This window comes from Podarcis muralis, chromosome 5 (genome assembly GCF_964188315.1).
Source record: "Podarcis muralis chromosome 5, rPodMur119.hap1.1, whole genome shotgun sequence".
In the NCBI taxonomy this organism is placed as follows: Eukaryota; Metazoa; Chordata; class Lepidosauria; order Squamata; family Lacertidae; genus Podarcis; species Podarcis muralis.
Genome location: NC_135659.1, coordinates 73,574,020 through 73,718,198, shown reverse-complemented (window position 1 = coordinate 73,718,198; position 144,179 = coordinate 73,574,020). Strand labels below are relative to the sequence as shown.

At 42.3% G+C, this 144,179-nt stretch overlaps 4 protein-coding genes and 1 long non-coding RNA gene across 7 annotated transcripts; 1 reads left to right on the top strand and 4 right to left on the bottom strand.

The window, feature by feature from the left end:
• Positions 1 to 1,575: 1,575 nt before the first annotated feature.
• PIGU (phosphatidylinositol glycan anchor biosynthesis class U) lies at positions 1,576 to 30,604 on the top strand. 2 transcript variants are annotated; one of them, XM_028734899.2, is made up of 12 exons: positions 1,576 to 1,769; positions 3,882 to 3,946; positions 6,836 to 6,895; positions 9,008 to 9,070; positions 10,609 to 10,718; positions 13,875 to 13,975; positions 14,518 to 14,615; positions 15,406 to 15,560; positions 18,732 to 18,875; positions 21,954 to 22,078; positions 23,360 to 23,502; positions 28,959 to 30,604. In XM_028734899.2, the coding sequence occupies exons 1-12, from the start codon at positions 1,640 to 1,642 to the stop codon at positions 29,070 to 29,072; spliced, it is 1,308 nt and encodes a 435-aa protein (XP_028590732.2). In that variant the 5' UTR covers positions 1,576 to 1,639; the 3' UTR covers positions 29,073 to 30,604. The 2 variants fall into 2 exon arrangements, with proteins under 2 accessions (XP_028590732.2, XP_077785342.1); XM_077929216.1 differs by lacking the exon at positions 1,576 to 1,769 and adding an exon at positions 2,287 to 2,446.
• On the bottom strand, positions 14,994 to 16,823 carry LOC114599516 (uncharacterized). The gene is made up of 3 exons (XR_003707325.2): positions 16,572 to 16,823; positions 15,379 to 15,629; positions 14,994 to 15,100 (listed from the first exon to the last, which is right to left on the bottom strand). It is a non-coding gene; the product is annotated as an uncharacterized LOC114599516 (long non-coding RNA).
• Positions 30,605 to 36,399: 5,795 nt separating the features above from the next.
• MAP1LC3A (microtubule associated protein 1 light chain 3 alpha) lies at positions 36,400 to 75,955 on the bottom strand. Its single transcript, XM_028734898.2, is given in 5 exon segments — positions 36,400 to 37,593; positions 38,683 to 38,789; positions 53,978 to 54,033; positions 75,422 to 75,545; positions 75,548 to 75,955. Coding segments are annotated over 5 exon segments (843 nt in total). The 5' UTR covers positions 75,941 to 75,955; the 3' UTR covers positions 36,400 to 37,430.
• A 1,746-nt stretch (positions 75,956 to 77,701) lies between these two features.
• DYNLRB1 (dynein light chain roadblock-type 1) lies at positions 77,702 to 83,858 on the bottom strand. The gene is made up of 4 exons (XM_028734897.2): positions 83,715 to 83,858; positions 80,554 to 80,629; positions 78,609 to 78,776; positions 77,702 to 78,116 (listed from the first exon to the last, which is right to left on the bottom strand). The coding sequence occupies exons 1-4, from the start codon at positions 83,715 to 83,717 to the stop codon at positions 78,073 to 78,075; spliced, it is 291 nt and encodes a 96-aa protein (XP_028590730.2). The 5' UTR covers positions 83,718 to 83,858; the 3' UTR covers positions 77,702 to 78,072.
• A 2,399-nt stretch (positions 83,859 to 86,257) lies between these two features.
• Positions 86,258 to 136,942, bottom strand: ITCH (itchy E3 ubiquitin protein ligase). Of its 2 annotated transcripts, XM_028734894.2 has the most exons (24): positions 136,782 to 136,942; positions 121,332 to 121,422; positions 117,829 to 117,970; positions 116,114 to 116,238; positions 115,090 to 115,227; positions 114,369 to 114,411; positions 110,927 to 111,096; positions 109,892 to 110,114; positions 107,692 to 107,787; positions 106,802 to 106,976; positions 105,555 to 105,615; positions 104,402 to 104,486; positions 100,594 to 100,722; positions 99,396 to 99,468; positions 98,205 to 98,276; positions 97,854 to 97,942; positions 96,201 to 96,360; positions 95,118 to 95,251; positions 94,330 to 94,470; positions 93,770 to 93,890; positions 93,133 to 93,237; positions 91,884 to 91,980; positions 90,772 to 90,844; positions 86,258 to 89,490 (listed from the first exon to the last, which is right to left on the bottom strand). In XM_028734894.2, the coding sequence occupies exons 2-24, from the start codon at positions 121,399 to 121,401 to the stop codon at positions 89,391 to 89,393; spliced, it is 2,622 nt and encodes an 873-aa protein (XP_028590727.2). In that variant the 5' UTR covers positions 121,402 to 121,422; positions 136,782 to 136,942; the 3' UTR covers positions 86,258 to 89,390. The 2 variants fall into 2 exon arrangements, with proteins under 2 accessions (XP_028590727.2, XP_028590728.2); XM_028734895.2 differs by lacking the exons at positions 117,829 to 117,970; positions 136,782 to 136,942.
• Positions 136,943 to 144,179: the final 7,237 nt, after the last annotated feature.

The following is a 144,179-nucleotide window of genomic DNA, read 5'->3' as shown; positions in this document are numbered from 1 at the left end:
AAGGCTCGTGTTAGGTTGAACATTATCTAAACATGCCTATGTCTTTGTTTTGACTTAGTTATACTTGAGGAAATTCACCTTTTTTGTCATGTTGTAGGGAAGTCCTCACACTTTGGGAAGCCTTGTTTCATAGTACTCCACCTACCGGTAGATGCTCAGATTGTTAAATTTAGTCTGTTAATAAAATTCAGAGGCAGTTTTAGACTATTGAATTGCACAGGAAGCATTTCTTTGGATCAGTAGCACTTTGTAGAAAATTTTGCTTACTAACATTCAAGTTAAAGAGCTTGTATAGCTTTTATATATAAAAAGGAGATGTTCCTAAATTAAATTATGTATTCCAGATATTAGCACTTTACACTCATGGCAAAATGAACAAAATGAATGAAACAACTGGAAGATTCACCAAAGGAAATTTATAAGTAATGAATTAGTGAAATTCTAAATAAGTAACTTTTCCAGTAAGATTAAAGAAAGCATAATCTTCCCAGAGGTATTCAGCTTCTGACTCCCTGCAGAATGAGTATATACCATGATGCCACCTGCAGTAAAAGCAGAAGCACTACATTAGTCTTTAATTATTATTTCTGTAGCAGTTGAAGAAGCCTATAATTTGTAGTCCCCTTTCTTACAGAGTACACACAGAGAGTCTCCAAACAAGTTATTGTGCATTTAAACATTCCCTTGAGACTCATGTAGTTTATCCCAAAATAAGGAACATTAGCGGAAAATAAACTGATTGTTGTATGATTGTATACAGTGCTTTTTTCGGGGGGACGGGGATGCGGGGGTACACATACCCCTAAACATTTCGTGAATCTAAGTTTGGCCTCATTGAGGGGCAGTATTTCAATATGAGTAGGAAAATGAGAGTACCCCTAAACAATTTTTTTAAGAAAAAAAAGCACTGGTAGTATATACTTATTTCCAGAGGGGTAGCAAAATCAACAAAGTCTTGTGCCGCCTTAAAGACTCACACATTTTGTTTATAGCATCAGTTTTCATGGACTCCAGTGCACTTCACTTCATGCATCTAATGAAGTGGACTCACTAGGTTCGTCTTAATTTTAATTTAAAATTAATTTTAATTTAATTAAATGTCACAAAGCTTTACACTGCAACCCTGTGCAAGCCTCATTTAGTTATGGGACTTACTTCCATTTAGGCAGGTAAAAGGACTGCAGCCTAACAGAAAAAAATCCTATAAATGTCCCATTGAGTTCAAGGGAGCTTACTCCCAGGTAAACGCATATGCCCCTGACTGTCGGAGTTTTTGAATGAATTGGAAATTGCAAGGGGACATCTGCTTCAGGGAAGCGACATTGAAATGCACTGAGCTGCTGAAACAACGTCTGCTGCTGAAATAAGGCAGCATCCTGACTCTGTAACTAAAGAAGGTCAAGTTTAAACAACGCACACAGAGCCCTCCCCTAAAAAGAGCAACTCTCCGCTCGTTGTTAGCCCGGCTTTATTTTGTCCTGCTTCTCTTGCCGTCGGTCCTCGGGAAGTAAAGGCTTCCTCAGCCGATGGGATTCTGGGAGTTGTAGTCTCTTCACCCCAGCCCGCTCTGTAGACGCCCAGCTGTAGGGGCGAGCCTGGGAACTACCGCTGGCATAGGCCGGTGTGTCCTGCCGCTAAGATGGCGGCTCCCTTGGTGCTGGTGCTCTTGGTGGCCGTGACAGTTCGGGCCGTGCTGTTTCGCTCCAGCCTGGCCGGGCTCATCTCGGAGAGGGTGGAGGTCGCGTCCCCTTTAAATGCCTGGAAGCGAGGTGAGAGGCCTGAGGTTAGGAGGGGGCGGCGGGGGGTTGTAGGCGGCGGGAGGTGGGCATCTTCGCCCGCTCCTGGGGTGGCTCCCTTGAAGGAGGGGACCCCAAGCCCTCCTCGTGGGCTGCCTTCTGACGGCCGGACCCAGGACCTCTCGTGGGCGATCTGCCGCCGCCCTTCGACCTGTGCCCTGGTACTAAGCGCTCCTTGGGCGCGGAGAGGGTTTCAAAAAGTGCACCCGCGGGAGAGGTTGCCAAAAGGGCTCCTCTTCCCATTGAATGGCAGAAGCCTTTCTTCGCATGGAGAAACAGTACTGTAATTAATGGGGGGAAACTTCACCTGTTGAATTTTTGTTCCCAATTTTTTTATTGATTTTCCAAAAAAAATTTAAACAAACAAACAAACAAACATAAATCTCAACCATATTTAAACCAAACTTAGTAACATTGTTAAGTGACTTCCTCGTAACCCCCGGTTGAATTTCAGTGTACAGTGGTACCTCGGGTTACATACGCTTCAGGTTACAGACTCCGCTAACCCAGAAATAGTGCTTCAGGTTAAGAACTTTGCTTCAGGATGAGAACAGAAATCGTGCAGCAGCGGCAGCAGGAGGCCCCATTAGCTGAAGTGGTGCTTCAGTTTAAGAACGGACCTCCAGAACGAATTAAGTACTTAACCCAAGGTACCACTGTATATCATTTTAACGGTTTTCCAAAACAATATTCATGTAAAATTAACTTAATCACTTAACATCTTTCTTTCTTTCCAATTCAGCATTAAACATATTAATTCATTCTTCATGTCCCAAGGGCACAGGAGCCTGCAAATTAAACGAAACAAAAAGAAGTAACTATGTTTTCTCTCTGTACAGTTAATGTCTGCAGAAAAGGGCCACATGGTAAAAAGGTGCAAATAGAAAGAGGGCTCTTCTGAGCAACAGAAAACAACACGCTGAGCTCTAGTCAACTGTTTGCTGTTGTTAAAGAGTTACAATTAAAGCCATTCAAATTTCTTTTTACTTTATTTCTGTCCTCCTGTATCCCCGTGATCAAATACCACATAAGGCACATAGAACATTCAAGGGGTGTTTACCCAGCTTCTACCATAAAAAAAACTGTAGCTAAAAATATGAATTCTCTTTGTAAAACTTCTGTTATAAAAGAAATAATAATTTGCTTTCTCTGTGCTAGTTAATAATGGAAAACTCTGGCAACTAGAAGTATGTCATCTGACAACTAGTACAGTACTATGTACTAGTTATATCAGGCATAGCCAAACTTCGGCCCTCCAGATGTTTGGGACTGCAATTCCCATCATCCCTAGCTAACAGGACCAGTGGTCAGGGATGATGGGAATTGTAGTCCCAAACATCTGGAGGGCTGGAGTTTGCCTGTGCCTGAGTTATATGAAATGCATATGTATGCATGCATGCATGCATGCATGCACACACACACACACACACACACACACACAATGGTCAGCAAAATTTTCAAAACCAAAAACAATTCAATTCAAAATGCTGTTTTTGATTTTTAAAGCGCATGCAACAGCAATACCTGAAGGATCACCTCTCCCCATGAGGACCAGCCCATGCCCTGCAATCATCATCAGAGTGTGTTCTCTGTGTGGCCCACCTGAGAGAAGAGTGGAGGGTGGCAAAACAAGAAGGGGCCTTTTCAGTGTTGCCCCGCCATCTGTAGAATGCTATTTTCAGAAAGGTGCTCCTGGTGCCATTTCTGTCAGTTTTTAGGTGCGAGGCTAAGACTTTATCCAGGGCTTTGGTTAATTAAAGTTGTCTCCTGTGGTGGTGCTCATCAATTAGTGGGATGGGTAAGACTCTTGGATGAGAATTTCTATGTCTTGTGTAGTTAGTCTTTCAAATTTACTCTGATTTTAAATTGTTTTTATATGCTGTGATTTATTGTTGTCAATGTCACTTTAAGACTCTTTAATGTAAAAAGCAACTCGTGGAACAGAATAACTAATAAAATAACAATACATAGGATATGTTTAAGTGGTGAATTTGTGTTTGGATCTATGAGTGAACCCTCACTATTTTCAATCTTGGGCATTTAAACATTTAAACCAATAACAGCGATTTTGCATGTTTTTTTCAGTGGTTGAGGGGCTAGCCTTACTTGATTTGGGCGTGTCTCCATACTCTGGTGATGTATTTCATGAAGTAAGTATGCAGTGATTCATTTTTATAAAATATATTGAAATGCTATTTATCTTGGAAATTCTGAAGTCAAGAGGGCATAGTAACTGATGTGGAGGGTCTTTGAGACACTGCACAGAATCCTGTTGCTCCCTTCTCATTTCTGATAGGATGAGATGGGATTGGCTGGTTTTAACATTTTGGCATCATGCTAATTGGTTATTTCTGGTGATTTGTCATCCTTGGGCAGAGCAGAGGTTGCATTGTTTTGTCCTTGGTATATTTTAATTGCTGCAAAAAAATTTTTTAGAAAAAGGTATCTAATAAATTTACTGAAGTTATATGTGCACATACAGTTAGTGTAACAGGGCAATTTGGGGAATGGAAGGGTTGTCTGCATCTTTCATATCCTCATCCAGCTTTTCCTCAGTGTACTGTGGAAGTTACTGAATCTCTGAATCTCAAGTAACTGATACTTTTGCTCTGGTTCTCAAGTAATTTATTCTTTTATTCTGTTGTTATTCACTCTAGAAGTTTATTTTCAAATGAAAAGACTGCTATAAAATATTAATTAAAATAAATGAGCCAATACAATTCCACATTGTGAGTGAGAATTGCACACAGGGAGCTCACAAAGATCTGCTCAGGACTGGTCCAAGACTTCCTGAGGCAAAGATCAAGATGGCAACCTTTCCATGTACAGTACATGAGTTGACCAGTCTGACAGCTGGATTTTATTTCAACACTGGTGATGGTACAATGCCAGCAGTTGCAATTTAGGGAGGTAGGCTGGCTTGGGAGTGCAGGCCAGGCCATGTGACACACACAGCTCTGCCTTCCCACATCTTGCTGCTTCTGTCTGCTCCTCAGAACTTGCTGCCCAAAGTGGCTGCCTTACTCTTACTCTGCCTTACATTTAGAAGACATCTGAAGGCAGCCCTGTTTAGGGAAGTTTTTTATGTGTGACATTTTAATGTATTTTTAATCTTTGTTGGAAGCCACCCAGAGTGGCTGGGGGAACCCAGCCAGATGGGTGAGGTACAAATAATAAATTATTATTATTATTACTCTACCTAATACTAGGGTTGGCCCTACTCCCGTTCGTCTGATCACCTTGATACAAGGAAGGAAATACCCAGGGGGGGGGGGGTGTTCCCAGAAACAGCTTTCCATAATTATAATGGCTATATAAACTTCTTTTGGATGGGAAATCCTATTTGTCCAGCCTAAACTCAGAGGATTTGTTGTTATTTGTTAGCCTGAAGAAGGCAGTAGCTGACCTAACTATGCATTATCATTGGAGCATGACTGGGAATGTAAAAGCAATTGGTGTTTGCTCCGTAAGATAAAAGGGACGCGGGTGGTGCTGTGGGTTAAACCACAGAGCCTAGGACTTGCCGATCAGAAAGTCGGCGGTTCGAATCCCTGCGACGGGGTGAGCTCCCGTTACTTGGTCCCTGCTCCTGCCAACCTAGCAGTTCGAAAGCACATCAAAGTGCAAGTAGATAACTAAGTAGCGCTCCGGCGGAAAGGTAAACGGCGTTTCCGTGAACTGCTCTGGTTCGCCAGAAGCGCCTTAGTCATGCTAGCCACATGACCTGGAAGCTGTATGCCGGCTCCCTCGGCCAATAAAGCGAGATGAGTGCTGCAACCCCAGAGTTAGCCACGACTGAACCTAATGGTCAGGGGTCCCTTTACCTTTTACCGTAAGATAAAATTGAAATTAGGGTGGTAGCTAAAGTACAATCTTATGCTTGATGGGGGAAGGGGCAGAGCTTTCTAGTTTGGCCCTATATGCCACCAAATTACTCCTTATGCAGATAGGTTCTATAACTTGGGAGGGGAGGCAGGAGATGTTCTCCACCTATTCCCATCCCCAACACTTTCAGAGTGTGAGGGATGCTTGCTTGCATGATATTGAAGGGCAATTGGTTATTTGTTTTGGATGGGGGGCAAGAAGTGGGGCACAAAAGAGTTATCCTCCCCTTTCCTCAATGCTTATGAGTCCCTACTTGTAATATTAAAGGCAAAGGCACAGCTTCTCCAAAGAGGAGGCTGTGGGGCTGTTCAAGTTGCCTTTGGGAATAACAGTTCTCTGCCTTGCCCTTCTTTGCCTGTGTCAGTACAGCGTTTATACCAGGGGTCAGCAGACTTTTTCAGCGGGGGGCCGGTCCACTGTCCCTCGGACCTTGTGGGGGGCCAGACTATATTTTTTTTGGGGGGGGGGATGAACGAATTCCTATGCCCGACAAATAACCCAGAAATGCATTTTCAATAAAAGCACACATTCTACTCATGTAAAAACACCAGGCAGGCCCCACAAATAACCCAGAGATACATTTTAAATAAAAGGACACATTCTACTCATGTAAAAACACACTGATTTTTGGACCGACCATGGGCCGGATTTAGAAGGCGATTGGGCTGGATCCGGCCCCCGGGCCTTAGTTTGCCTACCCATGGTATAAACCCTTGTGGGGCACTTAACAAAGTACACAGGAAGTCAGGAGCAATCATAAACGCCACAGCTACAGCATCAACCATGGCTGCAGCACTGGTCTAGTTACAATAGGTTCCTAGCACAGATATGAATGATAGCTGGATTAGTGGCTCTGCATTACATGTCATGCCATACTCTGAAGATACCACGGGTTGCATTCAACTAAGCTTTACTCTGAGTAGACCCATTGAAATTCATACTCATCACTCATGTAGGTCTATTAATTTCAATAGGTCTGCTCCGAGTAAATGTTAACTTAATGCATCCCTAAGTAACACGATTATATGAACCTAAAGTGTAGACTTTGTGTCATTTCCAGGAAATAGGTGTGTTTGTTTGTTTGTTTGTGTTGCTTTGATTTGAAAGCAGTTTGCTCAGGTTAATTGTGTTTCTCTCTTTGTTTCCGCCCTTAGACTCCACTAATAATATACCTCTTTCATTTCCTGATTGATTATGCTGAGCTAGTATTTATGGTAAGTATTTCTTTCATTTTCATCCACAGCTCAATTACCTCTCTTTCAGAGCTTATTCCTTGTTTTATTGAGCGTGTAGAGTACACTTTCCTATATATATATATATATATATATATATATATATATATATATAGTACTCTTATAAATTCTCTCTCTCTCTCTCTCTCACACACACACACACACACGAATTTCTAAGAGTACAAAATACAGAACTGAAGAATAAAAAAGAAAAAAGTGAAAGAAAAAGAAGGGGGAAAGGGAAAAAATTAGATATATTACATCAATCCATATTTTTTGTGAACCGCCCTGAGACCTCCGGGTATCGGGCACTATATAAATTCAATAAATAAATAATTCTGTTCCATCGACTTCCCAACCATCCTTCCATGGCTCCTGAAAGTTTCCCATTCCTGCTGCATATGCTATTTTTTTCCTAACTATTGAAACATTCAAATTCTACAGTACACTTTCCTAAACAAGGTGGTAGTTGTAATTTTTCCTCCAGAAAGCCTTTAATTATATGATACTCTGTTGACATGTGGCATATCTTAGAATGGATTAAATCTATACATATTTTTTCCTTAAAAAAAGTTATCATGGGATGTTTGCTTGCCAAGAAAGATAGAAGTGGAGAGTTTATAAATCCCAGCTTTATTGCTTTTTTATACTGCCTTAGAGATAGTGAAGAATCCAAAAATTAGTAATTTCCCATTACTTTTCCTGTTATTAATAATTTCCTACAAAAGCAAATGCAAAGGTCTGGTGACTTCAGTAGGACTTCTCCCATGTTATATAATTGGAGTTACAATTGTGTTTGTGTGCCAAATATGGGTAAAACAAATGATCAGAGGTGTGGCTAATTTTGCTTGACTTCATGGCACTCCTGTCACAGCCAAATTTGGATTATACTTACCCTTACCTGTTTCCTATGCATAGTGGCCAAGTAAGATCACACCTTACTTTCCTACATCTGATACCTCTGGGGTGTCCATTTGTGGGTGTCATGTCTGAATGTGGTGTATATGTATAACATTCATTGCATACAGACCAAAATGGCATAGATTCTGCACATTGGGGCTATATACATTGCATTTTACGGGTGTGCACCATACTTGTTTTCTCAGTTGTGAAATTGCTGTAAGATGCTAATCTTAATTTACCATGTGGTAGGGGTTTGCTTCTTCACAAACAAATACTTCTGCTATCTGGTTCCAGTCTTACCTGAATTTAAAAAGACCCACCTGTGATAAATTTTTCTTTTTTGTTCAAAGTATCAGGTCACAGCTGCAATTATCACACATTTAACATGATGGCATGGATGAGCTCTGAAACAGAGTTTGTCAAGCTGTTTGAACTCGCGTGGGACTTGATGAATGAGCTCCAATGTCGACTAGGTTCTCAAAATGCTCAGTTTCCTAGATTCTTCCAGGGAGATTGATGAGCCAATGGTATTGTGTTAAACCTGGGACTGCCTTTAAACGTGATCTAGAAACTTTGGTTGGTTCAATATAGGGCTACAAGATTGTTAACTCTGGGACTGGCTGATATGATCATATTACACCAGTATTTTACCATCCATGCTGACTTCCAGTCTGTTTCTAGCCCAATTCAGAATGCTGATAGTGACCTTTAAAATCTTAAATGGCTTTGTGCAGATAATTTGAAGGATTGCCTGCTCCCTGGAGGCCTTCCTCTGGCCTTTCTGCAGGTACTCCCACCAATTGAGGTTTGGTGGGTGACTTCCAGAGAGAGGAACAGCTATGGAACCTCAGTTCTGGACTATCCGCCGTACTGCCACCTGGTGTCTGAATTGTGGTGTAGTAATAATAATAATAATAATAATAATAATAATAATAATAATAATAATTTTTAAAAAATAGAAATAGAAATGAATTAAAAATATATAAATCAACTCATTATAATTTAAACTTGCAGGTAGAAAAATACAATTTTAATATGTTTTGGGCCCATGATGTTTGCATTCCTGAACATTGCAAATTGCCTCAGAAGCTGATGTTACTTTTAAAAAAACATTTTGTAAAGTAACATGTTTCATTGTGATCCTTTACAATCTCAAGTGTTTTTCATTAATATTGGTGATATTTTTTTCAGATTACAGATATGTTGACTGCTGTCGCTCTCTATTTGGCCGTTCAGGATTACAACAAAGTTACGGTAAGTAAACATGTGCCATTTGTTTATTTGGTTACTGTCCACATTGATAGGGCATTTGCTGTGTGTTGTCTTCTCTTTCCTCATTTTTCTTTCTAATAAGCCTTTTCTTTACTTGTTGGGTTACCCACCTGCTATGTGGTGTAATTTGCGCATCTGTTGGTGTATGAATATCTGCTCCCATATATTGAAATTTACTGTCACAGATCTTCACAATAGTTACATTATTTCGCAGTCATTGGGTACTGAAACCACAGAGAGAGAGAGAGAAAGAGAGAGAGAATAAGAAGGAAGCGGGACAATAATTGGGCAAGAGAGGGCAAAAGGCTGCATTTGACTCTGCTCATGAGCTCCACTTTTGTTACGTTGCTGCTGGATTTGCATCCAAATGCATTTTTGCAGCATGATGTTGGAGTGGGAAATTAGCCTTTCTTAGGCACATGGCAATACCTGCACCCACTCTTCTAGTTTTTTCAGTGCTGACTGCAGTGCATGCCTCATGTGCAGTAAGTAGGCAGTGCAGACAAGGTCATACAGCACTCGCTGCTTTTCTTGCTGTTCCCCTTTGCCTTCCCATTGCATGAGCTGTGCTTAAACCAAGAAGCGTTTACTTGACTATAGCTTCCCATTTCATCCAAACTGGGAGACTATAGTTGCCAGTACCATAACAATCCAGGACATTGAGTCCTGGTTTGAAGTTAGGTTAATATTCGAGCTTGCTTGGAAGCTGGTGACCATAGTTTCCCAGTTTGAACGAAAAATGGGAAACTGGTTAATTAGAGATGTTATGGTTTGTTTGCTCGCAACAGAAAGCACAAAGGGACTGTGGATGCAGGGGAGAAATATTGTAAATATTTTGGTTTCAAGGTATGATTGTCCCAACTCAGCCAGTCTAGTCTAGTATTCCAGCAGGACTGATTAATCCATACCAATCCCTTTGAAATACCTTTGGAACGGAATATGAAACTAAAAACACTCTCTGGAAAGGAGAGGATAATACTTTCCTTATGGTCAGTAGAAGAGATCCTTAATATAGATTGATATGCCCATTATCTTGGTGAATCATTTCCCAGTACAAATAGGAGGCAGAGACACACAGTCAGTATCCACCCAATAAATCTCAATCTAGATTGTGACTTGACCTTTTCCTTATTAACTCATGAAAACTGAAAGGAAACTACTGAAGCTGTAATGCTTGCAATTCAAGCAGTTTTGAATGCTCTCTTCTGAAAGGTCAATATTGATTTATCTAGCGAGTGACATTTTAAATATATAATTACATCGATATATTTCTGAAATTGTCCTCAAGTGAATCTGATGCAATGTTGAGGGGGGAAACTGCTGTGGTTTGTAGATGTTCATGCCATGCAATATACGGTCGTTCTGCCTGTGAAAAGGTAGTAACAAAAAAATCTAAGTACTAAGTTTATAAGCTTTGGGCAATAGTAAAAAGAAATTTTCTTCAGGCAGCACAATAATGAGGCTCGGTAACTTATACAAATACAGTGATTTGTGACATCTCATTTTTCTTTCCTATCCAGTTTAAGAAGCAAAAGCTACTAATAGAACTGGATAAATATGCACCTGATGCAGCTGAGCTTATTCAGACCCCCATGGAAATGTACTATATCCCTCTCAAGGTTGCACTGTTGTAAGTATTGCCTTCAGTGGGTAAAAATCTTCTAATACACAGAACGTTTGTTATTACTAATTACAGTGGTACCTCGGGTTACAGACGCTTCAGGTTACAGACTCTGCTAACCCAGAAATAGTACCTCGGGTTAAGAACTTTGCTTCAGGATGAGAACAGAAATTGGGCGGCAGTGGCAGCAGGAGGCCCCATTAGCTAAAGTGGTACCTCAGGTTAAGAACAGTTTCAGGTTAAGAACGGACCTCCGGAACAAATTAAGTACTTAACCCGAGGTACCACTGTATATTGGCTTGGATCCAGAGAGGTACTAGTGGAATCCTGTTCACACAGCTGGGCTTTCCTGTCTCCTCATTCTGCCAAGCATACCATCTCCTAACCAGCAAACTATGGTTTGATTAAGACAGGAAATAATGAATTATGCCCTGTCCACGAGGGGAGGAGAGGCCTAGGAAGGAAATGGCATACAAGCCCACTGCTCATTCACAGTTCTCAAAACTATGTTTTGGAGCACTGTCTGCAACACAACCATCCTGTCCATTCCAAAGGTGCACAAGACTGTTATGGTTTGTGGTTTTCTCCTCTCTTTCCCCCCAGTAAACATTTCTGCCCTTTCCTTCTTGTCCCTCCAACAAGAGGGAAAGAGGATGAGCCTTCATGAACCCAATGAATAGTGTACTACCTTCTGCTAAAATTGCAGACTTCTTTCCCAAAACTACCTTCACAAGCTTGACTTTCAGAAACTGAGAATCTCCCCTTCCTCCTGCCCTGATCCAATTTCTTGAAGGAGCTGCCTGGGACCTATCCCAGGATAGCACCCAAGGAAAGGGCTTTTAACTCACACACCTTATCTTGCTGTGTCTTTATTCCTAATAGTTTTATTATAATGGTAATGATTCACCCAGAATCTCACCTACTGAGCAATAATCTATCTGTGTTTCCCTTTTGAGCCTAGTGAAAAGAAACAACTGAATTGCTTATTTTTTAAAATTAAGGAACTGTATTTTAAAATAATTAAAAAGAACCATCCTCTGGAAGATATACAGTGATGTCTGTGTGCTTTTTAATCTTGTAATCTCTCAACCGCTCTAACTCAGCTGTGTTCAAGGCTTGCAACACCTCCCACAAAGCCTGCCACCCACACAGTTGCAATCCACGCCATTGTAAGTGTTCTCCTGTTAGCACATAATTGTCCTTGAATCATCTTCTGTATGTTCCCTTAATTTATTTAATAAAACCTATTCAGTGGCAGACCGTATTTTTTCTTAAAGGTGTTGCATGCTATTTCCCCCCTGTTTTTACCGTTTATCTGTTACCAAATGTGGAAGGACAAGTATCAGTAATTGTACATTAGGAAGTGGGGCCTCCATCAAGGTGTTGCAGCGTATACTCATCTCTCAGTAAGACTGCTTCTGTTCAGTGTGCCAGCCAGCCAGCCAGCCAGCCAGCCATGTCCTCTTCCCCCAGGCCATTCCACTCAGTCTTTCCCCATTTCTATTTTTCTTTTCTTGCAGACAATAATTATTCTCTGGTTACTGAACATGCTCAGTCCTTATTGAGCTTTTCTGGGAGGGAGCTGCCCCTTTGGGGGTCTTCCTGTACTCTGGCAAAACTCAGGGTTTCCCTGCGCATTTTGATATCCCCCTTTTGTTTCTCAGTGACCATTGTGGGCTACAACAATGTTTTAATATTCTGTTGGAAGCTGCCCAGAATGGCTGAGGAAACCCAGCCAGATGGGTGGGGTATAAATAAATTTATTATTATTATTATTATTATTATTATTATTATTATTATTATTATTATTATTACATTCACCACCTACAATTAGAGGGAATGATAGGTAGGTGAAGTCTCAAGGTCTGAAAGGCTCGCAGCCTGACAGTGCAATCACATACACGTCTGCTCAGAAGTATATCCCACTGGCTTCATTCCCAGATAAACGTGTACAAAATTGTAGTCTTAATCAAAAAGAATATGCATAAAAGAAAGAAGAAATGCATAGGGAGAAAGGGAAAACATAATCTTTCTAATACTTCATCAACCTGGTTCCCATGTAACATTAAGCCAAACCATGATGTAGCTTATATAAGCAAACCTTGGTTCCCAAAGAGAACATGGTGGCTACTCTGGTCCTATCACTACCATAATGTGAGCTAAGCCATCCTTTGGGTTAGGGTTACATTTGACAGTGGGCTGATGGTTTATCTCCCCCAGACAAACCATGATTGCTAAATCATAGGAAAGAAACTTGGCTACAGCTCATGGTTTGTCTTGAGTCACAAACTCTGGTTCAAATGTAATGCTAGGCCAAACCATGGCATAGCTCACAGTAGCGCAGCTTCAGCAGCGAGACCGGTGGAGGAGCAAAGCAGCCATGATCTTCTCTCCAGGAACCCACACATTTGCTCGTTTGCACTACTAAATCATGGTTTGACTTAGTGTTGTGTGCAAAATGAACCAGTATAAAATATATCAATCCAGCCCTTTCAAACTCATATTTCTTAGTTCCGCTACATATAAAGTTTCCATTCCTCTACCCATCCTAATCTCACCCTCTGCCAAACTCACTTTGCATACAAAAGGGCAGTTTCCCCTATTACATCATCATGCTTCCGAATGAGATTGCATTTTAAATGTACTCTTTCTCCTCTAACATTCTCCTTTCCTCCTTAGATTCTTGTAATTGTCTTGTACTGTGCTGGAAAATAGGTTTGTCTGCAAGGGCAGTACTTAACTTGGCAGGGTCCCAAAGGTACCATTTCAGTTCAGGGTCTTGGATGACAAAGCATGCGCAACCCAGAAATAAAAAAGAGATGGCAGAATCCTGATTGCTTGGGGTTTGTTTTAACTCCTTATCTGCAGCTGCTTATTTTATACAGTGCCCTTAATGTACAGAGTAGCATAAGCAAAAAGAAAAAGTACAAGTCTCTACCCTAAGCAGCTTATAAGCTCCTTTTGATGAAGGAGAAGGAAAGGAGAGGCTAGATAAGCAAAGGGTGAATGTGCAAATACAATTATGCATAATTAAGGTTTGTATCAGCTGGGGATGCAAATACAGGGTTAGGCCAAAGGTTTCACAGAAGAACTAGGTCAGAGGATGAAGTGGGAGATAGAGTAGGCATTCTGGGACCTTGACTTTGCATTTTTGCTCTTTTCCAGTTATCTCTTGAATCCATATACTGTGATGTCTTGCGTTGCAAAGTCCACTTGTGCCATCAACAATACTGTAATTGCATTCTTCATTTTGGCAACGATTAAAGGTAATTGGTCTGGGGGAAACGGACGTACCTCTCAGCTTTTCTTTTTATAACAGTTGAAAAATGTGCCACTTTAAATGCAGAAAATAACTGTGTGGTTGTGTCTGAGCTGTCAGGCAAACCAGATCGCAGATAGGTTTGTGGTTCTGCAGTCTTTGATGTCACAACTGAAAACCTTTTCGGTTTGAAGGCCACATTCATGTCTGGGCAGCTTTCTGAGAGCCACATTGCCAGTTGTGGGCGGGGCCAGAGGCAAAAATGGACTTCCGCTTGTGCAATGGGTCTTCATCCCCCCCCCCCCACCACCACCCTACATGCCCCTTGAAATTGGCTTGGGGTGTGTGTAGTATTGTCAGGTTAAAAGCACACAGAGGGAGGAGAGGGAAGACCATTCCATCTGGCGATCTGCAATGTTTACATGGAGGGAATGTTGTCTTAGCACCCTTCAATCTCCTTTTTTGACCAAATGCTTTAGAAGTCCGTTTGAGTATGGAAAGTCTTGTGATTATTAGCTGTCGCAATTATTTTGTTTTCCTGTTTTGCAGGTAGTGCCTTGCTCAGTGCTGTATTTCTGGCCTTAGCAACATACCAGTCCCTGTACCCTCTCACCTTGTTTGCACCAGCCGTTCTGTATTTATTGCAGGTAAACATTCTACAGGAGCAAAAGCTATGTTTTTAATACAGCTTCTCCTATCAACCATTAGCAAACAGAAAGAGCAGCAAACACAAACCAATAGATACCACAATGGCACCAGTTGCCAACAGTTTGCAAGACTTCCTTGGGGGCAAACGGCTCAAACTGGAAAGCAACCTGCAAGTTGTTTTCAGCTCGCCTTGGCTGAGACAGAGCACTCTTCCATTCTCTCGTGGCCAATGTTACTGAGCAAATGGTGAAACGCCAGGCATTTGCCTGTGCTGATCTAGCTAAAGTGGGGAGAGTTTTGATGACTGTCTTTTCTTCTGAATCAACTACGTCTAGGAAGGCCCTGCAGTTGGCAACGATTCTCTTTCTTGCCCTTCTGTAGAAGATGACAAGCATCTGGCTTCTCTTTTTCTGAATGTTGACCTGAGTCCTTGAGGGAGTCAGATGCGGTTGGAATCTTTAATTGTTCATGTATATACACAGCCCTGTAAAACAGATTAAATGAGGTTCTCAGTCAGAGGGCACAGGATATTTTCCCAAGATTTTGGGATTGATAGTAAAATTTTGCAAATCACTTTTTAGCCCTGCTGGAGACTGGTCCATTCCATTGTTACCCTACCTTTCCCAGATATTTAGGATTTTGCGCTATTATTAAAATACAAGTGCCTTCTGTATTACAGGTGCTCTTCCATAAATATGTAAACCCTGATCCGGAAAAGGTGGTTTTTTAACATATTATATGTTTCCATTTCAAAACACTTACTTTGTGATGTTGTTTCTCCCCCAATAGCGTCAGTTCATACCAGTGAAACTGAAAAGCAAAGGCTTCTGGCTTTACACCACGCAGTATGCAGCTCTGTATTTGGGAAGCCTGGTGGTGATTATTTGTCTCTCATTCTTCCTCCTCAACTCTTGGGATTTTATTCCGTCTGTGTATGGTTTCATGTAAGTAGAACTTGTGCTGGATCTGTCCACCTATAAAACCACCATCCCCCTTAAGAGCTTCTTATTGTACTTGTGAGTTCAGAACACAAAACAGTAGAACAATTAAAATATTGAATTAAGCCTCCTGTTGTTAAAAGATATGTATGTTTGTTCAATGTCGTGTTAATTAGGGGTGATTCATTGCTGGGTGAATAGCGCAACTTCATTTATCTGAATGGTTTGGAAGATAAACAGTTTGGAAGATGGTTTGGAAGATGATAAACAGGAGCTCGAGTAAATTGGTGTACAGTACTAATTATGTAGCGCTGTACTGGCATTTTAACTGAGGAGCATGCAGTGATGTTTGGATAACAAGCATTCATAAGGCTGAGATTTGTTATAATGGAGATCCTGTAAATTAAGAGAAGCTGTGTTCAAAGGCTCTTTAAGAGCAGTTTTGTGCTTCCCATAAACATCTGATTGGCCGTGGAGAGAACAGAATAGTGGACTAGATGGGCCCCTGGCCTGATCCAGAAGGATCATCTTATATTCTTAATTCAAGTAGTCACAATTCCTGGAGAAAGCCAGTGTCTCAGAGGAGTTTAGATTATGTGTGGGTTAAACATGGCTCAATGTATTAAATGCTAACAAGAAAGGAAAAGCAATAAATACAGTGGTGCCTCGCAAGACGAAAAGAATCCGTTCTGCGATTCTCTTCGTCTAGCGGTTTTTTCGTCTTGCGAAGCAACCCCATTAGCGGCTAAGCGGATTAGCGCTATTAGCGGTTTAGTGGCTTAGCGGCTATTAAAGGCTTAGCGGCTTAGCTGCTAAAAGGCTATTAGCAGTTTAGCGGCTTAGAAAAAGGGGGGGGAAGCGAGAGAGAAATGGCGAGACTCGCAAGACATTTTCGTCTTGCGAAGCAAGCCCATAGGGAAATTCGTCTTGCGAAGCGCATCGCAAATGGAAAACCCTTTCGTCTAGCGGGTTTTCCGTCTTGTGAGGCATTCGTCTTGCGGGGCACCACTGTAATACCTGATGTTGCTCTGCTTGTTACATCCTTTAGGTAAGCATAGCTTCTGATACATAGCACAGTCAGTAGGGCATGAGACACTTAATATCATGTGGGTTTGAACCCCACATGAGCAAAAGATTCCTGCATTGCAGGGAGTTGGACTACATGACCCACGTGATCCCTTCCAACTCTGCAAAACTATGATTCTATAAGAAGCACTGCCTCAAAGGCACCAGTTCTTTGGACAGGTTATACAGAATGTGCTTGCACACAGTGGGAAGATGAGAAGCCCCACAGCCTCCAGATATTTCAACTTGAAACGTTAGAAATGGAAAGATGTGGAACTAAATGTTTGTCCCCAGTGCGTTGTGTTGTTGTTGTTCCTCGGAGTCATTATTGTTTATCTAACACAGGACAATGGTGTTCCTTGAATAAGCTATTATGACCAATAGGTGTCACTGTTTTCCCACAGAAATAAATTTGCGGTTGCAATGGAACTGCAAATGCCATAGTGAAAATAATGGGGGAAAGCCTAGCTTTGGGTGGGTTGGGGAGGCAATGCATGATTTATTTTTTTAAAAAAGTATAGATTGCTTTTTAAACCAAATTGTTCCCAAAACAGTTTACAAATATATATACAAAAAGCTAAACCACAGTGCAGTGCTATAACTAGATGAAAAACCAGACCTTTTAAATAGTCCAAAGTACTGCTAAACCCAGCAGAAACTGACATGAGTGTGGCAAATAATAATAATAATAATAATAATAATAATAATAATAATTTATTATTTATACCCCGCCCATCTGGCTGGGCCTCCCCAGCCACTCTGGGCGGCTTCCATAGAAACCAAAAATACAGTAAAATATCACACGTTAAAAACTTCCCTGAACAGGGCTGCCTTAAGATGTCTTCTGAATGTCAGGTAGTTGTTTATCGCTTTGACATCTGCTGGAAGGGCGTTCCACAGGGCGGGCGCCACTACCGAGAAGGCCCTCTGCCTGGTTCCCTGTAGCTTTGCTTCTCGCAATGAGGAAACCGCCAGAAGGCCCTCGGCGCTGGACCTCAGCATCCGGGCAGAACGATGGGGGTGGAGACGCTCCTTCAGGTATACTGGGCCGAGGCCGTTTAGGGCTTTAAAGGTCAACACCAGCACTTTGAATTGTGCTCGGAAACGTACTGGGAGCCAATGTAGGTCTTTCAAGACCAGTGTTATATGGTCTCGGCGGCTGCCCCCAGTCACCAGTCTAGCTGCCGCATTCTGGATTAGTTGTAGTTTCCGAGTCACCTTCAAAGGTAGCCCCACGTAGAGCGCATTGCAGTAGTCCAAGCGGGAGATAACCAGAGCATGCACCACTCTGGCGAGACAGTCCGCAGGCAGATAGGGTCTCAGCCTACGTTCCAGATGGAGCTGGTAAACAGCTGCCCTGGACACAGATTTGACCTGTGCCTCCATGGACAGCTGTGAGTCCAAAATGATTCCCAGGCTGCGCACTTGGTCCTTTAGGGGCACAGTTACCCCATTCAGGACCAGGGAATCCTCCACACCTGCCCGCCTCCTGTCCCCCAAAAACAGTACTTCTGTCTTGTCAGGATTCAACCTCAATCTGTTAGCCGCCATCCATCCTCCAACCGCCTCCAGACACTCACACAGAAAAAAAAGAGAGAGAGAGAAATACAGACTAGCTGCTAAAAGCAGCAGTAAAAAGATTGATCTTTAAGGCCTGTTTAGAAAGGATGGAGCAAAAGGATGGAGGCTTCCTAACTTGTGAGGCCGTAGCCAAGAAGTCCCTGTTCCATATGCACAATAGCCTATCTTTATAGGTGAGCACCTAAGTGGGGCATCTGAAGCAGATTTTAAGGCGGGGAACGAGGTCTTTTAAATATAAGCTGGGTCTCAAACTATTTAGGGCCTTAAATGTAATCACGAGCACTTTCAGTCAGGCTCAGACACTGGTATAATATGGGTGTAATATGCTCCAGCTTCCCAGCCACAACCTGTGGGTGGGCAGTTATATTTTGCACCAATTGAAGTTTCTGAACCATTTTTAAAGGCAGTCCCAGGTCTTTGTAATGTCTTTGTCTTTAACATGTTGCTTTTACTCTCAATTGTTCGTTGATCTACTGTTCTACTAAGTTGTATTTATACTCCCTGATTGTGACATTGTGCCATCCATTCCAGCCTTTCCGTTCCAGACCTAACGCCCAACGTCGGCCTCTTCTGGTACTTCTTTGCTGAAATGTTTGAGCACTTCAGCCTCTTTTTCGTGTGCGTCTTTCAGATCAACGTCTTCTTTTATACTATTCCCTTGTCGGTGAAACTAAAGTAAGTAGACTCTTTTACTCTTGCCTCTCTCTTTGTTGCTGCTGCTGCTGCTTCCTCAGTTTCTGCTGGCCAGGGGTGTTAATTTTTAATGCTGCTGACAAAAGCTTTTGCTGTGCAAGTTAGTGTAAAACCATCACCAGGAGTGATCAGTGTTCTGGAGGGGCTCTTATTGCTCATTTTAGTTTGGCTAATCCTTGTTGAGCATCACTATTATTCTTTTAGCTGAAGCTTGGTTTAACATAATTCTGTGCATGTAAGAGAAAATATAATTAACATAATTCTGTGCATGTGCTGTATTCCGCATAGCTCATTCCGCATGTTTCAGCCAGAACCTTCAACCTATCCATGGTGCTCACCTGGATCACGAAGCCATAGCATGCTTACACAGCACATGCAATCCAATTCAAATGAGATGGAGCAAACAAACATGTCTGATGCCATGCTTACAATTGAGCCTTATTCGTTGTATAAAAGGGACTCTGCATATAACAGCAGAATTATTCAGTGTTGAGTTTGAGGTTTTAATTTAACTCCTTTATACCTCCTGAGGAATAATGGTGTAGTTAGGGTTGACAGTGCTGTGTAGCTCAAAATATGATCCCCTTCCCCTGGCAAATGCAAATTAAATAAAGTGACATAAACATTGCTTTGTATGCATTATTTATTTATATATTAGAAATGTTGTGTCTTTCAAATAATTTGGAGCTACAGAGGACGAAAAAGATACGAAAGTATGGATGAGGTTTCATGTGTCGCAACCTGTTGTTACAAAACTATACACAGGCTGTTTCATCATTTAACTTCATTTATTGTTATTATTTAGGTATCTGTATGCCTCTCAAGTGGGTGGTTTGCAATAAAAAAAATTAAGATATTAAAATAAGACTTTCATAATAACAGTTCAATCTAAAAATCAGAGTAGTTATATTATGCTTAAGAGCCTAGACTGTTCAGAGTTGTTCAGCTCATAAATGTGCCACTTTGTCAATCTGTTTCATGCATCTTATGAAAGCATTTTGCTCGCAAAATAAGTAAGGTGTCTCTGAGGCGCTATCAAAGCATTGCCATGTTGTGTATTGATTTGTTGACCGTGGGTCAACAGAGGCAATTTGGTGGGACAGAGGGTGCGTGTGGGGGCAGAAGGCAGAAACCCCACTGTGCAGGTGGAAGTCCTTATGCAGGGCTTCCGCTGATGGGACTCAGGTGAATGCTTCCCTCTGCAGCTATATTTTATCTGTATAAGTGCTGAAAATGAAAGCTATGAGATCAAACTTGAGAAATCACTATACATAGTTGTGCAAATCAGAACTTAAAGTCACTGTGGTTTTTTTTACTTGTCCTTGGAAGACCAGGGTTAAAATACCCTGGCCTCAGCCATGAAATTAGCTTGGTAGCCTTGTTATCTCACAGGGTGGTTGTGAAGATATAATGCAACAATGCATAGAAGCCTAGAAGCCTCCATTATTAAGTAGCAGTCTTGGGAGATCCATTTTGTCCTTCTTGGTTGGAGTCATGCCACACTCTGCCTGTCCCATGTGCTTGCAAAGCTAAGAATAGCATGGAAGGGATTCATGTGACCCCATGTTGTGACTGCAGTGTGATGGCACAGTAGTCTCTCTCAGTTTGAAGGCACCGTCGTCTGCCCCTTTCACACCATGCTTTCACTTCCCAGCAACTGTGGCCAGTCTGACTTTGCCAAGATATTTCAATCTAGTTTAATATCTCCTTTCCTCATCAACTGTAGCCACAACACATACTATAGGCCCAGTCTCACATGAAGTTATTCTGAAAAGGGATGTGATTGCCATTCAGTTTGTAGGCATCATCTTTGCCCTGTCGAAGTCAGAAGGCAGCCATGCTTCTGCCTGCTTCTTGCACAAGACTCCCAGCATGATGTATGGGAGGTAGAGCAATGGAGCCAGGCCATGAATCTTAGCGGGTGGCCTTGGGCACGTCTCTCGGCCTAAGTTAGCTCACAGGTCACCCAGCTTGCAATTTATTGTGAGGATAAATCGGGACAGCTACATTCACGCCACTCCTGAGTTCCTTGGTGGAAGGGTGGGAGATTTATTTTATTTTTCCATTTCCTCCAGAGAGCTCAAGGTGACATACGTGGCTCTCGTCCTCCCCATTTTATTCTCCCGACAACCCTGTAAAGTAGATAAGACTGTGAGAGTGGCTTTCAGTCAAAGTAGGGATAAGAAAATGTTCTGTCAGGGCAAGGATTGCTCATTGTTCTATAGAATGTTCTCCTTCCTCTCTGTTCCCCTTAAATACGTTCCAGGGGTTCCTTCAACCCTCTGGAGAAGATTTGGGGATGGCACACGACGCTCATTGGTGGAGGAAAGGGAGGGGATCTGCCTTTGCACCAGCAGAAAATTGTGCAAATATGTGGAATACTGTTCAATGTCTAACCCAAGGTCACCCAGTGAGCTTCATGGCTGAGCAGGGATTTGAACCCTCATCTCCCAGGTCCTACTCGAAGACTTTAGCTGCTAAACCACATTGGTGTGGCTGTCAGAGCTTTGTGCATTGGAAGGGTACAGCATAAGAGTTTGCTCCTCTCTCAGACTGTATTGCTAGACTCTCAAGTTGTGGTCTTTCTGCACACATGCATTCTGCTGCCTCTGTCATTGTCTACACCCAATTATGTCCACCATGTTTCCTTATGCTACCAAACTTGTACTCATGTTGAGTGCATATGATGTCATCTAATGAAATATGGTGCCAATACGACAAAAACTCATAGCTAGAGTGTATATATCACAGGTGAGGCTAAACTATGTCTGAATGCTGGAAGAAGGAGGGGGGCAGATTTTGTATTTTAAATACTCCTGGTGGCATAAGGCTAGGCTCCATCCTGACATGGCAGATTTCCCCAGGCAAAGAGCTTTGATGCAGGGAGTGTTCAAACATTTGATTTCCTCCCCAGTGTGAAATGGTGCTATCCCTGCCTAAAGGTTTTAATTTTGCTGTTAGAAGGCCAGCTGTTTACACTGATAGAACAGGAGCCTCTACCGTTCCTGCAGCATCTACACCATCCAGTTATTTACAGCCTTTTATGTTTTCCCCCTCTAGGGAGCACCCCATCTTCTTCATGTTTGTTCAACTTGCCATAATTTCCATCTTCAAGTCCTACCCAACTGTGGGAGACATTGCCCTTTACATGGCCTTCCTTCCACTCTGGAGCCACCTGTATCAGTGTAAGTTATTTTGCGTTTTATTCTTTCCCCTCCTCCATCCCTAGTCCGGTCTTTTTTGCCCACCTTGGAAAAGCCATTAGTGCCGTTCTTTGTTGGAAAGCGAGCGTAAAGTAGCATTTAAAACGACAGAGGAATGATTCAGCCAAAGTTCTAAGACCTTTTGATTTCAGTAGGAGAGAGCCAAGCACATGCTTATCTTTCCCAGTGAGATCAGTGGAATTCAAAAGTGATTCGTTTGTGCTGATCTAAAATTGGACCGGAGTGTGTATGTGTGTGTTGCAGCTCAGAGCTCTGGCATTTCACCACTCTGGCTGTTCAGCTGCAGCTTGCAATTGACACTTGCTCTTCTTCTTTCTCCCTCCCTGTATGTGTGCAGACTGAGAATAAATCATTCTTCAAGATGGCTTTAATTGCCTGCTGTGATGACGTTGACAAATTCTAGTGATCCAGCCTCCTTTCACAACAGGAAGCATTTGTTTTTCTTCCTGCAGTGACTTGCTTGGGGGCAGGTTTTGTAATCTCAATCGTTCAGCTGTGGCTGACTGTATTTTGGATTAAGAATTTAACCTGATTCTTTTTTAGTTCACTTCTGAGTTCAGCCTGGATATGCAAGCAATTTTGGTAGGATCAAGTATCATGAAATCTAATTAGTTTCATCAGAATGCATAAAAAGAATTTCCAAAACCTCCCCCCTCCCCAGTTTTACTTTAAAAATGTTTAAACTGGTTTTGTCAGTGAATCACCTTGGGAATTTTTTTTTTTTGTTAAAAGGGGCTATGTCAGAAGCAAGTAAGTAAATTGAAATGCTTCACCAACAACCAATATTAGTTATGAGAATTGACTTGTGCTGGCATGACTAGTGTGTCTGAAAAGTAAAAAAGGAAATGCTCTACAAAAGCTATACAAAATGTTTCATTGTATTTTAAGACAGGAAAAGTTTGGTCCAAATTTAGCCTTCCATTCAGTCCCCATCTTTATTTATCTTCCAGTGTTATTGCTTAGACTTTTTGTATGTTGCACCTGCTCAAATAAAAAATGTGGAAGCGATGGGGTGGTGGCATTGGGAAATGAGTGCAGAATAAGCCTGTCAAAGCTTTCATGTGACACAGGAATTGTAGTTAATTATTTATTCTAACTAGAGGGATTTCTATAGCAGCTGTCTCTGGAGCAACCCTCTAAATTAGTATCTGCCACCCCATTGTAGTTGGTATGGTACAATGCCAAGGACTCATTAGGATACCAGCTAACCACTTTTAATGACGCCTCTGCTTTTTGTTGCAGTCCTCCGGAATGTCTTCATCCTTTCCTGTGTGCTCATTGTTTGCTCCCTGCTCTTCCCGGTTTTATGGCATCTCTGGATTTACGCAGGAAGTGCCAACTCAAATTTTTATTACGCCATCACTTTGACGTTCAACGTAGGACAGGTTAGTAAAACAAGGTGTTGGGTGAGGTTTAAGTAGCCCTCTTTTAAGTTCCTTGTAACAGATTTTGTAATGGACACAGAAATCAAATATCATAGGAATCTTGGCATTACAGCAATAGGCTAGAAAATGTGTGCACGCACATGTGTGTGTGCGCACGCGCATGTGTAATATCTAGTGAAATCTCCAGAGTCGGAGGGGGATGTGTAAGATTTCATTGTTAAGTTGCCTCACACAGTTCCATGCCTGTCCCATGGGCCGGAGCTTAGTTGGAGAATATCTCCTTTGTATACAGAAGGTCCCAGATTCAAACCTCGGACACCTGTCTTAAATCCTCAAGAGTTGCTGCCTGTGCCAGTTTTGACAATACTGAGCTAAGTGGACCGATGGTCTGTCTCAGCATGAAGCTACTTCCTAAATTCCTATATAATGAATGCCTGGAATAAATTTAATAATAACATAGTCAGATATGCTCAGTTTTCATAATTTATTCATGTTTTCTTGGTGCATATTTTATGTTTAGTAAAGACAGGGCTGCCTAGCTAGCATCTTATCTTTGAAAAGCGATTTGTCAAAATGTGTTCATGTTGTGTGTTTTGTCCTGCATTTCCTGTCTCTCTTTTGGTCCCAGATCTATACAGCATAAGAACAAATACGGGGAAGTGTAACTGCAGGATTTTGTTATCTGAATGCTATTCTTGTACATTCTGATTTGGGGCATGGCAGCTTAGAAAAGCAGTTGCTTTCCCTTGTTATAGGTGGATTTTTCGATTTGGCTGCTAGCTCCCTGGACCCAGCTGCTCTTATCTGGCTCACCACATTTCACTGTGCAGCCAGGAGTGTTCTACTATTACTAAATGTTGGGTCACCAGGAATGGGAAGGGGCACCGCAGCAATCTTGCAATTGCTTTAGATCTCCTTCTTAGCTATATTGCTCACTGTGCTGGAGTGTTCTGTATCAGAGGTTCCGAATTTCCTTTGCATTAAGCAGATTTTGCTGTGAACTAGTAGGGAGCGGGGAATTACAGATGTGACTGTGGGCCTCCCATGATTTGTGCATCCTTGCATGGTATGTAAGCTAATGCCAAAAGGGTGTCACATAGTCGTCTTTTGTTCTCCTTGTGCTGAGTACATCAAGGTAATAATCCACTTCAGTGGAGATTTTGGCTTCTAGACTAGGTCTCCTGTTACTCCATCTGTCTACTTTAATTGCATATTTCATCATTTGAAGCAACGCCCCTCTCCAAATTTCATCGTTGCATCTATTTCTGTTCCAACAAAAACAATTAAATTTCTCCCTGTTGCTGATCTCCTGTTAGCTTCAAGATAATTTCTTGCAGAACAGTTTGGTTTGATTTTTCTCCTGAAAGGTATTAAATGCTCATTTTAATATTAAAAGGGACATATAGTTGCTTTGCCAGTCTCTGGGGTTGGCAAATTGGTCATTTGCACTGAGCATTCTTCTAACTTGGGCTTGCTTAGAAAGAAAAAAGCTGATATATTAAAGAAAATAGAATAAAAACTGTTGTGAGTGTTTGGTACAAAGGCAGAGGAGATCGTTAGAAATACATCACTTTCAGGATCCTCACTGGAGAGCAATAGGCCCTGAGATATTTATCCAAACTACAGCTTTAAAGATATGGGTTAATTAGTGAAACAACAGTTTTTCCGCAGTCCCTAACTGATATGTTATATACATATCACAGATTGTTATATACATACTCTGATCAACCTAGTTATCTGATTAATTAAATTTATGGTAATTGAACTGCATATTGTGTGCATGAATCTTGTCAATACCAGTATTTAGTGAATGTGTGGGACTTACTGTCTGATAACTTTTACACTAGAATTTCTAACTTGAAAAGACAAAAATGGCTGTGTTCCTCCATCCCTAAACTGCCTATGACATAGGCTTAGAAATAGCAAGATTGCAACGCAGAGTGAATTCAGTGTATACTTGTCCACTTTTTACTAGCTTTGTGATGTCTTTTTTAAAGCATTTATTGTCTTTGTAACCGACTTGGTCTCCAGTGGTTCTTGCTTTAGATGCAAGAGGTTCTGGGTTTGAATGCCACATGGGACCTTGAATTGGAAAAAAGAGGGTCTGAACTTTTAGAATTTGGGGAGGGGCCATAGAGCACATACATTGCACACTAAAGGATCCCTGGAATCTTCATTTGTGTTGGGAAAGGCTCCTACTTTAAACCCTGGAGAACTCTTGCCAGTCAGTGCCTATGCTACTAAGCTATAAGACAGCTTCCTATGGTCATTGCAAATATAGCTAGCGGGTTTCTTAACAAATTAAAACAGAAGTGCTCTGAGGACCAGTATGAGCCTGCAGGCTGGACATAAGTATTTGGGAAGCTGTGCATTCCCAAATCCAATTGCAAGAGTCATAGTTTGTTTCTGCCGCTATTCTGCATCTCCTCTAGTAGCCTGAGCCTAGATATGCTTCCGCAGTTCAGTGGGGTTATTTTCCAAGGAAAGTGTACCTTGGATTTCAGCCTAAGCTGCAGTCCTTCACTTTGTCCAGTGTGTCTAAGGCAGGGTTTCCCAAACTTGGGTCTACAGCTGTTTTTGGACTACAATTCCCATCATCCCTGACCACTTGTACTGCTAACTATCAACCTCCCATCAACCTCTGGGGATCAGTATTGAACACTTTGGGAAACCTTGATGTACACAGAAGGCTCCAGGTTTCCATGCAGAAGGTCCAGGTTCTCTAGGTAGCGCTGGGAGAGTTCCCAGCACAAAACCCTGAAATGCCGCCATCAGTCTGTGGAAACAGCACTAAAGTAGATGCTCTGATTCGGGATAAGGTAGTTTCCTATGAAGATTTTTGTGAGCCTTCAGTTGCAGTCTGCAGTTGTGCAGTCCACTCTGGTTTATCATCTCATCTGCTGTTTGTGTAAACTAGTTCAGAGTGTTAGGTTTCGAAGTTCAAATCCCCATTCAGAGTCACTCCATACTGTATGTGACACTGTTTGACCGATGACTACTTTAGCCCTTCACCGCTTGTCCCTAAGTTTCTGGGAATCCACATCTCCTCTTCATCTTTTGAGTTTAACCATGGAAGACCTGCAGTATATAAATATGGAGTGACTTACAGCTGGATATAGTTAGGTCAGGGATGGGAACCTATGGCTCCCATCAGCCCCAGCAGCATGACCTCTGTTTAGCGTATTTTTCGCTCTGTAGGACGCACTTTTCCCCCTCCAAAAATTAAGGGGAAATGTGTGTGCGTCCTATGGAGCGAATGCAGGCTGCTTAGCTTCAGCGATAGCAACGCGAAGCCTCCGAAGCGCAGAGGGAGCGCTCCCTCCGCGCTCCGGAGGCTTCGCGTTGCTTTTGCTGAAGCCTGGAGAGCTGTCTTAAGCCCGCGGAGCGCAGCGGGAACTCGCACTGCGCTCCAAAGGCTTTTGGTTCCTTTTGCTGAAGCCGGAAGAGCAAGACTCTCCTGGCTTCAGCAGAGAGGGAGAGCTGCGCAGCGCCCCTTCAGCGAAGCGGGAGGAGAAATGGGAGGGGCTCCGTTTCTTCTGCGGCTTCGCTGAAGGGGCGCTGAGCAGAGAGGGGGAGAATTTTTTTCCCCTGTTCTCCCCCTCCTATGGTCCGGTGCATCCTATAAAGCGAAAAATATGGTATGTTTAAAAGTGTGCCTTAGAAATTGCAAGCTTTTTAGGTTCCCTTGGTTTCTTTTGCTTGAGTAGATGGTTTTCCGCACAGATGGTTACTTTCAGTCTCCTTCATGCAGAGTGACAGGTGTGCTGTCTTTTTGAATATTAATTGCAAGAGGAAGAATTGGGTCAAAATGAAATGCTCCAGGGGTCAGGTGCACAGCACACTGGAAGCCATTAAAACATTTGCTGCTGTGTTGGAGAAAGATAAGGTGCCTATGTTCTGAAGGCAAATAAGTGTGGGGGACACAGTTCTGTTCTGTCCACTCCCCAAGCTCTCAGCCTTCATGCTTCTTTTGCTGGGGGTGGACAGTAGCAGCCAACTGTAGCAGAAAGGGTTAGTGAAAAGGGTGCTGATAAATTTTTATATTTTAAAAAAATTGCTGGGATATGTTGGCTAAATGCATACGTGGTTTCTATTAGACCTTGCACTCTCACAAACTAGGATGCGACAATATATTTATTCATAGAATGATAGAGTTGGAAGGGACCCAAGGGTTATCTAGTCGAACTCCCTGCAATGCAGGAATCTCAGCTAAAGCATCCATGACAGATGACCATCCAATCTCTGCTTAAAAACCTCCAAGGAAGGAGAGTCCACCACCTCCTGAGGGAGTCTGTTTCACTGTCACACAGCTCTTACTGTCAGAGAGTTTTTCCGAATGTTTAGTCGGAATCTCTTTTCTTGCAACTTGAAGCCATCGGTTTGAGTCCTACCCTCCAGAACAGGAGAAAACAAGCATGTGACAGCCCTTCAGATATTAGAAGATGTCTATCATATCTCCTCTCAGTCTCCTCTTTTCCAGGCTAAACATGCCCAACTCTTTCAAGTGCTCCTGGTAAGGCTTAGTTTCCAGACCCTTGATCATCTTGGTTGCCCTCTTCCACACATGTTCCAGCTTGTCAACATCCTCCTTAAACTGTGGTGCCCAGAATTGGATACAGTATTCCATGTGTAGTCTGACCAAGGCAGAATAGAGTGGTACTATTACTTCCCTTGATCTGGACGCTATACTTCTGTTGATGCAGCCTAGAATAGCATTAGCTTTTTTTGCTGCTGCATCACACTGTTGATTCTTGTTAAGCTTGTGGTCCACCAAGACCCCTAAATCCTTTTCACATGTACTGCCAGTAAGCCAGGTATCCCCCATCCTATATTTATGCATCTGGTTCTTCCTGCCTAAGTGCAGAACCTTACATTTCTCCCTATTGAAATTCATTTTGTTAGCTTGCGCCCAGTTCTCCAGTCTGTTAAGGTCATTTTGAATTCCCCCAGCTACACTTTGATATGTCACTGAGTTCTAAAAAGAAAAGGCATTTAAGGAGGATTGTTTATAGTGCTTCTTCTGAAGAAATTAATCTTCCTAGGAAATCAGGACATTGTGTAGCCTACAGGTCAGGAGTTGCTGGTCTCTTTCAGCCTGAGGGTTGCATTGGTTGTTAGCCACAGCATCTATGGCAGCTCTTCTCAGAACAGATTGAGCATTCCAGAATAAAATTGTTAAGATAATGCAGCATTGTTGGGTTTTTCCTTACTGCTTCAACACACAATCTGGCTATTCTTGAGTAGCTTTAGCACCCTTTTGTTACTGGTAATGTTTTTATGGTTTAAAAGCCTTACTGCTATGCAGGTTGGCTTGTGTCTATAATAGTTCAGTAAATATAAACCAAATAAACATTGATAGTGTAAAGTACAGCATGTCTTGGTCTGGAAGTGCAGCCATTTTGTTCCGAATGAATCAGGTGTCACTCCTGCATGTGTTTTCTTCTCTTCCCCTGCAGATCTTGCTCATCTCAGACTATTTCTACGCCTTCCTGCAGAGGGAGTACTACCTCACTCACGGAATCTACTTAATTCGAAAAGACAGGACAGACCCCATGCTGGTTCTCAAATAAAGTTGGCATCTGATGCGACTGCAGGAACAGACAACGGATGATACTTGGGGAGGGGTGGGGAGATACCTTTTTTTGCATATGGTGAACGGGCTCCTGTTTGGGGAATAACCAATTCAGTGCTGGTACAAAGCGTGATGCAGAGAGCATGAGAACAGGTTGAACAGCCCACCTGGGTGGCCCACAGCCGCATCAGAATCTTCTTGTCACCGCTGCGAATGCCACTCATCAGTTCTGGATAATTCCTCGGGACTTGATGAAATGCATTTGAACTGACACCAAGGAGGGGTCTTGCATCCAGGCAAGTGTCAAGGCCATGAGTGGTTTTATTATTATTATTATTATTATTTCTTGGGGAAACTCCTGGGAATTTTCTCCTTGAGGAAAGGAATAACTTCAGCAAGTGTTTTTATTTGGTTCCTCTTGCTGCTCTGCTTCCATTGCTTGAATTGGCAGCTCATCTGCCTGATGTACAGGGATCCTTGCGCCCTCGGGAGAGAATGGGCAGCTACTCTTGGACACTTATTCTCCTTGCACTGATACTGGAAACTGGGAGGCCCCAAGTATTCTGTGTGCAGTTTTGTGCTCTGGACAAATGGTCAGTTTGATGTGCGTCAGAGTGGAGCTGCCCAGTGGAACCAGCCTGGGAGACATGGAGATTTGCATTCTGCTGCATGTAACCCAAGAATTCAGAGGACGTTTGGCGGAATCACCAGGTGGATCAAACTTGTTCACTTTTCTTTAACGGGGAAACACTATGGACATGCAAACGAATCATTCACGTGCAGTCTTAGGAAAATGAAAATTAAGAGTTACAGGAAACCCAAAGTGAATGCATATTGACCAGAGAGGTCATGGTTGGGCTACATAATCCATTCAGCTTTTAAGATTCATAGGAAAATGATTCTTCCAAGCTCTTCCCAGCTAAGATTTGAGGCCAGAAAGCACAAAAGTGGGAGCACTGTTAATGGAATGTTTGGGCCCAACAGTAGTTATAACCATTACATATTCTACCCAAAGTGTTACTGTTTTAGTAGGAGAAGCAGTAAATTGTGACTGTATTAGAAAAGCAGCTATGCAAAAATGGCTACCCCGTCCCACCCACTTTTAATGCTTGTGTGTTCAGTTGGTTCACTTCCCTTCAGTAACCAAGAGACAGGTATTTTTGTTTGGAGATGGCTGCTATTTTTAACTCTTCTAACCCAGCACAGCTACGCCTATTTTCTTTCTCTGACATTTTAATTTTACCAATGGTGTGGTTCCCTCACCGGGCAGCCAAACGAGACCCAGCCAAACTCCTAAAGCCCAGAAGAGGCCCAGTGACAAAACCACTCCACCTTTATAACTATAAGCAGCAGAGATTAATTTCAGACCCACTGAATCTGCAATTTAATGTTCCCTCTGTCATTTTTTTAAAATTTTATTTTGCAAAGTTGCTCTACAGGCTATAGCTTCCTTTCTCTTACAGTGTATTAAAGCAATCTTTCAGAAGGGATTTTTTAAAAAATAAAAATAAAAAAGCTTGCCTTATTAAATTGCACTTTTAGTGATTTTCTAGAACAGGGCTGGGGAAGTTCAGACCCAGGGGCCTTCTTGGAATGCGCCTTTGAATTCTGATGAGCAAGAGGTATTGTCTGGATGGAAGAGAGAGGTGTGTGAAACTAGCCTACCTTACAAAGGCAAAATTTATATTCATTGCTCTGTCCACTTTTTGCCTATGGCCCCACCCACCATAAGATGTGGCCCCCGAAGGTTGCCAAGAAAGGAATGTGACCTCTGGCTGAAAAGGGTCCTCCACCCTTAATCTAGAAGACCTCCATAACAGAGTGACTTTTACCTAGGCAGGGCTTCCAGGACATAACCTTGTCTCAAAGAAGTGCATGGAGACTATGGTACTTGAGTTGTGAGTTTTGAAGGGCTTTCCGAGGAAGACTCTCTTTCAGCTCAACTGTACAGGTGGGTTGGGGGCACAGTGTAACTCAAGCAATATTCCAACGGCATTTCCACTCCTGACTTCTGTGTGCTCCCTGTACCACCTGTTGGATCTGGTCTTGTTCTCTCTCTCTTTCAGGGTTCATCTGAATTTAGGGCAGATAATATTTTGGGTTTGTCCGTCAGATGGCAGGGGGTGTCAGCACAAAGTGATTCCTGATGCTTTCGAGGAGAGCCTTACAGTGGCAGCAGGGAAAGCTTGTTACAGTGGTGCCCCGCAAGACGAATGCCTCGCAAGACGAAAAACTCGCTAGACGAAAGGGTTTTCCGTTTTTTGAGTCGTTCCGCAAGACGAATTTCCCTATGGACTTGCTTCGCAAGACGAAACGTCTTGCGAGTTCTTGCGAGTTTGTTTCCTTTTTCTTAAAGCCGCTAAGCCGTTAATAGCCGCTAAGCCGTTAATAGCCGCTAAGCCACTAATAGCCGTGCTTCGCAAGACGAAAAAACTGCAAGACGAAGAGACTCGTGGAACGGATTAATTTCGTCTTGCGAGGCACCACTGTACCTTTATTTCCCCCTTTTTGTCTCCCCCTACACACCTTAAAATAAAATAAAAAAGCCACCAACTCTCAGCAGCTTGGACAGGATGACAAGGAGCTCTTACCTTCCTTCTTGAAAAGATGTAAGCAAAGGTGGATATAGGGGACCATGACTGGTGCGGTCGCACTGGGTGCAGATTGCCACCAGGGGCACAGCAACTATGATTGACAACGGAGTGTGAGAGGTGAAGGGGCGCCAAATTTTGGCATCGCACAGGCTGCCACTGAAATTTGAGACCCCCAAGATCCGCCATTGATGCAAGCGTGTATGATGAGCACTTCTAAAAGCTGAAAGCGGTCAGATGCTCCCTCACCCCACCACTGCCCTTGTGCCTCCTAAATGACCACCTCCCAATATGCCACCAGTAAACAAGGTGATGAATTGAAGGTTGGCTGTTTCAGGGCCCCACCACCCTTATGTTCATGCTAACTGCATGTGTATAGACTCAGTGCATGCACCCAGGTTGGGGTGCAGGATCCTGTACCGGAATCCAGCTCATCCCCCACTTTCTTGCATGCACTTCCACTCCATGCAACCTGACCAAGGTTCAGAAAATTCTGACGAAAAATGGCAGTCATAGCGGTTTAAACACCGTGCATTGTGAGGCAGGCATCTTATATTTGCAACCGTTTTTGTGTCTTACCAAGGCGTTTTATAAATGTATGCTATTGGCCGCTCGTGTGAAAAAATTCAAGGGTATTGCAAGGATGTAGCTTTTTCTGGTTTGGATAAAATTGGGGGATTTTAGATTCCTATTTTAATCAGCCATTTACTGAGGGCATGTTTTGCAACACAACACTCTTGGGTAGATTGATGCCTCTCTGGTTGAGCCTGTTTCCCAAAAGAAATATATCAGTTTTCAGCACTCAACAGCAGCGGAAGACAATAGACGGGGGGGAGGGAGCCTCTGTGAGTGTTGCATGTGTTTATGAAGTACTGCTGCATCTGTTTGATGTGTGTGTGTGTGTGTGTGTGTGTGTGTGTGTAAGTGTAACAGAGAGGCTGAGAGGACACATTCAAACCATGCATTTATCATAGTCTCTGGTTTTGTAGTCTCTGGCTTGGCTCACCGTACTGCTCTTCTCAAGGCATGATCACCTGTCTGCGAGAACAGTGGACTACAATACAGGGTTGTCGTAAGCCAGGCATTACTAAACTTGGCCCTCCAGCTGTTTTGGGACTACAATTCCCATCATCCCTAACCACTGGTCCTGTTAGCTAGGGATGATGAGAGTTGTAGACCCAAAACAGCTGGAGGGCCAAGTTTGGCCATGCCTGTGTAAGCCATTCTGCCTCAGCGTTACCATCACCCTTTGGGAGCAATATGGGAATCACAAGAACGAATGACACTGTATGCCTACTTTTTGAAACAAAGGTCAAAAATAATAAAATATAGGGATAGTGATAAAGATGGCCCACCTTACAGGGTTTGGCATAAAGGTTGCTAGGATATGTGACATGCTTTAACCAACGTAAAAGTGAAGCATAAATACTATTATAGAGCTGTGGTTAAATGCTGTCGTTTGTTTAAAACATCTGGTTCTGCCCAGCTGTTGAACATCCCCAATTGTGACTGATGCTTCAGAATGTCGCAGTCCACCGAACAAAATGGATGTCCTTCATTTGAGACAACGCAGTCCAAATGTATCACTTATTTAGGGGGGAAAGCATAAGCTGGCAGAGCAGTCTGAGCCATGTGTCAACATTACCTGATAGCTTTTGGCTTTCAAAATGGCTGCCTTGTCAGAAGACTTGAGCCCTTGGTTGCAAACGGGAAAACTGATCAATTGACAGAAAGATTACCTTGGTCAGCAATGCAGTTAATTTCCCTCTCAGCTGGTCTGCCCCTTTCACTTATGGGCGTTTTGAGGATCCATGCTGTCTTTGTAAACTGGAGAATGACCACTGCCTCAGGTGCATTATTCTATTTAGGACTGAGAGTGGAATGATGGTCTAATGGTATTTATATTATTTGTAGTACATAAGAGATAATTGGAAGCTGGCATTGGAAGTGTGCACGTGTAATGGTTAGTCGAGAGCGTCTCTAGTCCGTCCTTACCCAAGGGCTATTAAAACCTTTTAGCTAAATGTAATTAATGTAACATAATATTTCCCCCTGCTTTAGCTCGGCGGTGTCCTGATTCTAGAGTTTCTCTCCCCATCCCCCTCGTTTTCATCCTCTTAAATCCTAATCTGGGCTGGCATGCAGAAGCCCTGGAGCTGCAGCATCTTGGCACTGAGCGGTTGCCATGGCATCAGCCATTTTGTTTCCCATGTGAACCACGTAGAATAATTTGAGGCTTGTGCTTGTCCTTCTCCAATGCAGGTGGCCATTTTTGCAGAGGGTCAATAACTTGCTAGCCTGTGACAGGTAAATGAAAAAGCAAAGGCTGCACACATACCCCCCAAGAAGTGAAAAAGGAGGTTGTTTAGGGGGAAACAGAGAAACAGGGGTGTTAGAATGAGAGGAAGAGCCAGGTCAAGAAGCAGGAGAATGTTTGGTATGGATTTGGTACAGAATTATAGGGCAAGTTTTAGACCCAACCTACGTCATCGGACCTGTTGCTTACCAACGCGGATCATAGCCAACACATGCAATGAAAGATGGATGGCAAGCAGCTGGCAATCTTCCTTTTAGAGCATCTTATTATTGCTGATCTCATGGAGGGATCTTTGATGAGCTTCCAAAAAACCCTAGGGTTTCTCACAGCGCAGTTTGTGAATGGCAGGAGTTGAATCTGGACCTGGATCCCTAATGACTGTACTAGCACGCCATCCCAAATGAGTTTGGGTCCATAAGCTCAGGACTGGTCAAACTCAGGCTTCCCAAGCGGGGCAAGGGCTATGAGGAGTAGCATTGTACTGAATTGGGATGACTTTTAACAGGGAAGGGTTTGTTCTAATAATCAGATTGCTTTCCTACACATGGAAGGATCTGTACAGCAGGCTGTCAAGCTGGCAGGCTATAAAAGCTATACGGCATGAATAAATGTGTTGCTGAGCTATTTTCTCACAGAACGGAAGGCATGGTTGCACAAAGCGGGGGGGGAGCTGGTGTGTTCAGAGGCTCCCATCCAGATAGGCACTACATTGCTTCCCTGTACGACTGGTACTATCCAATTCTGTTCCAAGATTTTAATTGTAAACCTGTTGCTGGTCGACATGCTGCTCTCAGCAGTTTTTCTTGTGGGCGTGATGTATTTTGTGAATCTGTTCAAGGAAAGAAGTTGGCATTTGGCAGCAAATTCAGTCTTAACTTTTGTAAGCATATTTCTAACTTTTATGGCTGCCAACGTATGCTTTAAAGGGCATTTGCAGTTGCGGGTGAATTCTAAAAAGCCAGGAGGAGTTCGGGGGGGGGGGGGCTCTCTGCCTTACTCACTGGTCCTATGAGAAGCAAAAGTAGAATAAATGGTGCAAATTGACAATTTGCATCACTTATACTAATAATTTATTATTTATACCCCGCTCATCTGGCTGGGTTTCCCCAGCCACTCTGGGCGGCTTCCAACAAAATATTTAAAATACAATAAAACATCAAACATTAAAAACTTCCCTAAACAGGGCTGCCTTCAGATGTTTTCTAAAAGTCAGGTAGTTGTTTATTTCCTTGACATCTAATGGGAGGGTGTTCCACAAGGTGGGCGCCACTACTGAGAAGGCCCTCATGGTGTTGAGACCTTTGAGCCAATGCAGAATGTACAGTTACGCTGTCAACGTCAGTTAGTTAGAGCATGTAGCCTGGCTTCTCATAGATCTCCCAATAGCAGCAACTGTGAACTTGAAGGCAAGTTTCAAAGATACAGGAAGCATATGTGACACAAGACCTCATAGGTCTCATGTATCACACTGCTCTCATGAGAAGATCTCCTTTGGGAGCTTTCTATATTTACAGGAGCAATCCCTAACTTAGCATGACCAAGTCTGTTGCTGCATTTCTCTTCCTTTAAGAGACCTAAAGTTCAGCTTTTCCCCTTTGCCTCTTCTGTGTGGTCTTACTGGTACCTGCGCAGAATGGCACGGTTCTTCCCACTTTCTGCTTTGCTCATGTGGCAAAAGGAATGAAATTACTAGTGGCACCAAACGGCTCGATTTCATTTTTTGTGTGTGCGGCCCTTTCTGAGCACCTGAAAGGGCTAATAGTCGAAGAGGTTTACAGTAGCCAGTGAGCCTCATGCCTCCCCATCACTGCAGTAGAGCTCATGAACAAGAACAAGAACTACATTACAGCTTGGTCCCTTGAGGTAGTGAGGAAGTCCTCCAGGCACCTATGAGTCTCAACCAGCAAGGCTAAGGGCAAGGGACATTGGGAGTTATAGTCACAGAGGTTCCCAATCCCTAGACAGTAACAAGGGAACAGGCCTAATAGGCCCAGAAGCCATCTTCTGGTTTACTAAAAAAAAAACCCCAGTGGTTCCATTAGCCAAATACATTCTCTAGGGCTGCAGTGTGGAGATGTGTAATTCTCTTCCCGGGGCTAGTTTAATCTCCCACTTGCTAGTAAAACTGAATTACTGTGTCACGATATGATGCACATCTAAACACTGTGTCACTGAAAGTTTGGAAAGCTCTGCTCCAGGGCTACACCAACGCACAAAGGTTTGTGCACATGTTCCATTTACAGCTCCATTTACACTGCATAACTAAGTTCAGCATTTCCGTGGAAGTTTGTGGCACAAGGACACAAGCAGAGAACAGGCATGCTGTCACGACTCCTCGTCACCAGCTCCTTTCAGTCTGACTGTATGGGATGTCTGAGATTGGGGCAGGTGAAATCTACTGCTCTGACAAGAAGACACAATTTTAACTTATCTTTATTTATATAGTTATTTGTATAGATTCAACTGGGTGGGGAGTTTTTCCTGTCATACACACACGTTTTTGGTATCATAAATTTAAAAAAAGAGAGGAAAAAAGCAATATAAATCAGTACATTCCTTGAGTGAATGGTCTGCTTGCCACAATGGGACAAAGAAAATTAGAAAAAAAGGAAAAGAAACTCGTGCATGCAAGAAAGGAGAGGGGCTGGCTTTAAAAAACGAAGCAAAAACAATCCTAAAAAGGCAAGTATAAATATTGACAGAGACACAGCACAGGGTACGGCAGATCTGTGAAAATTAAGCTAATTCCACGCTCAACTCTACTACGTTTTAAAGTGCAAAGAAGCTTGGGCTTGGTTTGTTTGTTTTTCAAAATCTACATAATACAAGCAAATTATATTCCCCCGTCGTGCTTACAAAATAAAATAAATCTAAGAGATATACATTATACACAGTCCTGTAGAAGACGCCTACATCTACTCTGTAGCACCAAGAATTGATATGCAAGTAATTAAAAACGCAAGAGCAGTGGTAGTTATTTGTTTTTGTTTGTTTGCCATCAGATTTCTGGCCCTTTAATAAAAGTTCAGCGGATAAGCCCCTCCCCTTGCTGTAGCGGTGGCGTTTTCCGTCCTCCGCCTGCCACAAGCTCCATCAATTTGGCATTGGACTAAGAAAAAAGGACATGATGACAACAGAGACAGAAAAGGAGACAGAGAAAGCGCACGCAGTGGGGAAGGAAGGGGGACGCAACAAGTGTTCCACACGGGGGGGGGGGTCAAGGGCAAGGAAGTAGACTTGTGGGTCACGCAATCATACACACACAGAACTAGCTTGGTCTGTTGCACTGCAAAGGTGGAGGCACACCAGTTGCTTTTTGTGCTGCTCCCGAGCCACAGGCCTCTGTCTGCACTGGTGTGCCAAGGGGGGGGGGGCGGGGGGAGTGTTGGGGAGGCAGGGATGTCAACGCAACAGTTTGTGGAGTCAGTCCTCTGGTGCGGACAGGCGCTCAGTAGCCAAAGGTCTCCTGCGAAGCGTAGACCATGTAGAGGAAGCCGTCTTCATCCTTCTCTTGCTCATAGATCTCAGAGATAGGGGTGGAAACGCTCACCATGCTGTGCTGGTTCACCAACAGGAAGAAGGCCTGGGTGGGATTCAGCTGCAGCCGGCGACTGGTGGAGAGGGGCAGAAGGAAGTTCAGGATTAATCAATTTATTCCATTTCTGTGCCGCCCTTCGCCTGAGGGTCACAGGGCAGTTTACAGTAGAACAACATAAAAACACACAAACCAAAATAATAACATACCCAAGCACATCAAACACAGTTTAAAGGGGCATAGGTTGTTTAATTAGCCAAAGGCTTGGGAGAAGAGGAATGTTTTGGCCTGGTACCCAAGGATATGTAATGAAGGCATCTGGTGGGACTCCCTGGGGAGAGCATTCCACAAGTGCGGGGCCACTGCAGAAAAGGCCTGCTCTCGTGTTGCCGTCCTCTGTGTCCCACATAAAGAGGGCACATGAAGAAGGGCCTCAGATGATGATCGCAGGGTCCAGGTCAGTTCATATGAGAGAAGGTGGTCCTTGGGTCCTTGAGGTATTGCAGTCCTGAGCCATTTAAGCTTTATAGGTCAAAACTAGCAATTTGAATTGGGCCCGGAAACTAAATTGGCTGCCAGTGCAATTGGGCCAGGATTGGCATTAAATGCTCCAACTGTCTTCCACCAGTGAGCAACTTGGCTTCTGAATTCTGTACCGGCTAAACTTTCTGAACCATCTTCAGTGGCAGCCCCACTTATAATACGCTGCAGTAATCTAACCTAGAAGCAGTTACTTCTGCAGAGCTAGCAGGCGGACCTGCACAGTGGAATCCAATTCACTTATTTGTTCACACCCAAAGATGCCACAAATAGCTCAAAAGAGAGAGATGGCATCTTTTGGTGGCAAACCTGGTCGGCATCTGGAGTGCCTGCAGGTCTGATGATGGTATAGATTCAGGGAAATATCCTTTCTGCTTCCCCCAAGCAGCAGCACTACCTGCTGTTCCTTCAGCTCATTAAGTCAGTGCATGATGAGAAGCCATGCTGCACCCTTTGCAGCTGCCCCCACCACCCTTCTAATTCATAGAAGAGGACTGCCCTATCTCCATGTCCTACTTTAGGAAACTAGTTAGAAGGGCAAGCTGTTCCCATGCCAAAAAAATAACCCTTGTTTTGCACTGTCAGGAGCAGATCACAGCTGGCTGCTTTGAGGCCTTTCACTTACCGGATTATTTTTACCAATTCACTCATGTTGACATGGTCAGGGACTAGGAATTTGGTCTTATCCAGCACAGGCAGCTGCTTCTCCCCCTTGTATCTTTCAATAATGACCTGATGAGAGAGAAATGGGCGCAGTCAGGTTTCTTCTTATCCAGATCTATCACGGCAGCCCTTAAGGAGACAGCCTTTCAAACAGCAAACAAACCCAAGGATGTGAAGATAATTAAAAATCAAGAACCAAACCACATCAAAGCTTTTCCCAATTGGCACCTTGAAGTCAGGAGTGGCTTCTGTCTGGTTTTACAAGAACCCCTTTTGAAAGCTGTACTGTAATCAACAAATTGAATGCTGACTCCACATTCGGTCTTGCTCCTCTCTCCTTCAGATTGCTTGCGCCCACCTTCTTAAAACTTATTTTAAATCATAGCCTGAACATTCAGTCATTAGCATGTTTGTTCCATATCTTATTTGTAAAAGCAGACAAATGAAAAGTTAAAAAGAAAATGATTTCCATGATCTTGAACGAAAGCCAGCATTTTTTTTTAAAAAGTGTTTTATTGGCTCTTTCACTGCTCAAATTATATGTGCCTGTCCACAGCCTTAGCATCAGTGAGAATTCAGTAGGCCCACATCCCCTTTGGTGTTGTGTACAACACAAAATGTATGCCAGTGCTCACAAACAGGAGAATCTTCTGAATCAATAAAGGCAACAAGATGGTGCAACAGCCACTCGGCAGTGAAACACAGAGATGGCACAGCTCTGTGGCATGATGATGGTGGTGGCAAATAAATTTTATTTATTTATTTATTCATACATACATACATACATACATACATACATACATACATACCCCTGCCCATCTGGCTGGGTTTCCCCAGCCACTCTGGGCAGCTTCCAACAAAATATTAAAATACAATAGTCCTTCAGATATTAAAAGCTTCCCTAAAGCTTTTGGTGATATAATAATAATAATAATAATAATAATAATAATAATAATAATAATAATAATAATAATTTATTTATACCCCGCCCATCTGGCTGGGCCTCCCCAGCCACTCTGGGCGGCTTCCATAAAAACCACAAATACAGTAAAATATCACCCGTTAAAAACTTCCCTGACATGGAAGGACCACCAAGTTGATATTTAAAAGGCAAATGTGAAGGCGCTGGCAGTAAGCAGCCACCTCAGATCTGCTGAGTCTCCATCTTTTCCCCTCCCAAATCTCAGATTTTGAAATGCGCCCACTGCTTCAACCCCTGGACAGAAGCAATCCTTTTAAGCATCCATATTTGCTAGTGTCACAAACTCAAAGCCACACAGCTGCCATTTTTAAAAAATACAGTGGTACCTTGGGTTACAGACGCTTCAGGTTACAGACTCCGCTAACCCAGAAATAGTACCTCGGGTTAAGAACTTTGCTTCAGGATGAGAACAGAAATCACACAGCAGTGGCGTGGCATTAGCAGGAGGCCCCATTAGCTAAAGTGGTACTTCAGGTTGAGAACAGCTGCAGGTTAAGAACGGACCTCCGGAACGAATTAAGTTCTTAACCTGAAGTACCACTGTACTATGAAATAAAAGGTATCCCTGATGGGGCTTTACAGAGGGGCAGGGCTGCTTCATTCACAGACCTGCCATGCATGGAAGCCAAAGCAAAAGATGGAGGGGTAAGCAGACCACAATGCCGGCCTGGAGCTGGCACAGCAATTTGGCACAGATTGGGCTCAATACCATTTAACAGCAGCAGCGGGGCTGGCTTCAGAACTAACAGATCCTGCCCTTTCTCTGGAAAGCCCTGATTTGGAGGGTTTTGCTGGCTGCCACTGGCATGGATCCCACCAGCCAGTGGCGTAGTGTGGGGGGTGCAGGGGGGGCCGGCCGCAACATCTGGGGTTAGGGCAAATCCACAGGTTAGGGGGCGCAAATCCACGGGTTAGGGGGCGCAAATTACATGCCTTGCCCCGGGTGCTGACAACCCACGCTACGCCACTGCCACCAGCTGCCCTTCTGCTCACTCTGCAGGTGAGGGATGGATGCCGCTCACTCCATCACCACCCCAGCGCAACGGGGCTTGGATTGTCCTTGGAGGGAAAAACCAGATAGCTGGGCAAGATGAAGTTAACAGTGGACACTTAGATGCCCTTGGCATGCTCATAACAAAGGCAGGCCTGAGTGCCCATCTTTCAAGGGCCATTTCTAGCTACTGGCAATAGTGGTAGACTGCCTTTGTAGGCCTGTTAGTTAATAGCCACTGAAAGACTTTTCTCTGTGAATTGATCTAATTTGCTCCTTTGCAGGGTAAAGCCATCTGTAAGAACAGCCACCACAACATCCTGGAGCTGCGCAACCCTGTTAATTGCATGCAATTTTGAAAAGAAAAGTTTTCTTTTATCTGCCCGGAACCTGCTGCCAATCACTTTTGCTGGATAATTCTACGCCACGAGACCGGTTTTAGTGTCCGGAGTGACATTTTCGTCTAGTCAGCTCTAGACAAAAGCAATTGTGGGCCAGAGAAAGGGAACAACTGCCAGGCAATGTGGGAATCACATCTGCTCTGCGTATCTTGGGATATGAATTATTCAACCACTGTGCCCGTACATGAAGTGTGTCTCTTATTAGATAGGAAGCAGCCAGAGAATAGGCCAAAGAGTAAATGCAAGCAGGCAGTGTGCACTGTACCCAGCACAGAGTGGTAGTCACAAACAGAGGCTTTAGCAGACATGCAGCAGTGGTTGTAATATTGGCTTCCTACTGAATCAGTTGTAGAGCACATGCAGTGCGTGCAGAATGTGCCAGGTTCCATGGCAATTTCCAGGCAAGACAGGGAAAGACGAAACCCACTGGCAGTCAGAGTGGGCAACAGTGACAATGCTAAATGGGTCAGTGGTCTGACTCTCTATGAAGCAGCTTCTGACCCACAGGCATCTACTCACTGAAGGTACCAGTTTCAGTCTGCTTATCTAGAAAGGCACATGGCTGCAGACTTGCCCCAGAAGTAGAAAAGCGTGGCATCTGCACTCAACTCATGGACATCAGGGCAAGAGTGGTGTCTGGGCAGACCCTGTGGCGTCGCCCTGCTCCTGCTCCCATGTATGTGTGAGAGTCCTCTATGTGAATAACACATGAAGAGGAGTAGAATGTGAAACAAAGGATGATAACCATGTCAGAATGATGGTGGGGTTGTGGAGTCAACATGTTCTATTTATCTTATGTTAAGAAAAAGCTCGGGCCTCCAATTGACAGCTAGAGTATCAGAGAAAAGGGGTTAAGCCTAACTATTCCTTGGATATACTAGCTTTTCCCATGCAGAAGAGTACTCAATCATTATATACCCTATATACACACACACACACACACACACACACACACACACACACACCTAAAAAGCTTTTATCCAAACTGAAAGCATAGTTCAACTCTAAGCAGTAAGCGGATTTTGTTTCTCACCTACATGTACGGTATACGCCAGTGTACTGGAAGAAGCAAGGATCACAAGTGTCAAAGCAATGATTCTTCAACATCAACTTCAATTGACTGGTCATGTTGTGCAGATCCCTGATTATCGTCTTCCAAAGCATCTACTCTATTCCGAACTTAAAAATGGAAAGCGTAATGCTGGTGGTCAACAAAAGAGGTTTAGAGACTCTCTCAAGGCAAATCTTTAAAAATGTAGTATAAACACCGACTGGCCTGTGAGCACTCCAATCGCAGAAAAGCCTTTACCAAAGGGGTCATGGACTTTGAAGACACTCGGACTCAGGATGAAAGGGAGAAGAGGAAGGCATGTTTGGCAAACCCTCACCGTGATCAACTCCCACCTGGAAACCTACGTCCCCACTGTGGAAGGACATGTGGATCCAGAATTGGCCTCCACAGTCACTTACGGACTCAAATGTTAAGACCGTGTTCATGGAAGATAATCTTACTCAGCTACGAGTGATCACCAAAGAAGAAGATTATGCATCCATCATACATATACAGTCATACCTTGGGTTGAAGTAGCTTCAGGATGAATATTTTTGGGTTGCGCTCCGCGGTGACCCGGAAGTAATGGAGCGTGTTACTTCTGGGTTTCGCCACTCGCGCATGCGCAGACACTCAAAATGATGTCACACACATGCGTGGAAGCAGTGAATTGCGACCCGCGCACGCACAGACGCGAGTTGCGTTTGCTTCAGGATGCGAACGGGGCTCTGGAACAGATCCCGTTCGCATCCAGAGGTACCACTGTACATATATGTGCATTTGTATGTATGTGAGATACATATGTGTATATCCTCCTGCCTCTCATAACCAAATAAACTGCTCGCTAATCTTGTTATTCTCACAGTCCTTACTTGCATATTCTTGTGATCACTGAAATCTAATGTGCCAACCCTGCCTGCATTTATCTATTTACAAACTGAGCTGAGCAGAACCTGCTGCCATGAGTATGCCCCCCGCCCCACCACAAAAGAAATGTCTTCTGAGGTTTCTGACAATCCTCTGGAGCAGATGTGGAAAGTACCACTGTGCAGGCAGCAGTCCTTGTGCTAAATACAACCCAGTATGCATCTGAATGAATACCAGTTACTGGGGGACATTAATGGCACAGGGTGGGTGTTGCTGCATTCATGTGGGCTTCCCAGAGGCATCTGGTTTTTGTTTCATCAACCCCTTTTGGGGAATTAATTTGATTCAGTGTTGGCCATATGTTCTGTATTTTATGATGTTTTGATGCTTGTATAGTACACTTCCATGGTATTTTTCTCAGGCGTTGGCAGCTTACAAATACTCATATAAATAAATAAAAATCTGGCTGGTTAATATTAGAGAAGAATGCTAGATTGGATGGGCCTCTGGTCTGCTCCAGCTTCTTAACATCATTTCATTTGCAGACCCGAGAAGCTATATAGGTACATAATGGGGAAGGCCCTGATCCCCAATTACTGATGTGTGGGAATGGTTTGGTTTGCTCGCTAGTTAGGAAAAGGAACTCTGCACATCCTCAGTAGTTCTGCTGCTTCACTAGATGACCCTCACGGTCCCTTCCAATTCTACGATTCCATATATGCTCAAGGGCTGGGCCCCAAAACTGAAAACAGGTTCTGGGGCTGAGTTCCAGCTGAATGCTGATCCACCCTCATTCACTCCCCACTTTCAGTCCAGATTTTATTTTTATCTCTCCTTCTAGGAACAGAAGTGTTACTTCAACAGAAAAATGCCTGAAGCCTTTTTTACAGATAATAAATGCAGTTATTGTGCAAATGCATGATTGTTTGCAAAAAAGGGGGGGGGGAGGGTGTCCTAGTGTAAGAATTGGCCTTAAAAGATCAGGCCAAGGTCCATCTGGCCCAGACGTCCATCTGAACCACTGCCAACCAGCTGCCTTTGGGAAGAGCCAAGAAGCAAGGCATTCAAATACATGTTCAGGGCATTGAATCACGTCTGTTCAATGTCTCCTTGCCATGCAGTTATTAAAAAGCATAGTGAATAATCGCCTTCAATCAGAGCCTTTTAGGATACAATGGATGTTGCCCCTCTGCCCCTTGCCAAGGGGCCTTCCAGATGGAAGCTTATTGTAGATTTGGTGTGGCTCATGCCTGCAAAAAAAAAAATTTCCCAGCATCCACACAATGATACCACTGTCAAAATGCCAACCCATACTTTTAAAGTATTTAATCCAGATTTTCCTTCCCTGCAGAAAATCTATTAAGTAAAAGCTACCCATTATATGGGTAAAAGCCTCAGCACCTAGGACTTGCCGATCGAAAGGTCGGCGGTTCGAATCCCCGCGGCGGGGTGCGCTCCCGTTGCTCGGTCCCAGCGCCTGCCAACCTAGCAGTTCGAAAGCACTCCCGGGTGCAAGTAGATAAATAGGGACCGCTTACTAGCGGGAAGGTAACCGGCGTTTCCGTGTGCGGCTCTGGCTCGCCAGAGCAGCGATGTCACACTGGCCACGTGACCCGGAAGTGTCTCCGGACAGCGCTGGCCCCTGGCCTCTTAAGTGAGATGGGCGCACAACCCTAGAGTCTGTCAAGACTGGCCTGTACGGGCAGGGGTACCTTTACCTTTACCTTTACCCATTATATATCTGCGGTATGGAAGCTCATTGTTTCCTTCTGTCTCTCTCTCCCCCCCCCCCTATATATATTGGTAGCTAATTTGGGGTGTGTGTATGTGTTGCCAGTCTGATAGGTGGCCTCTACTGCCACAGCCCTACTTACATTTGATCCCTGAGTGAGTGCAACCCAGCCATTTTATTTCCAGCAGCCCAAAAGATACTAGAATGCCTCATTCCATCAACTGTTGCATAATGAGGGCATGTTTGAATTTCAATGACCTATTCTCTCAAGATCTCAACATGTGGGGGATAATTTTGGGGACTTTAATTATGGTATATAAACCAGGCTTTTATAACAACAACAACAACAACAACAACAACAACAACAACAACAACAACAACAACAACAACAACAACAACGTGCCTTTGCACAAGGCCTCTTCATCACTCTTGCACAAACCGTAACCAGGAAACTATCAGTTCTCAAACTTAATCCATTCCGGGAGTCCGTTCGACTCCTGAAACGGTTCGAAAACCAAGGCACAGCTTCCAATTGGCTGCAAGAACTTTCTGAACTCAAGCGGACCCCATGTTGAACATTCGGCTTCCGAAAAACGTTTGCAAACTGGAACGCTTACTTCCGGGTTTGCGGCATTTCGGAACCGATTTGTTCGGCAACTAAGCCGTTCGGGAACCAAGATGCCACTGTTTTGTGAAATGTGATAACTGAGGCTAGTAACATTTGCTTTTGCACTTGGGTGCACTATTTAGGATTTTCATTTTAAAGGTGTGCATGTACACAGAGAGATACAGAAACACCTGCGTGCGTGTCCCCAGACTGAAAAAGGGTAGTGAAGGATAGAGTGAGAGCGACTGAAGGGGTGGCACACATCTGCCTGCACAGATGGTGCTAAAGTGCCTAGCTACTGTCAACCTTCTGAGTTTAGGAAATCCTTATGTTCTACTATTAGACAAATGGAAGATGACAAGAGCACAGCATAAGCGTTGCTGGCTTCAATAGCTTCCTCTCTGGATCCTCACCATTCATCTTCCTCTCTGCTAAAGTCCTTAAAGTCATCTTCCTCTCTGCCATTGTCTAATGGCAACAGTAGGAGATAAGAGGCATTCTTTTAATTACCAATCCCACCCACCACCCTCACAGGAGGAAATCATTCCTACTGCAATGAGAGTAGGCAGAGTAGGAGCCCTTGCTGTTTCTTCTGCTGCTGTCTACAGCTTGGAAATTACAGTGACAGCTGATGACATTCAGAGATTTATGGCAAGACTCTGTTTCTGCACCCGTGGGCTGAGAGGCACCCAGGAGAAGTGAATGGGAGACTGCTTACTACAGCAAATTTGCTACTCGCTTAGCTCTAACAGCATCCTGGGTGCCCTAAAGGGATACAGAGGTGACACAACTCCAGGCTTATTTATCTACAATCTAAGCAGTGCAGGCAGGACAAAAAATGAAGGATGGAGAGGACTTTGGTGGGGGAGCAGAGAATAAGGAGATGTTGCTTTCTATCTCAAAATTCTAGAGCCCAGGGTCATCCAATGAAACTGAGTAGACGGAGAATCAAGACAGACTATTAGGCTGAGGGCGGCATGATATTAAGGTAGGAAAGGGAGTTTTTTATATACAGTGGTACCTCGGGTTACAGACGCTTCAGGTACAGACTCCACCAACCCAGAAATAGTACCTCGGGTTAAGAACTTTGCTTCAGGATGAGAACAGAAATCGCGTGGCGGCGTCACAGCGGCAGCAGGAGGACCCATTAGCTAAAGTGGTACCTCAGGTTAAGAACAGTTTCAGGTTAAGAATGGACCTCCAGAACTAATTAAGTTATTAACCTGAGGTACCACTGTATATAAAGAATGTGGTTGTCTGCATTCTTAAGGAAGAGCATGGATTAAGTCGGGAATGGGGGAAAGGGAGACAATAAATGAGGTATAGAGGTATAGAGTAGGACAAGAAAAAATGTGAACCTTATGCAAAAGCTCCAGAAAAAAATAGTTTAGGGTCTCTGAGTCTTCATGCATGAACACCTGAAACGTGCTAACATCACAGTGCAGCAACAGAGCAGCACTGACGACATGCACACACAGACTGAGTGTGCACCTATGGAAAATTGTCAGTTGAAAGCAACTTTAGGAATAAGTGCAGAAAAAAGAGAAGCTAAAGGTGCTAGAGAGAGGGGGGAGAGGGAGAGGGAGAGGGAGAGGGGGAGGGAGGGAGAGAGAGAGAGAGAGAGAGAGAGAGAGAGAGAGAGAGAGAAGCAGAACTGAACAATGACACAGAAGTGTGGAGTGGCAGGCGATGGGCAATAGATAAGGATTATGCGTTCTGCTTTCAAACACATTCAGGTTAAGAGTATGGCATGACTGAGATGGCTAGGATGAAATTTCAGAGCCAGCTAGAGATACTGTATTGAGCAGAGGAGGTGGGGAAAATGTCAGGAGCAGAAAGTTAAGTCTGGGAGTCATCTGCATAAAAATTTGTGGTTGAAGGAAATTATCGAATGTTTTTTTCTCAAGCGGCACTTAAATCTTTTTGTGTGCTTCCCCATGTTTGCAAAGTAGATGAAGATCTTGACAGTGACCAGGACAGTGTTGTTGTTTTTTCTTCAAACTATGTTGCTTGGATCCCTGGGGTTCCCTGGAAAGTAACAGGGGGTTCCTCAAGGAAAATATCAGTAATGGCAGATACATCTTCCTGAAAGGCAGCTCGCCCACCACTGATTTTTCCTCTGCAATGTGCAGCTACAGAAGAATGTTGTACATGTTCTCGGCTGCATCTGTAGTTCTGGCAAGGGCGATGGCAAGACCCAACATGCCTTGCTAGCACCATGCATCAGATGAGTGTGTGCCCTAGAACACATACCCAAATCCTTTGCAGTGTGCATGAGATCCTTGGAAGACTCTAGAAACAGGTCCCTCAAGATTGAAAGACTGCAAAACCGCTCAGCTAAAACACTGATTTGCAATGGCACTCTTTTCCTTTTTTTTTTTTTTTTTTAAAAAATCCATATTAACAAACAACACATTCTGCAGTAATAGGCATTCTTCACACCTTGCAACATTATTTTTCTAAATTATTTCCCCTTGCCCATATTCCATCTAATTTGAAGGTGGGAGGGACTGAAGGCTGTTGACCTACAAAGCTCCAAAAATACTGTCCACAATGACTTTGAGCCACAGTTATTTGTTGGTTGGTGCTGCTGTGATCATTGCAATCTGTTGTCAAAGGCTGCCTTGTGTTTTAACTTCCCATAGGGCATTTGGAGAGAATGCAGCAGATAGCAGCCATGACACTGATGGCATCCAGGACTGTGGGGAGGAATGCAGAGACGATAGCACTGCTTGCACTGGAGAGAGAACCATCACTCTATCCACAGCTAGTAACATCATGAGCTGCTCTTGTGTGGTGCTGCTGGGAAAGAGCCACAGCTCAGTGGCAGAGCATCCTCATGATGCACATAGTTAAACTATGGAACTTGCTTCCTCAAGAGGCTGTAATGGCCATCAACTTGGATGGCTTTCAAAGAGGATTAGACAATTTCATGGAGGATGAGCCTATCAAAGGCTACTAGCCCTGATGGCTATGCTCTCCCTCCACACTTGGAGGCAGCAATGCCAATGAATACCATTGTTGGAAGAGTGTACTTGTGCTCAAGTCCTGCTTGTGAGTTTCGCACAAGCACCTGGTTGGCCGCTATGAGAACAGGGTGCTGGACTGGATGAGCCACTGGCCTGATTCAGCAGGCTCTTCTTATGTGGAAGGATCCAGTTTCAATTCCCAGCATCTCCAGGCAGGCCTGGCAAGCATCCGGTTCTGAATCTCTAGAGAGCTACTGCCAGTCAGGCACTGACAATACTCAGCTAGATGTACCAATGGACTGAGCTAAGCAGCTTCCCATGTAGCTATGTAAACCAAACCAAACAGTTATTCAAGTATCAGTGGCAGAGAACAGATGGGTGTACATACAAGCACACCAGATATCATGCTTGTGGCATTTTAGAGTCCAATAACTAAAGAGCTGTTGGCTAGGGAGCTGTGTACTTTGCAATACTGCATGAACACTATGCAAGTTACAGGATTTGGTACCAACCACAAAGTTCAGAATCTTAGCGTTGTAGGAATGCCTTTCCATTTTGCAGATATGTGGTCAATGCCTAGTGAAATCCAAGGAGCTATAGGGGATGCTGAATACGATGCCTACTTGTCAGCACTGCTGATTGGATTTCAAAATCCTGCATAGCCTCCCTTCAGTTTCCTCACCAACCAGCAGCGGTGGAATTATGCAAAATATCATGAACCAACTCATTTTCCAAGTGGCGATCCTTATGTAGCCTAAACAGCACCACACATGCACAAGGAAGAATTACCAGGATGCCTGGATAATCTAGATTTATAGAGCTACAAATAAAATGTTAAGGGGAGCAAATCTAAAGGAGTCCAAAATACCCCAATGAGGACTGAACATGCTGATAGCTGAGAAGATGAAGAACATATATTTTTTACAAAACTAGAGAGGAAGGGAATGGAGTATCCTGAGAGAGCACATGGTTGGCTGCCTTGAACCCCAAAAGGAGCAATCCACACGCTGCAATGTTTTGCTGCTGGTCTCACTTGTAAGAAAATACAATGCAGACTGTGGGTTAATTTGCATAGATAGAAGAATGCAGCTCAGTAGCGGCAAATAGTTAAGCTATGGAACTCATTCCTACAGGACGCAGTGATGGCCACCAAGTTGGTTGGCTTTAAAGGAGATTTAGACAAGTTCATGAAGGACAAGTCTATTAGCAGCTACTCGCCATGATGCCTATATTCTACCTCCACTGTCAGTAGCAGTTGGCCTCTGAACACCAGTTGCCAGAAACTGCAGGAGGGAAGAGTGCTGTTTTTGCTGATGTACTGCTTGCAGACTTTCCACAGGCATCTGGTTGGCCACAGAGAGAACACGATGCTGGACTCGATTTGCCTTTGTCTTGATCCAGCAGGGTTCTTCTTACTTTAAAAAGAGCTTGGCTCCCTCTAGCCAGGAGAACCTGTCCCCGTTCCTTCTCAAATCAAGCAGCTGACAGCAGAGATTATAAACAGGCAACCACTGTGTGGTCACAAGATTAGCGCTGACCCAGCATGGACTCTCAAGGAGGAGAGGCTAGTGAGGGACAGGTGGAGAAGAAAGAAAGACGGACAAGGAGACAGCTGGGGAGAGCAGAACGATTCTGCCCAGTCATTGCAGGAGCAAAACAAGACAGGATTGTCATATGCCATCTCTCCATTTAAAAAGGAAAGAAGGAAGAAGACTTCAAGGCCATCTTACAATATGAAAGAAGAAAATAAAGGTATTACAGCAAAGATCTGAAATACCATTTAAAAACCTCGGGCAAACAAGACAGGCTTGGCCTAGTGCCCAGAAGAAGTAACAATTACAGCGTCCAGGGACAGTGTTTCTTCCATAGTGAGGGATTTAAAGGGTTGCTCCTGAATAAACATGTCCAGCTTTGCATTGGGGCAGAGCATCCATCTGAAACTAGGTGCTTGAGACAAAATCACCCTTTGTTTTTATTTGATTTTAAATTCTTACATATATATCTCACTTTTCTTCCATCATGGAATCCATAAGGACAGAGGGTCAGGTCAAAGGTCAAAGGCCAGTCTAGTAGCCCAGCATCCTGTTCTCACAGTAGCCAGCCTATGGGAAGCCTGAAAAATACACTTGAGTGCAACACAACACTGTTCTCCTCACTGAATTCCTAGTCCCCATAATTTACTGCAGGAATGATCCCTGGAAGTCTGGAGGAGCGTTAAAGATTTCCCTATTCCCACCCACCCCTCTCCAAATAAATTTCCTTTTATAGCTGGGAATTTGGCTTCTTCGGCTTAAACATGAAATTCTCACTAAAATTTCCCCCCTGACTGCCCCTTGTGTTATAACACTATCCATTGTATTATAATGATATTTCACGACGTTTCATTAAGTTCAGTGTCCTGTGGACTCTGGCAAAGTTCCTCTTGTTCATTTCCTCCCCAGAGGTGGACTGAAGGGACTGGGGCTCAGAAACTACACAAGCAGCTAGTCAGACTAGGGAGTGGCAAGAGTTTCATTCTGCCTGGTGGTAGCCTAATTTTCTGGATGGGGAGCAGAGACATACAAAAATGGGGTCTGCTAGTAATCCCCCCCCCCGATGTGTCACAACCCCTTTGGATTCTAGAATGCTATGGTTTTATTTTTATTTTCACTCGCACCACAGTTTGTTTGCATGATCCCTAAACTATAAGCAGAAAATATTTTCCGCCCTTTTCTTTTGTCTAGTCATCCGCCATTCACATTTTGCCCAGATTAAGTGACAAGTTGATTGGATTCAGCTTCTGATTTTGGCCACATTTCCTCAAGCACGGCACCTGGCACTTAAGAAAATGTAACTTAGACATACAAAATTGTGCTGGGGCAGCTGCTAAAAATGGGGAAATTGTGATCGATTGCCTCCTTTCTCCCCATAATGCATAGATTAAATTTGCCTGCTCTTGTGCCATTTTCATAGACAGGCAGCAATGGTTCCATTGACCTTTGTGCAATTGCTACCCAGCGACAATGGCTAAGTATTTATGAAGGAAGTTAAGTTTCGCAGTATTTGGAGACTGGATGAGAGAACAGCACAAGTCTAGAGCCAACCGTGTTATTTTTCAAGAACTCATATTTCAATGGAACAATATGCTCATAACAAAAGAGCTAGTATACATTTCTCTGAGCCACGGCAGAAGGAATCTGACATTGCTGGAGCTGTCAACAGAACAAAGCAGCAAAGGGGAGGCCCTGAATGCTCATAAAAAGGAAATATAGTTCTTTTGAGAGCAATGACTCTCATGCCAATATATACCGTAACTCACAATCCAGTAATTCACCAACCAGCCATTCTGGTAGACTCCCTCTGTTCTTTCCCTACCTGCTAGCCATGCCTATTGCCCATGTGAACTGTTGCCCTGTTCCAACCCAAGGTTTGGCAAGTTTCAGTAGACAATCTGGGTATCCCTGTTGACTAAATTTTAGATCTTCTATCAGAATTTATTCTGTTGCTCTTGACACATTCTTCCTCAAGTTGTTGCCTCAAGCAAACCCAACATGATGGAAATCTATAAGTAGTGGCAGAGGACGTTAGTGGCCCACAATTATTAAAAGCATTCACGGAAATCTGATTTAACAATGAGAATAGCTCCACACGGCAAGATTCTTCTGTGTTAAATTCTTCTGCCACTTCAGGCAAAAATTACGATTTGGGCACTCTCCCGCTCTCCTCATGTTCATCCAAGAGCAAGAGAACTGCTGCATTCAACCTTCAAGGGGGTGCTCAGCTGCAGCCCCCTCCTCTTCCTCTGCTCCATGCAAGTGAATGGAACAAGGAAGAAAGGGCTGCAATCCAGGGAATAGGGAGCTTCTAAGGAGGTCAAATACCCCTTCCCAGAGACCCTGCTCTTCCACGAGCCAACACTGCAGATGAGTTAATTGCAACAAGTTTCTTTGATTTCTCAGATTAAAAGATTAAGTTCAGATTCATGTGGGGTGGGGAGGTAGAGGAAACATAGGCTAACATCTTGATGGCAACATCTTTGTGCAGATGCAAAAAAAGAAAAGGAAGCTTGCGCACCCATCCAGAAGCACCCATAGATATCCAGATGACAGTTTAGCCAGGACACTGAGGTCCAGCTCCGAGGGCCTTCTGGCGGTCCCCTCACTGCGAGAAGTGAGGTTATAGGGAACCAGGCAGAGGAGCTTCTCAGTAGTGGCGCCTGCCCTGTGGAACGCCCTCCCATCAGATGTCTAGGAAATAAACAACTATCTGACTTTTAGAAGACATCTGAAGGCAGCCCTATGTAGGGAAGTTTTAAATGTCTGTTGTTTTATTGTATTTTTAATATTTTGTTGGAAGCCGCCCAGAGTGGCTGGGGAAACCCAGCCATATGGGCGGGGTATAAATAATAAATTATTATTATTATTATTATTTAATTTACATTATTCTTTCAGTTCGGGACAAAAAAAAGAGGAGGAATAAGTATATGATCACAACCAAAAAACAGTTCAGAGGCTAATTTCCTGGAAAGTCTCTCCCATGCAAAAATTACTGCTTTCTAGTTTAGACTCTCCAATTCGTCCTTTGATAAGGCTGGAGTACCAGGTACGCTTTTGCTTTGGCACAAGTGAAAGAGATTGCAGTAATGTTTGTGCCTTGAGGCAACTACCTCCCCAGAGAAACTTGAATTTCTCTTTGGCATTCACTTGATTGCTTCAAGGTTAAAGCCAGGAGGATAGAATCATGGATAGAATCAATCGAGAAGATAAATGTTTGATAATGTTGTAATTAGAATCCCGAGCCCAAAGAACTGTTTGGGAAGGAAAGTTCGAAATAGGATGGGTTGGTGAGCAAAAGAGAGCCACAAACCATGTAGGAAGTAAACGTAGCATGCTTGGCCCTTGTAATTAAAAGGACTGCTGTTTCTTTTTGCTGCTCCCTTTGGTTAGGAAATAATAAACATTGCCAGCAGCTGGCAGAGCTGGTCACTTACAAGGGCCTAGTTATATTTCCCAGAGATCCCTGGGAAGAGGGACTGACTCTTAAACCACTCTGGCAATTGTAGCTCTGTGAGGGGAAGAAGGGTTTTCTAAGAACTCTCAGCACCCTTAAACTGCAATTTGCGTGATTTTTTTGGAGGAAAGCCATGACAGATTGATGTGGTATAATACTGCTTTAAATGTATAGTGCAGATAAGGCCTAAACCAGGCAGCTGAGGCTCCCTGGAGTAAATAAGACCTTGTACCAGCAGTTTGAAGTTTATTGTCAAATTTCTTTTTGCTTTGTACTTACGTATTTCAGTTAAGATTGCTTCTTTTGCAACACTGAATTTATTGCATGTTTGCTAAATTGTTGGTTTTTGTCTTCTTTGAATTTATTGGCATGCCTTGTAAACGGCTTTCTCCCTCAACCTCCATCTCCACCTTCAACCTGCAGAGTGCATATCCTTGCCCTCAAATATTGGCTATAATTTTTATAAGGGGACAGGCCCCATTTTATTATTTTCTGCTTTCAAGATGTTGAGTCTTAACAATACAGCGATTCCATCTCGGCCCATGTAAGAGGAAAATGAGCAACTTTAGCAGGCTGGCAATGAGAGCCAAAACCGAAGCGTGGAACACAGGAACACAGAAGTTCAAACAAAAGCACACACACCACACAACCATCCGTTCTATACTCACTGGAATTTTGTTTGGATGCTGTTCTCGGATCTGCTGTACTTCTTTACAACGATCCGCTGTAAAAGGGGAAAAATAGCAGATTTAGGAATTTGGAAGATTTTTCCTGGCTATTTTTTTCAATAAAAAATTGGGGAGGGGGAGAAACCTTGCAAATGTTTGCAAGCAGGATTATACAACTCATACCAAACTGGGACAGTGGTCAGAATGTAGCAGTTACAGCAATAAATAAGAATATTTGCTATTTATATAGCAATCCCCCCCCATCTATGGGAAGTCTTGTATATCACCTGACATCCACCCACACCCAAAGTCGGGTACCATGCAGATTAGCTAGCTAGATAACACAAAGGATGCTTCCAGACAAGTACTTATTATGGAATTGGTGCTGCTCATGCACACGTTGTTGTTTATTTGCCACATCCACATGAGGCCATTGGCATCAAAATGCCACCCTGAATCTTCCATCCCTGCCCCATTTAATCCCAATTTCCCCCTTTCCATGGAAAATCAGAAAACCTGCTGCCAATGACTGGCTTGCAACATTAAGTCCTTGTCTGGAAACACCAAAGTACAGAGCTGCTACAGCAATGAGATGGTAATTTACATTGACCTACATGTAACTAAGCTGGACATTATCCACATTGTGAAAGGCTTATGCCAGCTCATCAGGAAAGGATTCAGGAAGGAAGCCAAACTTCTGATGTAAAAGGATGCCTTAGCCTACGCAGATTACAGCGGTACCTCGGGTTAAGAACTTAATTCGTTCTGGAGGTCCGTTCTTAACCTGAAACTGTTCTTAACCTGAGGTACCACTTTAGCTAATGGTGCCTCCTGCCGCCGCCCAATTTCTGTTCTCATCCTGAAGCAAAGTTCTTAACCCGAGGTACTATTTCTGGGTTAGCGGAGTCTGTAACCTGAAGCGTCTGTAACCTGAGGTACCACTGTATTATTTACAGGATGTCTATGCTACTTCTCTGTCACTCAGCGCCCTCAAAGCAGCTTACAAAACACACGCTCCATCTCCTTATAACTAGGACAATCAGGAAGACTACTTTATACATTTGCTTTTTAAGGCATATCCATGAAGTCCCAGTAATACATCTACAAACATGTGGATGGGACATGCATTTGAAAGCAAGCAGATCATACACCTGCCCTCATCACGAATAGCTGTAGCTCTCTGCTGAGTACACACTGCGGCAAATCCAGGTTTGTCCCTATAGAACACGTGAAACAGCCCACATAAATTAGTAGACACCAAAAATGCAGAATGAAACACTCTATGTCAGGCATCCCCAAACTCGGCCCTCCAGCTGTTTTGGGACTACAATTCCCATCATCCCTGGCCACTGGTCCTGTTAGCAAAGGATGATGGGAGTTGTAGTCCCAAAACTCGGCCCTCCAGCTGTTTTGGGATGCTTGCTCTATGCACATTCATTAGGAGGGAAAGAAAAGTCTTCTTAGTTCCGTTCAGGCATGGTTTCCACATTGTTACAGAGATTTCACTGCTCATGTCTCCTGATGCCAGATATATTTCCGATACAGTGGTACCTCTGGTTACATACGCTTCAGGTTACAGACTCCGCTAACCCAGAAATATTACCTCGAGTTAAGAACTTTGCTTCAGGATAGGAACAGAAATCGTGCTCTGGCGACGCGGCGGCAGCAGGAGGCCTCATAAGCTAAAGTGGTGCTTCAGGTTAAGAACAGTTTCAGGTTAAGAACGGACCTCCAGAACAAATTAAGTACTTAACCCTAGGTACCACTGTAAACTGAAGTGGTAGTGATTGGAGACAGAGGGGGAGACACAAGAGGAAATAAATTCCACTCCCACCCTGCCTCAAGCCCAACTGCTGCTTCATCCCAATAGAATAGGGGTGGAAAACCTGTGGCCCTACAGATGCTGTTCGGATGACAATGACCATCAGCCACAGTCATAATGTCCAAGAGATTATGGGAGGTGTAGTCCAACATAACTTGGGGGGGGGGCACAGGTTCCCCATCCTTGCCACAGAATCTCAGTGGTCTGCAGATTAGAGAAAGGGTGGAAAGTTGAGTACAAAAAGAAAGGAGTACACTAGTTTAAACCTAGCCTGAAAGGGCACAATGTGTATTTCAGAGGGTTGAAAAAATTATTATTTTTCACAATGAGCAACAGATATAGGACACAATATAAATTTTAACCTCTGGGAAAAAGTCTGGGGAAAGTGACTTGAAGTGTACAACACATTATTCTTTGAAGGAGAACTACCTGAAAAAGATCCACAAATGGTATTTAACTCCAAGTTGGCTTGCTAAGATGTATAAGACTGAATCATATAAGTGCTGGAGATGCAAAGAGGTGGTGGAAACATTCTTTCATATGTGGTGGACTTGTAAAAGGGTAAAAGAGTATTAGGAAATGATCCATAATGAATTGGGGGGAAATGTTTAAAAGTACTTTCCCCAAAAAACCAAAGTCCTTTCTGTTGGGGACTGAAATTCCCAGGTGTCAAAAAAAGTTATTTATTTATGTATGCTCCTACTGTGGCCCGTATTTTGTTAGCCCCAAAATGGAAAATGAGTGAGGTCCCAACGAAAGAAGAATGGCAACTTAAGTAGATAGAATATGCACAACTTGCAAACTTAACATATAGAATAAGAGAACAAGAAGAACGTATGTTTAAAGAAGATTAGAAAACGTTAATTGTGTACAGCTGAAAATGCTAGCAACATTAAGATAAATTCAACAGTGTAAATAATGAAATACTGATTGGTATAGTTTTTGTAAAATATGCAGTGATTTATGATATGTAAAATAAACCATGGAAAAGGGAAGTCACTGATATCTTAAGGATGTAAAGTGAGTATTTTAAATTGTAAAACAGAAGATTTAATAAAAACTATATTTAAAAAAGGAAATAATAATTATTTTAACAAGTGTTTGAAGTGCTTCCAATGGTTCATAAAACAAGTATATAAAATTAAGGCCAGTATTATTATTATTATTATTATTATTATTATTATTATTATTATTATTATCATCATCATCATCCCTCTATAACAGATGGGAGGCAGAGAACAGAGACAAGTCCAAGATGACCCAACATAACCTAAACTAGGGAGTTCCAGCACCCAACTGGTACCCTTAACTACCACAGTAGCTCACATACACCTATAGTTCTGCGCATTAGCTGCAACCCTCTTGCTCATGGTGCATTTCCAATATCTAGGAGAAGTTGTCTCCTTCAGGCTTGGGACTTAGGATATAGTTACGCCAACCTTTTTCATGCAAACTCAGCATGACATGTTATTCTGCGGTGACACAAGAATTTAAATGAGATAGAACTGGAAGGGTCCATTTGTGAGTAATGAGCCAGCCCAAGTGTACAGCTTAGCACTACTGCACCATCAAAGATCATTCAAATTTAGTATAATCTATATGTGTACTACAAATGCATATGCTGTCAGCTGCTCACAGTATGTCACGGGTGAACCAGACACACGCACACACACCAGTAATTTATATGCATGAATATTTTTCATATAAAAGCATTGAAGTGAGGATAGAAATAATAGAGCCAGTAAAGCCCAAAAGCACCTTTGAATCCACTGAGATTACAGGGATTGAAGAAATGTGCAAATATTTCTAGTTTCAACATACCAACCCCCCCCCCAAAAAAAATAAGCAGACCATTTCTCTGCATTCACCCTCATGGTTCCATCACAGCTAATGGCTACCCAGCATCTGATACAAGTGAAGATGAGAGTTGACTGTTCTGTGTCAGATCCACTGTGGAAAAGTCAGCCAAGCTAAAATTGCCAACAAGCACCCAGATCACTGGGAGGAGGGGGAGGGAAGCAATCTGCAAGCCATTATCCTACAGATCAAGCAAGTTTAAACTGGAATGAGGAATAAAAGGGAGGAATTTAGTACAGAGAGGCATTAAATCTATTGCCATTTTCAGAACACATATTTTTTTTATGTAGGAAGAAACTGAAAGGCAAAGGACTATGAAAAACTGATAAGAAGAAGAGGAGTTTGGATTTGATATCCCGCTTTATCACTACCCGAAGGAGTCTCAAAGCGGCTAACATTCTCCTTTCCCTTCCTCCCCCACAACAAACACTCTGTGAGGTGAGTGGGGCTGAGAGACTTCAGAGAAGTGTGACTAGCCCAAGGTCACCCAGCAGCTGCGTGTGGAGGAGCGGAAACATCAACCCGGTTTCCCAGATTATGAGACTACCGCTCTTAACCACTATACCACTAAGAGAAAGCACAATACACGAATAGCCACCCAAGGGAGCTGCATCCAGGGCTGGCTCCAGATTTGAGGGGATCCTTGGTATTTCCTATATTGGTGGGTTTTCCTGGCTGTGGGAGCTGCAGGTGGCCATCTATGTTTCCCACAATCCCCTGGCGCCATCAAGGGCACTATGGGAAGTTGAGTATGGCTTGTATCCAATGGAGCACTAAGTAAGCATCCCATCAGTGCAAGTATTCATGCTTGCACAGCAATATGGATACTCCCTCTTTACCAAAGTGTTAGAAGCCATAGTCTTCAAACATCCAGAGCATCTCCATTAAATAAGAAAGGAAGTGATAGCCAGGACAGAAGGACTGGGAGAAAAGGAGTAGGAGTCCTTTCTTGAACATTTGAGACCAACATTCTACATCTCTGCTTGGAATGGACCAGGAGTCAACATGGATAACTAATACTGTATAACCTCTCTCTTAAGGAACATTCCAAAGCTAAAATACTCCTCTCAGCTCCTTGGAGGAAGACGGGGATACAAGTGGTACCAATAGATGCTCTATCAAAAGACAGCTACTCTATTTATTGGTAGCAGCAGAAGGGAGTTTAGGTCAAATAGAAGATGTGTGTGAGGCATGTATGGTCCTAGTTTCAGTTATGTTGAACGCTTGCAATTAATTTCAGTGGAAAGAACAATCAAGTGAATGTGGGTGGCAATCCTGGCTCCAGTGCATGATCAGCAGCGCTGATATGGCTGGACAAGCAGGGTTTCCTCCTCCCTCTTTGCTCCATGCACATCCCTACAGAAGCTGTGCACTTGGTGGAAGAAGGTGACCTCCCCAGAATGAAAAATGCTACACCAGCAACATTATGTTTATAAGCTGCACGGCCTTACAGTAACTTCTGCCTCAACTGGGAAGTGAGGGATGTTACACATGACAAAACAAAACAGTAAAAATAAAATTAAAATTCTTCCACTTAGTTACAAAAGTAGCTGGAGGTGATTTTGTATTGGTAAACAGGAATCCGCCAGGAGTAAACGAAGCCTGCCACTAGTATAATATCCCATCAGTCACTGTTGAAAATGGGATGCTGGACTTGATGGTTGCACAAAGATAAATCCAAAAGAAAGAACAAGACTAAAATCAAATTATCACATGCAAACTATCTCAGGTAACCTCCAGCCCCAGCAAAGCTGACAGTAAGCAGAGAGGTCGGAGCTTTCTTTGCAAGGGGATTTCATTATTAGCAGCAAGGTAGATAAGAACACTAACTCTGTGCAATATCTGTTATCATTCCACTTGCTGTCAAGCAGGAACAGCAAGTTCTTGGGGAAACAGGGGACAAGGTTGCTTCACTGCAATCAACAAACCAAGGCAATGTTATTGAGGGGGTCTTGCAAGTGTTTTCTAAACTCGCAAAGAATCTAATTAATCAACCATGTCCTCAAATGGGTAACCTTAACAAGGGGGCACACAAAGCAGATCCTAGCCTTTTAGTAGGCTAGGTTTATTTATGTTTCTGCAGGCTCGTCACTTCTGTGGGTTTACAAGAGTAGGACCATCCAGATATTGTGGAACTTCAATTTCCTATATAACCAATGGTTATATAATCCAGCAACATATGGAGGGCCACAAACACTTGTTTGCAAGGTTACTGTAAGGATTACTCTCTAGCCAACCTCCCAGAAACCTATATAAGGAGGATTCTCCCCTAACTATCACAAACAATTTTTCCTTTCCCACTTGGCTCCCTTCCACAACATACCAGAAACAGGAAGTATTCTTTGTTGGTCTCCCTTGCTGTATTCTTGTCAGTGCAATCCAGTGGTATGCCTGAGCCTCTCTCTTTCCAACCCTATTTTGGATAGCAGGGAAGCAGGGAGCAGCTGCTGGTCTTTCCCCACCCAACTCTCACTTTTAGCAATGGCTCACTGCTAAATTATCACAGCAAGGCAGTGTCACAGAAATGAGAGGGTTGGTAAACTGCATAGGGTCATTAGTTCTATGCTGCTGCTGCTACAGAGTAAAATTCTACATCCCAGTCTCCTTGTGTGAATGAATAGAGGTCCAGCATGCCGCAATCAGAGAGCAATGATGAACCTAGAGAGCTACAAGAAAACCAAGTCACGCAAGATCAAAACACCCTCCTGGAGTGGTTGATGCATCCTGGAGGAAAAATGCTATCCGAACACCAAGAGAAAATGGTAAGCAAGACTTTGAGTGTGAAGCAAAACAGACCCTTCCACTAAGTGAAACCCAAGGAGCACTGCTTTGCTGCAGACAAAAGCACCAAGCACTGCTTGGCTAACCATCAGAATTTGCCCCTGTGCGTCCAGTTTTGGTTTTAATATGCAGGCACATGTGCACAAAAAAGGGGGACAGAAAAGTACTTCTAAACTGAAGCATCTTGTCGGCCCAAGAGGCAGAACTGGGACAAAATATTTGGAGACATAACACAAATGGAAAACACCAGGCCCAGCAACATCTATCCACCCTCCCACCCGCCAGCACCCAATCTAAGAGTCTTTTGTGGCTTGAAAACTGTCACCCAAACTTTCAACTGTAAGTTGGTCCACATAAATTCATTATTGCAACTTGCTAAGTTTGTAGAGCTCGGAAAGGGATTTGCGAATCATTGACTGCAAACACTGGCAAGAAATCTGCTCCTTGGGGCTATCATTTCATTTGCCCTGTGCTTTATCGTTGCAACAAAAGACAAAGACGACTCTTGTGGCACAGTCAGGGTTAACACGTTTATTGTGGTAGCAGATGGCATACACACCTGATTAAGTAGACAGGGCTTAGCCCATGAAAGCTTATGCCATAATAAATTTGTTAGTCTTGATAGAGGTGCCGCAAGTCTGAGTTGTTATTGTTGGATAGTTACACCCACTACATGCTAATCTTTTAAATGGGTGCCAATGCACCAAGCCAAATTACCTCTGAGTTCGAGGACACCAAACCTGCCAGTTCCATCGCCAGCCAGAACCTCCCCACTTCTGTTAATACATTACACGTCACATTGCAATCAAGCAAGTCAGGACATTTCATAAGTGGCTGGCGTTTTCTCAAAACAGGTCAGCCATAAGTTAGGCAGCTTCAGCTTCATTGTAGCCCCAGTAATGGTAGATGACAGAGAGAGGTTTGGTCCCAATAAGGTTTCCAAAAGGGGAAACGGATAAATATTAAAACACAAGCCTGACAGATGGATATTTTTGCACAGAGGCTGTTAATTACACATGCTACAAAGAGATTTATGTCACAATCTTGGAGAGTCGTGTACTGTATTATAATTGTACCAGAAGCACAAACAAAAGCCAATCAGGCCTAGCTGATTAAGTACTTGCAGTTCTGTCCTATGCGCTTTCTGGGAAGGAGCCCTGATCAAGGACAGTTTAAAGACCTTGATTTCATGGTCACTGATGGAGGGACAACCAACCCCTGGTCACATGTTCAGGGGAGAAGAGAAGCTGGAGTGTCAACAACACAGTCAAACTCAGAGTCTTTCTTTCTTTCCAAGATAAATAATAATGGGAATAGCAGGAGGCTGTTTATATCAGATGTTAACAGTTCTAGTGAGAACACAGTGACCTGTGAATAAACCCAAGATAATAAGGGGATGCGTCTAGGACATCTTAGAAGCACAAGTTCCCATCGATAATCTCTGAAACCTGATTGCTTAAGTCCTAAAGCCAAGAGATGAAGAAGAAAGAGAGAGTGGCAATGTACAAGAAAACAAAATCCACAAGGAGTCCTGGGCAGATATTCGATAGTGTAAACAACTGAACTTGTGAAGAGTGCCTTGGGAGACACCTGCTCATTAACGGTTCCTCATCATCCTGGGAAAATGATAAACAAAACTGGAGGAGTGGGGGTTGATTTTGAGGAAGGATAACTGTAATGAGTGTTTTCCTCACACTGTGTGACATCTGGTGGGGAGAAACCTCTTTGCTTTCCCACCATCCAACAGGCTGGTGGCCACTCCATAACGTTCTTTCAGGGCTGGCTGGCTAGAACCAGTTACCAAATTCAGTCGCAGATCTGGGGAAACTGGTCCTTTTACATGAGCCGCCAAGACCACTCTCTTTAGGCAAAGCTCTTAAAAGAAAGATGTTGCTTTAATGCCATCCCTCTGATTTAATTTGTATTAGCAATGTTTTGTTGTGATGGCTACTAATTTTTATGAAGACATTTTATGGGATGCGGTTTGGAGCTAAATGACATCTCAGGGGTCCCAGTGAGAAGATTTTGGAAAAGATTCAGGATTAAAAGGTACAGAGAGTATATAGGAAACCAGTTGGGCCATGTTTGGGCCTTTGCCTGGTCATGATGCAGGTTTAACAAAACTATTATTGGTCTGGAGGGATCCGGAAAGATGACACATCGGGATTCCCCTTCCCTCCTCAAAACTATGGAATGTGTTCATGCGCTTGTCTGCGAATGGAAAGGACAAGGCACGCAGCTTGTACTTTGGAACAGAGAATCAGAAAGCAAATCTAGAGGTCTGAGATTTTTTGGGGGGAGGGGATCTGTTGGGAGTGCTAAGCTGTGATCCACCTGTACTCAGCTTGTTAAATAAATACAAATACTACAAAACACCTAAGACCTCATTCCTAGTGCTGCTCCCCTGAAACCTCATAGCTTGGAGGACTGGGCTAAGCACACAACTACATTCTTCTTTGCTTGTTAACACATTTTGAGAACAGTAAGTAGGGTATAATTTTTTTGCCAAAGAAACAAATAAAGTAGCTGTTTTCTTGGATGTTAATGAAAGGCACTTGCGCTTTGAGTACCTTACTGCTATAGGAAAGAGAAGACCAAGTAATTCTGGCAAAGCCACCAATGACATACAGTGGTACCTCTGGTTACAAACTTAATTCATTCCGGAGGTCCATTATTAACCTGAAACCGTTCTTAACCTGAGGTAACACTTTAGCTAATGGGGCCTCCCGCTGCCCCGCCGCACGATTTCTGTCTCATCCTGAGGCAAAGTTCTTAACCTGAGGTACTACTTCCGGGTTAGCGGAGTCTGTAACCCGAAGTGTTTGTAACCCAATTTGTTTGTAACCCAAGGTACCACTGTACTTCTCTTGCAGCTTGTGACTTGGGGTCACTTCCACACCATGTTTAGAGCATATGACTTTCCCCCAAATAATAATAATAGGAACAATAATTTACCCCTTGCAGAACTACAATTCCCAGCATTCTTAACATACTACGTTTCCCAGGATTCTTTGGAAGAAGCTATGTGCTTTAAATATTTGGCATGGATGCAACTCAAGAAATGGGGAGAGGGGTATCAACAGCTTATAGCCATGGCAATATGAAGCTTGGCGAGAGAATAAGCAAGCAATGTTCCAGTGACACCACTGAATGACCATAACTCTAAAACTATCCAGTAAACAGCTGAATCCTCTCTTACCACTACATGTTTATTTCCCTCCTTCTTTTCAGAGTGGAAATATTACAGGTTGATAGTTTTAGAGGGTTTATCACCTGCCCACTCCCAAAAGTCTTCAAACAAAATCTCTCTGCAGCATAAAATTATTATCAGTTGTTACTGCTGTTTTTAAAAAGTTCTCTTCTTGAAGATCAAGTGTCCCAATGTTAGGGAAGAATGAAGAGGATACTTATGCCAGATCAGAGCCTTTAGGTTGTCATTTTTCAAAAATAACCTTTCTTGCCCCAGTCCTAAAGTTTAACAGACACTTTTGAACGTGGCATTAAGAGGGAGGAGGTGTCTCGATCCGCTTTCATACATGCATGCAATCTGTTTATGGGAGAACAACAGTTTTGTTGAATGAGGACCTTCTGATTGGGGTCGTAGCATTGTTAAAGCTCTTAAATGTATGGAAGAATAGGTCCTGCAAAGGAAGAATAAGCTTGGCTTTTGCAAAGGGAAGTTTGGCATGACTCACCCTATTAGAGTTATTCGAAGCATTATTAAGTATGCAGTTGAAACAGGGCCCATGGGCACATTCAGAAACCCAAGAAACAATTGTGGGCCCTCACCCACCGCACGCACCCCTCAATGCAAGGAAGTGTTTTAGCTTTCCCCAAACCTAAAGAGGGGAGGGAGTGATATTTCTGGACAGCACAGCCTACAGGGAACCCACCCTTGCTTACTGAAGTCTCCAAAAGCGCAACAGTTTTAGAAAAAAAGCCTTCTCTTGGAACCAAAATACTTCTTTTGAGCCTAACTGCAATTGCCCCGGGGGGGGGGGGGCTCTTTTTGTGGGATGGGTGGGATTGCTGCAAGAAAGAAAGAATTAACCCTTCCCCAGTGGTGACTCCAAAATTTCCAACACACAGCAACTAGCCTTCTACTGGCTACAACAGATGGCTTTTTTCAACCCTAATTTCAGCAAAGGAAGGGGCAGGATGAAGGGTCCTCACAGTGGGGGGGGGGGCAGCCAGGAATGCTTTGGTAGGTTAATTCCATGCACTGGGCTGTTGAACCCTGTCAAGAAAATGGTGCCATCACTTGCGCCTTGGGGTAAAAACTGGTCTCTGGAAGAGATGCTACTTCCTAACAATTGGAATGATCTCAGCAAGTTGAGACACCTGTGTTATCTGGACATATTATGCTTTAAGGCCAGAGGGCATGCTATCTGGGAACTAGTTTCAGCTATGAGAAAACACATACACCAAAGTGCTAGAAGATTCTAGCTTTTAAGACTTCTGGTTGGCTCTCGGGGTTCCCCTGAGTTTTTATACATTTGCATTTTCCTCTGGCTCCTGTTTTCTGTCACCTGTTACAGCCTTTAAGATCAATGGGATGGAAAGAGTTAGGATCAGTTAACTTTTGTCATTATATTCTGGTTCGTAATTCCCAACCACTCTTTCCAATCAGATTCTGGAACTATAACTTTTATGGGCCTTTTGATTATCTCAAATGCTACTCATTAATGCTGCTCTCTTTTCTTTTAGTTTTTAAAACGAAATCTACATCATTTAAATCCGGCATTCTGTCTCTCTGGGGAACTGAATCCAGCTCCTAACTTCTTGTTTACTTGCTTTTATCATCATTTTAACCAGTCCTTCACCTTTAGGTTCCAGGAACAGTCACATTAAAACTCAATGTTAAAAACAGTTTAAAACAACATACTGTGTAAGTTGGCAGCCTAAGGCTCAGGAAGCAGAAAGCACTGTTCATACTTGCTTCTTTGGAATCTTAGGGATAGCTGGTAAAGTATGGGCCCAGGCAGGTTGGACAAAAAGAGTGTTCTGGTGTATTATATAATACTTGACTTAATTATTGGAATCTCATCCCTATTTTCAACTCAAAGCATCTCACAGTATTAACAAAGTACACTAAATACATTTAGAATAGCTATAACTCTGAATAGCAAAGAGTAGAAGATAAACAACTCAGAAGGGATATTGCTGCCACACCCTGCTTTTGTTTTCCCCAAAGTCATCTGGTTGGCCATTGTGTGAAATAAGGTGCTGGACTAGATGGACCCTGGGTCTGATTCAGTCAAGCTCCTCTTCAGGTAAGACAGGTGAGCTAACAGTGGCCTTCAGACCCCTTTCAGGTGGCCTTTAAAGCTAATATCAAGTGGATAGCAAGGAGGGTGAAATTGAGAAAATGGGGTGGAAGAGTGAGGGAAAAGAAAGTAATGGAACGGGAATGAGATCCCATGCACCTTTGGTTTCACAGCTACCACTGTAGATCTGCAATTCCTGATAGATCAATCACCTCTAAGGAAATGCAGACCTAGACAGAAAAAAAAGGTTGTCCACCCTGGCCAAGAACTTTTACTGTATATTAGGATCAAATGAGTTGAAGAAGAAATTGTTGTTAAGGAGAGAGAGAGAGACAGAGAGACCTAGATTTCTGGCCAAATATTTTGTAGACGAGTGCCACTTTGATATAAAGCAACAACTGCCCTCCATTATCCAGCAACTCTGCTAGAACTTAAGTTTTGAAAGTGTTTCAGAGCGCCACAGATTTCACTGAATGTTTTCTTTTAGAAAAATATTTACTTAACCTACAATGCTCGGCACAGCTGTGTGTGCAGAAGTCCTATTGCAACCAGATTGCATGCCAGTGGTTATGTGCCAGATCACAATCTTATACTGGAAGAAAGGAACTCAAGAGAAAGAAATATATACAGTCAAGGTTCTACAAGGATTATGAGGATAATTTATTTTGGTCGTTAAAAATTATCGTTAAACCTACTGAAACTCTTATTCAACAACTGGCTACAAACATTACTATTTAGAGGTCCCAGTTCAGAACTTTAACCTAGCTATGAATTCACTGGATGGTCTTAAGCAAGTCATGATCTAGCCACCTCAGCTTGTAATTCTATACCCATTTATCAGGGAGTAAGCCCCATTTGACTCAATGGAACTTAATTATGAGGAGAAACGTGTAAGACTGCACTGCCCAGTGTCCCATTTATTTATCTGCAAATTTATAATTTGCCCTTTCTTAAAATATAAAAAGGTAGCTTACAATGTATAAAATAAAGTATTTTGTTTGGGAAATGCACTACATAAATAATAAACCTTGTTTAGTATTACTTTGATAAGTTCTGCACATACAGCATCATGGAATTGTGTATCCTGGGGAGGAATTGTTGTCAGAAATATACCGTATATGAAAGGCGTCATTGTGCCATGGCCACATCTAAGCAATAAAGTTAGAATGCAGCAAGGCAGGAGTGGACAATTAAAAGAGGCAAGGCTAGGACTGGCATGATCAACATTCCAACTCAGGCCTCATATTCCTGTAACAATAGCCCAATTTCAACTTGCAACATGTGGCTTGTATTTTAAGAGTTGGCTCGTGCCTTGAACTAGAATTGTTATTTATACATTATATGACAACATGCTTCTACTATATATTTGGGAAAGTTCTTTGTTTGTCCACAATGCATTTGGGCCTCTTAAAAACGGCTGAACTAAAATCTGCAGGAATGCTCCTGGGATCAAAGAACAGGTTTGCAGTGAACAAACTGGGGACAGTTGAAAAGAGTAGCATGGCCTGAATGTGAGTAAACCCATTTATACATACCGTACTTACAGAACAATCTTGCATGTGTCTACTCATAAGTACCGGTAAGTCCCCATCAAATTCAATGACACGGTGTATACAGGTTTGCAGCCTTTCATTATAGTGCAATGAGAGATGGATATTTTAATTGGGGGAGGGGGGCTAAGCGATTGCTTCCTACTTCCAGCTACAAAAGTGTTTGAACTGAAAACAGATGCCTTTCTTAAAATAGTTGTGGGGCGAACACAGCAATTTGTTTTCATTTTGGACGTGATGCACCCAGTGTTTTAGTATTGTTTTTACATTTTTAACTGTTTTTAATTAACTTTTGCCTTGAGACAGTATTTTACAAGGAGATGAATAAATTAACTGATGATGATAATGATGACATGTTTTACTGCTTGCTTCTGCCTCATCTACATGTAACTACTCATCCTTTTAAGTTTCCATCAAGTTTGGTTCAGCTTTTCCCCGTCAGGTTGTCACTACAAGGGAACAACTCGGTCAACAACCTTGGAGACTCTTATCCCAGAAGGCAAAGACAAATAAACAGGATCAAGGCTTTTCAAAGCATGAAAACAAAGAAAACCTAGAACTACATCCAAAAATCAGCCATAAAAGAAAAGAAAAGAAAGTGGAAAAATACATCTAAACAGAAGCACCTGAAGTTTTTCAAAAGGGAAAGACTCTGGCCCCTCACAGAGCTACAACTTCCATATTCCCAGGGAAAAGAAGAGTCATTGTTAAACTACTCTGGAAGTTTTAGCTCGGTGAAGGGACTGGGTGTCCCCTAACAACTCTCAGCACCCTTAAACTACATTTCCCAGGATTCTTAGAAGGAAGCCATGGCTGCTTTAAATAGTACAGGCGGGGCCTATGAAAACAGTGTACAGGATACAAGGAGGTCTTGTAAAATTTCAGGAGATTCTCCCTAGGAACTCCTCCGAAAAGGGCAGCAGCTTCAAACACTTTGTAAACAGATGTTCTTGTGACGACTGTTTGCCTTGCAGGCCCAGCCCACAGACTGTAAACTTTGCAAGGCCTGAAAGGGCAGAGAAGCCAGAAGAGCACTTGACCCTGAGGCATTTTCCTTAACACACTCTCTGCTGTGCTTCTTAATCCCATCCTGGAGGAGGTAGAGAAGGAAAACACGGCTACTTTTTTTTTTTACTTTCTCCATAGAAGCAACAACATCTTTGGCTCAATGCAGATGGCCGGCTGGCTGACAACATCCCCCCTCTACCCTTTCTTCCCAGAAAGTATTTAGCAAACCAGTCAGCTGAGAGAGCCAAAAGGGCATGTGGAAAATAAGCTGAAAGGAACACGTAACAGTCAGTCGCAGCTGCCTTGCCTGACCTCGCCATTCCAGCCCCCTGTGCCTCCTAGGCTATTTTAATCCTGTTTGCTTTCAAATGGTATGCCTGGGATTGGGAGAGGGGGGTGGGAAGGAAGGAGAGAAGAGGGCATCTGGAAAGAAGCCAAGCTCTCTGCTCTCCTCCTACTTGGCCCACCCCCTGGCATCTAAAGCAGCTGTCCCCCCCCCCCCAAGCTTAAAGCAGGCGGTTGGGAGGGAGAAAGCAAACTTCAGCCATTGCCCTTCGCCAGCCAGGACGTCAGCAGCTCTAGATAGGTGATGGCATATACATTGCAGCAGTCAAATACCTGGTAGTCAGAAAAGCCTCGTGATATTTTTGTTTTTGTTACACCCTTCTCGACTGGGGCGGGCGGTTGGGCAAAGGGCGGGTGAGTAAGCGGTTTGTGAGGACAACAAGCAGCTCAAGAGGTATTCAAGTCTCCGGCATGTGGGAGAGTCAGCTACAGTGTTATGAAAAACACAGCAGTGCAACACGTGATGGAGTCATTTCCATAGTGGCTTTTAAGGCGTCAAGCGCTCTTTGTAATTTCTCTCATTTCTCTTCATTATAATTATGTGCCTTTGCAACTTTGGTCCAGGGTTAAACCCTCCACATTTTCCTGACAGGGCTCCTGTACCTTTAAGAGCTGCAGCAAGCAGAAATTCAACAGGATAAAGCTTTCCTCAACAGGAACAGTGTGGTGCCTGCCTATTATAATCTGTTAAAAACACAAGAATCTGTTCAGGGGGAAAGGTTGCATCCCAGGACAAGTAGTGTCCCCACAGTCCCTACTTGCTTAAGGACTCTTCAATTTGTTGCTAAGTTAATATTTTAGCCCAGGCCAAGCCGCTGCACAGGTTCAAAGCAGGAGTGTGACCTCAAATGTGCTTGCACAACACTTAAGAGTTGCTCACTGACAAGGCAGCATTGTCACAGCATGACAACCCTTGAAAACCATTCCATGAGCTTTCTTAGAAATTACTGGACAAGGGTTCCAAGAATAATTCAAACTTTCCACAGCTCTCACCAACATACCACATAATAACCCCAGAATGCGGTAGATTTCAAGCATCAAGCAAGAGACATTCTCTATGGCTTCCTTTGCTAACCTATTTCGCCTTCCAGATGTTTCAGACTACAACTCCCATCAGCCCAACAAACGCGCAATGGCTAAGGCAAATGGGATTTGCACTCCAATACATCTGGAGATAAACAGGATATCGAAGGCTGATCTCTGATGTGGCCTGTTGGGTGGAATCTGAATTTGGGGCAAAATAATACATACACACAACAAAAGAGAACATTTTGGAAAAAACATGTGCTTCCAGAAGGGCATACAAAACCTTCAGGAATGCCAGTTCAGGAAGGCTTCAATGATAGAAGAAGGGAGCCTACACAAGACACATCTATCGGACCAAAACAGATGCGGCACAGAAGATCACATAACCATAAGAGTTAGAAGGTACCTCTAGAGGTCATCCAGTCCAACCCCTTGCTCAGGACAGGATCTGCAATGCAGAGTGCCATGTAGAAGAATCTGTGATCAGATTTCCCAATTAATTTAAAAAGAAATAGTAGAAGAAACCACATCTTTACAATGACATGCCTAATGTAATATTCATTCCAGCACCCCATTCTCCACTGCAAATATTTCGTCTGGGGGCTTGCCTTTAGCTATTCAAAATTCCTGTTTCCCTCACTAGGGAAAAGTATGCTGTGGCTTCCCCCCACCTTCCAAAAAAGCCTAGGGTTAAATAGCAGCTTTGGGGAGGGACAGTATGGCCAAGGACAGGTTTGTTATTTTTACAGCCTCCACCAGAGTTGCTGCTCTGCACAAAACTGAAAAACCACCCCAGCTGTTTTAAACAAAAAACAAAAACCCAAAACAAAATATTCAGGGGATCTGATCACAGATCTGCAATATCACATCTGTTTCAGTCTTTGGATAAACAGTACTCAGATAACAGAATACTAACGTACTTGCATTGCTGGGTGCTTTTTCTTTACTCAGTTTCTGGTTACATTGCACGAGGTGATTAGGAAACCTATCCAACCCGTCATCAGCTCCCTGGATGCCCTTAGTCAAGTCATTCCTCTCACCCTCAAATTCTCCACCAATAAAATAGGGGTGACAGAGAACTCACACACATAATGGATGTGGAGCTGAAAAAAATGGTAAAGTAGGCTTGTACAAGGTCAATTGCCTTGCTCTTTCTGATCAGAACTACCCCCAAGGGAATCAGACAGGGAAGTTTTTCTAAATTGAGGGAAATGGTTAACATAGTGAAGTACTGAGGTGGGAAAATAAAAAATGAGGTGCACAACAGAGCTTTATTATTGATCATCATCATCATATGGTCATCAACTGTTTTTAAATAGGATTCTCCAATAATATTGTTCTCTAAGTGGCTCAAACATGAATGAAAGTTAAAGACAAGTATGATAAAGGTAAAGGTACCCCTGACCATCAGGTCCAGTCGTGACCGACTCTGGGGTTGCGGCGCTCATCTCGCTTTATTGGCCGAGGGAGCCGGCGTTTGTCCGCAGACAGCTTCCAGTTCATGTGGCCAGCATGACTAGCCACTTCTGGTGAACCAGAGCAGCGCACGGAAACACCGTTTACCTTCCCGCCAGAGCAGTTCCTATTTATCTACTTGCACTTTGACGTGCTTTCGAACTGCTAGGTTGGCAGGAGCAGGGACCAAGCAAAGGGAGCTCACCCCGTCGCGGGGATTCGAACCGCCGACCTTCTGATCAGCAAGTCCTAGGCTCTGTGGTTTAACCCACAGCGCCACCCGCGTCCCTACAAGTATGATACAAGGGTCACTAAACACACAGCCTAAACATTACCAGCACAGATAGGAATAAAACCAGAGGACACCACCCATCCCCTGAAAAGTCTGGGAAACATGGTCTAGTTTCAGGGAACACATGTGGGTAGAGAGATGTTGCACCCTGGTTCTATGTTTGGGCTACCCACATACCTCTGGTTGGCCACTGTGAGAAGAGGACACTGGACTAGATGGACTATTGGCCTGATCCAGCGGGCTCTTTTTATGTTCTTCTGAAGATAAGAGGTCTTCACCTAGTGCCTGCACAACCTTAAAGAAGGCGCCAGGCGAGTGAGAAGGGCATTGGGGTGCCACCAATGAGCAGGCCATCTTGCTTGTAGTCACTTTCCTTACTGCACTGGGCACAGGGACTCAGGGCAGGGCTTACAAATAGGATCAAAGTTCAGGTATATATGCGTGTGATATTTCAGATATCCTGGTTGCAAGCCATTAACGGGCTTGAAATGTAAAACCAGCACTTCATGCTGGGTCCAGAGATGGACCAAAGGTCAGAGCAGTAGTTTATAAGATTGTGCACAATGTGAAACAAATAGATAGCTGCCCAGAGTGGCCAGGACAACCTAGTCCATTGGGTGTTGTACAATTACAGTTATTGTTATTACAGATATCCCCCTTAACGTCATTAGAATTCACCCAACAACACTGAAAAGTGGTAGGGATTCAGGACAGATAAAAGGGAGTACTTCTTCACACAATGCAAATTTAACTTACGGAATTCCCTGCCGTTTTGAATGTCTTTTAAGGATTAGATACGGTAAATTCATGGAGTATCCTCAGTGGCTGCTAATTATGACAGCGAATTGAAACCTCCATGTACAAAAAAGGTTGTATCTCTCTCTGGATGCTTGAGACAAAGGGGAAGACTGTTTTCTTCAAGCTAGCCACTGCAGAAAATAAGATTCTGGACTAGATATAACTTTGCTCTGATCCAGCTGGACTCTTCCCATGTTATTTTGTGGGTGTGCACTAAAAAGGCATTCTGGATCACCAAGAGAATAATGATTAACCACTGTTGCCATCAATAGTCTTTCCCAGCTCTCCCTCTCTCTCTATATAAAACAAAACAGTTTAAGGGAACGTACTATTTTAGGAGTTGAATGGATACATAACAATATAACAATGTTTCTTCTAAAAAGAATAAATCTACATTTGAAAACAGTCATTCTTTCTAGCTAACAACACTCTCCAAGCTGGCATCTGAAATAAGATATCTTGTTTATATGACAAAAGTGTTTTTAACTAAGGTGTAATCCTTTAAAATAAAAGAAAATAATGCAATAGTATTTCAGCAAACTTAACAGCAATGCTAGATACATATAAGCCTAACTGAATGCCAAAATAGGGAGGGGGTGGATGACTAGAAAATACTTGATAATCTGATAAGCATCTATTCACTTGCAGACATAGCCATTAAGGGGACACAAGGGCCTTGACAGCTGCTTTGAGTCAAAAATGAATAATGGAAAATGAACAGGGTCAATATTTATGATAGGAGAAAACTATTGATGAGTCACTGGCATTTTCTTGGAGGAAACACAAACCTGTCTGGTAAACATTCTTAAAGAGGATCATTCTGAAGCAGCAGGACCTGCTTATGGTGAAAAACTCCAAAAGCATTCAACTGATCTTCACTCAGCAAGCTGTCATTTTAATGCCCAGGCTGCCATAGATGAAGAGCAATGCTCTTGCACAACTGCAATTCATCACAATAGGGATATGCTGGAGAACTTCCCTGTGAACTCACTTCAGTGCTCTGAACTAGTTTTGTAATTTATGCATGTGTTCTTGTTTTACATAAAATATTTTGTTTTCCTACCACCCAGTGGCCAAATTGGAATGTACTGAAAGAGGCAGAGAAACAGAATGAAAATAGATGAATCACAGAGATTAGGGATGGGAATTTTGGAGAGAAATGAGATCTGTACATCACACTCATCCCCGATGACTACAGATCCTGCTCATCCCCCCAGGCTTCTGAATTGCTTTATCTTACACAATTGATAAGGACTAGAAACTTTCCTCATTTTTTTTAATGAACTATTATGCCCAAGAGAGGAATAAGTGTCCAGCACTGTACTTATTTATCCTCTCTGAAAGGCAGTGGCAGAATACAACAACTAACAACAAAGTCCAACTGTTGGAGAAGTATAAGCATCAACAACATACAGATCTAAATCTAATCCTTAATTAAGGATTAATGACTGTCAGTCTGAAGACAATGTAACAAGTGAGAAGGTAGTTATTTGAACACAGATTCTGGAATGTATTTTACATTTTCTGAAAGTACTTTTAGGGCAGCGGCCATGTGAAAAACAGGAGAGCTTAATATTTCTCAGGAGCCCTTTAGCTGCCCTTGACCAGAACAGGATGCTGGTTTCACATGGAAGACCAACGAAATATACATTGCGCCTATTTCAAACCATCGCTCACCAAAGGCAGATGCCCAGTTCTAACCATAGGGGGGGTCATAGACTTTTGTCCCTCCTTTCAGCTTCTACAGTAGGTTATTTATGTTTGTGTGTGTATTCTTAGATATTTTCAGCAAAAGGGGGAAATAATCTGGAGACCCTAGAAATCTACCGACACAGCAGATTACCCAAAGCCACACTCTCTGCTCCATTAATCAAAACAGAAGAATGACAAGTGGGAATATACTGTGGGCATAACAAGCGCTTCGAATCTCGGGGGCGGGACCCCGCTGAATGCCTTGGATCCCATTGGAGGCAGCAAATATTTCCACCCGAGTGGGAGTGAAATGGCTCTCTTCCAGCGGAGCTCCTCTTTCAACCGCACATTTGGCTCTTTTGAGGGCTGGGGGTTTCTCTGGCACAGGGACGTGGCTTTCCAGCTCCGCGTTCCAAGCCCCCATCATTGCAGAGGCTGGACCACATCAACGCCCCCCCCTTTCTTATTTGTAGGCATTACATCACCGCTAGGGTTCGGCTGGGCTGCTGCAGCTGCTAATTACCTCGGGCTTCCTTCCTGCCTCCTTGCCCTGCCTGGCTCAGCAGCAGGAAACTTGAACGATCAAGCAAAACAAAGAGAGTCACCTGGCTGCCTATAGCTCCCAGAGTCGCCCAAAGCGCATTTATCTCCAGGTCTGGGTTGAACATACACCAAGACAAGGAGGGATTTTTTTCCCCCCAAGGGGCGGAACCTGCAGCAATTTGGACACCGAGTTTCAAGTTGCTTTTAGAAGGGGGGGAGGCAGGTTTTAGAGGGGGGCAGGAGGAGCTGCCCCTGCTATTAGGAGGACTTGCTCAGTTCTTTCACTCACCCACCCCAAACCATGAAAAAGAGCCCCACAAAACGGGTGGGGAAAGTGGAAAGATGCCAGAAGCAAAGCAGTCTGTCCCAGTAAAGGGTGTTGAGTCACCCAGCACACCCCACCGAAGTTTCCTTAATGGGGGAGAGGCGGAATCTTTATGAAAATGCCTCGGGTTTGGATGACCGAAGGGCACATTTTGGCGGGGAGGTAATCACCTGCCCTTGGGTTTTTAGGCACTTCTCATTCGCACACCCCCAAACAGGTACGAGTTAAAAGTCTTGCCCTAGATTGAGAGACGCAGGTGAGCTGGAAGGAGCCGAAATCTAAATAATCTTGGGGAGGAGGCACCCCAAGGGGGTGTGAGCACGGCTCCCTCCAGCTCTTAGCCCACTGCGCCCTCTCCACCAGCATAAGGAACCCTGGAGGCGGAGAAAAGGGAAGCACCCTGGGTGGAAAAAACAAGAGCGAAGAAAACAAGGGCATTAAGCTCCTCCGCTTAATTCCGCGGCAGCGTTAATGCAGAGCAGCAAAAAGGGCTCCTTTGGCGGCCTGAGGCCCCCCAACATTTGCGCCCTCCAAACCTCCGCGCCCCCCTCGCTTGCTCCCCAAAACGTCAGGGTAGGAGGGACGGCGTCGATAAGCTCCCTCTCTCCCCACCAACCCCCCCCCCCCGTTGTCCCAACCTGCTGGGCCTGGGAGCCGAGCGTTTTACCGACGTAGAAACTTACAGAAGCTCCGCCGCTGCTTGAAAGGCCGGTCCGAAGGCATCTCGGCCGGGGATGGAAGGGGTGTGAGCCAAGAGCGCCGCGACTCAGCAGGGACAGCGGGATCTTGCCCGGGCTCCAAAGACCCCGCGGCTGGAGAGGGACGCGGCCGAGCTCCCCACAGCCGCCTCTGGCTGCCGGAGGACGCCGCCTCTTTAAGTCCTCGAAGGGCAGCAGGTGCCTCGCGGGCGGCAAGAGCCAGCCGACTGTCGCTGCTGCTGCTACTGCTTCGTCGTCGCTGCCGCCGGCTGGGCGATCCTCCTCGCTTCCCGGAGCTGGCAAAGCAGCGGTGACTTCACCAGCAGCCTCCTTAAAGGGGAGGTGCGCGGCCCCGCCCCTTCTGCAGTGCGGCCTCCTTGCCAGGGACACACCGCGGCCGGAGCCGGCAGCCCTCGGCGCTCTTTCCGCTCCAGACGCCCTGGCGAGGATGCTGGGCTTCGCGGGGAAGGGAACAATGCAGGCGCGGGGAAGGGCGAGGAGCATGCACAGAGTGCTGCTTCCTCGGGCTCGTGTTTTTAGCTGGCGCAGGCCTCGCTACGGAGGGAGCCTCGGGTCTCTCTTTTAAACTAAGGAGAGGCCCGTTCATCTAAGACTTAATTTCGGATTCCCCCTCCCCGCCAATCCTTCCTTTCAGGCTCTGATAAACCAGAGGAATAAATCGAAGCAGAAAGCCTCAAATCGCCTTCAGAGCAATCCAGAAGGCCTTTCCCCTTCTCCTGATGATATAGCCATAGTGATGCCATGAACCCAGTAAAATGCCGCTGAACATGTACAGAGTGCCCTCTTCCTACTGAATAGTCCAAGCAGAATAACCTAATTATGTAAACAGGAATTCTGGGTCAGAAGGAGCTTTGAGGTTGAGCAGGGTCTCATATGCTTATTTATATTTTTATGAGCAGGTACCCAAAGGTGGTGTTCTACCCTCCCCCTCCCCCCCATTTTATCCTCCCTACAACTCTCTGGTGTAGGTTAGACGGTCCAGAGGGATCATGACTACTTGGCCAAGGTCACTCAATGAGCTTCATGGCTAAGAAATCCTTGTGGAATTTACAGCAGCACCAGCTCCCATTGCAGGAACTCAAAAACCTATAGGCCTCCCCACCGCTCTAAATGCAACTAGTCTCCTGCTTCTCTCTCTCTCTTTTAATTATAAGGGCCAGTTCTACTGCAGCAGGGGTTGGGACCTTAAGTCCCTAGCACCAAATCTGTTTGGACCTCAGGAGTCTCCCCAGGCCACAACCTGCTTCACACCCTCTTTTGAGTGGTTTTACCTGGTTGAAATGCATCCTTGAACTCCGATAATGCCTGGATATAGAAAAGAGCCGAGTGCATGAAGAAACCAGCCTACTGTGCAATTGTAAAATTCACATGCATTGCACCCAGTGGCCACCACTGCCTCCTGTGGAAGTGAGTTCCGTGGTTTATGAGCTGTGTGAAGAAGTACTTTCTTTGATCTGTCCTGAATCTTCCAACATTAAGCTTCATAAGTTCTAGTATTATGTATTTAGCATTATGAGAAAGGGAGGAAACATTTCTTTCTATCTGCTTTTTCCAGGTCATGCGTAATTTTACAAACTTCTATCATGTCTTCTTTGCCTTTTCTCTAAACTAAAAAGCCCCAAATGCTGCAACCTTTCTGAGAGTCAGGGACGCGGGTGGCGCTGTGGGTAAAACCTCAGCGCCTAGGACTTGCCGATCGTCAGGTCGGCGGTTCGAATCCCCGTGGCGGGGTGCGCTCCCGTTGCTCGGTCCCAGCGCCTGCCAACCTAGCAGTTCGAAAGCACCCCCGGGTGCAAGTAGATAAATAGGGACCGCTTACTAGCGGGAAGGTAAACGGCGTTCCGTGTGCGGCTCTGGCTCGCCAGAGCAGCGATGTCACGCTGGCCACGTGACCCGGAAGTGTCTTCGGACAGCGCTGGCTCCCGGCCTCTAGAGTGAGATGAGCGCACAACCCCAGAGTCTGTCAAGACTGGCCCGTACGGGCAGGGGTACCTTTACCTTCTGAGAGTCACTCCATCCACTTACCATTTTGGTTGCCCTTTTCTGAACCTTCTCCAACTCTCCCAATATCCTTTCTGAGGTGAGGCAACCAGAACCGTACACAATTTTCCAAATTCAGTCACTCAAAATGCTCAGGAATACCGTGACAGTGTGGGTGATTTCAAGATACGCAAGACTTCCAATTTCTGTATTAAAAACTCAAGGCTACTGAAATCTTTAAAAATCAAAGGTCACAGTCCAGAATTCTTCTATTCTTTTAATCAGTTTCAGAAGAAACAGCATCTTCCAAATTTAAATAAGTGTCAAAATAAAAAGGATGCAAAAGAAAAACTAATTTATGATTAGAAAGGTTTCAGACAACAGTCCTGTACAATTACATTTTCTGGAAAAAAATCTTTGACACTTAAGTCAGCCTGATTTCCTTGCTTTTCTTCTTCATCTAGTTACATTTTAGTTATATGAAGATACTCCTTGAATTTACATTTAACAGTTAAAAACAGAATCTCTCTCAGATATTATTAATGTGGCACAAACAATTATTTACTAACAGCGTTTTGGACGTTAAATAAAAATACATTTAAGTATAAGGAACTGAAGGTCATTTTGACAGGATTTCACTCCGTTGGATTCTGAACGACAATCAGGAAATAGTCCTTATCTGCAAGGAAATAAAAGAGGGATTTTTAAAAAAAGTATTTTATTGTTAGTGCTAATTTAATCACATGCATTCTAGGCTCAGTTACAGATAGAACACTGTAGGAGTGGAAGTCTCACTTCTAGACCAAGCCCTTCACAACTGGCCAGGAGCACCTAGACCATCTTATATACAAAGCACAAGAAGAGGAAGTAGAAGAAGTTCAAGAGTTGTTCAGAAGACTTTGGAGTAAAATATAAATAGGACCAAGTTGCAAGATTGTGAAGGATATGTAAAACCCCCATCAGTGATAAAGTTCTTCAATGTTATTTGAATCTGGATGGGAAACCCATCTAAAACTCTTTCACCACTATTTGGAATCCACACTTTTCTGTATTTCCTATATAGGAGTACAAAATAAAGAGTGTATCCCATATAAAAGTTTAGATTTAGAGATAATGAAATTCCACTTTGGCATCCAAATGTTCCAAGAAGAGCTTTCCCTGTTTATTTTACCTGGCGCAACCATGATTTCGTTTTTCTTGGAGCGAATCCGCAAGAACGTGAGGTCATTCTGGGGATCAATATCTCGCACGGTCCCCCTTGCCTTCATTATTAAGTTGTGCATTAAGCCTGCATACTGCACTGTGGTGGGGTTATCCATGGTGCTTTTGATGGGAATGCCTGCAGGGTGCAAAATGATTCTGTGGTTATGTTAGGCTAAGACATGGTTTGATATGAGAAACTTAAGGGCCTAACCAGCCCTGTCTGCAGAAGGCCTGTACAAGGACTTCTGCTTGTGCCTACCAAGTGAAGAAAGCTTACTTCTTTGCCACCACTGCACCCGCAAGTAGCCGTATGGCAAAGCTTTTCTGAGTGGCAAATGGGCTTTTGTCATCTGGCCAAGACAGTATTGCTCTGACACCCTCCTTTGCAATTCACTTGGGGGGGGGATCACTTGTATTCAAACAAAATTGGATGCCACAGTTACCCCCAAGTCCAATGGAAGTGCCTAGAACACTGCATCTTCCATCTAAACTGAATCAGTTTAGATTATTGCAGCCTGAGGATGTGGTCAAGCTGCTTGAAGAAGTGCAGCTGATCACCTGCCCGCTTGATGCTTGCCCATACTGGTTTCTAGCCACAGGGAGTTGACTTGGATACAGGAAGCGATTGATGCTTCACTGGAGAAAGGGCAAGTACCATCTGCCTTGAAGAAGGTGGTGGTGTGGTGTGTCATCTTAAGAAGTCCTCCCCTTGGCCAATAAGTGTTAAACAACTATCACCCAGTGGCAGATATCCCCTTTTGGGACAAAACGCTCAAAAAGGTGGCAGTGGTCCAGCTTCAGGCATGCTTGGAGGAAGCTGATTACTTGAAACCATTCCAGTCAGGCTTCAGGCCTGATAATGGCACTGAAACGGCCTTGGTTGCCCCAGTTGCTGATGTTTGGTGGGAGAAAGAAGAGAGCAGTGTGACCCTGCTCATTCTCCTCCATCTCTCGGCCACTGTCGATACTGTTGATCACAGTATCCTTCTGGAGTTTCTCATGGAAGTAAGGGTTGGGGGAACCGTGCTTCAGAAATCTGACGACACACCTATTTACCTTGGCTTTTGACACCTGAGATGTATATTTTCAGGACCCACCTTATTTTTTGTGAATATAAGTTGTTTTTAATGTTGTGTTTTCATTGTTGTAAACCTGCTCTGGGATCTTACAGTAAAGGGCAGGTAATTATGGCGAAGTTCTCCACCACTGTTAATAGGGCCTTGCGGATCACAAGTAACATTTTAGGAACAGGCACACAGGCAGACATTCAGCAGCATTACACCATCCCAATTCGTAGAGGAAGACGCAAAATTAATTGGCCACAAGCAGTGCTAAATTCATTATCAAAGGTACAGCACATCTTTAAAGATATGTACTATGCCTTTTGATTTCGCTGGGACTTATTCCCATATAAACATGCATAGGATTGTAGCCTTAGCATCACAGCAGACATTTCTAACGTGCAAGTGGGTTTCTCTAACTCAAGTGTGTTATGTAGCCCATGGAAAACTCTGTTTGGCTCCTGGAATTCTCCCTAGACTGTACAACCCTTTTCCAAGCCACACCCCTCACTGGCTCCATTCTACAGCTTGAATATTTCTGCCTGGTGAGAATGTATCCCTGAGTTCTGATGCATCTTCTTTGCCTGGATGAAGGCTAAAGAAACCAGTAGACTGTGCAAAGGTAAAATCTACATTCATTGCTCCACCCACTTTTCCCTCTGGCCCCCATTCATCACAGCATGTGGCGGTTCACACATACCTAATAAAACAAAAACAAACTAATAACCCCCTCCCACACAAGAATATTTATTATTAAATTTATTGCACAATCAGGATAAATTTAGTATGCCAATAGAGCATCAGGGCCTAAAAGAGTGGCTTTCGCCAACAGCAACCATAATTGCACAATACCTTCTGAATTAACAATGATGATTCCTTGGACCCCCTTTTGACTCTGAATTCGCTTAAGGGTTTCTTCTACCTCAGCCTGGAAGAAAAAGAAAATATGAAAGCGTATTTTGAAAGATGCAACCCCCCCCCCAATAAAGCTGTGTAATAAGACATCTTGAAAGACTGGAGGGGTAAGAGGATTCGGAGAGATACTTCTCGTGCTCCAAGCACAGACGCACAGCTCTCTCCAGCACCACCATATCATCAAAGTCTGCTTAAGCTTTTCTTAAGGCCACAATTTTCCTCCCATCATCTGGCAATAAGTCCTGGGAAGCCAGAAACTGGTTCCGCTTATCCGTTTCAGTGGCTTTGCTTATCAGGCTCAGACGTTACACAAGGCAGTGCGATGATAGGGGTGAAATCCTGGCGCATCTTGCACAGAAGTCTCCCCCTCTCATGTTACAACAAAAGCCTCTTCACACATCACTTCCTATATGGAAATCAGCTTTATGCTGGAAAATATCTTGCAGAATGCAACCTGGGAAGCACAGTGCAAATGTTTAAATGCTGCTATGGCAAGCCAAGACGTGTCATTTAAAAGGTTTCATGGTTCAGCAGCAATGGCATGTAGACGATTCTAAGAGGTAGGTTAGGGTCAGAAACGGACTGGCTCAAGGTCACCCATTGAACTTCATAACTAAGTGGGGAACTGAACTCTGGTTTCCCAGGCCCTGGTCATACAAACACACATCCCCACATATATATTTAAGTGCTTTGTTTTGTTTAGGCATGTCTACCCAGATAAGGATTTTTATTACACATAAAAATGTTGAATTTGCCCAAATTTTAATGTTTTCTGTCTTCTTGATTTTAAAGTTTGATTTTGCTTTTTTTAAAAATATGCATGCTTTATTGTTTTGTCTAAATTATTTAGAGAGTTATATTAATCATTTTAAACACACACACCATATATATATATATACATGCACACGCACACACACACCTGCAACTCAGGATAATGCAATGCATCTGATAATGTGGACTTATACTATAATAAATTAGTTAGGTTTTTCAGGTGCCACGATACACTTTTGTTATTTTGACAAAACTGTGTCAAAGGTAGCCACCAGAGGTTTCTGCCTGCAGATCATTTTGCCTAGACAAGGCCAGACCTGTTATTAGGGAGACTACTTCATCTCTGCAGCCAGGAGGGCCATGACCACAACCACATGGAGAGGCACCAGTGATTAAGGAAACAAGTAAAGTGGCCTGAAGCAATCAAAATCCACAGCAGAAAATCCAAACTAGACAAGTCCTGACCATGATCAAGTAAAAAATGTTTAGTTCCACAGTATATGCAATCTGAATATGTGGTAACAGGCCCTTTGCCCCATGCTCAACCATAAAATGAGGTTATATATTTTTCAAACTTCTGCAAACCTGGCAGGGAAGGGGGGAGAGGGTTCCCTGCGGAGGCTGATGCTTCCCCTCTTCTTGGTCAGTTTTGGCTACAATGCTAGCAGCATTCAGCTCATGAGTTTGCTATTATAGTGGAAGTGATAGGGGAACACAAGGTTCAATATCATACTTCAAATGTATGGTGTGCCCACACTTGAAATACCGTATTTACTCGAATCTAATGCTCACCTTTTTTGGCCAAATTATGTTGCGGAAATTAAGGTGTGCATTAGATTTGATGGCATATTTACATTTGCCAGCATTTTTTTTGTTTTTGTTTCAAAGTTCTGAACATTGAGGTGTGCATTAGATTTGATGGCGCATTAGACTCGAGTAAATATGGTACATGAGGCCACCATCATGCTGGAACTGTAGAGGTTTGACCAGTGGCTGCCTGCATGGCTGACTGCTTGTGAAGGACACGTTGACAGTCTTGGGTTCCATGATGGAGAAAAGGTGGACTATAAATGCAAATATATATGCACCATGGAACACCCATGCATTGTCTTCTATATATATGGCCAACAGGCAATAGTAATGCAATACTGTGTATTTCTGTATTCGGTGTGCTTATTCTATATGATTTATGCTGTATTTATGATGCTCTATTATGTTATGTCACATTATTGTAGTTTGTAAGCCGCTTTGGGATTCATCTGAATGAAAAGTGGCACAGAAATATAATAAATCAATCAGTCAATTCAAGAGCATATGACAAGCTCTACTGGATCAGGAACCAATGACCTATCTAGTTCAGTATCCTATTCTCACAGTGGTCAATGAGATGTCTCAGTAGGAAGCCTGCAAATAAACCTGAGCACTCAGCACTCTCCACACTTGTAATTCCCAGGAACTGGCATTCAGAGGCACATTGCCTCTGACAGTACAGGAAGAACATACCTGCTGCTGCTAGTGGGCCATTGATGGGGTCTTTTAAGTTTAGTTGTACTGTACACAGGACTTAGGAAGCAACCCACATGCATCATCTTACAAATAGTTTTGGGTGCCAACAACATGCCTTGGAGAGACCTTTTGACGGAAAGGAGAGCTAAAGAGATTTTAATAAAATAATATATACATGCAGCAGTCCCGAATCTAGACATTTTGCAGAATTCTATACAAAGTACACTGAAGGGCCAAATGTTGTGCAGGGGCAAAAGTCGTGGGTTTGGACACTAGGAGCCACAAACGCAGACCCCACTCTGCCAACAAATACAATGCAACAGAAAGCCACTCTGTCAGCGGACCCTGCCCCATTGTGGGAAATGAGCTCCTGGGAGTACAAAATGTATCAAGCGGGAATGCATGCAGGTGAGAGCGTTGCGCATCATGAGCAGTGCGCCTGTTCTTATATGGGACCAGAAAGATGGTCACATCACGGAGACGGGGATGATGCTGTAAACAATGCAAGAGGCCCCGAAACCCGCGTGCCAAGAGGACGGCCGTGGAAATGCACGCGACCAGAGAGAAGCTGAACAGCAAAAGAAAAGAGCTGGTGAATGCAATGGGCCCCTCAGCCACATCCTTTGATCCCGGACCCCGGGGCGCGCAGGAGCTGGCCGGGTGTGGCACATCACTAGGCGGCAGCGGAGTCTGCTCTGGACTTTTCCAAAGAACTGCCCAGGAAGTCTCCACTGGTCACCCGAAACCCACCCAGGAAGTCTCCTCTTTTCTGCGACGGGGAGAATTCGGCAGCAGCAGACCGCCCACCCCCCTTCACTCACCATCTTGCAGAGAGGGAGGGAGATCAATGCCTTCCCTGGGAGGTACCCACAAGCTGGCACCCGAGCCCCGTCACAGTGAGCGCGCGCGCCTGCGCCCCAGTCTCACCCCGCAGGGCGAGCCGCGTCCTTAGCCAATCGTTAGAGAGGGAAGGCGGGTTCATAAGTTTAGGGACCGGGTGTCATTTCCTACACCGCCCTCTTGTAGGAAAACATTCTGTGGGGGTGGGGGAAAGTGGGGGTGGCGGCTATGAATCGTTGCTTTGGAAGGCTCTCCATAAACACAGAATGGGTGTTTGCAACTTCGCGTATGAAGGAGGAAAATGCGTAATGCTGGACGACCCAGTAGCTCAAACAGAGGCATCGGTGGCATAAGCTGTTCTCTCAAGGGGGAGAAAACTGAGCGTGATTTCATTGCTGAGACCCAGGTTCAAATGCCTACTCGTTTGAAGCCCAGGGGATGGTGCTTGGGGACATTGGCTCTCCTCGCGGTGGCTAAAATAGGAATTGGATGGGCAAAGAGTTTGCTACCTGGGTCCTTCTGGGGGGATGTAGAAGTATGTAGAAAGAAAGCAGTAATTTAGTGTTGGAACATAAGATTGACTTAGAAGAGAACAAGCATTATGGGATATTTTCAAAGAACGCTTAAAAGGAGGTGGGGTGGAGAGGGCGCTTGACAAATTTCGCCTGGGAGAGAGGCTTGTATCTACCACTGCCAAGGGGGGGCTGCTTCCGGTATTCAAAACCATCCAAGTTTAACAAACGCAGGGAAAACCAGGCCCCCAATCGTTTGTGACTTTTCAGCTGTCATTGGGCTGCTGGGATTGAAGGGACACACGACTTTAGGGAGGGGTGCAGGTTACCCAACCCTGGATTAGGGCTTGAGAAAGATCAATACCAAGCCCTTAAATTGATCCAGGAAACACACTGGTACCAGTGATTTTCTTAATTGAGAGGCTGATAAAAGTTCTGCAAACCACCCACCCTCATTCTCTCACTCAAATTCCTGCTTAGCTACAGACCAGTTAAGGGCAAGGTTGGGTGGCTAGGAATGGTAACACCCCCATGTACATGTTCTGTACGTAGAAATCCCCACGAAGCTTACTGGTATCACCAATAGCAGCAGGGGAGCCGCAGCAGAGCAGGTAAACTTTTGCCATCTCTCCCTGATTTGTGTTTGCTGCTGCTCTCTCTGCAAGGAAGTGGGCAGCCACTGGATCATGGACGACAGGCTCCCACCCCACTGGTTTGCAATAGCTGGCCTGGACACCAGGCTTCTAGCTGGGGTGGGGAGATCAAATATAAAACCAAACAAATCACAGGGTTGACATAGCTGACTTCTGGGTTAGGGTGTGTTGGTATTTGAGGTTTTGTTTTGTTTCATCTGCTGGTTGGGGTGGAAGTATGATTTTTGTTTCACTTTTAGTGCATTGCCAAAGTTTTCTATCACAATTATAGGGGGTTGTGTGGTTTTTAACATGCCGTATGAGATGTCTGTTTTGTATCAATTCTCCCCTATGATATAATGTATTTATGTGTATATCTTCCCATGTAGGTCATTTGAAAGCCTTTTAAAAAGCAAGTAACTATAACGTTTAATAAATAACCATGCTTAGCCTCATTCTGTAAATGTGTTGTTTCGCATGAGGCCTTGCTTCCTCATTAACTCCTCTGTATTAAAAGCACAACATGCTATTTTAGTGCATGGATGGCTAACACTTCTAGAAATGGCTTTGCTCCAGCTCCCATCATCCCTGACCATGCTGAATGGGGCTGCTGGGAGTTTGAGCCCAACAAAATCTAAAAGGCCCCAGGATAGTCACCCCTTATTTAGCAGAGGGCACACAATTGCTGGCTTTTTGGCACTACTGTATTCAAGTGCTATTCTGCCATCTAGTGATGTGGCCAGGAAATACATGTCTATACCAGTAACAGAAAAATTCCAAACAAATGTCACTAAAATGCAGTTACCTGCGGACTAGGACTTGCAGTAATGTAGAAGTTTTGGATATGGGAAATCCATCAATGTAAATGGGTTTCCTCAGTTATAATTGGATGCAACACTTTGACCCATTTGTGATCAATGACAGTGAGAGCATAGCATACGCAAAAGCTTTAGTCATCAAAACAGGAAGCCGATGTGCGACAATATTTCCTGGTACTGGTTTGTTACTGACAGTGACATTACAATATCTCCACCTCACAATGGCAACCTAGGCTAAGACTAGTTCACTAAGGAGTCAACAGGATAGGAGAGAATTACAATTGTGCAGACAGCTACAAGGTGTGTGTTCAAAGTCCATGAAGCACATACATGTCAGTGTGAAATAAAAGGGAAACTTTAACCTAGAGGAAGTGTATATGATGTGGAATCCGCTCCTTTGGTAAAAACATAAATAAAAACAAACCCAACATTTCGTATAATATAGACAATTCCATTTAAGTGACGATTAGAGTGAATGTATGTTGCTCAGTGACTGTTGTTGCATTGTTTAAGGCTTTTAAGAGAAACATTTCACACCATACAAGGAATGACAACCACCACCAGCTTTTCAGTACTTTTATAAAAGTTTGACTTGGTGAGAGACTTTTACAGTTACCTGAGTATTGGAAATTACAGTTCAAGGAAAATTTAACAATGGGATTCCAGTACAGTATTTTACAATCCAGTGCCTCTGATCCCAGTTCATAAACTAGTTAGCTAGGGCACATATACATAACAATGATTCCAGGGGGGCAAAGGGGGGGGGGACGACGTGACAGACCATCACAAAAGGAGCTGGAGATACCAATGCACTGAATGGAGCTTCAATTCAAACCCCACTGTAGTGTGTATTTATGATGAATATGAATCAAGAGCTCTACACAATGAAAATGGCTGATCATGAAACCTTACACACTAAAAACTGGAAATGTAAATTCCATACAACCTATCCTGAGCTTTCCAGAAAGATAAGGCTTAGAAAAAATTAAGATCTGTAGGTTGAAGTACGTACTTTCATAAGGCAAAAATTCAAATAACTGATTAATGTTTCCAGTCAGATTGTGATGTTATCACATGCATGCAGCAGAATGTGGTTATTGCTGTCCACATGCTGTCGAAGCTGTTTGAAGCAGAAAAGTCTTAATATTTGCAGAAAGGACTTGTTGCAATCCAATTCATTTCAGTCCGTCGCCCATCAAACCAAACTGTGCTTCCACAAGTCTCCCAGGTTCCCACAATGAGAAGAGTGCGCCGACTGCTCAAATTACTTTTTATTATTGCAACATTACATGGCATAAAAATAACAGAATTTAGAATTTACAATGCAAAGGGACTTTAAAAGTAAGTTTTCATTCTGATCTTAGAAATATTGCAATCATAATGCTTAACAACAAATCTCTTTTAACAATACTTCATGGTCAAGATTCCATTTCTTAAATATCTTCAGTTTTGAGTGTTCAAAATACTTTCTTGTGCTTGGGATATCCAGCCCCCATTACCCATGTAATACAGCAGTAAAGACAAATAAACATGCCATTTAAATTAAAATAAATTGAAGAAGCTAGACCCCCAGACTGCAAAAATATATACAAGCTTTTACTTTTTCCTGAACTAAACATCTGAGCCATAAAAATATTAAACAGCCTTGCGCCCTATAGAACTAGGGCTTCAGCTATTTCAATTAGAACTACTCTTTATTTTAAAAATATAGGGCAGAAAGCCTTTTGAATGATATTTATACATTAACAATATTCCTAGGTCCCTAAACAAATCATGAGCCATTATGGAGAACAGACTATTTTCCATAGCTTACTCTTGGTTACTTCATTTCATTTCTGTATTGTAAATGTTAGTTAACTAAGATGTATTAAAATCAATAAACAAAATATTTCTAAGGCTTTTTCTCCTCCGTAAGCTATATTTCTAATACACCCATCAGGTGTTCTGATAGGTGGCATAGGTAGACATATCTCCAGCATTCACACATGCGTCCTCTACCCACAGAAGCAGTAGGCCATTTGTGTAAGGGGAAAACTTCTATGTATATATATATTAGAAGACACAGTGAAAGGGAGGAAAAGGAGAGCATGTTCTATTACCCTCTTCTTGTAAGCTCCAGCCAAGGGGAAATGGGCTGTTTATATTACTTCACAGAAGAGTCCTAAAGTCGGACAGTTGTAAAAATGGTTGAGCCCACTAGCTTTCAATAGCCCTGAATTAAGTCTCCCCCCTCCTTGCCCCCACCCCTCCAAGTCTGGATGGGGAAGATGATATTTGTTACCAAGACAAAAATGTTTGATCTTCAACTGTCACGGCAAGCTTTCAAACTTTGCTGCCTGCGCACAGCAGAACAATGCAAGTATATAGTTATCAACATGCACTACTGCCGGTTCAAATATCATCACTTCTCCCATTTCACATCTGCATGCACACCATGGAATTATAACAACCTGGAGGAAAGGATACAAGGCAGCCAAGCTGGGGTAAAGAACAAAGTGCTTTCGTTCCAAAACTGGGAGTGTAGTTTAAGTACTGTTGTAAGCTACGATGGAAGTTTTGAAATTGTGATAATATAAATAACTGAAGCGCAAATCAGATTTAAAATCAAGGGCAGCACAAGCTGCCTGTAAGAAGCTGCTCAAGAGTGCTAGCCTAGAAGATGCACAGTCTCCATCCTCTAAAGGGTTACTGGGTGGGTTTTCCTATGTAAAATTTGGATTCTTTCAAGAATTCCACTATTGCACATCCATTTCCTACAATACAATTCAATGCATGTTGACTCAGAAGTAAGTTTCACTGTGCTCAGTGAGGTTCACTTCCAAGCAAATGTGCACAGGATTGCAGCCCCAGAGAAATTAAAGTGGCGGTTTCATGGCAATGATTCAGCCACTACTTGGAAGTGATATTCCCTCGTTCAGAGGAAAACAAAGAGTTCTTCATTTCAGGCATTCGCCTACAAACAGGACTGGAAATGAATTCCAGCTGCTGCCTTTTAAAGAGACCTTGTATTCTCTTTTAAATTCGCTCCTAAAGTTGAGAATTAGTCAAGAATAAGTTAAAATTCCTATGAATTTGAAGAAGCACATTCAAATGTAGGGATAAACCTGAGGAATGTGATCATCATGGTTAAATAAATAAAAGTGCTATGCTCTGTAAGTGTGCATTAGCTTTTCAGGTCCTACTCTGCAGCTTGAACTGAGGTGATGCGGGAATAAAGTTTGGAAGGCAAACACAGTTAGATCTCACTTGGGTAAGAAACAGTTAACATAAGCAATGGATCTGTTTACAGCACCTCCGGAGTCTGATTGCAAGGAAGCACTGTTAGCAATAGGATGGGTGGTGCAGCAGCAAAAAGATGCTAGTATAGCAGAGTAACTTTTTTAAAAAAATCAAGAACACATTCCAGTTAATGAACATGACCCAGGACAGAATCCCAGAAGTACAGGAAGCCTCTGGTTAGGGAAGATTTCATTTACAGTTGTATCATTCTTGGATTTCGCAAAGGGACTCAGGAGAAATCAATAATTAGTGGGAATAAAATGGCAGGATAACATCCATTTACTTACACACTAGCAATTGTTTAAATAAATCAAGGTCAAGTCCTGTTTACAGTAAGAAGTGCAACTAGCAGAGGCAGTGAAGAACTCACACCATATATGACTTAACGTTCTTCAGGTGCAAATTCTCCCCAATTGTTATTCTTGCCCGAATCCTTCTGTTTCTTCTATTGCAAACAACAGCTTTTCCTTCAGTTGTTCATAACTCTTGTATGGTGGCAAGTCCAAGCGGTTGAAACTGAAAATAAGCAGCAAACCTCACTTTCATTTGAATAATTAACCCACAAACACAGGAACAAAAGTTCCCCACTATGTACACCTTTGACAGTTTAAAACGTGAGAGGCATATTTATCTGACATTATTCCTCAACTTTGGATCACAGCAGCAACCTAGGTACAATACTGTGAACTTCCAGGTTTCTATCTTGTGTGCTAATCTGCTTCATTCTATTAGGAACACACTGTCCACAGGGTTGAATCCAGACTCTGCCCTCAATGAACAGAAGGGCTCCTGCACATACAAGACTTTTAATCAAGGAATCCTACTGGCAGAAGATGGGTGCCTCTTCCAATTTCTCCTTCCCCCTGCAGCTGGCAGTGTCATTTCCCACTGCAAAGGGAAGTGAGCAATGTCTCCTCCCCCACTTATATCAGCTGAAGTGAAGGATTCAACTTCAGAGTAAGTCCATATTTATTTCCCAAGACCTTAGGGAATACTGATTTTAACAGGACTGTGAATGAATCTGTTTTTCAATACTGGTGGTTGTCGTTTTTTAAAAAAATGTTTTCACAACTTTTCATTCCTGGGCAGTCAAGAATATATCTAAAATAGAGTGAAGGAGAGCCTCATCAAGGACTGTCATGTAGAATGGTACAGCAACGCTCTCAACATGCTTGAAATGTTTATTTTGGCATCTGACAATATGGTAAATTAAGAAGCAGCGAAGAACATCTTAAATACCAAATTATGTTTTGTATGAAGGCACACCATTTGCTAAAGGCAACACATGATTTTGTGTGTCTAGTGTTGAGACTACACGACCCTAACGATTCCTTGTCAAAACGGACTTAAGCAACCAATTACACAAACCAAATTACTCACATTTCTTGTGAATTTGATCTAAAAAAATACAGTACACCTGTCATTCTAGATGAAACCAACATAGGTTAAGCAAAAGTAAAGATACAGCAGACTTATTTTAAGTGCTCATTTTTAAACCAGAAACTTTGGCTCTCTGGGCTACCACACACATTTTGTTTGGAGTCAAACATGAGTTTGCTATCAAGTGTACACTTAATAAAGAAGCTCCAGTTGATTATATCTTTATGATGCATATTGACAATTTTGTATGTCACATTCATATGTGTGCCATGTATTGAGATGTAATTTTATACATCTTATGTGTATAACTAAAAAACGTGATGTGGTGCTAAATCTGTTATTTAAATGCCAAATAGGATCATCAACTGTAGAAAGAAGTATCAGAATCACAATTCTCATCTAATATATTTCACTCACCAGGTATGGCTTCTAGGTAACCAGTTTTCTTTGCCAACTTTCTCAATACAAAACTTCTGGGGTCCATTACTCCCTAAAATAAAATAATAATAATACAAGATATGGGAAAATAAAAATTGCAATTTTTTTTCCATAACTAAATACACATTGAAAATAAAATCGTTTTGGCCCAGACATTTGGATTTGATAAGAAGTAACCCTAAGAAGAGTTCTCAAAGTTTTAAGAACTCAGATGTATTTTATGGCAATAGAAGACACTGGTCATACTATTGAATTCCTGTCAGCAAAATCTTCCCAGTAAGTGGCATTGCCACTACAGCTTGGTAAAATATTGTCATGCAAAGCTCTTACATGGGTCAGATATGACCAGGGAGTCATAAAGTGCTTTATGCCCCACGGACTTTAAGGTCCATAAATAGCAACACCCTAGAGGTCCCGGGCCCTAAGGAAGTTAGATGAACTTCAACCAGAGCCAGGGCCTTCTCAACACTGGCTCCGGCCTGGTGAAACGCTCTGTCACATGAGACCAGGGCCCTGCGCGATCTGATTTCTTTCCGCAGGGCCTGTAAGACAGAGTTGTTCCGCCTGGCCTTTGGCTTAGAATCAGTTTGATTCCCTCCCCCTCTTTCTTTTTCCTTTCTCCTCCTGTGAAGAGGCTGCATCCTAATGTTTTAACGTATTTTAATCTTGTTCTTTAAATTGTATTTTAATCAACTTGTTTTTATTATTGGTTGTTAGCTGCCCTGAGCCCGGTCTTGGCTGGGGAGGGCGGGGTATAAATAAAATTTTTATTATTATTAAGCCTCTAGATGAAATTATTGCAAAGCTTTATACATTGGGCTGCTTTTGAAGACAATTTGGAAACCATAAGTAGGGCAGAATTTGACAGCCAGATATATGCTTTGACCACTCAGGCCACCAATTCTGGCCTGAGTAGAAAGTCAATTTGCTCCCAAGCCTAATTGGAAGTGCTGCTTTTGACCCTATATGCCTCGGGACCACCATACTTCAAGGAACACCTTTCCCCCAAATTTTGAACTGGCAACTCAAGCCAACATTCTGACACACAGGGTCACCCTGGCTCTTGCACACTTAGGAATAATTTTGCATACCCATGAGGTCAGAAAATCCTCCAACTGGTAATCGGCATGTTCCAGTAACAAACTGTAGTAGTCTCATCCTCTTCTCATTATCTATGTCCTTCACAAACTGAAAAAGAACACATTTAAAATAGCTGTACAGACCCCATACCTATTCTAGTCTTAAAAACAAATAAAATTTATATAATCCATTCTCATATCCTTGTGTTTTGAGGTTCTATTTTTTGGTAAAAGGGCAGTGGAAGGAACAAGGATAGAGGCAACAAAGACAGCTTCTATGGGGAATAGTAGTGGAAAAGCCTTTCGAGGAAGCTTATTTAACTAGAGTGCCTGGATAAGCTTCTGAAGTATTAGTGTGAGATATCAGTTGTGTTAGCTGTATCCCACTGAAGATTTTGTATGGTTTAAAGACTGTAAAATGTCCTAAGAGGTAACTAAAAAAGAAAAGAAAGCCTTTCCTCCTCATCCATGATTTCTTTTTCCAAGCCTGGAGATGCCCACGTTCTTCAGTGTTTGTTATCTCATTCCCAGGTAAAGAAAGGATTTGAAATTTTGCACAGTTCTGAACATATAGATCCATAGAATAGTTTGTAAGTAACCACAAAGCCACATAAGATCACTTTAAAAAGACACTGCCAAAGGACACTGTACCTTAGTTTTTGTCAGCCATTATATACTATCATTTTTAACTTTGTCACCTAAGTCTGGCTTCACTATTACCACATTTTTCATACATAGAACTTGTACCATACGTGCAAAATGTTCCAGCTTCAATCCCTGGTATCTCCAGATAGGACTGGAAAAAGACTGCTGTCTAAAACCTTGAAAAGCCACTGCCCATCAATGTACTCTACAATTAAGGCAATACTGACCTAGATGGACCCTGTTCTGACTAAGTGTAAGGCAACTTCCTATGCTTTAAGTATTTTTACTATCGCTCACATAATTCCAGTAGGAAACCTGCTACTTTCCCCATTTTTGGATGAGCAAGAAAGGCTGAACAATTGTGACATTCACAGGGTCAAGCAGCATCTATAGCAGGGTATAAACAAGAAACAGTTTTAATGTGCCACAAGACTACTGTTATTTATGCAGCAACAGTCTTAGCATAGCTCCCCCTCTGAAATCTGTTGGCATCCTGTAATCTTAAATTTATAGGGCTAATACTTAGGTAACTATTGGAACAAGAACAGAAGAGATCCTAGATTCCCAGAAGTTCCATTAGTGGTACATTTGGCACAATTTTTGCTGCAATACAAACCTGCCAAAACCACATTATTTGCTTGCTTGTTCTGGTATAATGTCGGTAGATGGTATGCCTTTGCCAGTCAGTCAAGTCAATCTCTTGCATTCCACACAAAAGCACCTTTTTGAAGAGAAATAGTTGAACACCAGCTAGGTTAGTGAAACTCTGATGCCATGATACGTTGGTGTAAGAGATGATGGAGGAATCTCTTAGATACTCAAAGGGTTAATGAAGAGTTAGTATCTTTCTAGACATGGGGCATTTAGGAATTCATTTTCTAGCTCAGTTGTCCAAGTATTTAAACACAATTGTAGCATCCTTGTTTAAAAGAGCTTCATATTTACAGGGCGATGTGCCTGTGTTAAAACATGTTAAAATATACTTTGCCATGTTAAGGTGATTGTCTACCCTTGTATTAGGCTGTGTGATGCCCTCCAGGTGCTATGAAACTACCCTGACCAGAGTCAATGTTGGCTGGAGCCAATGAAGGTTGTAGTCCACAACATCTGGCTACTCCAGGTTAACTAAACTGCAACGTCTTTATTATAACTTTGCTATGACTCATGTCATAAAAGTGCACCGCATTTATAAGTCCCTGCAAATATGCTAACCATTTCTCAACTAAGCCTTATGCCCAAAGGATTAGACATACCTCAAGCTCTTTTGCATCAAAGTACTGCAAGTACTGCTGTGGTAAGATCTCATTGAAACCTTCAAAGAAAGCTTGTGTCTGCTCTTCAACACCCCGGGAAAGTCTCCACTCTGCCACTAGCCTGGAGAATGAAAACACACAGTTACTCCAAACAGGCCCAACAAAGTCTGAAAATGTTGATTTTTGATGAGCAACAATATTAATTAAATTGTAGTAAGTATTATAGTAGACAGACATTGAATTTGCAGTGGAAGGTCCACCTCCATGGCAGAATTACAACACTGTGCCATGCGACACAGGCAGAGGTTACTGCTTAAGATTATAGCACACCAATCATAATAGTTTCCTATGCATGAATATGCTCACACTGTATTTCAGGCAAGACTAGCTTTGATGTAGCATTTTGACTATTTTACTGATAAGCCCACATCTATTTTACATGTGGGCCTTCATGAAGAGGTTCGATAATACTTCCAAAACATTAAAAAGGGAAAGTTTATAGAATTAAAAAACAAATGGTTAAAAGATAAAATAAACTTGCAAACCAACTTTGAACTTACTTAATGTATTCCTCTTTATTTTCCTCAGTAACCAGGATGTTGCTGCCATTGGGTTTCAAATCATGGCTCTTTATTTCACCTAGAATTTCCTTATCAACTGAGAAATACATCTCCAGGCCACATTCCTCAATATTGTTTTCCCTACAAAACAAATACCATATATATTAACTACTATTTTCATGAAGTGCAATCATTAAACAAGTTGATGTCACAAGCCGAAAATTCCTTTTGTTCATCAACAAATGGAGAGGGAGACATATTCTACAATGAGATTTTCAAAAATTTGTAAGGAGAAAAGGTTTTCTGAATTTTGATGTTGAATGTTCATATATATTTTCTGTATATCAAAAAGTTCGGTATCTATACTAGCTATCCAGTAATAATTTACAGTACCTCAGAATTGGCACGCAATAATATTTAACAGGTACATACTTTACATTTCATATCAAGTATTTTATAATTACTACTTCCCATTTTTAAAAAAACAAATGGTCAAAGCAGTTTACAATCCAAACAAAATATTACAAAAAGATTTAATGCATGGCAAAATAAGGAATGTCAATATTCACTTCAGTTTTGAGGCAAATGTTCTTATTTTTAAAAATCAGACTTGAACAGTAAAACTGACTTTTAAAACAAACTGCAAATATGATTTTTAACACTAATCCATACATATCAAATCACAGCACTCACTGATTTTCAAATGTGCATACATAGACACACACAAAGTCACACATTTTAACATCTACAACATTTCAAGAATTGAGAAGCTGACTTCAGAAACTCACTTTACCCAGATGAGTGAGTTGTAAAACTCAGGATCTACAGATTCTAAATCCTTTAGTCCTACTGGCTTGTTGAGGATACGTTTGTAGAATGGTAGAGAAAAACCCGTGTCTATAAATTTCACATGGAATAAAGCCTGCAAAAGATGGAAACTATTAATCATTTGTTTTATAGGAATCCTTGTCTAGTCAATCTCATAACCAGCAAACAGGTGCCTGCAGCCTAGATTTTGGAAGAAACAATGAATTAAAGGCCATCTTCAAGTCACTCAAAAACCAGTAACTATTTCCTTAGGTGGATGTGCTGTGTTGATGGTTACTGGTGACAAGAGAAAGGGGAAGCACAGAAAACATGTGAGGTATAATCCCTCCCTGTGTGAAATAGGCTATAATTCCCCATGATACAGATTATGGGTGGGATTCACCTAATGAATCCCATCTGTGGAACCCTTGTGCAAGGATTTCCGCTTGCACAAGAGGGCTCTCCCCCCTCCACTCAGGCAGAATTTTCAGGTGGTGCTTTTACCGGAAAATTGCTATAAGATACTATATATTTTGGAGCTGTAGGTTAATATGGATGATATCCAGCAAAGCCACACTCAACAGTATAGCCACTGAAATCAATGGATTCAAGTCATTATTTATTATACTCGGGTGGCCTATAACCCGTACTTCATTAAAACCAGCCCTAGAGTAGGGTGCAACTTTAAAATACACAATTCATAATAAAACAATTTGAAAAAATCAAATAATAATAAACCAAATTTACAGCACAGCACAAGCATGACCAAGCATGTATTTATTGTCACAAGCATTAAGGAAAAGAAACAGAATTGAGCACCTGGTATGTTTAAAAATACACTAGAGTGTAAGAGTGCAATGCACTGCACTGCAAACAACATTGTAATCCCTCTTGTCAAGAGTGGGTTTTTTCAGCCTAGGTTCCCCTGGCCCCACATGCGGACTTAAGAGTTTCTGCTACACTTTAAGAAAAAAATAATTCCTCATTCTACCAGGAAAATTTCAGCTTGTCCTTACTATGTTCCCACAAACTCCCCTATTTATTATTTTGTGCTCTGAACTCACCATGGCAATAAATCTGCCAATAAAGTGGAAGTATTTCAGGTGGTCTGGATTGATGTAAGAAGCTGGATTTATCTGTAGGCAGTAGTTATCCTTTCCTGCATATTCAAACAGGCAATACATTGGGTTCAGCACTTCATGCGACAACAGAAAGAACCATTCCCTGAAACCACATAAAGAACTCACAGTCAACACCACAAGAACCAAGTATTAGATTTAGACATTGTGTACAGATTCCATAGTGCTAATTTAACCTCCAAAGCTAACATATAACTATTGGGGCAATCTATTATGTTCAGCCTGCCCACAGCTAGTTGGAATGAGCATGTCAAGTGCTTCGATAGGACACCAAAAGTAGTTCTCAGTTATAGAAATTCCGGTGCTTCTAAAAAGACTAGGATTACTCAAGGTTCAGATGCAGATAATTAGCAATTTATTTCTGCTGGCTTCAGCTCCTACATGCGCTCCTGTTTGAGGCTTGTCATTTTTCTTTTGCATGTGGAAACTCAGGGTTCTCTTTATAAACAGGCCAACACTATTCTTGCAATGCCCATGTACATCTCTTAAACAATGTCACAATATTGAGTGAAATTAATTATGTCCAAGATGCAGCCCTGTGACTTCTGATGTGGAATCAGATGTTCGGTTTATAAATACTGATGCTGACTTTACATTTTTTTTAAGTTGAGGAGTGTATTGACTGATATGCAGGGATAATTGGCATTAGAATAGACACTTACAATCAGTATAGCCAGAGTAGATAAAATCATTTTAAAGATAGTTATATGTATAATGAAGGACTGACCCAGCACTAAAGGTATGGTTATTTTGAGTGCCACAAAAAAACACAAAACTAGGAATCAATTTTAGTGGTTATCAAACTTTTTTGCTGCATCAGCTAAAGAAGCAAGTATTGTGAGTCTAGCCCAACTCAGCTGATACAAATCTTACCAGGACACGTGAATATGTAAGTCAGGGGTAGGGAACTGGATTCAGCCCAAAGGCCAGAACCTGACCGCCCCGCAAAGGCCACTTTGACAGCTGGGTGGTGCCACCCACTTGTCAAAATCGGTGACAACTTCAAAGGGGCCTACTGTTGGCAGTGGCCAGCTAATAGGTGCCAACAGCAAACCTTGCTTTGTCCATCTGTAGGCACTGATTGGACTCAAACTGTGCCTGTAAAGGAGACAATTTCCCTCTGCAAACCAGCAAAGTCTGCTGAAGGAAAATGCCCATTTGCAGGCATGTTTTGCCAAGGCACATTTGAGAGCACATTTCAAGCTCCTTATTGTTCCCTTGCAGCCATGTGATGTCATGCGTGGGGTGAATAGGAATGGTTTGCAGTCAAATTAGGAATGCTAATTAGGTCCACAGGGTGATGCTTTCTCACCAATGATATTAATGTTATCCATGATACTAGAGCCCAAATTTGTTTATTGAAAAGTTGTGTATATAACACACACACAGCTTTAAATCTGCAAGTTTCCCTTTTCCGGATACTGACAAGTTAAACCCCAAATTAGATAGAACTTTCCAAAGAAAAGGGTCACAGTTTTTTAAAAATGTAACCCCCTCAGAGTTGTCTAAAAAGCTTTCCTACCAAACAATTTCAAGTGCCTATGGTTCTATTTGTTTTACATAGTAAGACATCCCTACCGTGCAACACCTCCATAATCTAATCCTTCTTCTCCAGGGAAAATGACCCACAAACGTCTTCGTAGGTCCGCAGGGCTGAGGCTCATTATCTTAGTGGAAGAAGTATTAGAAGGTTAACATTCTAATAATTGTTCACACAGTCATGTACATTAAAATGGACACTGGTATATGGTGGTTTTGCTGTTTTACTCATTTATTCTGGATCAGCAGATCCATGAAACATTTAACAGGCCATTTAGAGAGGAAGGTTGACACTGAACAGATTAGAGAGGGCTGAAATATAGTTCAGATCAAATACACATACCCCACACATTTTACAATGCTTTAAGTACTGAAGCACAGCTCAATTACCTGCTGAAATGAATCTTCAAACAATGTTTTTCTGCTCACTGTGATTTTAATGTGCTGGGGCAGGGCCAATTGCTAAAATGTAAGAAACAGATTTGAAAAACAAGCCAACTACATAATAGGACAATAGATGATAAAGTATATGAAAATACTGAATTCAAGAAACCCTGGTTGCACATATGGGAACTGGTTTGCATATACAGTATAGTATTTACACATATGGAAGTGTGCCAGATGGAGCTGTGTATGGTTAAAAAAAAGAATCCTAAAATATCCCTTCCACATGTGCACATCAGCTATGAATCTGAATGCAGGCAGGTCATTATCTAACACATAGGGCAGATCCACCATGAATGAATGCAATAGATTGATGTGTTTCCATCTGTACCAGGTGTGGGGAACCTGTGGCCCTCTAGATGCTGCTTGACTACAATCCCCATCATGCTGGCTGGGGCTGATGGGAGTGGTAGACCTACAATATCCAGAGGACCAAAGGTTCCCCACCCGTTTTACAGAGATAGGTGAAACTGTGAATTATTTTCCCATGTGTGGTACTAGCTGCTTACAATGTATTACTGCATACACATATCCTTGAAAAGGCGCCATTGACACCATTGCTAGATATTGCCAGTAAAATAAAGTTGTTGTATGTGGATGGTATTCCCATTGATGTTCATGAATAATTCCAAATATACACGGTGAAAATAGAAACTCTGTAAACTTTATTTTGTAAAACAACTCCAATTCAAACTTATGTTGAGAGAAGCTTACTCCTTTGTGCATTCATCTAGTTTACTAATGCTTTCACCTGACAAAGTTTAATTATTTAATGACTGCCCTGTGGCCAAAAACTTCCAAGGATGTTTTTGAATTTGCATGTAAGACAAACTCTAAGATAATGCTTTTATCTGATGGCAAATTATCACAGTTATTCTCATTAATATTCATTTGTTAATGTAGAGGACAGTGCAGTGGAAGATTCTGAGTATCCTCTCTCTCCACTCTTCTTTGGGGTGTCCAACAGAGTTACTACCACCACAATTTCACCAAGCCTCATGAAATCCCACAGGGCATGGGGGTTTGTGGAACTGGCAGCTCTTTTAGAAACATACATACTATGTAACACAGATTATGACAATGGACTCACTAAAGACTTGCAGTAAAACTCTTTCCCCAAAATAAAACATAACTTACCTGACACCAAAACCGGAAGTATTGGACCTTTGCTTTGAAATCACGAACATATGCTATCTGGGGTCCATTATCTCTGAAAACAGAAGTAAAAAAATCACTGGAATACAGTTGTGCAATTGTCATCCATTTCAGTTCCTTGCCTAGTTAACTGATTCACAAAAGGAAGGTTTGTTTTGTGGAAGCACATATAGCTACAATATAGCTAGGTAAATTATTCCTTAGGAATAAAATCATCTCCCTTCTTCCCTTTACTCAGTGGCATGCTACTAGTACACCAAGGAGTTGTAATTTTCCATGGGCCTCTGTAGCCTTTCCTCCTAGCATGGTAGCAGCCCATTAGGGAAGGATGCAAGAGATTGATCCTATTTTCCCCTCTTCTCTTACCTCAACCTGACTGCTACTGCCTCTCCCACTTTCACCATTCCACTAAGTAAAGGTAAAGGTACCCCTGCCCATACGGGCCAGTCGTGTCCGACTCTAGAGTTGTGCGCCCATCTCACTTAAGAGGCCGGGGGCCAGCGCTGTCCGGAGACACTTCCGGGTCACGTGGCCAGCGTGATGAAGCTGCTCTGGCGAGCCAGCACCAGCGCAGCACACGGAAATACCGTTTACCTTCCCGCTATAAAGCGGTACCTATTTATCTACTTGCACTTTGATGTGCTTTCGAACTGCTAGGTGGGCAGGAGCTGGGACCGAAAGACGGGAGCTCACCCTGCCGCGGGGATTCGAACCGCCGACCATGCGATCGGCAAGTCCTAGGCACTGAGGTTTTACCCACAGCGCCACCTGCGTCCCGCATTCCACTAAGTAGGTGTGATTAAAAGGGAAGGGTGGAGGGGGATAGAGGGAGCTAGATGAGTGAAGAGTAAACTGGGAATTCTCTGATTTGAAATTTAATCTTTGGGGTCTTTGAAGCAAAACTGATAAAACGTTGAAGTGCAGGCTAAATAAGTACTAAAGGAAAAACTGGTGTATATTATTTTATAAATAATGGAAGTATTTAACATTTAATAGCACATAAAAAAAACCTTAGGCAAGTTGTTGAACATACTCTGCTAACATTTTAAGAACAGGATCATTTGTTTTCACCACCAAAGGTAACCAAGTTTTATCGTACGGCTATCCAGCAGTGCATATAACAGATGCCAATAGCAGAAAGGAAGTAGCAGTAATACAAAATTGTAGTAAGAAAGCTTACAGAGCCGATTTCCCAGTACGAGGATCGATGTAGGTAGTTGTTCTTCTATTGTGATCCACAAAATATGGAATTCCATCTACAGTGAATCTCATCTCCCAGCCCTCTGGCAAAGGTTTCTCATTTAATTGACTGCAGAAACAAGATATATACAACACATAAATCTCATTATACATATTTTTCACACATAGTAAAAGGTACTGTTCCATTTTTATTCCAGGTATTTCATTTAGCTTTTTTAGACTCAAGATAGTAAATCGAACTCTTAGTTATACTGAGCTCTAAGGAATGCACAGCTAACACCACAAATTCAAAATGGAAAACAGTTTGTCAAGAAGTTAAATGCCTACCCCCATCTCAAAAGGAAGCATGTGTTATTACAATTAATCACATGGAATCAGAATAGGGAAGAAAAACTAAACATTACACCAGCCAGCCTAGCAAGAGAAGACTCAGAAATACTTTATATCCTGCTCACAGAATGTAGGTTGATGTGTGGGTTACACTCTGTTTGCTTGTTATCTAGGACTCAGCTATACTCATCAATTATATCATTATAACTGCTTTATAAACACCAGATGGCACAGTAGAGTTTGATCTTTCACCAATGTGATTTTCCATTATGAGCTTTATAACACGTTTTCCTGTAACTTTTTTGTGTGTGTCTAGATCCTGCTTTAGTTATCTGTTGGTCACAAAAGAACTCAGGGAGCTTCATGGGGGTGTATCCTTCATTTCCCCTCTCTGCTAATGTTATCTAAATGTCTTCTTTCTTCTTTGGCCATCACTCATAGCCAAGTAAGATTGTCTTCCATAAACACGGTTTTAACAATGAGTCTGTAAGTGACTGTGGAGGCCAATTCTGGGTCCACATGTCCTTTCACAGTGGGGACATTGGTTTCCGGGCAGGAGTTGATCACGGCGTGGATTTGCCAAGCGTGCCTTCCTCTTAGCACATTTTTCCCTTGTGTCCTGAGTTTGAGTGTCTTCAAAGCCCATGACACCTTTTGTAAAGGCTGTTCTCCAACTGGAGAGCTCGCAGGCCAGTGTTTCCCAGTTGTTAGTGTTTATACTACTATTTTTTAGATTTGCCTTGAGACAGTCTTTAAATGTCTTTGGTTGACCACCAGCATTACGCTTTACATTTTTAAGTTTGGAATAGAGTAGTTGCTTTGGAAGACGATCATCAGGCATCCACACAACATGACCAGTCCAACGAAGTTGATGTTGACATTATTACATGTAAGAGGTGTATAAACAGGTCATTTTCCAGTGTATTCAGAGTGTTTAAGTGTTTGGGGAGAAATCCTCACAGGATTACAGAAGTGCAGGGCTGGGATACACCTGAAGATTATTTAGCAGAATGCCTGTTTTTAAGGCCTCAAATATGTATTACTTTCTAATCCTTCTCGGGGATATTCTAGAGGGTATCTACTATGCCTTTAAAATATTAAGCTATTTTTCCATTCCTCCTTTTTTGAAGAATTCTAGCAAGATATGAAATAAGGAACAGGAGTAGAATGCTTATTGAAAACAAGTCTCCGCAAGACTCTGGCTGACACCCAAGGAGGCAAAGTTCTTCCATGTGCGCAAGGCGGATTTCTGACTTTCTATTGCAGCAATGAGCACCTGTGCCTTTGGGAATGCAGCTTCAGAGGGTTCTTTGTGCAGCAGAAAGGGGGTGCTAAGAACACCTGCATCCAGGCAGATGACGACTCATGACCTTTGAGATCTCCGCCTTTGATCATGTTATTAGGTTAGCCAATAAAAGAATGGCAAAATGAGTCAAAAGTTGTATAATATGCTGAGTCGCCAGCAAGTAATTTGTAACACTGCACTAGAGGCAATACGTTCTTTTTCCCACCAACTCACTAAGACTGGTTATGAAATAAATAACAGGATATGATATCAAATAAAATAAATAATATTGAGTACAAGAAATGTTTTTATTGTGTGTTGGATGCAAATATGAGGATTTCCTTTTTTGTTCTTCTAGTAATCATTTTCTTATGTTTTGTTTCAACAAGAAATATTCCTCTTAAGAAGCCACTTCTTCATATCTGCTACTTTCCCCTTATGTTCTCAATACACTTTTAAAAAAAATCAATCAATCTCCTTTATTGGCATAGAAAAAGTGCATCATATACATGGATCAGAACACAACACAACACAGTTAATGGAACATAGTAGGAAATACTTTAGGATAAAACTGTCCAGACATTGCAAGTTATGAAAATGGCTTTTAGGACCTATGGTGACATAATTTCACGGAATACACTTTTGATAAGCAACATGCTTTAGTAGTCTAAAATCTAGCCTTATTTCAGTTTAGATCCATTTTAACCTAGCTTAAAAAAAGTTTGGGCACTGAAACAGCCCCGGCAGCTCTGACTGATAACCTGTATGGAGAAAGAAACATGGGGAGTGCATGGTGGTGCTCCTGGAGTGGTCCTGTGAGTTGGAGGCACTGCTCCTATCTGCGGGACCACCACCAGAGTAGCAGCAAGGGCAGACTGCTGCTTTTGGCATTTGTGCTGTGGGGTCCTGTGGGGTTCCATTCTGTACCCCACACTTTTAACATCTATGTAAAGCTGCTAGGAAGTGTCATCTGGAGATTTGGAGAGCAGCATACCTAGTATGCAGATAATATCCAGCTCTCGCTCTCTCCATACCACTTTACTAGTGTCTGGAGGTGATAATGGGCTGATTCAATCCAAACTTAGATTGAATCTGGACATGATGCAGGTAGAAGAAGAAGAAGAGTTTGGATTTGATATCCCACCTTTCACTCCCTTTAAGGAGTCTCAAAGCGGCTAACATTCTCCTTTCCCTTCCTCTCCCACAACAAACACTCTGTGAGGTGAGTGGGGCTGAGAGACTTCAGAGAAGTGTGACTAGCCCAAGGTCACCCAGCAGCTGCATGTGGAGGAGCGGAGACGCGAACCCGGTTCCCCAGATTACGAGACTACCGCTCTTAACCACTACACCACACTGGCTTTCCACGTGCTGATAGTTCTTATATTCAGGAATTGAGGCAACCTGCGTTAGTTGGGACCACACTCCTTCTGAAGGACAAGGTGTGTAGCCTGGGGGTGCTCCTGGAACCAACACTTTCAACTGGAAGCTCAGGTGGCTCCAGGGGCAAGAAGTGCCTATTTCCAGCTAGGGCTGGTTCACCAGCTATAGTCCTTCCTGAACCAAGATACCACAGCATGGACCACTATGGCTAGGTTGACCTCCCATTTAGCACTACTGCAATGAGTTCTAAATGAGAAGCTGGAGCTAGTGACAATGCAACCATCAGCTGAGTGGCACTGTAAGGTGAGACCATATCTCAACAAATCTTAAGAACTGCACTGGCTGCCTATTCGCGGATGGGCCCAACTTAAGGTTTTGATTCTGGTATATCAAATCCTATATAGCCTGGGCCCCAAGTACATGAGGAAGAACTTTTGCCAATATATCTCACTCTTAGACTTAAAATCTGCAGAGCAGGTCCTGCTCATGATCCCACCTATGACTGTGGTACATTATGCAGGAACTTGGGATATGGCGTTCTCTGCTATGGCACCTTCATTTTGGAACACCCTCCCATTAGTAATACAGTTGTCCCCCTCAATTAACAGCTTGTTGTAGTCAGGTAAAAACAGTTTTGGTTTTAATATATCTTGAGCTACGTATTTATTATTTGCTGGGGAATCTCTCTGGGATGAAGGAAAGTTTAGAACTAATAGTAAAGCAAAATGTTGCCTATGTTTGTTTGATTTTGGATTATGTTCTGAAGACTATTAAGAGAAGAGAAAAATCTTACCCTTGGCTTCTGGGATCTTCCCACTGTGTGATGCGTGTATTGTGATTGACAAAATATACTCTGCCATTGGCGTCTGTTCTCTTTTCTGAGGGAATATAAATTAGGACCATTTTAGTTATCATGGACATATAGTTTTAATTTTAAGATAATGGCAGTGAATTATATATGTCAGGACCTATTGGGAATATCTCACTTCTTTCTCCCCTCTGCAGAACTCTCTGTCAACAAAGCCTCTTAAGGGTTGGGGGCCCTCATGAAAGACTCGGGATGTAGAACAGTGGGAACAGGAATCTGGCAGAGGCAGCTTGCCTAAGCGTGATCTTTTCTGTAGGGACACAAGGGGAAGCAGAGGGCAGGAGGGCAAGGAGAACTTCACCTTGTGCAAGCACTTATTTAGATAGAACCCCATGTGTTTGGCAGTTCTGCTCCCCCCTTTGACTTGAATTGTGCCCAAATGCCCAGTCTGGAAACTTAGCATTTCATACCAGCTGTTTGAACATATCATCCAACTAATGAATACATTGTGTTCCATCATCTTAACTTCCTAAGTTCATGAAACCTCAGTGGAACAGCACTTTATAGCCAAGTCAAGGACATCTCCTTCACGGAGAACCTTGCACAGGTCAATAGTATAGATAGCAATACAGATGATTGGTTGTGAGAGTAGGGCTCAGATTCCTGTCCTAGATGAAACACCGTTACTTATGATTCTGCTACTAAACTAATAGAGGTCCCTAGAATTGCATACCAACTCAATGACAAGAGACCATAATATGTATGAAATATAGGTCTTCACTCCTGAAGGCACACTCTTCCATTGCCTCCTGAAGCAGATGGATGCCAACCAATGGGTCTTTATGCTTCTCAGATGAGCTGTGCTACATATTACACTATTCCTCTTGCGATATGAACACAATTTATCTACAAAGACTGCCCAACACCTACTGAGATTTGCAGTCTTGCTGGCCGGAGAGCTCTGAATTTGAAGTGACATTATTGTGATCCCCAAGTAAACTCTACTACTTTTATCAGGTTTCTGGAGTCACCAGAGTGCAATAAATGCACTCATGATGGCAGAGTAATAGCTAAACTCAGTGTTGGCCTGGACCACTATATAAGTGATGTTGAGAACCAGAACTCTTAAAGACCTTACCCCATCCATGTGGCAGGGGACCAAGAGGATCAAATTCTTTGTTCTGTGTGAAGTCTTGATTCTGCAATCACAAGAAAGCATACTGTAAACTACTAACTGAAAAAACTAAGCTTGGATAAATCATATACATTATACTTTTTATTTTTTATAAGACCTTTCTACCTTTTTGTAATGAAGGTAAAATCACCTAACAAGATAGTCCCTGGACCTATTTGTTTTAACTTTGGCAAGTTTCTTACCCATTGGTACCTCTCTCACTTTTCCAAACAAATGCCCACAAAAACTAGGAAAGGAATAGGATTTTACCATCCCAAAATGGTAATATGTCTGTCCTTGTAGGACAACCACTGCATCCACCTTTCTGGAATCTGACAGACTTCCGCTCCTCAGTAGAGGCAACCTACTTTCATCCAGTTCTGCAGAAAATAAAAATACCAAGCCAGAGACCTGATAATAGGCCAGAGACCTGATAATATGGTTTCCAAGGATGGCATCCTGTGAAGTTCAATCAAAATATGCTCTCACTATGCCTTGAACAAAACTTGCCAGTAACTCTGTGCTTGCCTACAGCTGCTTAAATTAACATGACAGTGTTTGCTTGCAAATGGTGAAGTAAGAAGCCATAGGCGAAATATATCTGATTTGTAACCCTCTAGGATCAATTTAAACTACAACTAAATCTGACAAACAGCTTATACTTTGTATACTAAAGAAATTTCCATTGAAATGTTTGGAGGGAAATGAGTAACTTCCATGTGTAGCAATCAATCACCCAAAAAGGACCCCTGACCATTAGGTCCAGTTGTGACTGACTCTGGGGTTGCGGCACTCATCTCGCTTTATTGGCCGAGGGAGCCGGCGTACAGCTTCCGGGCCATGTGGCCAGCATGACTAAGCCGCTTCTGGTGAACCAGAGCAGCGCATGGAAACACCATTTACCTTCCCACCAGAGTGGTACCTATTTATCTACTTGCACTTTGACGTGCTTTCGAACTGCTAGGTTGGCAGGAGCAGGGACCGAGCAATGGGAGCTCACCCCGTCGCGGGGATTCGAACCGCCGACCTTCTGATCGGCAAGTCCTAGGCTCTGTGGTTTAACCCACAGCGCCTCCCGTGTCCCTCTGTGAAGTATCAGTGATTACTTATTAGGAATTTTAGGCTGAGGATAGAGCAAGTGCTGTTGAGTTAATCTGCATTAGCTGATGTTATGCCAATATGAATTCCAGCCCAATCCTCAGCGTTCTCACCCCATATATAAACCTCTGGTTAAATTGTTGCATAGCTCCTTGAAGCTGGCTGCGCTGAAGTTGCCACTGTTCATAATTCCGGACAGATTCCAAAGTTGGCCGCTGCCAGGTTGTTGTTCTGGTGAAATGGTCAACATAGTAAATCCGGCCCATGTTGTCAACTCGACGTTCCCAGCTAAAGAACACAGATGATATAATCAAATGAATGCACTGACTTCACAGTAGGCTACAGTCTGACAGAATGGAATACAGGAGTACTTGTTCAACATAATAGGACAAAGCGGGTCAGCACAATAATTCCTCAGTTTTGCTTTATGTCACCTTATTACTCAATTCCAAGGGGTTTATTATTTGATTATAGGTTCTGCACTTTGCTCTGAACTTCCTAATTTGAGGTAGCAATATCTATTTATCGGCCTGCCATTTTTTTTGAAACCTCTAGAAGTGTGCTACAAGTCCAAAGGATGAGAAAATACCACTTTCACATGCAACAACATTATGATGCAGACCCCAAACACATCCAGTTTCTTTGGCTGGTTTTGATTCTCCTCTACTGAAACAGTGAGCAGCATAGCAGGCTTAAATATACCATATCCATGCCTAGAGGCACTTCAGTTCCTGCCAAGGAATGCCACAGATTTTGGCGGTTTGTGCCACCGTTGGCCTCCCATGGCCTAATATAACTGACATTTCTACAGCCAGTCTTAAGATTCAACATACACAGAATAAAATGCAAATTAGACCCATTTTCTTTTCACAGAACTTTGATTTAGCTATCCAGCAGTGCAATATTTTAACTGGACCAAAGCTGGACATAAAGATGGCAAGCTTGGAATTACATCTTCAAGCACGTTATCAAGTACAGTTTGACAGATCACCAAATGACTCACCCTGGGGGAAGAGGTTCTGGCCTATCCCATGTAGTTCTTTTTTCAACATGATCTACATAATATACTCGGCCATGTTGATCCACTCGTTGTTCCCAGCTGGAAATAACACAAATAATTCATATGTACTATTGTGCCAACCTATTCACCTTGTTGCTTTCTCATAGTTCTTATTTCCAAATGGTCCCCTGATCTGTTTTGTATACAGTAAGCCTGCCACTTATGCGGGGGTTACGTTCCAGAGACTGCGTCTAAAATCACATATAGTCAAAATGCCAAAGTCATTTTTCCTTGAACCCCACCCCCTTCCCATTCCTTTTAATTTTTACTTTGCCATGCATGTAAGTTGCAGGCTTACTGTATAGGACTAAATCTTCTTGTGACAATTAATAAAATGACATTTTCAAACACATTTGTTTCTATACAAGACCCAGGTTTAATTTTACATTTGTATTTATTACACTAGTACCATATAACTCTTGAGGGACATTCTGTGATTCCTTCCCTTGGACACATTTAATAGGAATAGGATTTATTGGTCACCTTTATACTGTTCTCCTCCTTTCTCAAAGTTGCAGAGAGTAGCATACATGGGAATTATCTGTTGTGATCTTATATGAATCTTGTAAACTATGTTAGGCTGACAGAAGTCTGCTCCAAAGTCAACAAGTTAGGATCTGAACCCCCATCCCTATGGTTGAGGTCTGACAATTCCCATCTCATAAGGTATGGATGAAGGGTAGACCACAATCCACCAGTGGATCAGTAGTTCTTTTCTTAGTGCCTGTTTACTTACAGACTTCCTATGGATATCTAGCTAGCCATTGTGGAAGAAAGCACACTGAACTAAATGAATCTTGACCTAATCCAGAAAGGCAAAACTTCTATTTTTCAGGAAGAGTGCATACTTTTAAACTGCTATGGCATGACTAACATTACTGGAGATTCTGAATATGTACTCTTGCTTTAGAAATTTAGTGAACCACAGAGCTTCTTTAAAACATACTCCATGAAAACATATTCAACTCCACCCTGTACCATATCACACTGACTTAAGATCAAAAAATGTAAGACATTTAGATTCCAAACCCACTAAGCAACAGCAGCCGCATTGGCCCACTGTGACTACATGCTATCACATATATTGCACACATAGAATTGTACCCATTTCTCACTATACATATTCAAACTGCAGCCATTCAACTGTATTTATAAACATGCTGGCTTTCTTGTATTGGTACTCAACTATGGAAGTTTTGAAATTCTGATCATCATCGTATTTGGGCACATACAATAGTTTTTTTAAGTGTTTTGCAGAGAATAGACATGGTGGAAAAAAAGGCTTCTAAAACTTATTATTGGGGTGTGTCATTTATCAGATCTTATGGAATTATGTGCTCGTGCCAGATTACCTTTTACCACTGTATTGTGGGGTAGTCCGCCACAATATAAACAAATGTATCTTTTTCCATAAGCCAAGTGCTGAACTTATTAGTTCTTAGATAGGGAGACAGACAAAAGGATCTTATGCTCTAATATTCATTTTTGCCTTTGCTCACTTCTTCAAGCAACAAAAATTGCTGAGAAGACTGAAAAGTATGATCATTATCTTTGATACTTGCCTTTCTCATCTCATATTACTGCTCTAGATAAAGTCTGTTGATTGTCTCTCTGTATTAGCTTGGATTTCAAGAACTGTGAAGAGTTCTACTTGCAGGAATAGGGCTTCCCTGCCTCTTCCTTCCTGAAAAGATATTCCTGGTGGTCTGCAGACTCTACAGAATGCAAAGGTGTATGGCACAAGGAGCTGCAGTGAGTGAATTCATGAAAATTAGAACAAAAAGTTCCACTCATTGTGCTGTTTCTCATCTCTGTGATTTCTCTCAACTCAGTTAATTCATGGTATCTTTCACTTTAATATTTAGCTGACCTCTCAGCTTTAAATAATTAAAAACTCACATCTTGTCTCAAGCATTTCCGTGTTGGTGTTCTATTTTTTCTAATTATTACATAGGTTTTACTTTAACTCTTTTGTGGCTTTTTTTTAGTTCCACCCTGCAAATGCAATGTACTGTATAAAGCATAGTATATTTTGGTGCTTTTAGAAATCAAATGGATGAGACGGAGGAAACTTGTATCTTGCAGGAAATTTTGTGTTAGAGACGTATGTATAACATAAAACCTAAGAGCATCAAACTCTTACCCAGGTGGAAGAGGACCTTGACTAACTGTGTGATGTGGCTGTGAAGCTGGAGTTACTGGCTGAACTTGTCTGGATATTGGTGGTGTGGCCAAAGCAGCTGCTGCAGGAGCACCCGTTCCTGCTGTTGCTCCTTCTGAGTTTTGTTCCAATGCTGAACTTGTAGTTGGCACCAATCCTGCACTAGCCCCTTCTGATTCTGTGGAGGAAGTACCATTGACACATGCTGCAAAGAACACAGGCAAGAAAAAGACAAATAATTATGTTTATTTTAATTCCAGTATTGTATATTTATTTATTTATACTCCACCTGTCCCCCTGAAATGGACTCAAGACAGCAGTACAGCAAAGCAAGAACAGATAAGCCCTCAAGTAACTACTTGGTACACGGCAGTTATTAAGTTCCCAGACTTTTAAGTAAAAGTAGTCAATGGCAGAAACCTTTTCAACAACATTTCCACAAACCTATCAGAACTCAGTTCAACCCTAAATGGAAAAGCCTTCTTGAATTTTAGTTTGGCTCATTGTTCTATTTCATTTACAGGAAATCTGTACTCTGATTAAGAGAACACTATGAAAGAGATTCTTTTTGCAGCAGTTGCCTCTTTCTCTTGACCACAGAAAGCCTGAAGTCCTTGAAAAGAAAATTCCAGGCTGCAACTTCAGTAGGCGTCACATAAAGCTACTTCAGTATTTTGTATGAAGAAAACTTCCATAATTTAACTATGGGACAATGTGTGTTCTCAGAATTACCATATGATGCACTTCTGAGCTGTATAGCTTTTCCTTTCAGCAGTTTAAGAATGCTTTGCTGAAGGTCAGACAGAAATATATCTGGCTTCACAAATGCTAAAGCATGCTTATTATGAATTAAGCCACAATTTTTTGGAGTGGGGACACATGTGGCATTATCTTTTATTATATTAGACACAGCTTTAATACACTAGTGCAGTGGGCAGAATACATTGAACAAACTTAATTCAAACAAACACTGCATTCAAGAGCTTTTAAAGTGATGCTTTTCTCTTGCAGACATACCAGGTGGAGCAGATGGTCTACGTGGAGTAGGTGGAGGTGGCCGAGATGGTCTAGGCGGTCTAGCTGGCTTACAACCTCCATTTGCAATTAATGGAGAATCATTGCCATTAGATGCTCTGCTGTCACTGGACCCGGGAGACTCACAGCTTTCAGGACCATTTGTATTGTTCCTTTATGAGAAAGCACAATACAAATTATCATGGAGACATGGAGATCTCACTGAATGTTAAAACAATTTTGAAAAAGAAGTTTCCTAATTGAAGTCTTGTCACAATTCATATAAACAAATTAGAACCCTGTTCTTATAAAAGTTCAGAAACATATATATGATCATATATAGTGATGCCATCAAAACATATGCTCCTGGACCAAAAATATGAGTCACAGAGGCTCATAATGCTCACCTTAAAGATAAAACAAACACTGTAGCTTAATTAATTTTCCCCCAGCTTAGATTTTAGGCTACAAATTTTACAACAGCTTCCTAACTACATTGGTATTTGTAACTGATACTCAAAACTTGATAGCAACTGGAAGGAGTTGATAGCTCTCAAATAAATAAAAGAGGTAGATAGGTTTCAAACAAACAAAAAAGCATCTGTAGGGTTATGGCTGAATTGTCATATACTCAAGCCAACTACTGACAATCATTTTATTTTCAATTATAAAAACTTCAAGTGGGCAAAATAACATAAACCGCAAGAAATGTGCCCCTTAGATATCAAACCTTCTATAAGAGTCAGAGAAATACAGGACATCTTATTCAAATATTTGTAAATCTGCAATTATTTGAAATGCCACCCTGATAAAAACTTCTGACTAGATGAAATAGCTTACCATTTGTAAAATAAATTATTTTTTTTATTGTGGAAGGTTGACATTGTGAAAGGAGACCTATGAATTTCTGGCATAATGAGCAAGAAAATGTTTAAAATGAACTGAGGCTGTCTCAGGCAACTGAGCCAAGTGTTAATGCTCTGAGTAGCTTGGACTCGGAACAAAAAACAAACCATCATTAAACTTTAGTCATGATCATTACATCGTGACCAATTATAACCACAAAGAACTTTTGTAATAGCTAACAAAAACATCCATATTTAACTTTTCAACTAAAATGTACATTGTTTTGTGTATGTGTTATGAGTTTGTTTCTTGATATATCCTGACCAAACAAAATGTATATTTTAATTAAAATGTGCTAAGAAAACACAATTGGAAGATTCTGATAATTCAAGGCAGTAAAAACTACACATAAAATTAACTACACCATTTATTTACAGGCTTATAGTCAGAATCTTCACAGTGTCAAGAGCCTAACATTAGCAGCAGCATTTTAGTTTAGCATAAACATGGCCATGATCCTGTTTGACATAGATTTCAAGTGGTACTAATAAACACTATTTTAAGTGGAATATATTCAGAATTCATCTTGCTGCTTCATGCTTTGAGGGAATTTTAAAATTGTCAACTCAGGTATTATAAAATATTTTGTTACTTGCAGTTTACAAGAACTAAAAACTTTATACCACAAACAATGTGCTTTTCAGGGTGGAATAAAGGAATTGAGAGGATAAGACACAGAGGTATTTATCCTATTGCATACAATTAAGTTGGACTAATCGTGCAATGGGTCAGTGTGTCTAGCTGCTAACAAGAAGGTTGATAGTTCGAGCCCACCCAGGGCTGGCTGTGGGAAGGATTCCTGCATTGCAGGCCTCACCGTCTGACCACAACAGAGTCAGTATGGTGGGTAAGAGAGCTCCTTTTCCCTTGGAGAAGACATGAAAAGCTCTGAAGACCCTGTGAAGACCTTGCCTGCCTCCAGAAGGGGAAGTCATCCCAAACAAGAATGTCATCCATCCCATCTTAAAAATATGCGTGCACCAACTCTTTTGCCTGAGTAAATGATTATTTATTGGTGAAGATCTGAAGAGAAACTGGATTTTGCTTTCATTTTCATCTTTTCTTTTGAAATGTGTGTCTATTATAACCCAAGATTTTTACAAGCTAGACACTCTTACAATTACAGTGGTACCTTGATTCAGATAGGTAGCTGTGTTGGTCTGAGGCAGTCAAAATAAATAAATAAATTGTCCAGTAGTACCTTAAGGTAAAGGTACCCCTGCCCGTACGGGCCAGTCTTGACAGACTCTAGGGTTGTGCGCTCATCTCACTCTAGAGCAGTGTTTCCCAACCGGTGTTCCGCGGCACACGAGTGTGCCGTGAGACGTTGCCTCGTGTGCCGCGAGATGCCTGGAGGGAGGCGGGCGAGTCGGGCGGCGAGAGGCGGGGCGGCGGCGGCAAGGAGAGGCCGCGCCTCCTGCTGTTGCCTGGCGCTCCTCCTCGCAGCCGGAAGCGCTGCCTGGGTGCCTCCGCGCGACTCTGCCTCGCTGGGTTTGGTCTCCCAGCAGAGACGGGTCACACGCGCCCCTCCCTCCCTCCCTCAGCCTGCGCGGAGGGAAAGCCAGAGAGAGGCATCGCTCCTGCGCGGCGGGAGAGGGAGCAGCCGGAGCGATGCCCCAAACGAACGCATGGGACCGGAGGGGAAATCCTCTCCGAGGCGGATTGAGCGCAGCTGAGAGAAGCCTTTCGAGGAGCTGCCGTGTCCCCTGGAAACCCCCTTCCCAGCTCTGCCTCAGCCGCCGCCGCCTCAGTTGCCGCCGTCCCTCAGTCCCTCGCTCTGCTGCCTCCTCCCACCCCCAAAGCTTGGAGGTTCCCCAGCAAGGGGGAGGGAAAAAACTTTCACTTTTGTGCGTCCCTCCCGGCGTGACGCTGCGCGCTGACGTCACGGGGCGGGGCTTTAATGGTGGTGTGCCGCGAGATTTTTTTTCAGTAAACAGGTGTGCCGTTGCCCAAAAACATTTGGGAAACACTGCTCTAGAGGCTGGGAGCCGGCGCCGTCCGAAGACACTTCCGGGTCACGTGGCCAGCGTGACGAAGCTGCTCTGGTGAGCCAGCACCAGCACAGCACACGGTATCTGAAGAAGTGTGCATGCACAAGAGAACTTATACCCAGAACATACTTAGTTGGTCTCTAAGGAGAATTTGGTTGCAGTAGTTGGTCGCTACTGGAGAATTTTTTTATTCAGTGGTACCTTGGTTAACGAACTTAATCCATTCCGGAAGTCAGTTCTTAAACCAAAGCGTTCTTAAACCAAGGTGTGCTTTCCCATGGAACACACTCAACAGGAAGTGGAACATGTTCTGCTTCCAAGGCAAAGTTCACAAACTTCTTAATCCGAGTTGTTCATAAACTAAGCTGTTCTTAAACTAAGGTCACTGTACTAAAACTACTAAGGATGCTTGTACTGTATCCCCATGACAACTTCCAACCAGTTTCCAATACTCTGAAATATCTACAAAACTGCTAAATTTCAGCACTTGAAACATCACAACTATCAGCATTCCACAACTCCACTGCAGATGTGGAAAACCACCTTACCTTGTTTCATTTTTTGCCCTGGAGCCATCATTCTGCACAGGACCTTTAATATTAAAAATAAGGAAATGGAAACTTATTTTAATATTTGTGTTGTTTTATAAAGAGACATAATAAATATGCATGATTTTCACTATTGGTCAAAATATATGCCATTCGCCTTTTAATTATTGCAAGAGATCAGAGTTCCCACAACAGCCCCAATACAGAGTATGGATAAAGTTTTTTGTACTTTAGAGCTGGAGTGAGCAGAAGGTAGATTGGGAATTACTGGCTCTCTCGGTAATTTGCCTCCCACAGACAGACCACAAGCAGTTAACCAAGAATAAACCTTGTCTGGATTGAGACAAACCATGATCCCTACTTCAGACATAACACGAAGGTAAACTGTGGCTTAGCTCCAGGTAGTGTGGTAGGAGAAGCACCAGGGGAGCAGCAAAGCAGATGCAATTTTTACTGTGGCTACCAGTATGCGTGCTCATTCATGCTTAGCCATGATTTGGCCTAGTGTTATGTGCAAGCCAAGTCACTGTCTTCAGTACTCTCAAGCATGCATGTAAAGGTTTGTAACCTAAAGCACTTTGGCTTACAGTCCTTATCAGGGTTCAATGCATTCTTCAAGAAAAGCCAAAAGCTACCAACAATAACAAATGTTATTTAATATAAACAACTAGTTATATGATGCAACAGCAGTGTGCACACATAGAAGGTAAATATTACTCACTTCTTCTGCTTGAAGCATCACCATTACTCAGCAGCTCAGGATCTACCTGCATGCCATCTAAACAGACAGACAACTCTCCAATCCCGTCAGTTGATTCTTTGTCACCAATAAGCATCATATTCACCACCACTTGTTCAACTATTGAAAATATACAAAAAAAAAAAAAATGTTCTTAACTGCCTTGTATTTTTATTTCAGTGAACTGATTAAGGTTTATACAATTTCATGAAAAAGCTGAGGAAAGCTTTTAAGAAATGACCACAGTTCCATTTCATCTTACACATTCAGTGATCACTGCACATGGTGAGCCTCAGAAAACTTTACTAAATGGGGGTAATTCCCTTACTGAAAAATAGGATTCTAAAGCTTTCCTTGTTTTAAATTTGACATCCATGCTCAGCCCATGCAATCAAAGATTATAGTCCATATTCAACAGCTGCACTGAGCAGAATTCATCTAGAGCATTTGCTCTTGTGGGTAAAGCCCACAACAATTACCATGGAACAGGTATCATCATATTCTTAGCAATGAATTAATGTTATATGGTATATTGTTCTGATTTCCCTAAATGTCCCTAGCAGAATAATGTATAATTCTCATTTATTTTTATGTCATCCTCAGGTTGTGCCACCCTTCTCTCAATAATCAGCAGAAGCAAAACTCATCCATGAATATCTTTAACATCAAATAAAAGAGCCCTCATAACCGTACAATTAATAATAAGAGTTTAAGCATAGTTGCATATTCTCTGTGCCAGGCCTATTATTGTAGAACCCCATTCACAAAGGGGACCATATAAGTCAGAACCTAAACATGTTCCAAATGAACCAAATTTTAGTGGAGACTTTGTGGAATGATTTCTGGTTCTTGGGACCCTCTGGAAGACTACAGGGGTGGGCATCACACTTCTTAAGATCTTGCATATTAACATTTGCCTACACACACAAACACACACACACACACACACACACACACACACACACCCCAAAATTTATATCATTTCAAGTGTCTTTTGTATACCTACGTTTCATATTGTTTGCTTTGAGAGTCTCTTTAATTTCTAGAGTGGCGCTTCCCAATAAGACATCAGATTTCAACGTTTGGTGACTCCATACACGGAAGCACAGGTTGCTGACAGGTGAGACAATTCTAAAAAGAAGAAGCAAGAAATACTGTAATGCATACTCGCAAGTTCCATTTAAAAATACTTCTGAGTAACTTAGAATCATAGACTTATAGAACTGTAGAATTGCAAGGGACACCAAGGGTCATCTAATCTAACACCCTGCAATGATTTGAGCCCCATGTTGGGCAAAGATTCCTACAATGTAGGGCATGGGTAGGCAAACTATGGCCCGGAGGCCGGATCCGGCCCAACTATCTTCTAAAGCCGGCCCGCGGACAGCCCGGGAATCAGAGTGTTTTAACATGAGTAGAATGTGCCCTTTTATTTAAAATGCATCTCTGGGTTATTTGTGGGGCACAGGAATTCATTCATTCCCCCCCCATACAGTCTGGCCCCCCACAAGGTCTGAGGGACAGTGGACTGGCCCCCTGCTGAAAAAGTTTGCTGATCCCTGCTGTAGGGGGTGGGACTAGATGACCCTTCATGGTCCCTTCCAACAGAATCTCAACTAGATTATACATGACAGATGGCTGCCTAACCTCTGCTTAAAATCTCCAAGGCGGAAGAGTCCACCACCTTTCATGGGAGTCTGTTCCACTGTCAAACAGCTCTTACCTGTCACTTACAGTTACAAAATTGACCCCCCCCCCAAAAAAAATGCACAAATCAATTGATCTTCCAAGAGCTATCATATTCCAAACAGTAGTAACATTTATAGAAAAATGTGGCTTTTATGACAGAAATTAATCCTGCAAATATATGTTTATTTCAGTAGCACATAAATGGGGAACCTTGTGCACAATAAAAAAAAATACTCTAAGTGTATTTATTTCACAGTAAATCTTACAGGCAGATTTTTACATGCAAGTTTTGAAGTCTTAGAAGCAAGAACAGTATATACACCTTTCACTAAGTTTTAGGGGAAATATCCTTTCTTCTAGCAACTGTATGCTTCTTTAGTTCCCTCCTCATTCCTTGGATACCTTGGTTCAGATACAAAGATGTTTAAAGTTGCTCACCTATGTACATTGGGACTTTCTGGGCTTCCCTTTTATGGAACAATTCCCTGTACTCCCCCCTATAGCCATTCATGAGGCTCAGGGAGCCCACCTAGTGCCACACCTTACACAGTGTAAGGGGCTGAAACCCATATAACTTAGTTTGCAGAGCTACTGGTCTGCCTCTAGTTTGCAGAGCTACTGGTCTGCCTCTGTGCCTAATTAAAAACAAAACAAAAAAAATCTAAAACATTTAAACCAGTTAAATCAAACCAATAACCTTTATTGGCATCACAGTATAAAACATTTAAGGCACTGGGATAATTAAAAGGACAAGGGTGAAGCTATTGAGGGTTATAAGGTCACACTGTGATCGTGTGCACTTAGATATTATACAAATCAGGTGAATGAATTAAAAGTGATGGGGGGGGGGAAGATTTGGAGTTCTCCAATTACAGATCTTGAGAATGCCTCAGAACAAAATACTATTTCCCATTATCACACTCTGATAAGAACTGCATTTTTCTCTTGTCAATATCCATCCCACAGTATGAGGCGGCTGCATTTCTGTTTCTTATAACAAAATAAGAAAATAAGGAACATTTCCAAACCTACACTGTAAGATGTTGTTTCCATTTTGGACTATTAGTATTGTTGCACTTTTCTGTTTTCTTTGACTGTCCATCAACTGAGACTTCCACGTAAGGGCTGGGTCCAAACCATTTGTTTTTGTTTTCTTTCAACTTCGCAGAAATAACTATTGAAAGAGAATGAATGAGTGCTTTATTTGCTTCAGCAACTTCTAAAGTTTCTACTATTACCTAGCAAAGTAGATTATGGAACCACAGCCAAATTACAACTCTTTTACATTGACAGAAAAGACACCATGACAAAAAGTCCTTTCATTTGGATGTAATATTTACATTGGACCAAAGATTTTCCCTTCCATTCAATCAATTTAAAACCTAAGATGAAACATTTGTCAAGTCATCACTATATCAAGCCATTTAATTTTCTTAAACCTTTCCAAAACTATATTCACCATCCCAATTCTGATCCATTTAGCTCTTGTTGCTGGAATGCCCGCCTTTTGCTAAGTAATTACATGACACTTTTTAAAGCAGGGGTAGGCAACCTAAGGCCCATGGGCCGAATGCGGCCCAATCGCCTTCTCAATCCGGCCTGCGGACGGTCCAGGAATCAGCGTGTTTTTACATGAGTAGAATGTGTCCTTTTATTTAAAATGCATCTCTGGGTTATTTGTGGGGCCTGCCTGGTGTTTTTACATGAATAGAATGTGTCCTTTTATTTAAAATGCATCTCTGGGTTATTTGTGGGGCATAGGAATTCGTTCATTTTTTTCCAAAATATAGTCCGGCCCACCACACGGTCTGAGGGATGCTGGACCAGCCCATGGCTGAAAAAGGTTGCTGATCCCTGTTTTAAAGTAAACATAAAGATACACACATTTTAAGTTAGGTGTAAAGATGCATGCAACAATCTTAGTTCTGTGTGCTCCATTTGCACTCACACATATTCTTACGCTGTACCATACCAACCACAACCAATCTTTTATGTTACCACTATTGGCTGCAGCATGTAGCATTTCAAAAAGTGGACCAATTAATTTTGCATGTCTTCTTGTTGTCTTGGTGGTATTTATATAGCTGCACTAGTCAAATTTAGCACCAGAAGTGTTGAGTCTCTCGCTGCAGTTACGAAAGTGAAATAAGTAGTAAGTTTTAAACAAATGTGCTTTATTTAGAAAGCTGAAATGTGTTCTTCAGTGTGTGAGTTAAGTAATGAGAAAGTGAGCCTGACTCGACAAAATTAACATCAAGCAAATAAAAATCTTTCTCTTTAGAAATTGTACCACTTAGCTGAGGCAATTTTACCACTCAGCCAAGATATATTTTCTTTCTGCTCGCACCATTGCAAGTGGCTTATTTCTCTCTGGTCTTGCCTCACAATCAACTGTTCACATCTACCTAGCACTTTTACTGCCAAAATTACTCACATATCTTGTCAGACTGACCACTTCAAGCCCTTCTTTAAATCCCAGAATTGGTTTTTTGCCTGCACCAGGATGTTACATAAACCTCTTGCCCTTATCTTCAAAACCCTCCATGTTTCTCCCCCCACCCCCCATTTTTTTCTGTTGTTCTATCCCAACACACCGCTTCCTGTGATTTTCACTTACCCAGGTCCACTCTACTCAATTATTTGAAGAGATCTTCTGCTACTTGAAACAAACCCACTCTTTCTCCCTTGCTTTCCTTTATGATTGGAATGGCCTTCCAGAACATCTCTCCATGTGACTACCTGTGGTCACTTGCTTCAAGTCCTTCCACACATTTTTCATGAAGCCTTTGAAACAACCCTGTTCTCAATATCCTACAACTAAAGTGCATGTAACTAAAATAATTGCACATTCTGCCCTTGTTCAACCCTGCCATCAGTTTCCTTCCCTTCTTCTGTTTCCCTATAAACCTCTTGAGGTAGGGGAATGCAAACCTGTTCTTTGTTAATTGCCATGTAAATAGATAATTCCATGTAAACAAACAAACAAGTACACACTGCATATGTGGAAGTAGCTAAGAAGTGGCAACTACTTGGCTATATGGCTTATCACTTGTGTGAGTGGTCAATCATAGAACATGTCATCTGTTGCTTGGTGATAAGTGGAATTCCCTACTTATTGCTTATGATCATGAAGGCAAGCTTATCTGTTGCCTCCTGGGCCAGTCTGCCTACCTCTTGATAGATAGCAGAGGTTGCTTAAACTCTTTCCCCCCAATCTCCCCATTTCCTGGCCGAGATCTCTCCATATCCAGTCTCCCCAATGTTGGCAGTCTCTTATGATGTTGTTACCTTGACTGACAATGCTGCAGACCTACACAGTCCTCTTCCTGTTTTTGCAGTAGATGCACTACTGCCTGGGTCACTGCAAGTATTGACTAGCTAAGCCAAGCTTCCTTGGTAACACTCAATTTTTCTTGACTCAGGTGAGGCCTCACTGGGAAATTTTTTCTAAAGTAACACTCATGGGTGTTATATACAAGGTGAAGACGCTAAATTCTAACATAATAAATAATTTGCAGGAAGTAGATTCTGTGTTAACTACTTACAACACAGTTATGATAGATGAAACAGATTTTTCAAAACAAAACGGACTTTAAAAGTAAGTTGTGACACCGCCCCCAGTGCCTTAAAAATAAAAAAATCACCTATCATCTGGTTCTTCAAGTTAGGAGTCTATACTGATCACTCATTCATATACCATATTTTTGGCCTTAACTGTCATAGTAAAGATGAGCCAAAATAAAGTTTCCTTCAAAGACCACTGTTGATATCCATTAATACATTCAAAGAAATATTAATGAATCAACAAAAAAGGAGGCAATGTGCATTATTCCCTAGGCCAGTGGTTTTCAACCCTGGGGTGCCTTGAATGATTGTCAGGGCCACCGCGGGGCAACACTGGACTCTATCCCTCTTTCTTTCCTTCCCTTCCTCCTCTGATGCCCTCTCGCATCTCTGCCTCACAAAGGCTTGTGGGGCTGTCGGTTGCAGCAGCCCTGGCTACAAGCTCCCCACTATGCACTATTTGTAATGGGTTAAAACCAATTTATAAAAGGTCTGTAGAAACCTGCTTAAAAGACACTGAAATAACAAAGCAGTGATTAAACCAACAACACTAGCTGGAACAGAAAAATTATTTAAAGGCTTCTGGCGCAAAATTCCATTAAAACACCTCTGAATCAACAAAGAGAAGGAGCAATGTGAACATAGTAGTGGAAAAATTCTGTTCCAGTGGTCACAGAGAAATAGTGACAGAGAACATGTTCAATCCTCAGCATCTCCAGTCAAAAGAAATCTTGGATAAGGCTGGGAAAGATGTTCTGACAATGTTAAGGACTTTGGAGCAGTTACAGTTAGATGGGCAAATGGCTTGACTTGACATGAGGGATCCTTATATGCCTTCCAATAGGATTTGTTTTAGATTTTCCCACAAAGATGTGGGAAAACGCCACAAAGATAGGAGTCTGCAATTCCTTCAGTTACCCTTAAAAGCAAAGGCTCTACAGTCAGCAAGCAGGCCTGTTTGAGACACTTACCAGTGATCTGAAGCTGTGATTTCATAGTTAGTCCACTGATAGGCTCTGAATTTGACCCATTGCCAGCCATACCACAGGAAGGTACATGAACCTGAATAAAGAAACAAGAAATAATAACTTTACTCTTGAGACAAAGAGACTAAAATTGAGTTCAATTGAAAAAAAATATAAATATAAAATTAAGCTCAGTTGCCATATACATTAATATATTAGACAACTACACTATAGGATATCTAGGTAGACTCCCACAAGAGGTTGTGGACGCTCCTTCTTTGGAAGATTTTAAACAAAGATTGGATGGCCATCATATATGATCTAGTTGAGATTCCTGCATTGCAGGGGGTTGAGCTAGCTATTCCTCAGGGTCCCTTCCAACTTTACAATTCTATTGTTTTATACGTGATGGACAGACCAATGTATCTTAAGGCAAACCAGAACAAAACAAATACTGGTGAAATGCCTGTTGTGATCACTTGTAATGAAGGAGCCAAAATATGTGATTCTCTTCTCCTCCACCCCAACTCATTAGCAGATGCAAGCAACCAGTGGCTTGGGAATAAGGTTGTGTCTTCATCTTGCACATGATCACATTCATTTACTTTCAGTGATAGAGCTGAATCAAACATTCATTTATATGGTTACAAAGAGAAATAAATGTTCAACAAAAAAGATCACCACTGATACATCCCTCACCCCTTTCAAATGGACTTTGTTAACTGATTCTCCACACAGACAGGAAAAGTATTGACATGGTCTCAGCTGATTCTATTACCAATTTCCAGTGTGAGCTACTGAACTTGCCCTGCCTCACCTGCTCCCACCATCCCTTTCTCGTATTTATGTTCTTTTCCATTAAAACAAAATGGTTTGTCCTTAATTTTCTTGGATTAGATCTAACTATAAAATATTTAGTATAACATCTGTATATACAGGAAAACTGTGCGATTAGACACATTAAAAACGCAGCTAATTAACTAGTGCAAACTGAAGTTGGAAAACAGCTACATATACATACAAAAATGAAACTGAAACAAATTACTCACACTAGATAAAACCCCACATAACTGAAATATTTCTTCATGTACAAACTGCTCTCTAATAACCCCACAAAGAGTTTCCAAAATGGCACAGAGTTATAAACAGCTTCCGCAAACACCATGTGTCAATCTATTTCAGCATATAGTTCTGGACACTTCCACTAAGATTTGGAGAGTACCTGCCAGACTTGACTGAAGTTGTTTAATAATAATAATAATAATAATAATAATAATAATAATAATAATAATAATACCCCATCCATCTGGTAGGGATGAATATCAGAATCTTAGATGTGGAACTAGAAATTCTCATGTAATACAGAGTTTCTTTGTTTCAAAGTTCAAGAAATCAATTATTCCTATTTTCAAATTTACTTTACAATTTTACCTCACAATTTGATAAGCAGACCTTAGTGTATTAAAGTTATCACCTTTGAATCAATAAGGAACCAACACTTTCAGGCTGGTAATAAAATTAATATTTCAAACATTTGCTTAGCTGATGTCAGCGGTGGTTTCTTCTTCCTGGAAATCCTTAGCTATAGGAAGCATGCTTTATGATCAAGAACCTTTTAGAATTTGCTGTATTAATGATGTGCTGCTCTCACCTCATGAACAAAAACATTTCCCTACTAGAAATGGCAGCTAACTTAATTATGTAGTTTGTAAGAAGAATAGAGGAAAAAACAACAACAGCTCAGCAGTTTCCTGTAATTCAGTAATTTTCAGCTTTGCATCTGTGTGGAAACTCTGGACTCCTACAGACTCCTACAGAGGTGCCACGTCCCCCTCCCAGACAGAAGCTTTGTACTTCAAATGCTGCAGAACCACCAACAGCAGCAGCAGAATGCATGGGGGTCAGCGAGGATCCTGCCACTGTTACTCTTCAACACCCACCTCTTCGTGTTTGCATTGAATACGTACTTTTTGTGTGAAAAGCCAGTTAGTATCTTGGTTATTTTCCCCTCACTTAGTGAATTAGGGGGTCTCCCTCACTAATAGGACTTTTCATTTTGGAGGCTGAGCACTCTAGCATAATGCCCCATTGACATGTACGGCTTTTTACACAAATAGGAATCTATGAATAATTCACATTGGCGTGAGCTGAATTGCAGGGAAGGGAAAGGAGACAAAGAGCTTGTGATTCCTTTGTGTGTGTCCCCTCCTTTCTCTCTTCAGTCAATTCTAAATCCCTACTTCCCTTTGCTATCCTTTTCGTGGCAAAGAGGACAGACTTTGCTGCTGGAAGCATCATGCTTTAGGACCCAGGCTTCTATCCCAGACTATGCATGCAGTTCCCCAGTTATAGCCCAGGGAGGTACAATTATATACATGATTAAGAGGAACCAGGACTCCATGTGGCGCTGCTGAATATGACTATCAGATTCAGCTTACATATTCAGCAAGTTCCTGGTCTTACCTCTACCAGGAACATACTAGGTGGACTTAGGCAATTTCACCTTTAGTCCCCCATGTGTAACATGGGTGACCTTGGGCCAGTCACCATTTTTCAGTCTAACATACCTTACAGGAGGATAATATGGAGATGAGGTGAGCTATATGGGCCACCTTGAGTTCCTTGTATAAAAGGTGAGATACAAAGCAAAAATAAATGATGAGATAAAAATAATACTGTGCATCCTTATAGGATTGCTATGTGAATTACAACAATAAAACATAGGCCAATTGCTGTAAGCACTATATAAATGCTAAGCATGATTAATATTAATTTCTTCCTACTATAATTACTATTGCAAATAGTTAGCTTGCTGTATGCACATATGAGAAAGGTGGGGGATTTGTTTTATGGAGCATGGGACTCCATGGGTGGAGATGAATCAAACTTCTGGGGGCCAGGAATATAACCAGCCTATCTTGGGATGCACAGCTCTAATTTGCCTACTTTAAGAAAACTCTGATGGTTAAAAAAGCATTTTCACAACCTAGCTTTATTTGTCCCTATGGTTAAGAGGAAAGCCTCTGGGCTTATTTCAGTCATATGAAGTAATTCCTATTTAGCACAGACACGCAACCTGTTTGATTATCTCTGAAAAGACAGAGACAATTAGAAGTTACTTTCAACTTGTCAAAATTAACCATAGGTTAATGCTCTAGCTATAGTGTCTGACAGCACCATGGAGGAGACCTGTGTGAATGTTTAACAGAAAGGAATACAACAGACAGAGAAAGTTACTATTTGTTATTATTAACCTAATGGTGAATTCAGATGCTGAGTTTTATGCCGTGCAGTGATCTCTATTTAACATAACCCATTGGTGGCAAAATTGTCTGAACCAGTTCAAGGGCATCACATTTCACTTGGTTAAAAAAACGTTCCTCTGAAGTGCATGGGCCTCAGTAATTCAACTAATCGGGACCTCCTTTGCCCATGACTTATACCACATGATCATCATGGTAGGAGATTAGTCATCTGAAACAGTTATAAAAGGAAATGCTTCATATAAGCATCCAATAACCCTAAAACATTAGGTAAGGAGAAGTTTCTGATGCTCACTATTATGCAAGTCTGCAGATTTTGAATCTTTAAGAGCTTTCACAACTGCAATTGATAGGTTTAGCAATCAAGACAGTAGTGAGCCCTGAAACATCACCATCCACCTATACAAGTGATGGAAAACTCATTCTCTAAGTGCCAGTATTTAAGTAGCCAAAACAGCACTAACCACCCAGACAAGGGAGGTATCACTAGCATTACTGGGGACCCAAAATAGGCCAATGAAGGATGAGTGGTCATACAGTGCTGGCTTACTGTTTGGGGGATGGAGACTAGGGAAAGGGGGAAATAAAATGGGCTGAGGTACCCAAACTGGCCGCCATACTGAAGGGGGGGGGAGCGCTTAAGGTTAATAAATAACCCCAAATAGTGTTGCAAATAACTCATTTTGAGTTCATTGTTGAATTTATTAACTTCATCTATAATATGGCCATTCTGAAAGCTTTAGCTGCATCTGTTCACCAAATTTCAGCATCCTCACTTTACATGAGGAATTGTAAAGCATATAAAAAGATGTCAAAGACTGAAGGAACTGATTATTCTTAGTTGAAAGGTATTTATTTTAAAAAAGTTGCAAATAGGCAAAATACTGTTAATAAGCAGGCTTATGAGTTTATCTCCCCTACATGCAATCGTCATGGAAAACTAATTAACAAGCTTAAACTGGGAGATTAGGTTTAAATTGAACAAACGTTTTCTAGCCAAAGAAATAGGTGAGTAGCAAACAGATTAAAGGCTGTCACACTTGTCTATTTTTAAATGCACTATATAAAACAGAAGATGCAGCAAGTGCCTTCTTTAAAGGCAGAAGTAAAGACTACTTGGCACTTAAGTGTCTTCTACTCTTAATATCCTGTTTCATTTTATATTGAATGTCAGAAGGTGGAGAATGAACTGCAGACGTGTGTCAATTTTACTCAGTATAAAATATATTTAGCACATATATTTGAAGTAGGAAATACCTTGAATGGATGCTGTTTCAAGGTACCTATGATGGTAATAACAATAGGTGTCACATTAAAGCATGAACTTTACATGTTGTAATGTCTGATAGACAAACTGTAGTTAATCTTAACTATGGTCTGAACAATCCAACTCCAGGAGGAGGAGGGAATGAAAGCCTATGTCTTACAGTGTCTTGTTCTCAAAGCACAACTGATTGGCTAGAAGATACCTACTAATTTCTTTATCTTTATCTTTTACTAATTTAATTTACAAGCCCTCACTACTGACCAAGGGTTTGGTATCATAGAAATTTTAATTGTCTACAATTGCTTGAGGTGCTGTGATGTAACTGACTGTTCAGTAACATTCTAGTAAGAGGCAAACAATCAGCACAAAGGGACCAGCTGATGTGTGAAGAGCCATAAGAAGGCAAATTTCGGAAATACCCTTTGCTTCCTAAGTGATATTTGAGGATGTGATTGCTAGATTAGGGCGGGGGTGGTGGAGCAAAATACTTTTCCTGACAGTGACTCTAGCATACACGTTTGTTACTGGCAGGAATCAGAACAACTCTAAAAATTAGGATCATTCCACCAGAATAATTATAATTTTATTTATTATTAAATAATTAGTTTCCTGGTCCAATTCAAAGTGATGGTTTCGATCTATAAAGCCTTAAATGGCTCAGTACTGCAAAAGCTCAAGGACTGCCTCTCCCAATATGAAACAACCTGGACCCTGCAATCATCATCAGAGGCCCTTCTTCATGTGCCTCCCCTGTCAGAGCTTTGGAAGATGGCAACACAAGAACAGGCCTTTCCTGCAGTAGCTCCATGCATGAGGAATGCTATCCTCAGGGAGGTCTGCCTGGAATCTTCGTTACATATCTTTAGGCAAAAACATTCCTTTCCTCCCAGGACTTTGGCTAATGAAACAATCTATAGCCTTTTAACCTGGTGGGCATTGTTTTTGTTTGTTACTATTGTATGTATTTTTGTATTTTTATATTGTAAACCACCCTCTATTCCTCATATGAAGGGCAATATAGAAATTTAATAAATATTAATGAAACAATAAATATGAACAATTGCTATCCTATATTCCTAAACTTCGCCATTGACATCCAGTTACATAACTGGAACAGGAAGTATTCGAATGCTTGAGAGAAACCCAATGTTTGCAGAAGTAGAAAAAAGCAAGCAAAAAAAACTCCCCATCCCAAAACCTAGTCCACTGAGGACCCTTTGTCACAGGCCAGATAACACTGAGTGCAACTGTGGTGGGGGGGGGATGGAAATTGGGCAGAACAGTGCTTATTATTATTATTATTATTATTATTATTATTATTATTATTATTATGGAATATACCAGAAGCATGACTGCCTGGCTGGAAGGAAGCCTTCTTGCCTCTAATAGCTTCTCTGACTCCACTTGTTAACCACATTGGCATCCTCTTCACACTCATGGTATCTTTCCTTCTCTGTGGTATATAGTCCCCTTGAGCTTCTAAGACTGTATTTTTATACAGCTCCCAAGCATTCTGGAGTGATCTGATCTGACCTTCTTGACTTTGCCTTTCAACTTCCATTTTATCAAGCCACTCATTTTGGGGAAGTCTCATTTTTTGAAATCAAATGTTACGGTGTCAGATTTTCTTGGTGATTGACTGTTTATATGTAGTATATTTAATTTAAGAACACTATGATCTCTGCTCCCAGTTGGCTTAAAAACACTTACATGCTGCAGCAGAGGTAATGGTGTCTCATTGGCTCTCTGCATTCCACCTCAGTTAACCCACACTGGCTTGGACTCTTCTAACATTAGCATACGTATAAACACAGAGAATATACAAGACTCACTCTTCAAGTGTCTTTGGCACTTCCATTTTGATCTATGATGCTTTCTCCTCTATCAACTGCAATCATGTGCTCCTGCATTCACAGTGCTGAGTTGTATACCTCCCACATTTAAATTTTCATTAATTTTATCATCGTCATTTGAGTGAGATTTGCTCCAAACCCTACTCAGCTCCTGTGGGCTTTTCCTCCCCCCCCCAAACAGTTTAAAAGCTGCTCTGCCAGAGCATCACAGCCGCAGAGCCACCCCCCAGCCAAGCACCAGCTTACTGTCGCCACTGCCGCCACCACCAAGGGAGAGAGGTAGGAGGGTACCGGGAGGGTCAAGGAAGCCACAAGGAATTGCATGGCCTAGCCCAGGCCCGACCCCGAGCTTACCTCCCTGGCAGCTAGTGCCAAAAGAGCACCCCAGGAAAAAATAAACGCAACGTGGCCACTCCCTTGCTGAAAAATTATTATATTTTTTTTCTTTGAAGAACTGTAATAGTGTCCATGCAGGAGGCCTGAACCATTGAAGGTCACTCCCTGGGACTGCTGCCTTAGCCCTAACCCAAGGACCCAACATCCAGGTCCTGTGGGCCCCGCAGTGAAATTAAAACTGCCTGTGAGTCAAGGCTTTGGCATTGCCACGTTTTGCCATGTGTCTTTGTTGCTAGGGAGTGGTAAAAGAATTCCTCTTCTAGAGCATAGTACGACGGGGCGTCAGTGGGCCTTAGGATGGGATCATAAGGAATGGTCTCAGGGTCGGTAGGCCCAACTCTCTGCTCACAAGGTTCCCAGAAATATGAGAGAGCCCTGCTCTGCCAGACTGTCACAAGGCCATCTGTTTTGGGTTTTGATTTTTTACATGGCTGGAGGACTGGGAAGGGCATTTATGTCTACTGGGATGCTACCTAGCAAGGCTAGGAGTATACAAAGCTGCCTAATACTGGGTCAAGGAGCCATTGGTTTACCTAATTCAGTGTTGTCTACTCTGACAGGCAGTGTTCCTAGGGGTTCAGAAAAGAAGGTATTTCTTATCCTACCTGGAGATACCAGAGATTGAACCTGGGATCTTCAACGTGCAAAACAGATGTACACCAACCTATGATCCTTCCCCATCAGGCAAAATGTGAGGAAGAGGAGGTATCACATAGGTCACCAAGGAGAAGGATGGGCAAAAGGGGCTAAATGGTCCGTATAGGAGGCAGGCTATTGCTTCACGCAGCACATCTCCTAACTGGCTAGTTTGCCTGGTATAGCAGTCCAACCCTTTTTGAGTGTGCAGTTGTCCCCTGGATTCAAACAAGGGGCCTCGAGGATGTAAAAAGGGAGTAGGGAACTGGATCCACCCAGAGGACGGGCTCCAGAACTGGCCCACTCTCCAGTTAATTTTGACATATGGTTGACATGTGGGATGCCATATGAGACAGTTCAAGGTGTGGGAGTGGCCAAAGGCTCATCTCCAGCCTTAGAGCTGTGATGTTTAAAAGCAAGATGTCTTACTGCTTAGATAAAAAAAATCCACACCTGACCTCATGTGACTGACATATAGGCCTGATTTGTACAAAATGACCACATGGGCCAAATTCAGAGGACTGACATGCTAATCAGACTTGTGCATGAAAGGTACTCCACAGCTAATGTAGAAAACAAGCTGCTTGGGTTTAGGGTTTATCTTGCAGTCCCAGTGATTGTAACATCTGATCCATGGGCTGCAGTGGGATGATGTCAATGACCCATGGTTTGTCTGATGCCTGTCTTGCTGCTGATGTTGAGTGTGAACACATTGTGGAACTCGAACTGTGGGTTGGGAATCCCAGGAGCTCCCTCTTTTGCCATGATTATGATTTTATGTTATTTTGCCAGGCATGCAAAAGGTGAGTAGGAACATATTTGCCCCTTCCTCCTGATGGGGCTCAAACTCCCATTATGTGCTTCCTAATCTTATGTAGGGAGCTGCTGAAGAATGATTGCAGCAGTTAGTGTATGCCTGTCTTATTGCATGTTTTGGCCACTTCACTTTAATTCTTGGCAACAGTGACTTCCCCTCATTTGGTCTTGAAACTTTGTCCTAGGGAGGGCTGTGTCCTGTTCTCTGGAGGCCCGGGAAACTACATCAATGTTGTTTTGCATGGACTGTCCTCCCTCCCTTTGTATGTGCTGTTCTTCCAAAAAAAGTGGTTGTGAGTGACATGCAAGGATTCAGACTCCAGCCTATAAGGATGCATGGGGCCAGAAGGAGCAGAGATATTGGTGGCTGTGCAACCAGGGCAGATGAAGTGGAAATACTCTAGTATTATCTTACATGTAGTGTGTGCTGGAGGCATATCCTCACCATCCTGTGTTCATCCCTCTGAGTGGGATGGTATATGTGTGTTGCTGTCAGTACAATTCTCTGTGTATGTATGTTGTTTTGACACCGTGTTGTTTTCTCCTTGCTGTACCTTCCCTGTCCCTCTGAAGCTGACCACACATAGAAGAACATAGTGGCCATCTGCCAGCCTAGTATTGGCATATCTCCATTCATGGAATTAAGAGTATAAAATTGCCATATAAATGCAATAAAGCTATAACATACAGCTGGAATAGCTAACATAGTCCCCTTTAGACATTGTTAGACTCCCAGCTGCCGTACATCCCACACAGTATGGCGAATGATAAGAGTTTAGACCAAAACATCTGCCGGGCACCACATTGGCTACCCCCACCACTGTCACTGACATCAGAACATAGGAAGAGCCTGCTGGATCAGGCCAATGGTCCATCTAATTCAGCATCACAGTGGCCTACCAGATGCCTGTGGGAAACCTATAAGCAGAGTTAGAGCACAGGATCCTATGACTTCCAGTAACTGGCATTCAGAACCATTACTACTTCCAACTGTGGAGACAGAGCATAGTCATCATGGTTAGTAGCTATCAATAGTGCTCTTCTCTACGTCAAGTAGATGAGTTCCAAGCATTGCCTCCATGACAAATAGACTTGGGAATATATATGCTGTTCTGAGCTCTTTATAACAAATAGTATATTACATGGGTTGGTTGCTGCGATCTTGTTTTCTAAAAATTGAGATTTTTTTAAAAGATAACATTTCTTTTGTACACTGAACACTACTGGAAAATCCAACTGCGCAGGTATGACTGCATTTTTCCTCATGATCGTAATAAGCATTATGTAACCTTGGTTTAAAAATTCAATTGCAGCCAAAATATAGGAAAACAAGTTTTACTGTACTCCAGAGTAACTTGAGGTTATTATAATTCAAAGTGAAGAGGACAGAATAACTTATTCTGGTTAGTTTTACTTGCATGCATATCCCACAAGAAATATGCAATTTGTGAACAACAGCAGACCAAATTCTTTACCAAGACTCCATTCTACGAACTAATGCTTATAAGTGGAACCCTGTGCAGTACCTGGGATTTCAACAGGATTCAACATGGACACAAGCACTAAAGATAAAAGTGGTATAACTGTAATGAGTTTGACCAAACTGCGGGAGGTAGTGGAGGACAGAGGTGCCTGGCGTGCTCTGGTCCATGGGGTCACGAAGAGTCGGACACGACTAAACAACAACAACAAAATAAAACAAACTCCATTCTATTACTCCTCCCATTATTTACCCACAGTAGTCAGAATTACATGTCCAAAGTACGATCAGTATTCATTGGACAGTTGGGGAAGGGGTTGGCCCACTTATTTCATCTATTTTTCCCCTGCAAACCTCCAGTCGAGCCATACTCATAGAGCCATGAAAATAAATGGACTTAAGTTGTGACTAATTGAAATCCATCAGTTTCAACAGGTCTACTCCACATATGGCTTGGTGGATGCTACTCATAATAAAAAAAGGTGTATGAGCTTAAAGTTTATAATATTTTTCTCAGCCTTGTCCAAACACCCAGAATTCCTAATAACTGAATTCATCAGAAATCTATCCTGTTAATGTTTTCTCTTGTTCTCAAGTTTTGCTTCCAACTGTGATGCTGTCATCCCTATTCAAACATCTGAAAGAAAAAACCTTGCCATACAGCTGAAAATATATGAATCTGCTACTTTATCATGGGATATAAATTAAGCAGCTGAAGACCGAGAATCCGAAGAGCCCACCCATAAAGACAACCAACCTGTGCATCTTTGCATGCTTTGGCCTTGCCTCCTTCAAAACAGCTTCCACTGGGGTCAGGTAATTCTGCCACTTCTCTGTAATCTACAACTGGATTATCCAATCACTCCCAAAGCAGTGGGAATTATAATCCCTCAGAGAATGTCCATGCTGAATCTCTGCATTAGTTGTTGCTCTGGCGCTAGCCTCTTTTAATCAATATGTACATCTAGAATATAGTGGTTCACACAGATTGCTAGAGGATAGAGTCCTTTGAGGCAGATACTATTTACACATCCTAAAAACAAAGTTTTCAAGGATAAAGTTACAATTCTAATGTTGTTTTCTTAAACAGCACCTCAGAAGACAAGGGAATCAGACAAGTTTAGAAAACAATGTACTACAGGACAGAATTAACAAGTTAGACAGAAATACTTTTCTGGAAATAAATTTCATAAACCTCTTTCATCTGGCCTTTGAGTTTGTATATACTTTTTCCTTTATAGGAAAAAGACCCTGAATCATGATACCTGAATGCAGAAGGTATTCAAGTTTAAACCTGTGCTCACAATGAGCCTGTAGCCTGGAAGAGTTTATTTATTTATTAACATTTATATTTAAAGAAACATTGACATTGCAATAAAGATCAGTGGGAACATTCAAACAACTGCTCCTGTTCCTTTATATAAATGCTTTTCATATTTGAGGTAAGAACAAACAGGTACTGTACAGCAAATTTCTCATAATTACAAACTAATTTCACAATCTGTAGGTCCATAATGAGCATAAGGACAACAAGCTTGGGAATTATCTGGTTGCATTGGACAAGTTCCTAGTGACAAAGCCTATCATTATACGTGTCATCGCCTGGCAGTTTCAGAATCAGTGCCAAATACCACTGAACAAAGTAGTCTACTATCTATGAAGTGGGGGAGACATTATGCCTTTTAAAGATAAGCCACCTTCTCTTATCTGTTTCTGAATGTACCATTTTTCAAAAAAAAAAAAGTTTTCAAGCATCCTAACAAATGTATTTGAGGACACCTTCTTGTGTATCAGCATAGTTTTCACAAACAGCATTCCATAGATTTGCCCTTTGCTGAATTCCAAAGTATATGTTTTGCTCCTATACCAATAGATATTGATCCAACAAAGACCATCACCTTATCTATTCTATATAGCCTATTTCCACAAAGTGAAAACCACAAAGTAAAGCAATGGTCATTGGTTCCAATGGCTTTAAAACCATTCATTACAGCAGAATTAGATCATCGTGGAGGATAAGTCTCCAAAATCCATGGATAATTATATCTATCAAAAGCTATTAGCCATGACAGCTATCAGAACCTCCAGTTTCAGAGGCAGTATGCCTCAATACTAATTGTTATTAGTTATTGCCATCATGCCCTGTCTGTCAGGCACAGGAACTTTTGAGCGGTGTGCACTGTAATCAAAACACTTTAAACTGTGGTCTAATGCAATGTGTGAACAAGACATTTGTGTACACCCAATATGCAATACAAGATTATTTAGTTCACAATTTCAATGGCCTCTTTTACAAAACAACTTTGTTTTGGCAACAGCATCATTGTGTGTTATTGGCATTCATCCATTATAAATATTTGCCTGTTAGCTGCCAAATGAATCAGAACACAAGTAATTTTTGGTGAGACCTACAAAACCATGTCTGTTTTCAGTTTCCAAATTCAGGCTTTATGGTGCTATTTTTACATGAATATCAACTTATCATTCATATGCTTTGTAATAACAAAAAGTGCTAAACTTAAAACTGCAAAATGAAATACCTTTACTTGGAGCTAAGATTTATGAGTAGAACTTTCTTTTTAAATGACTTGTCCACAATTTAAATTCATTTTTAAATGTATTTTCAATAATAATTCACAAGCTTTTTTCAGATTTCCTATGTATTTAAAATATTTTGCAGTGCTGCAAGACAAAGTTTGCAATTTACTAAGGAGTAAAAGCCACCTAACTCAGTACAACTTACAGTGCAAGTGCATCTGAAAGTAAGGCCCCAAACATAAGCATACAAAAAAAGAAACAAGTCACCCTTAATGGGACCGACTTCTTAGTAAGCATGTACAGGATCAGGATGCAAGTGCAGTTGGTTTTAGACTTATACCAGTGATACAGTAAGTCCTACTGACTATAGCAATTTCTGTTTTAAGACACACAGTGGTGCCTCGCAAGACAAAATCAATCCGTTCTGCGAGTCTCTTCGTCTTGCGGTTTTTTCGTCTTGCGAAGCACGGCTATTAGCGGCTTAGCGGCTATTAACGGCTTAGCGGCTTTAAGAAAAAGGAAACAAACTCGCAAGAAGTTTCGTCTTGCAAAGCAAGCCCATAGGGAAATTCGTCTTGAGGAACGACTCAAAAAACGGAAAACCCTTTCGTCTAGCGAGTTTTTCGTCTTGCGAGGCATTCGTCTTGCGGGGCACCACTGTATTCCCCTCTTTTGGTACTGTTTCTCAAACATTTGTAACTTTATCCCAAGTGGTTACAAGCAGAGACGTCTCAAGATTCTGTTGTATTCATCTATTAACATTTCTTGTCCAACTTGAAGCACAAGGTCCCTAGAGAGCGATGCAATCTTTCAAGCACAACTACAAAATTACTGAGTAAAGAATAATAGGAAAAGAACAAAACAGGTTGTAAATAGATCTGTTGTGGTCAATAGGGCCAATTCCCAAGTAAGTATGTACAGGATTGCAACCTTCCCGTTCAATTAGTCATTGTAGAGCCTAACAAGTCACCTGATTTCAAGAGACTTAGGTCAAACGAATTCTGCACAGAATCTTGCTGAATGGCTGAAATCTTATGAACAGTTACATGAACTATTGGAATCAGAGGGGCTAACATTAGAGTAACCATTAGAAAGGCTTTATGTCCATATAGCAATTCCCCTCCTTACAGTGTAATATGCATCCAAGGAACTCTTCCCACACATTTGCTGCAATGAGACTGTTATTACTGGTAGTATAAAGCTTTGAAAACCTTCCCATTAACATTTGAAATAATTTAAAGTATTTAGCACCATCTAAATGCGCGGGTGGTGCTGTGGGTTAAACCACAGAGCCTAGGATTTGCCGATCAGAAGGTCGGCGGTTTGAATCCCCGCAATGGGGTGAGCTCCCATTGCTCGGTCCCAGCTCCTGCCAACCTAGCAGTTCGAAAGCACATCAAAGTGCAAGTAGATAAATAGGCACAGCTCTGGCGGGAAGGTAAACGGCGTTTCCGTGCGCTGCTCTGGTTCGCCAGAGACGGCTTAGTCATGTTGGCCACATGACCCGGAAGCTGTATGCCGGCTCCCTCGGCCAATAAAGCGAGATGAGCACCGCAAACCCAGAGTTGGTCACGACTGGATCTAATGGTCAGGGGTCCCTTTACCTTTACCTTACCATCCATTCCAAATCCTGTAAGATGAAGGCTCTGCTGTTCAGTGTTTAATATTCAAAAACTATCAGAATTTAAAAGCAGTTCAGCCTTTTTAACTGGAACAACAGACACAACAGTTGCTAACAATCCTCAACTTTAGATTGATGACTTTCATATCAATTATGTACTGCATTTCATTATATTTATCTCTTGCTTGTTCTAAACTTAAAAGTAGCACCCCATAAGGTGACCTAAAGCCATCTAGCAAAAGCCAATCCACGCTTTATGCCGCAGGTATAGATGCAACATGTATATTTGCAAAGGCAAACATCATTAAAGCATCAAGGGGATACTGTGTTTGTAACGACACAGGGACACAAGCCAAGAGAGTCTCAGTTGGTCAGGGCTGCACTACACCTTTTGAAATGTACAAGATTTTCACAGCTAAGAGTTCCAAAACATCATTCCCCCCCTCAAGCCATCCAAACCCAATAACCTAAACAGCAGGATCTGCTTGGCTTCCTTAAAAAGTAGCAGGTGGAAGAGAAGAGAGTGCATTCCCTGTATTTAACAACTGGTGCTGTCCGGATATGGCCGCTAGATGACAGAGACATACAGAAGCCAACGAGAATAAGAACAATCCAGGAAACAATATTCCGATAAATGCTAACGAAACTGGAATGGGTGAAAAGAGCCAAGAGCTGTGGACAGCAGCAAAGGATACACATAACTACAGCATGTACTTACACAAACAGCATTGGAGTGTCTCCCTGAGGCTGGGAACCTTCGGGTCACACATACACACACACCCCAGCTTTGCGTCCCAGACCAAAGGGCCACCCACCTCGGGACACCTCCATCCATCCCACCCACCCACCGGGCCTCGTCATCCTGACAACACAAGGTCGCGAAAAGGGGGACCGAGAAGAAAATTAGGCCATCTTGAGTGCACAATCCCTGCGAACAACTTCAGTGAAGGGGGAAAGAAAACGCCTGCCGACGGCATAGCAGGAGAGGAAGGAAGAAGAGGCCGTAATGGGAGGGGATGTCTCCTTCCCACCCGCGCATCATCCCCAAACCCCTCAGTCTGAAGCTGTGAATGCCTCTCAGTCCACAGGTAAAGCGGGGAGGCACTGAGCCAGTGGCGTAGCGTGGGTTGTCAGCACCCGGGGCAAGGCAAGTAATTTGCGCCCCCTAACCCGTGGATTTGCGCCCCCTAACCCCCAGATGTTGCGCCCGGTGCGGCCGGGCCCCCCTGCACCCCCCACGCTACGCCACTGCACTGAGCTCACAGGCTGGAGGTGGGGGAGAGGGAGGGAAGAACGGGATCCCCTTCCCCTTCGAAGGATATTGGGCAGGACCCCACCCACCGCACCCCCTCCCTCCCCCTAAGCGAGGCTGCTGCACCTGCTGCCAGCCTTCCCCTCCTCGCCGCCGCCCACCCTTCGCAAGCCAGGCCTACCTTGAGCTCCCCCGCCCTGCCTTAGACGCCCCCTCCCTCGGCCTCGGTCTCGCCGCAGGCCCAGAAAGAAAAGCCTTCTTTCCCCCCACCCCACCCCCGCGGGCCCAGCTCCTCTACCGAGGCAGCCCGAAGAGCACACAGCAAGCTCCTCACCAGCGAGAAAGGCGACGGCTCCTCGCCTAAGATGGCAGCCAGTCCAAGTCCAACCTGAGGCGGCTTCTGTCCAAAGTCAGGCGCGCGAAAGACGCACGCGCACAACAAAGGCGGAAGGAGAAGGAGAAGCGAGCGGGCGCGAGGCAGAAGGCGGGAGCCGGGAGCGACGACGACGACGAGGAGGAGGCGTACGCAGACGCAGGGGGGAAAAACCCGCGGGACTACAATTCCCAGCATGCCGTGAGAGAAGCCCGGCGCGCTCCGACTGGCTCCTCAGAGAGAGAAAGGGGTGGTTCAGTTCCACTCGCCAATGCCTGGCTTTCTCATTGGCTGTCGCTTTTGTTTCTGTTTACTCGAAAAGAAGGGGTGGGTTGGATCCAGGGAAAAGGGCTTCTACAGGTTTCGTCCTGTTCTTAAGGTGGTGCCTGAAGGCTGTCAACTCTGCAGTTGAGTTTAGCCAATTTCTGTTTCGAACTGTGGAGGAAACCGCTGTGGTTGACATGTGCCCCTGACTCATTTGCAAAAAACAGCAAGAGTCCTGCGGACTTAACACATTTATTATGGCACGAGCTTTTGTGAACCACGTTCTGATTTATAGGGGACCCTGTCCTCAATGTTATTTTCTTTAAGTATTATAGAAACACACAATTACAAGTGTATATGCAATATACACTTATGTAATGCAAGCATTAGGCTGACCTTCGCCCAGTTATTTGTTGCTGAGGTGGAAGGTAACACTGTAAGGAATTTATTTTATAGAATTTCCAGTTGGTTTGCTAAGGTCAGCTCTGAAATCTTCGTGTCAGGAGTGATTTGTGAGATCACCCCGGGGCTCAGAAAAAACCTGCCCTTTTCTGGTATAATGAAACCCAGCTTACCTTAGCACAGAAGAAGGCAAGTGGCAGTTTCAGGTGATTTGTGTGAACTAATATAAAAATATAGTTTGACTTTTCTCCTTGTTTAGTTACTGGTCCATCTCTAACTATTTGGATCTGTCATGATGATATCCAAACATAACTACTGTATCTGAAGAGGTAAGGCAAATGTATACAGTAATGTATATTGCAAATGTATAAAATTTACATTAAATGTGTTTCTTACAACATACTGGCCCATAGTCTTTCAGTAGCTATTTTATATCAGTTTGTATGGACGAAAGCAGGATTGTGTTGTTCCCCATACAATGGAATGGATATTTGATGGGACCAAACAGGAAAATAGCCTGTTTTATGCTTTAAGTTTACATCACTGACAGAAAGAGTGAAAAGTAGAGGAGCCCTGAACAGCCTTCAAAAGTGCAATCTAGTTATAACACAACAGGAAAAAAGCAGAAAAAATTCCTCCAGTATCTGAAGAAGTGTGCATGCACACGAAAGCTCATACCAAGAACTAACTCAGTTGGTCTTTAAGGTGCTACTGGAAGGAATTTTTTCTGTTTTGACTATGGCAGACCAACACGGCTACCTATCTGTAACAGGAAAAAAGCAGTACAAAGAAGAAAAACATTGGCTAACTGAAGTGCTGTAACTGGAAATCTTAAGGACATGGGAGAGAGAGTGTGATATCTCTGGCTTATGTTGTGCAGCTACACCAGTAAAGTTGGCTCTACAAGACAGCGCTACCTTTCCAGGAAGTATCCACCCTGAGAAGTACTGGTGTGCACAGAAAAACAGTTCTGACACATTGATGAATGTCAGTATTGTAGTGCTAACAAACACCACATCACAAAGTAGCAACAATACTCCTCCTTTGATCAAGCCCTGCACCTGCCATTCTCCAGATCTCTTATATGTACTGCCTCAGTAGTAACTTTAACACTGTCTATGTGTTGTCTTTTATATGAAGACAAATTCAATGTAGAAATGTAGTGATTAGAACAGAGATATTTTATTAATAAGCAGGCACCACATATATGTACAACATCAATCCACTGACCTTGACATTCTCTGACAATCCTAAGTGACAGACTTGCTCTTAAGATTCTATTCATCTTAAAGATAACTGCAACATCTACAGTATATCCCTACGGTCTGCGTGACAGTTTCTCCTGCAAGTTCCAAAGATGTCTGAAGCCTTGGTAACACAGCAGGGCCTTTAGTGCGGCTGTCCTGTTCTGTGGAACAGCATTCCTGTCAATATATGACAGGCACTCATTATCTTCACTTTCCGGATTTAAATTAAGACATTTTTTCCCCAACAGGCTTTGCCAGCTGGATAAATGGTTATTTACCAGAAGAATCTACTTTGTTGGGATTTTAGTTTTGTTTTAAATGTAGTTGCTCTGTATTTATGTTTTCAACTATTTTTAATAATATGTGTAAATCACCTTTAAATAGTTGTTTACAAGGTGATTAATAAATGAATAGTGATGATGGTGGTGGTGATGATGATAAGCAGTAACATTGCTGGTTTGAATTTTTTTGTGATTCAGTAACAGGACTTAAGTGCCTTATTATATGCTGCTTGCTATTGTTGCATACTAAAACCTCTTCTGCATACACCCAAATTTCTAGGGAATTTTATATGCTGCTTCACTGCCTGTACATTGATTTAAAATGAAACATTGTCTATAAAAAGATTTGTGTAAGCATATCAGAGAAGACTTTGGACTTTTTCTCTGAAGACGTGTTATTTCTGCATGACAGAGTTTTGCTTTTGTTCTTTACGATGGTGTTCCTGTTGTACCTTCCTGTTTTTCTTTCCTGCTTTTTTCCAGCAGACATCATAAGGAAGAGCAGAGACCTTGAAATTATCCATCAGTAGTTGGCACCTGGACAGTAGATTGAGTAGGCACACAGGTCACCTCAGCGCAGACTGTCTCACTATAGTAAGATGTATTGGGTTTCTATTTAAAAAACAGTAATTCTGAGTTTCCATTTATGCTTATAAATTAGCGTATGCATACTTAAGCAAATAATTGTCCTCTTGTTCTTAAGATGCTTTCCCTCTTTTTTGGCAATGTGTAGTTTACTCAGTGCTTTCCCCCCAGGGGGTACTCAAGGGCACGCAGTACCAGCCCTACTTTTTTCGTTGTTAAAAAGTATGACACTTACTGTAACAACTTCATGGTGAGTACTAGCACTTAGTTTTCTAGGAAAAAACCACTGGTTGTACTTACACCACACAGTGAGACAAGCACTTCTTACATGCATAAATATTCTCTTTTTTACTTTGCTATTATGATGTGATGCTAACATTTTTAACATAACTTGAGTATAAAAACCACAGTAACTCTACATCATAATATATAGTCAAATAAAATAAAATCCTTAAATATCACACCTCTGTCAGATTGGTACTTTTGATTGGTGCTGCACCAACAATGCATGAAGACTGCTGCAATCATCTTCTTTACCAGTTGTGAGATGGGTGAAGTGTGAAACCTTCCCACACAATATGAAACATAATTATACTTCATCCTTGATCTGAAGGAGTAACCTCTGTAGCTGTGATTGAATTTGCACTTCCACATGTTCCCGAAGTTGCCAGATGTTCTTGTGCAATTTCTTGATGATTAGACTTGAATAGCAAGATTTCAGTCTGGCAGATTTAATATTATGCTTCCTAAGCGCTTCCTGAAGAACCAGGAACAGAAGCAAATGGATAAAAGATTGGCTTTGAACGCAGGAATGTCAGATTCATATTTTCACTCAGTCAATTATTTATGCAGGTGGTTTTGGGTAAGTTTGTTTTGTAGAACTTATCATAATTCAATAAATGATGTAGAGTTGCTATACAGTAAAATTAAAATAGGTAATGACTGCAAAGCACTTTCTATATCAAAATGTTGAAATGTTGATTAATAGAGTGTGCAGTTCTTGTTTACGCTCCCTCTTCTTTGTCTTAGTCCAAACATGTTTGACTTATAGCAGGGATGTCCAACAGGTCGATCGCGATCTACTGGTAGATCCCCTGGAGGTTTTGGTAGATCACGGTTGATCGCTGGCTCCCTTTCCTCAGCCAAGTTTGAGAACATGCTGCCACCCAAAAGAGTGGGCAGATGCTTATTAACTCTCACATTTTAAATTCCATTTTAGCTACTCCTGCTCACTATCAGATGAGTCAAAAGAGAAAATAATACGCCTTGCGATACATAGTAAAGCTGTGTATTCAGGACAGAGGTGATTATCATTTCCTGAAGAACAAGTAAGGTGATTTGAAAACATAGGTAATTAGATTGATCTGGTTATTATGAATATGTCAGCAATGATCAGGTCTCCAATGCACAATTTGGAAGATGAACAAAAAAAATCTGAGTTATCTAGGAGGGGAAATGACACCATCTAGAATCTATGTTGCTTTCAGAGGCCTCAACCAATTAGTATCGTGCGGTGAATTTTTTCGTAGCGGAACAGTTAGGGCCAGGCATCAGTTTATGAGGACCATGGGGGGTGGGGAACACTACACGCATGATTTCATGACGGCCTGACATGGTGCATGTGAGCATTGTGCCTCCCTCCTTAAGCCGGGCAGAAGCTTCCTGGGCTTTGGGAAGGAAGCACCAGGCTTTAATACTCCTCTAATTTACCAGGAACATTTAAAGGACTATCCTGGTCCCCTAGTCTACTGACTGCACGCCACTGTTACCAATTCATTTGGCAAAGGGCCTAATCCAAGTCCACATGAGAGAACCTCCTTCCTCGCTCAAGGAAAGGAGAAGAGGGACTTCTCTTTTTTTTTATAATAAATTTTTATTAGTTTTCCATAAATAAAGAATAAACAAAACAAAAACATAGACATAAACAAACAAAAACATGACTTCCCCATACCACCCCTTTCCTGCATTCTTGTTTCAAGATTTTTTAGCAACCCTCTGATCATAACTTAAGTATATTTCATGTATTTAACTTCAGTTAATTATTAATACCACTGTAGTTCTTTATCTCTTATAACTCTGAGCCCCTAATTTTCCAAATTACAACAGTTTTTAAGATAAACTTTGAATTTGTTCCAGTCTTCATCCACCGCCTCTTTCCCCCGGTCTCGAATTCTGCCAGTCATCTCTGCCAGTCCCATATAGTCGATCACCTTCGTCTGCCATTCTTCCAGCGTGGGTAAATCCTGCGTCTTCCAATACTTTGCTAGAAGAATTCTTGCTGCTGTGGTGGCGTACATAAAAAATGTCCTATCCTTCTTTGGCACCATTTGGCCCACCATACCCAAGAGAAAGGCCTCTGGTTTTTTTAACAAACGTTCTCTTCAGAACTTTTTTTATTTCATTATAGATCATTTCCCAGAAAGCCTTAATCTTCGGGCAGGTCCACCAAAGGTGATAGAAGGTTCCCTCCGTTTCACTGCACTTCCAACACTTGTTATTGGGCAAATGATAGATCTTTGCTAACTTAGCAGGAGTCATGTACCACCTGTAGATCATTTTCATAATGTTTTCTTTTAAGGCATTGCATGCCGTAAATTTAACACCAGTGGTCCATAACTGCTCCCAGTCTGCAAATTCAATGTCATGCCCAATGTCCTGTGCCCATTTAATCATATTAGATTTCACCATTTCATCTTGAGTATTCCATTTCAACAGCAAGTTGTACATTCTTGACAAATTTTTAGTATTGGGTTCTAACAGTTCTGTTTCTAATTTTGACTTCTCCACCTGGAAGCCTTTCTTTCTGTCCTGTTTAAATACTTCATTTATCTGTCGATAATGTAACCAATCTCTCACCTTAAATTTCAGTTTCTCAAAACTCTGCAATTTTACATTTTCACCATCTTGTTCTATAATTTCACAATATTTAGGCCAATTAGAACCCATATTCAATTTTTTCACCTCTTTTGCTTCCATTGGTGACAACCACCTGGGGGTTTTACTTTCAAACAGGTCTTTATACTTAATCCAAACATTATACAGAGCTTTCCTCACCATATGGTTCTTAAAACCTTTATGCAATTTTACCTTGTCATACCATATATATGCATGCCAACCAAATCTGTTATCAAATCCTTCAAGGTCCAAAATGTCTGTATTCTCGAGGAGCAGCCAATCTTTCAACCAGCAAAACGCTGCTGATTCATAGTAGAGTCTTAAGTCCGGCAGGGCAAAACCCCCTCTATCTTTCGCATCTGTCAATGTCTTAAATTTTATTCTTGGCTTTTTGCCCTGCCAAACAAATTTCGATATGTCTTTCTGCCACCTCTTGAAACAGTCCATCTTGTCTATTATTTGTAATGTCTGAAACAGAAATAACATTCTAGGCAATACATTCATTTTGATAACAGCAATTCTGCCTAACAAGGAAAGTTTCAGCCTTGACCATATGTCTAAATCTTTCTTAACTTCTGTCCAACATTTATCATAATTGTCTTTAAAAAGATTCACATTTTTCGATGTCAAATTCACCCCCAGGTACTTCACTTTTTTTGCTATCTCCAAACCTGTTTCATTCTGGAATGTCTCTTTTTCTTCATTTGTTAGGTTTTTTTCCAAAACTTTAGTTTTTTGTTTGTTCAGCTTAAATCCTGCAACTTGACCAAATATCTCGATCAGTTCTAAAACTCTTTGTGTACTAGTGATTGGCTGTTGCAAAGTCAAAACTAGGTCATCTGCAAATGCCCTTAATTTATACTCTTTCACTCCGACCTGAATTCCTTTAACCAACTGGTCCTTTCTAATCATATTTAACAAAACCTCCAGAACCAGTATAAAAAGTAGGGGGGAAATAGGACATCCCTGTCGTGTTCCTTTCTCTATGGCTATCTCTTCCGTTACCACATTGTTCACAATTAGCTTTGCCTTCTGCTCAGAATAAATTGCACCTATACCATTTTCAAAACCTTGGCTTACCCCCATCCCTTGGAGATTCTTTTTCATAAAACTCCAACAAATATTGTCAAAGGCTTTCTCCGCGTCCACAAAAATCAAAACCGCTTTTCTGTTAATGTTCATTTCCAACAGTTCCACAATGTCTATTATGTTCCTCACATTGTCAGACATGTGTCTACCCGGGAGAAAGCCAGATTGATCCTTATGAATCTCACCTGTCAATACTTTCTTCAGTCTTTTTGCTAAAATGTCTGCAAAAATTTTGTAATCCACATTTAATAATGATATCGGGCGGTAGTTCTTAACCTGGTTCTTTTCAGTCTCGGTCTTTGGTATAAGTGAGATAAAAGCCTCTTTCCACGTTTCAGGTGCCTTTTTCCCCTCCAATATTTCATTGCAAACTTCTTTTAGTGGTTGCACTAAACCTTCTCTCAAAGCTTTATAATATCTAGCCGTCAGTCCGTCTGGTCCTGGAGACTTTCCCAGTTGTGCCTTTTGAATGGCCTCCTCTATTTCCTGTTCTGTTATTTTCTCATTCAAAATCAACTTGCCCTGTTCTGGAATTTTCGGTAGTCCATAATTTTTAAGAAATTCTTCTATTTCTTGTTCGTTTACTGGCCCTTGTG

Excerpts from the sequence above, each read along its gene's own strand:
- DYNLRB1 (XM_028734897.2), bottom strand. Across the intron at positions 78,777-80,553 it reads CATCATTGTTAATTCAGAAG|GCATTCCCATCAAAAGCACC; the intron begins GTATTGTGCAAT and ends TGCACCCTGCAG. Across the intron at positions 78,117-78,608 it reads CGAAATCATGGTTGCGCCAG|ATAAGGACTATTTCCTGATT; the intron begins GTAAAATAAACA and ends ATTTCCTTGCAG.
- PIGU (XM_028734899.2), top strand. The coding sequence starts at position 1,640 with ATGGCGGCTCCCTTGGTGCTGGTGCTCTTGGTGGCCGTGACAGTTCGG. Across the intron at positions 9,071-10,608 it reads AGGATTACAACAAAGTTACG|TTTAAGAAGCAAAAGCTACT; the intron begins GTAAGTAAACAT and ends TTTCCTATCCAG. Across the intron at positions 23,503-28,958 it reads TGACGTTCAACGTAGGACAG|ATCTTGCTCATCTCAGACTA; the intron begins GTTAGTAAAACA and ends CTTCCCCTGCAG.
- ITCH (XM_028734894.2), bottom strand. The coding sequence starts at position 121,401 with ATGGCTGGCAATGGGTCAAATTCAGAGCCTATCAGTGGACTAACTATG. Across the intron at positions 97,943-98,204 it reads TTGAAGATTCATTTCAGCAG|ATAATGAGCCTCAGCCCTGC; the intron begins GTAATTGAGCTG and ends TCTTCCACTAAG. Across the intron at positions 90,845-91,883 it reads AGGATTTTCTGACCTCATGG|GGAGTAATGGACCCCAGAAG; the intron begins GTATGCAAAATT and ends ATTTTATTTTAG.